General features: G+C 46.5%; 4 protein-coding genes across 4 annotated transcripts in view; all 4 read right to left on the minus strand.

Annotated features, from left to right (window-relative positions):
• Nucleotides 1-18,598, minus strand: part of LOC121161266 (butyrophilin-like protein 1) — a gene marked incomplete at its 3' end in the record, with an annotated part of 22,401 nt that extends 3,803 nt beyond the window's left edge. Inside the window, exons 1-4 of the mRNA XM_040987573.1 lie at nt 18,514-18,598; nt 11,317-11,688; nt 5,169-5,450; nt 2,541-2,567 (exon numbers count right to left, since the gene is read on the minus strand). Coding sequence (XP_040843507.1) covers nt 2,541-2,567; nt 5,169-5,450; nt 11,317-11,688; nt 18,514-18,598 — 766 coding nt within the window. The remainder of the gene's footprint in view (nt 1-2,540; nt 2,568-5,168; nt 5,451-11,316; nt 11,689-18,513) is intronic.
• Nucleotides 18,599-24,890: 6,292 nt separating this feature from the next.
• On the minus strand, nt 24,891-40,885 carry LOC121161262 (butyrophilin-like protein 1). The gene is made up of 9 exons (XM_040987570.1): nt 40,465-40,885; nt 36,581-36,862; nt 36,275-36,475; nt 35,961-35,981; nt 35,844-35,870; nt 34,550-34,576; nt 27,887-27,913; nt 27,048-27,551; nt 24,891-24,922 (listed from the first exon to the last, which is right to left on the minus strand). Exons 1-9 carry the CDS (start codon nt 40,883-40,885, stop codon nt 24,891-24,893), a joined length of 1,542 nt encoding a protein of 513 aa, XP_040843504.1.
• Nucleotides 40,886-56,980: 16,095 nt separating this feature from the next.
• Nucleotides 56,981-75,006, minus strand: LOC121161263 (butyrophilin-like protein 1). The gene is made up of 8 exons (XM_040987571.1): nt 74,580-75,006; nt 70,640-70,921; nt 70,335-70,535; nt 70,027-70,047; nt 69,910-69,936; nt 68,620-68,646; nt 57,938-57,964; nt 56,981-57,633 (listed from the first exon to the last, which is right to left on the minus strand). Exons 1-8 carry the CDS (start codon nt 75,004-75,006, stop codon nt 56,981-56,983), a joined length of 1,665 nt encoding a protein of 554 aa, XP_040843505.1.
• Nucleotides 75,007-75,763: 757 nt separating this feature from the next.
• On the minus strand, nt 75,764-121,609 carry LOC121161264 (butyrophilin-like protein 1). Its single transcript, XM_040987572.1, has 8 exons — nt 121,525-121,609; nt 120,924-121,271; nt 113,234-113,515; nt 112,926-113,126; nt 112,618-112,638; nt 112,501-112,527; nt 76,161-76,210; nt 75,764-75,859 (listed from the first exon to the last, which is right to left on the minus strand). Exons 1-8 carry the CDS (start codon nt 121,607-121,609, stop codon nt 75,764-75,766), a joined length of 1,110 nt encoding a protein of 369 aa, XP_040843506.1.
• Between the last annotated feature and the right edge of the window lie 6,677 nt (nt 121,610-128,286).

A 128,286-nucleotide genomic window follows, 5' to 3' on the forward strand; every position in this document is an offset into this window, starting at 1 on the left:
TCATTCATTATCTTCTGAGGGAATTGCCTTTATTGTCTCCTTTTGTTTTTTATTGGAGGTTGCATCATGTGATGGTAAGTAAATGAACACCATGAAAACAACAATCAAATGCCATTCACATACTTCACTTAAAAAAACAAAAAAGGAAGATTTTTAGAAAGGCAATAATTTTCAGAAAAACAGGAAATCTCACCATGTAAAACCATAACCAGCTGAAAATTCAGGGAAAAGGCCCTGAAATATTTGAAACAGGAAAACAAAAGTATAGGAACTCCCTGATGTTCAAGCTGTGATAACAGATCAAAGAGGTGTTTTCCATTTCTTTCATATGTACACTGTTTAATTATTAGTAGTCTACTTGCAAAACACATTGCTCATTAATTGACCTCCCTTGCATGCATATATACATAAATCACATCCTGTTGCAGACCCTCCTTCCTTCTTTCCATTCAGCTCTGCTCAATGCCTAGGAAAACACAGGAGGGTGGCTTGATTCCTTGGGCCCCTGCACTAATGTCAGAATCCCAGAAGAAGCCCCTAGCTCATGGCTTTGGATTGGCTTAGCTACAGTCATTTCAGGTGATTCAAAAGTAAATCAGCTGGCAGAAGGCTCTCTCTTTCTCTGTCCTTGTGCATGTGTGTTTCTGTGTGTGTATATGCATGCATGTATCTCCTTCACTCTCTGTAATTTTTCCTTTTGAATAAAAATAATGAATAAGTGTTTAAAATTCAGTGCACAATTCATTTAGTTTTCACAAGAAACATGTTAGAAATTGTTTCAGTGTCATAACTAGAGATCATCACAAGAAACTCTCAATTTTACCATAATAATGGGGTTTGTTCTTAAAAACAATAGGCACAAGACCCTGAATATGTGTATTAAATTACAAAAGACATAAACTCAGCAGAAAAGAGGAAAAGAGGATGCGTAATGAAATGAAGGATGAGAGGAAGGGAGGGAGGGAGAAAGAGAGAGAGAAAGAGAGAAAAAGGAAGGAAGGAAGGAAGGAAGGAAGGAAGGAAGGAAGGAAGGAAGGAAGGAAGGAAGAAAGAAAGAAAGAAAGAAAGAAAGAAAGAAAGAAAGAAAGAAAGAAAGAAAGAAAGAAAGAAAGAAAGAAAGAAAGAAAGAAAGAAAGAAAGAAAGAAAGAAAGAAAGAAAGAAAGAAAGAAAGAAAGGAAGAAATGGACAAACACCTACTCGGAGCAGTCAATTGGCCTCACAGCTCACACTAAAGCCACTGGTTAAGTTGCCCACAGTTCACATCTGAGTGCTTGGATTTGATGCCCAGATCCAGCTCCCAATACTTTTTCTCCTGAACATGCTGGAAAACAGCAGGAAGATGATGGATCAATGCTGAATTCCTGCTACTGCCCATGTGGAAGACTAAGAATGAATTCTTGCCTCCTGAATTTGGTCCCTGAAACAACCCTGAACATCATAGGCATTTATGGAAAGCAGCATCAAAAAAGTGTCTAAGTGTCTGTTTTCTTTCTCTCTCTCTCTCTCTCTCTCTCTCTCTCTCTCTCTCTCTCTCTCTCTCTCTTTCTCTCTCTTTCTGTCTCTCTCATTCTCGACTCAAATAAATATTCTAAAATTCAAAACGGGAAAAAGTATTCAGCCTGATGATTAAAACACACAACATTCCAGTTGACATATCGGGTAGATTTCCAGCTCCATCTACTCACTCCAACTTCTTTTGAGTATGGAGACTTAGAAGCAGCACCGAGCAGTTGGGATGCTCACATCACATGGGAGACTTGAACTTAGTAGCCAGCTATGGGCTTTGATCTAGCCCAGCACAGGCTATTAATGGCAGCTGGAGAAAAAACTAGCAAACGGTCTCTCTTGTCTTTCGCTCTCTCTTCCTCACTCTCTTTCTCCCTATGAAATAATCCACTCATAATACACAAAACAGTGCAATAATTTCAAATACTTCATAGACACCACTCAGAAATGCATCCACAAATATCCTGAATGCTCAGATTCCCAGATTTACAACTATTCAGAGTAACTGATTCCTCAGCAAACAAGGATGTGTACAGAAAGACACCCAGCTTGGAGAGTGGTCAGAATACAAGGCACAGCAAAGACACATCCCAGAGGACCAGGAAGAGAAAGGATAACAAAGCTGAACCAAAAAGGGCAGGTTTCGGGATAAGGTCACAGAATTAATGAAGTCTAAGCAGGTGGGAGTAGTTTCCAGTCTCTTCTAAACACTAGCAATTCTTGATCTGGGCAGCTATTGCCCTGCTAATCTCTCCCTGAGGTCACCACCACAATGAAAAGGGTAAGTTGAACAAGGACTCCCAGAGGGTGTCTCTAGCCCTAACAGTGATATGAGTAGAGGGAAAGCCCAGAGTGGAAGCAGCTGGACTCCCAAGGAGGAGTCCTTGTTGTGGCCAACGTGGGAGGAAGGGAGCATATGGGGCAGGGAAAGCAAGGACACCCCTCCCATGTGGGGGAAGTCCATAGACAGAGGAGAGGCAGAGCACAGCAAGGTTTGGGGGAGGGGAGGCAAAGGAACCATCAGCTCACTTACCAGCATACAGATGCGCCTTCCTCCCAGCTGAAAAGAAACACACATGTGAGACCACAGCCACCACCTGTTCAACCCCCACCTGCCCTCTGTGCTGAGGGGAGACAGCAGGAGAAGGGGGGCTGCAGAGGAGTGGCCTCCTGCAGTGTCAGACAGCAGAGGACTGTGGGAAATTCCTGGCCACAGATCAGGAAGCCTGTATGACAGGTAGAGTTGCACCCTGATCCACTGCTGTGTGCTGTTTGGCTGCCAAATCACCACCCTGCACCTCAAAACTCACAGAAACTGCTGTGTCATGTGCCCCATATTTAATTTGTCATGATTAGGAAAAAAACTGTATATCACACAATATTTGGTGAAAAGTATAATTGACTCCATATTTATAACAGTTAGTTATCATACAGTATTTCCAGAAAAGGAGATACTGAAGAAAAAGTTCTGAGGCACAAGTCATCCAGTTGGTTGCCAAACATCACACAGCAGTGGGACAGGGGTACCACTGCATCTGTTGTACAAGCTTCATCACCTGTGGCTCAGGAAGACAAAATGAGTGAGTGGTTTGGAATCTGGCATAGCTGACATCTACATTTTCACCATCCTGTATCAGTGCAAATTCAATTCCATTTGCTTTGCTTCCATTCCAGCTCCCTGCTAATGCAGCTTGGAAAGCAGCAAAGTAAGGTCCACATGCTTGGGCCTCTGTACCCATATAGGAGACCAGGAAGAAGTCTTGGTCCCAGATAGAAAACATCTTTCTATATGCATCTTGCCCTCTCTGGCTGTAACTCTGCCTTTCAAAAAGAAACAGCGAAAATTTAAAATGTAGATATATAAATGTATAGAGAAAAGTAACACTACTCTCAGAAACATTTACCTCCTAATACCCCTTCCCCCACCTGGTCAGCAGCATAGTTCTCTTCCCATCCATTCTCACTGGCACTGGTGAGGAACAGGTAAGAAATGCACCACACACCATACACACCCACCCCCAATGCAGGCAGTGATTTGGGAAGCAAACAGGTCACGTTTTCAGGCTCAAAGATCCACTGACTCAAATGCCATCTCTCATAAAACCTAGAGCATCTTCTTTAACTTCTTGGTACATGTCAACAGCTCAGTGTATTGTAGGATAAACACTAACAACCATGTGGGGGCAGGTCAGGGTTGGAATGAAATCCAGAATGCAGGACAACCTTCTGGCCCATCATTGCAACCTGGGATCAAAGGATAGACAAGAAATAGGGCCCAGTGCGGTAGCCTAGCAGCTAAAGTCCTCACCTTGCATGCACCAGGATCTCATATGGGCACAGCACATGCAGCAGCCGCCCTGCTTCCCATCCGACTCACTGCTTCTGGCCTGGGAAAGCAATCGAAGATGGCCCAAAACCTTGGAACCCTGCACCTGCGTGGGACACCCAGAAGCAGCTCCGGGATCCTGCTGTAGATTGGTTCAGCTCTGACCATTACAGCCACTTGGGCAGTGAATCAGTGGACAGAATATTTTTCTGTCTCTTCTCTTCTCTATATATCTGACTTTCCAATAAAAAACAAAGAAATCTTCCAGGTCTCCCCTGTGGGTGCAGGGTCCCAAAGCCTTGGGCTGTCCTCGACTGCCCTCCCAGGCCACAAGCAGGGAGCTGGATGGGAAGTGGAGCCGCCAGGACTAGAACCAGCGCCCATATGGGATCCCGGCAAGCTCAAGGCTAGTTTAGCCGCTAGGCCACGCCGCCGGGCCCTAAATAAATCTTTTTTTGAAAAGCATAGACAATAAACAGTTGCCCAGTTGGGAAAAAGCAGAGTAAGATTAGCCACCCACCACTGCCCTGCTGCCTCCAGACCTCCATATCTCCGTGCCAGGACAGAAACAAGGAGAGGGAACAGCTGGGCACAGGAGGGACAGGAAACCACAGGACATCTCCAAAGTCACTCACCAGCCTGGTACGCTGCCTTCCTCCTACCTGAAAAGCACACAGGGAGCAAGTGAACTAAGAGCCACAGTGTCCTCTCCAAGAAACAAAGATTCACAAGGGAGAGCAGAGCTTACCGAGTTCTGCCTGGAGCTCATCTGAAAGAGAGTGGAAACACCATGAACGCCACAACAGAAAGAGGAGAGCACACACTGCCTGCAGACCTCACAGGAAAGCCCTTTTCTGTGTCCTATACACAGCTCTGACTCCAGACCTCCAGACCTCCACACCCCCAGCTATGCTCTCTGGACCTCCACAGTCGCCTTCTGTGGAAAGCTGCCCCCATGCATTCCAGTCATGTCAGTTTTCTTCTCAGCACCAGTTTCTGCCCCCACTTTGCCTGGCCCAGTCCTGCCTACCTCTGGACTTCAGCGCCTTCACCTTTTCCTGTTGCTCTGCATCTTTAATCCAGCAAAGATTAAAGTGTTTCTGCCTCTCCCGCACCTTTGCAGAATGCTCTCTCTTGGTGACCCAGCCAGCTCCAACAAGTAGCAGTCCCAGCACAGTCAGGCTCACAGTGAAAGCTGCCTTCCAGGGAGAGGCCTGAGGGAAGAAGGGCTCTGTGCCCAGCAGGACACACAGTCAGGGGAGAACCCAAGCCCAACCAGCACACCCAGGGACACCACTCTCTCCATTCCTTCTAGAAAAGAGAGGCAGCACTGACCTGGGATCGGGATGGCCATGACCTTCTCCTGGCCCAGGATGGGATTGAGGATGGAGCAGGTCACGTTCCCTGCAGAGCTGTCTCTCACCACCAGAGCAGCCTCCACGCTGAACAGCCCTGCTGCATCTTGGGTGTGGGCCTCAGAGAACTCCAGAAACTTCTCTCCACGGACGTCTCTCCACTGCACCTGGGGCTTCGGGAACCATCCCGAGGCCTTGCACACCACACGAACTCCATCCTTCTCTGGCCCTTCAATGTGCACTTGTGGGGAAGATCCTAAACCTGCAACAGAGGAGCTGGGAGGACCTTGGAGACCCACTTGGTCCCAAATCCTTAACAGAATCTAATTGCCACCCAACTTCAAGGGGAGCCAGTGGGAAGGGCATGCCCTGAAGCATGCAAGGACCTTAGGGTCCCCTTGGAAGTCTCATGGGGAGGGGGCTTTTCTCTTTCATTATGCAGGTGAAAACCAAGAGTCAGAAGCAACAGAAGATGTTTGACCCTCAGACTCCATGCATGAACCTTTAGTCTTCATTTCACACATATTCCTGGGAATCTAATTCTAACCCACTGCTTCTCTTTGTAAATAAATCATTCTCAAAACTATACCACCTCCTCAGTCACCTTGCCTCATGCACATTCCCTACAAGCTATCTCAAACAGTTTTTATTACAGATGCTTGAAACTAAACATTTCAGAACTGAATTCATAATGTTGACTCATTTGTGATGACTCTACCAAATACTCTGTAGTTTCTTCATATTCTGACTCTGGAGTTGGTCATGTAATTTTTTTGGCCAGTAAGAGATTAATGTGACAAGCAGAGATTTAAAAAGCACTTGGCCCCGACTCTAGACAACTGCCTAGATTGCCTTGTACCAAGGTAAGTGTTATACTGCTAGGAGAAAATCAGCTGTTAGCTAGCAGGTACTCTGAGCCTGGTTCATGCCAACTTCATTTTAATTATAGCAGTATGTCAGCATAGTAGTCTATTATATATTTTTAAAAAGATATGTGTGGAGCAGATGCTGGCATGCCAGCAGACACCAGAATACCTGCAGACAGGGTCTGGGGACCTGCACATGAACATGCGCAGGTTACATTAAGGCCAGCACGCCACACCACCAGAAGACCAGGCTAAGCAAACTGCACTCTTGTGAACAAGTAGGGCTGTGAATTGCTCAGGGAAGTGGGTATGAGGTTGTATTGGAGGAAAGACTACTGAGGGATGACATTACAGGTGATGGTTTCTGGGAGACTTCCACACTCTGGGCTACTGCAAATGCAGGTAAATGAGGGAGCTGAGACTGGATGGTTTGGAGGCAGAAAACCAGGGAAGTTTCAGGGCCAAACAACTGTACCCATCCATATGGGAAACCTGATGTGGGATTGTTGGTAGCAAGCACCACCTACAGGTGCACAGGAAAACTAGGGCTAGAGACTGCCTGGTAAGAATTGACCACAGCATCCACTAGCGAGTGTCAAGGTCGGGGGTGAGGCATGTTAGTCTAGACTATGACACTAACCAACATGTGAGAGAACTAGGTTAGGGGGCCATTTCTGTGAGAGATTTGTGAATTCACCCCTGTAAGACTGCAATACTAGCTGGCTTGCTCAAGTGCTGGGGGTGATGACGGGCCAATCTAGGCATGACCACAGAACTCACTAACACATATAGGAACTGCAGTTGGGAATAGACTGGGCTGCTACAGTACCCACAGACACACACAAGAATTGGGAGTAGGACAAGCTGGAACACAACATCTACCAGCACACACAGGCCAAGACTGAGAGGCAGACTATGCCAAGTAGGGGCCTGGGACCAATTGGCATGTGAGACCTGGGTTTGAAAGTAGGTCTGGTGGAGAAACTTGTGGAACTCCCCTATTGGGCTGTAGCTCCCACTGCTGAGTTTGAGTCAGGTCTGGGTGTGGGTCAGACCAAGCAAGACAGCTCCACTTCTCAACTGGTGTGTGCTGGGGACCATGCAGAAGGTGTGGATGGCATGAAGGTGTGAAGAGAACAGCTCCCCTGTGAGGCAAGGTCCGGGGGAGTTTCCAGCTGTTAGGCAAGGCCCAGCGGATTTCTCTCTGACCACCTTGACACAGTTTTACCACCTTTTTGCATGGAAACTCAAGCACCCGACTAAGAATTCTGTAATCTATTGAAGCATTGTTTGCCACTGATGTGAGCTTAAGAGTTAATGTCGGGCCCGGCGAGGTGGTGCAAGTGGTTAAGGTCCTCGCCTTGCACGCCCGGAATCCCATATGGGCGCCGGTTCTAATCCCGGCAGCCCCGCTTCCCATCCAGCTCCCTGCCTGTGGCCCGGGAAAGCAGTCGAGGACGGCCCAAAGCTTTGGGACCCTGCACCCGCGTGGGAGACCCGGAAGAGGCTCCTGGCTTCGGCTCAACATAGCATCGGCCATTGCGCTCACTTGGGGAGTGAATCATCGGACGGAAGATCTTCCTCTCTGTCTCTCCTCTCTGTATATCCGTCTTTCCAATAAAAAAAAATAATAAAAATAAATCTTTAAAAAAAAAAGAAAGAAAATATAATTGTTTTAGCTGCTTTTATAATTTTTAGCTAGAGGAATTAAGGATGTTTTTATTTTAAAAAATGCTTTTGATTATTGTCTTATTGTTTATGGGGTTGTAGGAGTCTATAGTTGTAGGGAGATTTAACATTTGAAGTTTCTGTTTTAGATTTTAGGTTTTTTCCCTTGTAACCTATTTTCCCATTAAATGATGGGTAAATTGTAGAAGTAGAAATGTGGTGGGAAAGTACTACTGATTAGCAGGTAATCTCATGTGCCTTGGCCTTGGAGTCCTGGCTGTTGCTCCATGAAAAATAAATAATAGCTTGCTTTGAAGAATATGAATGCAGTATTTGGCAGAATTATCTTTAGGGGCACCTGCTTAGCCTTGAAGTGCAGACAGAATGACCAAATGTCTGTACATGCCCCACTAGTTTTGAAGTAAAAAACAGAACAATTAGTTGCTTGTATAGAAGCTTGAGAGGAGTTCTGAGTAAATAAAAAGGACAGCTTTTCTTGAGCTGTGGTGAGAACGCACCATGTGTCTGTTTCTGTGTCTTTCTTTTTTTTTTTTAAAGATTTATGTTTATTATTTTTTATTGGAAAGGCGGATATACAGAGAGGAGAGACAGAGAGGAAGATCTTCCGTCCGATGATTCACTCTCCAAGTGAGCGCAATGGCCAATGCTATGCCAATCTGAAGCCAGGAGCCTCTTCCAGGTCTCCCACGCGGGTGCAGGGTCCCAAAGCTTTGGGCCATCCTCAACTGCTTTCCCGGGCCACAAGCAGGGAGCTGGAAGGGAAGCGGGGCTGCCAGGATAGAACCGGCGCTCATATGGGATTCCGGGCGTGCAAGGCGAGGACCTTAACCACTGTGCCATCGCGCCGGGCCCTCTGTGTCTTTCTTTATCGCCGACTCCACGCACCCTTCCCGAGCTCCGAACTCTGCTGGAGCTGGACTCCGGCAGGTATGTGGCCTGCCTTGGAGGTGGGGGGTTGATCAGGAAAGGCTGGGCCAACCTGTAGCATACTGTTATGCACAACAGCCAGGATGGGATGTGGGCCATACTAGGCTATGCAATCACACCTACCAGTTTGGATAAAATCCAGGGATTGAGGGCAGATTGGACTGCAGCACCCACCAATGAGAGCTGGGCTAGGCCCAGCCAGGCTGGAGCAAAGGCCAAGATTGGGGGACAGGGGCACGTAGACCATGCCAGGTAGGGTCAGAGCAACCACTGGGATGCACAGGATCTATGGTTGGAAGTAGGCTTCTAAAGGAGTTAAGGGGATCCCCCTCCCCTGCTGAGCTGCAGTTCCCACTGGTGAGCATGAGAGCTGGAATGGGGGCAGCAAACTGGGCTAGATATGGCTGAAGCATTCCTTGGCATGTGTGTGTGCTAGGTCTGGGGGTGTGCCAGACAGGGATAGGCTCCAGAGGCCGTTGACACTTGCAAGAGCCACAGTGGGTATGGGACAGGCTGAGCTAGGTTGAAGAACCCACTGGTCCACATGAGAGCCAAGTCTTGGAGTAGGCCAGGCAGGGCAGGGCTGAAACAATGGTTGACATGCATGTGAGTTGGGTTTGGGGAAGGCCACACTATACCAGGCCACTACATCTGCTGGTACATGCAAGGGCCAGGAGAAGGGCAAACTGACCAGGCTTTGCCATAGCATTTACTAGCAAGCCCAAGAACAGGGTGCAGATAATGTCAGACTGGACCACAGAAAGTACAAGTGGCAGTAAGTGGGCCTAGTGGGAAAACTATGGGCACTCCTCTGCTGAGCTAAAGTTCCCACTGGTGTACACAACAGCCAGGGCTGGAAGCAGGCCAGGCTGGACAAGGCAGTAGCACCCATCAATGACCCATTATGTGGGCTGGGTCATGGGGTCAAGTGGGTCAAGCTAAGCTGCAACATCCATAGGTGTATACAAGACCTTGATTGAGATGTGGCATGAACCAGACCAGTGTGCTGCACATGTAAAGGAACTGCGGCTTGGGGCAGGTCTGGCTTTCCAGCTGATTGGCATAAGGGCCAGGTCTGTGCACGCTGAACTGGCCACAGCACCCATAGGTTTGCATGCAACATGGATCTGGGGACAGAACTGATCAGGCAACCACAATCATCAGTGTGCATAGGCTGATATGGATGATGGAGTGAACTGGACCTTGTACTAACTGGCATATTCAAGAGTCAGGTCTGGATCATCCCAGGTAAGGTTTCTTGAGAGACTCCCCAACTAGACCACTAGACTCAAAACTCCAGCCACAGGGAGAATCTTAGAATTTGTAGTCTGACCTTGGAATGTACATATTATGGGCCCAGCACGATGGCCCAGTGGCTAAATCCTTGCCTTGCATATCTGGGATCCCATATGGGCATCAGTTTGAGTTCTGGACACTCCACTTCCCATCCAGCTCCCTGCTTATGTCCTGGGAAAGCAGTAGAGGATGTGCCAAAGCCTTGGGACCCTGAACCCATGTCATGGGGGACCTGGAAGAACTTCCTGACTCCTGGCTCCTGGCTTCAGAATGGCTCAGCTCAGGATGTTGTGAACACTTGCACAAGTCAATCAGCAGACAGATCTTTCTCTCTGTCTCCCTTGTCTCTATAAATCATCCTTTTAAAAAAAGAAGAATAAGAAGAATTCATGTATTGTGACTAGGCTTCCTTGATTATTGACACCTATGCAGTGGATGGCATGGCAAGGTACATACGGGAAGCATGATGGCCAGCTCATTTGGGCCTGCAGAAGATGTTGAGTTCAATGTATAAAGATGGAGAGCAGAACAGATTTGATAATTCTGGCTAAGTTTTGGCAGAAAGTGTCTGAAAGGGTGGAACACATGGGTGAACTCTGTCAGTCAATGGACTTTGGAAGGATTTTTTTCAATCTTGAAGCAGTGAAACTAATAGCGTCTCAGAACATAACCAAGCAATCATGCAGCTCTAATCATCTTCAGACATCATCCAGCTACTTATTCATTTTGCTTTTTCTATTTCAACTTCTGGAATATAAACTCTAAGGCCAAGGAACTATGCTTTGCTTTGCTTGGCTGATGATCTTTGGTGCCCAGAACAAGGCATAGCACACACCTGGGACTTCACAGACAAAATTAATATTGATGGGGCTGATACTGTGGCACAGAGATTAAGCCTCTGCCTGAAATGCTGGCAACTCCCAGCTGTACAATTCCTAATTTAACTTGTTGCTAATGAATCTGGAAAAGCAGTGGAAGTTGGTCAAGGACATGGATGCCTGCACCCATCTCAGAGACCTGGGAGAAGGTTCTACCTCCTGCCTCCACTGTATTACAATAATGGAATTTCAGCCATTTGGGCTGTGAAACAGTTGATGCAATCTCTCTCTCTCTCTCTCTCTCTCTCTCTCTCTCTCTCTCTCTCTCCATTTCCTTTTTCACTCATCCTCTCCGTAAGTTTGCCTTGCAAATAAGTAAAAGTTTCCTGAAAAAGATTAATATTGAAAAAAATGATTCAGTGAATGAGCTTCCTTTCCCTCACATATAAAATGAAACACTAAATTTCACAAGTTTCCTCCCAAATTCAGTATTCTCAAGGTCTGAATCTAGAATACAGATCAAGACACCAACCTGCCACCTTCAGTTCTAGAATGGCCTCTTCATAGTAATCTCCCTTTTGGAAGAAGCAGGTGTACTTCCCATTGTCTGAAACCTGGATGTTATTGATGTGCACAGCAGCCTGTCCAAGGGAAAGGAAATCTTTCACCAGTGAGGTCCGTCCTGCATATTGGGGCATCTGCCTCTCATTCTGCTCCTGGCCGTTCTGATAGACAAACACTGCTTCTGAGAATCTGGAGCGGAACCACTGCAGCTTCATGTCTTCTGCATTCATGGCTGGATACAAGAAGCAGGGCAGAGTGGCATCACCATCCAACTCGGCCACTATGGGGTCACTGGGGCCAGCTACCAGGAACTCATCTGTGGACACAGACACAGAGAACACTGGGAGACAGCACTCAAGAACAGACACACAGACTCTCAAGAGGGAGGAAAGGGACCCCACGCCGTGGCCTAGCGGCTAAACTCCTCGCCTTGAATGCACCGGGATCCCATATGGGCGCTGGTTCTAGTCCCGGCAGCTCCACTTCCCATCCAGCTCCCTGCTTGTGGCCTGAGAAAGCAGTCGAGGACGGCCCAAAGCTTTGGGACCCTGCACCCGCGTGGGAGACCCGGAAGAAGTTCCTGGATCCTGGTATGGATCGGCATAGCATCGGCTGTTGTGCTCACTTAGGGAGTGAATCATGGGACGGAAGATCTTCCTCTCTATCTCTCCTCCTCTCTGTGTATCTGACTTTCCAATAAATAAACAAATCTTTAAAAAAAAAAAAAAGAGGGAGGAAAGGCAGATTGGGAATAGGTGGGCCCTCAAGGATGAGGACTGAGCAGTTACAACTCCACATTTGGATGGAATCTCATACCACAAGGACAAGACTCAGAAATGATGTCACAGATGTCCCTTCTGAACTGAGCTTCTGGCCCAGGCTGTCCCATGAAAAAAAGCCTCTACCCCAGTGGGTCACAGCACTGAGTACACGCAGGGATTAGAGTACAGCTTATAAAACCCAGATCAAGAGACGGGAGCCTAGGCACCTTCCTTGTATGGTGCCTGGGTGGCATCGGAGAGACATGCAGACTCATGCTTGGGCCAGCAGAACAGAGCAGGCATGGGAACTCCCTCACATGCCTGTGTCCTAGGCAGGTGGAGGAGTGGGAAGGGTGTTAGGGCCCCAGGCTGGCATGCTGGTATGGTGTGCTAGTGGACCAGGCTTGGGGACTCGTTAACATGCTTGAGTCCTGGATGGGTCTAGACCAGTACATGTGCTAGAGGACTTGATCTGAAGTCTACAGTGGGTCCCAGTGTGCAGGCAGAGCATTCAGGCCAGCTCATCATTCTGTCAAAAGACCAGGGAAAACTATGTGCTCACAGGCTCTGCGGCTATAGGTTGATAATGAAAGAGAAGATGGACTGTGAGGGTGCGAGGAGACCGCAGAGGGAGATTGTGGCTGGTGAGAAATAATTTCTGGGGGACCTCTACCAACAAAGCCACTGTACTTGGGGGTGAGCAGAGGGGGGCTGAGACCCAGAGGTTTCAAGGAAAGAAACTGAAGGATCATGCTGGGTTTGACCAATGCACCCATCCACATGGGAGATTAGAGCTGAGCCAATTAGCATCTACCACTGCCCACCAGCACACACAAAAGCTAGTACTGGAAGGCCTACCTGGCAGGGCTGGATCACAGTACCCACCAGTGAGTGTCAGAACAAAGGATAGATCACATTAGGCTGGACCTGACACTATCCAGAATGCAAGAGAACTAGGTCTGGGGGCATATTCTAAGGGGAATATGTGGACTCATCCCTGTGGGACTACAGTATCTGCTGCTTTGCCAAAAGCTGGAAGTGGTGACAAACTAAACTCTGTATAAACATGAAACTCACTGACCCTCATGGATACTTGGGTTTGGAACAGGCCAGGTTGGTTCAGACTACAGCAGCAACACCCACAAACATACACTAAAGCTGAGACTGGGTTGTGGACTCTGCTGGGTAAGGGCCTACCATCCACTGACACGAATGAGATCTGGGTCATGGAGTGAGCCTGGTGGGTGGACATGGGAAACTTCCCTGCTGGAATGTATCTCCCACTAAGAAGCACCTGAGTTATGGGGCTGTCTTGGGGGTGGGACAAGACTGGAGAGGGCTGGGCCAAACAGTAGCACACTCAAATGTGCAGAAATCAGGATGGATATGGGCCATACTGGGCTAGACTATCATACCTACCAGTTTGCATGAAAGTTGGGATGGGGGCAGGATGGGTAGGGCTAGTCTGTAGTATCCACAAGCAAAAGCTGGCACTCAGGGCTGGTGGGCTAGACCAGGCTGCAGCATCCAGAAGCAAGGGCTGAACTAGGGTACAGGCTATGCCAGACTGGGTCAGAGCAAGCACCAGCATGCACAAGATCTGTGGCTGGGAACAGACCTGGTCAGGGAGCTAAGGGGACACCCTAGTTGGTTTGTGTTTCCCACTGGTGAGTGTGAGAGCTGCAATGGGGGCAAGAAACAGTCTGGACATGGCTGAACCATTCCTCAACATGGTTGTGGACTAAGCCTGGGTTGTGCCAGACTGGGCTAAGCTCACACACCTGCAGATTCTTGCAAGTGCAAGGGTGAGTGTAGGACAGGTGGGGCAAGGTCTTGGTAACTGCCTAACCTTGCAAAAGCTGTTTGGGGATGGGCCAGGCAGGACTGGGTTGTAGCAGTCAACACTAAGAGCCATAACAGGTATGAGACTATCAGTCAAGGCCACAATACTTGCCAGGACAGGAGGTAGGCCAAGACAGGCTGGGCAAACAATACATCAAAATGCATGAGATCTGCCACTGGGAGGTGGCTTGATAGAGGAGCTTGGGGAACTCCTTCATCAATTAGTAGTCCCTGCAGGTAAGCATAAGAACCGAGGCTGGGATCAGCCCAGACCAAGCCAGGTTACAGTACCAAACAGCATACCTGTGGGTCAGATCTTGGGGTAGGCGAGGCTGGGCAAGTTTATAGCAACCACTGGGAGACATGAGAATTAAAATGAGGTGCAAGACGGGCTGGTTGGACCACAACACCAGCCAGTTTACTTTAGGGCTGGGACTAAGGACAGTCTAGTGTGGACTGAACTGCAGCACCCTCTAACATAAGATGTAACTAGGAGGGAGGCAGAGCTGAAACAGGATACAGAATCTGCTAGTGAATGCCAAGGTGAGGCAGAGCATGCCAGACTGGACCACAGCAGCCACCACAAGACCCTGGTGGTGGGGGAGCAAGACCAGTAAGGGGACTGCTGGGCTGCTGCTCCCACTGGTGACCGTCAGAGCTGGGATATGGGGTAGACTAGGCTGAGAAGGGCTAGAACAATTATTGGTCTGCATGTGAGCTGGGTTATGGTGAGAGCCAGGTTGGGATGTGATCATATGCACAGGTGCATGCAAGAGCCAGTCAGTACAGGCTGGACCAACTTTGTTGCAGTACCAGCTGGAAAGTGCTGGGATGATGGGTAAGTCCGGTCAGGTTAGAATGCAGAACCACCTGCAAAGTGCAAAATGTGGAGCTGGGAGTGGGCCTAGTAGGAAAATTGTGGGCCCACCTCTCATGTGTTTCAGTTCCCACTAGTGAGCCTGAGAACCAGGGCTGGAAGCAGGCTTGGCAGGACATGTGGTAGCACTCACCAGTGTAAATGAGGGCTGGATAGTGGGATCAGTCAGGCTGAACTAGGCTGCAGCATCCATTAGTATGTATAAGAACCAAATGCAATATGGTCTGACAAGCCCAGTTTGCTGCACATATTGGCATATGCACAAACTGAGACTGGGTGTGACCAGGTGGAGGTTTTGGGGGTCATTTCAACTAGACTGTAGCTTCTGCTGTTATATATGAGAACCAATTATGTGGCAGACAGGGTTAGACCAGGCCACAACATTTGTTGATTTGCATAAGAGAGGAGCCTGGAGACAGAACTGATTGGGCTACTGCAACCACCAGTGTGTGTAGACTGATACGGGTGACAAACTGAACCAAATCCCACATTGGCAAGCACACACAGGAGCCAGCTCTGGAGTCATGGCTGGGAGATTTCTTTGGGTCCCCTCCCTGTTGGACCACTGGACTCAAAACTCCAACCAAGTGGAAAATCACAGGATCTTTGGTCTGACCATGGAGTGCATGTGGCAGTATTGAGTCTCGTAGGTTGCTGAAGCTGGTTCAGTGGACACCATTACCTTATGCACATGGAAAACATGACAAATCATTGAGGCCTGCAGAGAATATCTAATACTATGGAGGACAGAACAAATTCGACAACTATCCTGGCCAAGCCTTGACAACAAATACCTGGCCAAATGGAGACTCTAAGGTAGACTATGTTAGCCAGTGGAACTTGGACGGATTTTCTCAATCTTGGAACAACAAAGTCAGTAATACCACAGAAATATCAAAACCGCGTAAGCAGTATCCTCGGAACATGATGCACATCAGGGACCCTGAGATGACATAGAGTGGCCATACCCTATCCCCAGGTATTGATGTGATGAGGCTAGTTAGAGCAGCCCTCTCCCCTTTTCTATTCCCTTCTTCCAGATACAGGAAGGAAAAAAAAAGGAAATTGGAAACAATTGTCTAGCTACCTTCCCCCATTCCTTGGCCCCTCCCACTCTAATCAGTAGTCCACATGGGCATCCATTCTTTCTCAACTATATAAACATCATCCAAAAAAATCTTAAATTGAGCAAAATATAAATAAAACTTAATAGTGTGTTATATATTACATTTTATTTATTTATTTACACCCAATTTGGAAAAATAAAAAGCAGATCACAGGCTTCAACAGGCTTCAACATAGAATTCCTGATCGAATCATCTGAGGTGGGCACAGAAATTTGTAAAATTTCTAAGGATCTGCAACCTACAATTAGAATGGGAGAGGGCTGTTTGGTTATAGCCGTAGCATCAGCTGGCAGAAACTGGGACTGAGGGCTAATCCTGTCAAGTTAAACTGCAGAACCACCTGGAAAGTGCACAATCCGGGAGTGAGAGACCTGGGAGGGAAATAGTGGGTTCCCCCCTCTTGGGTTACCACTGCCACGGGAAGGCACGAGAACTAGGACAGGGGCTGGGGTAGCTAGACAGAGAGGCACCCAACCACACCCGTGAAGGCTGGTCTGTTGAGCTGGGTAGATGGATCCAAGCTTCAATGCCATTTGCCATGTACGACAACCAGGGGGATGTGGGTCAGATTGGACTGGTCTGCCACACATATTGGCAAACCAGGGTAGGGGGTTGGCCTGGTGGGGGTTATTGTGGGCCGCTCTCAGCAGGATGCAGCTCCCACTGGTTTAGGTGAAGACCAAGTATGTGCTGTGCAGAACCAGGCTGGACTGCAACACCCATTGGTTCCAGTAGAAGGCGGGGCTGAAAACAGAAGCAACCTAGCACTTGCAACTACCAGCTGACCGGGTGATGGACTGTGCTGGGCCCTGTGCTTGCTGGTGCATACGAGTATCTGGCCTGGGAACACCTCAGACGAAGTTTCTTTGGTGATCTGCCCAATTGAAATGCCAGACTCAGAACACAAACCATGAAGGGACAGAAGATGGAACAAGTTAATCAACCACCTCAGCAACAAAATACCGGGCAAATAGAGACGCTATGATGGACAATGTCAATTAATGGATTTTTCAACAACCTCATCGTGTTTGGAGAGGCAAGATTAGCAGCAATTCCAAAACTGGTGACCTATTGAAACCACTTCAATGAGTATCTCGGAGCATGCCCCACATGCGGGACTTGGGGTGGGTGGGAAATCAGGTGGGGCTTCTCCCTCAATATCCCCCTCTACCTCAGATATATGAAGGAAACAGTATGGAAATAATAGTCTTATCCACTTGCCTGTAGCCCTTGACCCTTTTTACCCAAATTAACCATGTAAAGATTGTTAAAATAAAAAATATTAAAAAGAAAAAAATTTCTAAGGATCCCCCTGGGAGCTGATACTGTTAATCCAGGAGCCACATTTGGCAATCCACAGCTCTATCTAGCCTGTATGAGGTAAGCCTAAACACTGACCACAGAGTGTACCAGGATCTCCTTGGAATTTCTGGATCCTTCGGTCACAAACAGGGGATGGCCCAACTCCCCCACGCCACAGCTGAGTTTATCATTTCTGTCTATATTTTTCTGCTCACTAAATTCAAGGAGCACCTAAAACAGCCTCCAATACCCTTTTTGTTGCAAACCAGTCATTGGTCATAGGAGTATAAATCAAAATGATTAAAGAAGTGCAGCCCACATTCTCTGTGTCCTCATACTTGGCTCCCTGAGTCTGGTAACTGGGTCATAGGAGGACCCTTCTGCAGCACAAGATGCCATGGGCCCAGAACAACTCCTCAGCTTCATGCGCTTCCACCCTGGCCTGGCAAACATGTCTCACCAAAAGATACCCACAGATCAGGTGCATTGCTCACTCTCCACTCCAGTTGGTGGTCCATTCAACACATGAGCAAACCCACACTCCTAATGACCACAGAGCCCTCACCTAGCCCCGCAGATCCTCACCCAGTGTCCCAAAGGTCCAACAGCTGTACCACTACTACTCTAACCACAGCTCTGCTTCTTTCACTCAGATCCACTGGCCACTACTATTCCTCACATACGAGAAAACTGCAGTTGTGTATAGGGTGCTCCTGAGGAACTATGTTTCCTGGACATGCTCACAGCTCACCCCCTCGCTGTCTACCCCCACTCACTGTTCCCCTCTCACTGTCTACACTGTCCACCACTCTCAACTCAGCTGCTACCCACACCCTCCTGTCTCTGTCCTGCCTCATATCCTATCACTCATCTCCCTTCACAGACACAATCCTGAGAACTGATCACTGTCCCTGTTAGAAGGAAAACCCCACAAGGAAAGGGAATTCCTTATGAAGGGGTAGGGAAGGAACAGTGATTGCTGAGCACAGGAGGAAAAGCAGAAATTAAGAAAATGTGGTTTTCAAATGTTACATACCTCACTTTTAAACCCCCTACAAATAATTGGTTATTTGTCAATATCCCTGAAACCCCCTGATAGTCAGTAACTCATCTTCAATGTGTAACTACAATTAGAATTGGGGAAAGGCATCCTATTTTCACAACTGGTCCCCCACAGCTCACTCCATCCTGGCAGAGAGCACCAGGGGCTCCTCCCGCCCCAGGGAGACCAAGAGAAGAGACGGGGATACACTCACCTGCAAAGCCGAACATGGGCAGTTGCACAAGGAGACGCAGGAAGTGGAGACTGCAGAGCAGAGACAGGCAGCAGCTGTGCTCCATGTCCTCAGACCACGGAAACAGGTGGGGAGGAGACAGCTGGGTCAGCGGACAGGAGCAGGAGGGAGTCCAGTACAGAGGTCCAGCTCCTAGGTGGTGAGACCAGGACCAGAGTCAGCCCTTACAAACATCAGCATCTTCTCACCAGCCACATAGGGCCCGCAGGACCCTGACAGCAGGAGAATATCAAAGACAGTTCCCATTCTTATAGAGCCTGTGTACCTAACACAGGTACCCTACAGCCTGTCTGGCTTATGGGCTGTGATGTCACCCAACCAAGCATCTTTCTCCACTGGCTAAGGACATGCCCCATATTAAGCAGGAGCTCAGACAATTCACACTGACAGGTAAATCTTCATGTTCTACGTGGGGAGATCTCTGCACGAGCATCTAAGGACCCTGGATGAGGCCACAGAGATAAAAACATGAGCCTTTGTCAGAACAAGATCCCACCCACTGTTTATAGGAGAAAGGGTATGAGGGCTGCCTTGGTTCTGAAAGGACAGGCTCAAGGGAACCTGGGGTGGACTTCCTGCAGCTAAACCATTCTCAGTGTCACCACTTCAGCCATGGTTCATGGCATTCCAGGAGTCAGTTCCCATATCTGCTAAAGAGGAGGTAGCAGGGTCTCCCACAATGCAGTGAGAGTTACGTGACTTTGTATTAGGACAGCTACAATCATGCAATTAGAACCTGAGTCAGTGCTGTGGATATAGTTGGTCTAGCTGCCCCCTGCAGCACCAGCATCCCTCCCATATGGATGCCAGTTCGAATCCCACATGCTCCACTTTAAATCCAACTCCCTAATAGTGTGACTGAAAAAGAAGCAGAGCTTGGCCCAAGTGCTTGAATTCCTGAAACCCATGCAGGAAACCGGGAGAAAACTACGGGCTTCTGGTTTCAGTCTGTCCCAACCCCAGCCATAGCAGGGAAAAAACAGCAGATATATGATGTCTTACTTTCTCTATAACTATGCCTTTTTAAAATTTATTTATTTTATTGTAAAGAAAGATATATAGAAAGCAGGAGAAACAGAAAGGAATATCTTTCATTCGTTGACTCACTCCCCAAGCAACCGCAACAGCTGGTGTTGCACTGATCTGAAGTCAGGAGCCAGGAGCCTCTTTCCGGGTCTCCCACAAGGGAGCAGGATCCCAAGGCTTTGGGCCATCCTCAACTGCTTTCTCAGGCCACAACCATTGAGCTGGATGGGAAGCAGGGCTGCCAGGACTAGAATTGCGCCCATATGGGATCCCAACATGCAAGGTGAAGACTTCAGCCGTTAGGCTACTGCACCAGACTCTATAACTACATTGTTAAAGTAAATAAATAAAACTTGGATGGAAACAAGGAAGGAAGGAAGGAAGGAAGGAAGGGAGGGAGGGAGGGAGGGAAAGAGGGAGGGAGGAAGGAAGGATCCTACTGCCAATACTTATTTTAGAAGTATAAAAGATGAATAAGAACACGCTGCACACTAAGGTTGTCTTGAGTCTTCCCAGCCAGCTGCTCCCTGCTTTCTTCCTTCTCCCCGACACATATTCTCAAGCCAGCTTACCTGCTCCTGTTTGTCCCAGCACGAATGGCTATTACTTCCTGCAGGATCCCTAGCAGCTGACAAATCCACCCTCCAAGGTGACATCTGCCTTGAGCTGCCCTCAGAACACTAGGTCCTCCTCCAGGTCCACTGCAGGGTCCAGGATCCAACTCCCAGGAGACAGTGGGCTCCCAAGAGACCAGAGAAGCAGAATGGGTAGGGCTGCAGCAGCCTCTGCAGATCCTGGGCCCTGAGCTCACCACAACCTCCCAGCCACCAGCACCACTATCTAAAGTGAAAACTGCCGCAGCAGCCTGGGAAGGGAGTGCCTGCCCTGTGGACTTTGTTCCCTGTTCTCAGTATGAGCAATGGCATGAATAGTGTCACATCTGCCCTGGGAGTAGGGGTATCACAGGCTGCCACAGCTCCAGCTGCCCCTCAGCCCCTCCTCTCAGTTACCACCTCCATTGTACACCAGGGAAACATCTGAAGACCCTAAGATGTTGGAGACTTTTAAAGAGAAGGATAAGAAGGAGTAGGCATAGGAGGAGGAGGAGAAACTAATTTTTATTTAGTGTTTATTAACTGTCAGTATCTAAACTACACACATTAGATTCATGCCACCTTCTTATCACACCTGTAAGCGGAAGGTAGAGCTGCAGGAAGACTGCAACCTCCAGTTTCCCCAGATCTCCCTCCAAGCCCAGTCCAGCCGCAATTCTAAACAAAGTGAAAAAGAGCTGCCAGAGGGACACAGACTCTCAGGGCCTCCATTTGATGTATTGCCTGAAAGCTTCTCTCACTCTGCAGCCCCACCTTTTGCCCTGCTTATCAGGAAGTGCCCAGCCCAGGTCAGAGTTTCTGTAAGACACACCCACAGAGCCCTGTAATCTGGGGCAGAAGGGCAGCAAGCAGCCATCCTCCCTCCCAGCACCCCGGGATCCCAGCCCAGCAGCTGTAACATGAGTTTGTTTTCTGAGCCACCAACGATTTCTTGCTGAAACTATAATAAATCTAGGATTAATACCTTACTTTCTGTTAAATCTTCTTAGGCTTCCTATCATTTAGCTGCTTCAAAGTCTTTTCAAAACAACTTCAGATATACAACTAAGACAAAAAATGCTTAATGCAAATTATATGAAACCTATCAGGATTTTAAAATGTGATCAATAATGAAAATATTAACTCTTTTTATCAATATAGATTGATTTGTTTGCTTCTGCATACGGCAGAGTTACAGAGAGAGATATTCCAACTGCTGCTTTACTCTCCAGCCTTGAGGAAGCCAAGAACCAGGACTCTGTCCTAGTCTCTGCAGCAGAGACTCAAGTCTTTGGACCACCTTTACTGCCTCCCAGATGCATGCACAGGAAACTGAATCTGAACGGAGATCTGGAGCTCTAGCTTACACCAGGGGATGCAGCGGCCCCAGGCACTAGACAACAACACCTGCCCAACAGCTTTTCTAAAAAGTACAGTCTTGCAAAGATTGATTCCTTTTACATTGTTAAGATGAATATTTCATTGGGATATCTTCTATTGCAGAAAATATCTAGAAATGTTTTATAATCATAGATATTATTTCCCTATCGGTCAGATAGTGTACAAAGATTTTCTCCCATTCTGTTGGTTGCTTCTTCACTTTTTTGATCATTTCTTTTGCTGTGATGAAGCTTCTTAGTTTGAGGTAGTCCCATTTGTTTGTTTTGGCATTGACTGCCTGTGCTTTTTGGTGACTTTTCTAAAATGTGTTTGCCTACTCCTACATCTTTTAGAGTGTTCCCTGTGTTTTTATCTAACAGTTTGATGATTTCTGGGTACATGTTAGTCCTTGATCCTATTAGAGCTGATGTTTATAAGGTGAAATGTGGGGTGTTATTTCTTATTTCTAAAAGTAGATATACAGATGTTCCAAAAGCATTTGTTGAAGAGACCAAAAATTTTTCCCTATGTTTGTGTTCAGTTCTTTGGTTGAAGATTGATTGGTCATACATGTGTGGGCTCACTTCTTGTGTTTTATTCTGTTCCTTTGATTTTTTTTTTTTTTTTGGCTCTGGTTTTCTACCAGCTCCAGACTGTTTGGATAACCACTGCCCTGCCTTATGTCTTGAGATCTGGAATTGTGATTCTTCTCACTTTATTTTTATTTTTCAAGATAACTTGGTTATTTGTGTCCTTTTGTGTTTCCAGGTGAATTTTTATATCATTTTTTCTATCTCTGAGAAGAATGCTGTTGGCATTTTGATTGGGATTGCATTGAATTTATACATTACTTGGAGTAATGTGAACATCATAATGATGCTGATTCTACAATTCCAGCAACATGGTAAATGTCTCCATCTTTTAAAGTCTTATTTTTTCTTTAATATTTTGTGATTTTCATCATAGAAGACATTGACATATTTGTTTAGGTTAATTCCAAGATATTTAAGATTCTCCTCCACTATTTCCAAAGGAATTATTCAAACCAGTACTTTCTCAGCCATGGAGCTAAATGTACATACTAAGGAAATTGATTTATATTCATTGATTTTGCACTTTGCCATCATGCCAAACTCTTATGAGTTCCAATAGTCTCTTTGTGGAATCTTTTGATTCATATGTACATATATACAAGTCGATAATCTGACTTCCTCATTCCAATTTGAATTCCTTTCATTTCTTTTTCTCATTTTTAAGATTTATTTATTTTTATTGGAAAGGCAGATTTACAGAGAGACAGAGAGATTTTCCATCTGCTGGTCCATTCCACAAATGGCCAAATTGGTAGAATTCAGAAGTACAGCCAGTGGGTCTCAGGACAGGGCATCTCATGCCTGGATCCCAGACGACAGCCACCACATGCACATGGTGAGCGTGCCATTTGGCGCTGTGCTGTGCCTGCTGGCCACCCGGCCTGGACCTCTGGGGTTTTGGTTCTTTGAATCGCTGCTTAGGTAGCTCCAGGTTGAACCCACTACGCTTTTAGGGTGTGAATCAATCCTAAAGACAGTAACTCTTTCTTTATGGAACCTGTAATCGCTGAACAATGATGACCACCAAATACTAGTCCATACAAAAGCTATGGCTCTGGGCTCGTCCATCAGAATTATATCCTATTACTTGACATGATGATGGATCAGGAGAAGGGTCACATTAAGCACGGCCATTACATTAACTAGCACTCGAAAACCATATCTGAGGGTAGATTCTGTGGGGGATGTGTGGGCCAAACCCTGTGGCAATTCTAGCCCCACTGGTTAGCTCAAGAGTTGGGGTGATAATGGACTAAGCTAGGTGTGACCAAGGAGCCTGCCATCAATCACAGGTAAAGGAACCTGCAACAGTCTGGACTGGTCAAGGCAGCAACACCCAAATGTGCATCAAGAATAGGGTGTGGGGTGAGCCGGACTGCAACGTTCACCAGCTCATACAAGGCCAAATGGAAGGCCAGACTTTGCCGGGCACTGCCTAAACTCAATGGCATGTATGAGAACTGGGTCTGGGAGTGGATTAAGTGGAGGAACTTGAGAAACTCCCTTGGCAAGTCATAGCTCCTGTTGGTGAACATGTGGTCCAGACCTGGGGGTCGGACGAGCTGGGCAAAGTAGCTCCAACTAATGTGTCAACTGCTAATGGAACAGAGTAGACTGGGCAGGACTGAGCAAACCTTCATTCAAAAAAATATTCATTTTCTGAATGGCAGAATTGCAGAGAGAATGAGAGAAGGAGAGAGAGAAAAAGAGATAGACAGACAGAGAACTTCCATTCACTGGTCCACTCCCCAAACAACTGCAACAATCAGAGCTGGGCCAGTCCAAAGCCATGAGCCAGAAGCTTCCTCTAGGTCTCTCACATGGGTGCAGAGACCCTAGCAGCTATGCCATCTTGCACTGCATTCCCAGGCTGTAAGCACACAGCTTGATCAAAAGTGGAGTAACTGAGACTCAAACTAGCACCCATGTTGGGCACCGGGTCCACAGGCAACAGCTTTACCAGCCACATTCTATCACCGGTCATCACATATGCTTCATAAATAACAGAAAATATGGATTAATTTTGATAAGGTCATAATTGATTCCCACACAAAGACAGAAATTAGAATTGATTTTATTAATCAGTGTCTAGCTGATGATATAGAACTACCTCAGAGCACATTTGGTAGAATAGGATATTCATTCATCAGAAAGGGCAGCTGAATATAAATATACTGAGTAACAGGAGAAATGTGGTTAACATCTTATGGGCCAATAAAACTTTAGGCTTTGGAATACTCCAAACACCTTGCACATTTGGTCAAGGTAATTTCCAGAATAAATTCATTGCAAAATATAATTTACAAGCATCTGACAAAGTTCTACACTGATGATGCTTTGTTTAATCAAATTTTCAGGAGGCAGCTGTGTACTAAGCTGAAGAGATATATCCTGCTTTATGGTAAATAACATCACATCATCTGAGTGCCTCCCCTTTCTATTAATTTAAGAATGCACATACAGAATCCATAAGTAATGTAATTTCATAAAGATACAGACAAAACAGGATGGGGAATAATATGACAGCTAATACATAAATATGGAGATAGTACTTAAAGTTCAAGCAAGGACCCTGAAAAGTTTTGCATAGCATCATTCTTGGGTTGAGACTTTGTAGTAAATGTGTTAGGTCCCCAGTTGTCCTTTCCCACAATGTGGGCAGTTCAGTTCCCTCTCTTGGCTATATTATAGCTTAGAGTGCTACGTCAGTCCGAGTCTAGACTAGTCTAGACAGAAAACATTTCAGTCACTTCAGCAAAGGAAATTCAACCAAAAAACCTATTAACCAAAAAAATGTCCAAGTTACCAAAAGAGGAAAAGTAAGCTCTAAAGAATACAGAATTGTATTTCATGTATCAGATTAAGCCACTACTTGTGTCAACACCAACCTTTACAGAAGATCTGGTTCAATGACCAGCTACTCTGTTATGATCCAGGTTCCTGTAGGTTGTGGCTGAATTCCACACTTTGACAGGCATCAGTCTGAGTGGGAACTACTAAGAAGTGAGAGAGAAAACTAAAGATCCTCAAGGAATGTGAAAAATGTTCTCAACCTCACTGGGATACCAGCCTGAGCAAGAAAATACGGCTGGGGAAAATGAACCTGATAACATGATACGATATATAGAACTTCATCAATCAGGAAAACAAGGCCTGATGCTGGGGCTGACACAAGTGGCCACTGCTCAGTGACGATATGTCCAAGACCAGATCTGACAATGTGACATAGGCAAGCAGACCTCCTGAAAAGACCTAAGATAAAGTACTTTTCTTTAATTATACAAAAATTTATATGACGTTGTATATATATAAACCCCAAGAAAATGTTCGCCTCCTGAGTAGTTGGAGTGTCTAACATTTACTCTTCCAGTAACACTATGATAAAATTGCCTTCTTATTGCTCATCATTCTCATTCTTCATCATCAATAGAACAAATCCCATGGATTCCCATCTCAGCTGAATCACTTCCACAGTGTGGATTAGCAGGAAGCTAGAATCACAAGCAGAGCCAGGACCCAGTGTCCTCTCCTGATCAGAGCTCTTCATGTCATGAAGCAATCACATCTCCATGCTTAAAAAAATCAGAGTCCTGGGCCTAGCGCCGTGGCCTAGCAGCTAAAGTCCTCACCTTGAATGTTCCGGGATCCCATATGGGCACCAGTTCTAATCCTGGCAGCTCCACTTCCCATCCAGCTCCCTGCTGGTGGCCTGGGAAAGCAGTTGAAGATAGCCCAAAGCCTTGGGACCCTGCACCCATGCAGGAGACCCGGAAGAGGTTCCTGGTTCCCGGCTTCGGATTGGCACAGTACTGGCCGTTGCGGTCACTTGGGGAGTGAATCACTGGATGGAAGATCTTCCTCCCTGTCTCTCCTCCTCTCTGTATATCTGACTTTGTAATAAAAATGAATAAATCTTTTTAAAAAAATCAGAGTCCTTCACACTCCTGCTGCTTTGGGTTGGCTATGGTGTTCCTGTCATTGTAACCGTGGGATTTGGAAGTACTAGGAGGTGATGCATTTGACCATCATTATGATCAAACTTTCAGCACTTGAACTTGCAATTGAAAACTCTCTCCCTTTTCATCTGAGCACTATTTACTGCCTATTCTGATAACAGTTCTCTTCTTCACTAAGTTACCGTGTTGACACAAAGGGGGGATCCAAACCCTCATCCTCAGATTCCCTGAATTAACACACCACAGTGTGTTCATGGGTCATAGGAATATACTGAGGAGTGGAAAAGCAGCCATGTTTCTTCCATTTCAGAAAGGGAGGTACACAAAGCAGACCATTAGATTCCTTTACATTACAACCCATCAGTCATTCATTTTGATAGCAATATTTGGATGGCAAATTTTTTCATCCAGTGAGGCAAATGCTCCCAGAATAGAGGTGGGAACCATGTCATTCTCTTAGTCCTTCTGCTCAGAGACAACCTGGTTATATAAACTCCTTTTTGGGCAAAGTATCTCATATTTTAGCCACCTTCATATCCAAAGAAAATTTTAAATCCATGAAATAATTTTAATACCAAAAACAATGATTTAACATTGTAATACGGACTTTCATAAGCCAGTTCAAAACACAGTCAATGCTAATCTTCCTCTCTCTGGACACGAGTCATGACTGACCAGTCCTCATAGCCATAGGAGGACAAAGTCCCAGGGCCATCAGAAACTTATCTGAGGGCTTTTGGTCACAGGAGTCTGCAGCCCCAGGAGGGTCAAGCTGAAGAGCCAGGACAAAAATGTGCCCTATGAGGGGTAGGAAAGTAATGGAGACTCAGCCCCTGGGAGAGCACCCTCAGCACCAGAGCCTGAGCTCAGCCCCTCCCCTTGGGACCTCCCAGACTGCTCTAAAGAAGGAGAATTGCTCAGGGCCGCAGGGAGTCCCTCAGACCCACCCACTGGGGAGCAGATGCTCAGGGTCACATCTTGTGACTTAAACATGAAGTATGGGCAGAGGGGTCCAGAGAACAAAGCTGGGGGGAAGGAGAACATGTGGGACCCGTCTGTCATGTTATAGAAGGACACATCACCCTCGCTGTAGTCCAGGAAGATCCCAACACTGCGGGGATACTGCCTAAGGAATAGAGGACTTGATTTGTCAGGACAAGCATAATATTCATGGTAAGCACACTCCAAAACCCAAAATCCCTTCTCTGGTGATTCTCTGATTAAGACTGACCTTTCCACATGCTTCTGACAGACCCCCAGAGCCCACTGACTTCTCCTGTCATCCTTGATCTCCACCTCCCAGTAACATCTTCCTGATGTGATATCCTCAAGGCCCAACGCACTGGAATGATCCCAAAAGCCCAAATTTTTGTCCTTCCAGGTCACAGTGGTGCTTTCAGGAGAAATGGCAAGGTCAGCATCGGCAGAGGCTGGATCCAGAGTGACAGACCCTGCAGAGAGAATTCTCAATCAGTCCTGTCCCCCCCTTACCCCATAAACAGGACACAAAACCAACCGAATAGCATCCAGTTGCATGGGGAAAAGGCAAAGCCCCTGAATTAAGACCCCAGGGAGTCAAGCCCATGTCATTCAGGCAGGGGGAACCACAATGCTTTGAGAATCAGATGCGTCCCAGAAACCTGAGGGGCAGGTCGTTCTTCCACATACTCCCCATCCCCCCAAAGCTGATGGTGCCAGCATCTACATCAACACAGAGAACTGAAGGAGAAGCCAGGGCCATGGGTACCACATGATGAACACCCAGGAAAAACATGAAGGAACTCACAGGCCTGGAACTCTTCTTTCCGCCAATCTATAAGAAAATAGAGGTTGGTGTCATGGTTTGCATGTCCGGTCAGCACCTGCTCCTTTCAGACAGTGATGTGCAGAATGAAGGAGAATTGTGCTGGGAGACATTCGGTTCATGAGAAGCTTCTTACACACATGTGTGCGTGCACACACACACACACACACACACATACACACACACACAGGGGGAGAGAGAGAAAGCTTGCAGCAGCCTTCCTGCAAAGACCAAACATAAAACTAACATTCAGGATTGAGAAACTGGACTCTGACCTCAACAGAAAAGCCATTATAAAAATTTCATTAACAGGTGCTAACCAATTTCCTAGCCATAAAATCATCCTGAAAGCTAGATTTCCCTTGAATAAATTGGGGGTTTCAAAATTCCAAGTCCTCTATTCACTTGCAGAACACTAAGCTAAACTTCTAGGTTGCTTCTACAGTTCTATTTCACTTATTGCAGTTGGTACACCGCTATTTTTTTTGCATTTATGCCACTCCTTCCAGCGGGTTCCAGGTCTGTGTTCTTATGATAGATTTCCACCATGGTCTCTGTAGCCCCAGTTCCTGGCTCACCAGTTTCCACCTTCTGTGATAACATGTTGAGGCTGCACCATTACTATACAAACTTTCTCCCACTTCCAGTTGGAGCAGGCCCCATGATTAAAGAGACACCAGGTGTCCTACATAGCTGGGTTGTTGATAGTGTTGATCTTGCTGGAACCTATTGGCCATTAGTTCTGAGGGCCACTTGGACCTATTTTGACCCATACAATGCCAAAGTCGGTATTATGTTCCTGTCTGACCAGTACAATGCACTGTGCTCAGGCAGTTCTTGCCAAGCTCAGCACATGTACAGCTCACTGTTGTCCTCCGCAATCTTAAATTCTTTGCCATCCATATGAAATGACACCTGATGTGCCACTAGTAGAATTCTTGATCTGTTTGCTGTCATGTCTGAAGGCTACCCACCTGTCTTGTGTGGAACCTGTAGGATGTCGTGTTGTTGCAGTCCACTGAACCAGAAATGAGTTCACTCCCAGCTCAACGCATGTATAGTACTGTTCCATATCCCTTGCCTCCTTAAACAAAGTGGCATACAATATGGTTCTATGGGGGCAGACTGGGCTGTGAAATCCAACCTGTTCTAACACTGCCTGACTGAGACCTGGCGCTCTGTCTCTGCTCTTGGTCAAATCAAACAGAGCAGCAGGACAAACAGTTCTTTGTCTGGGTTCACCTCCTGAGCTCCAGGTGAACATCCCTTCCCACCTTGTTGCTGGTGGAATTCTGGCTGCTGGTGGAGTTCAGATCACCACTTGCTGAATGCTGCTGGGGTATTGGTCACTGCAACACCACACCTTTGTGTCCGCTGCTTTCCTGTGTCTGTCAGTCTCCAGGTACCCCTGTGCTGTTGTTCCGTCCTCTCCTATTTCCTGAAATGTGCCCTCTCTGCTTCATGCTGGCTTATATTTCTCCATCTGTTTCTGAGCAGGCATTTTCCAATAGAACAATTTCTGGCCAAATGTGGTAGCCTAGTGGATAAAGTCCTTGTCTTGAACATGCCAGGATCCCATATGAAGGTAGTTCATGCCCCAACAGACCCACTTTCCATCCAGCTCCCTGCTTATGGCCTGAGACAGGAGTCAAGAATGGCCCAATTACTTGGAAATCTGCACCCATGTGGGAGATCCTAAAAAGTCTAAGAGCTCCTGGCTTTGGATCAGCTCAGCTAATGTGGCTACTTGGGGAGTGAACCAGCAGTCGAAAGATTTCCTTTTCTATCTCTCCTCTTCTCAGTACAGCTGACTTTCCACTAAAAATTGACAAATGTTAAAAAAAATTTCAAATAGTTCATATTTCGTGCAATGCTCAGGCTCCCTAGCTATCAGGAAAATACAAATAAAAACTACCTTGAGATGTCACCTAACCCCAGTGAGAATGGCCTACATTCAGAAATCTATGCACAATACCTGCTGGTGCTGCCTCTGTGAACGTGGGGAGAAAGGTCTCCTACTTCACTGTTGATGGGAATGTAGGCTGGTACAGTCACTGTGGAACTCAGTATGGAGAGTGCTAAGAGAACTGAAAATTGATTTATGATATGACCCGGCTATCCCACTTCAGGGAATATATCCAAAGGAAATGAAATCTGCATATGAGAAGGGGATCTGTAATCCTATATTTACAGCAGCACAATCTACAATAGCAAAGCAAGGAAACAACCCAGATGCCCATCAAAAAAGGAGTGGATAAAGAACCTGATACATCTACTCTGGGAAATACTATTCAGCCATTAAAAAGAATGAAATTCTATCATTTGCAACAAAATGTTCCCAACTAGAGTTCAGTGAAATGAGCCAATCCCAAAAGCAGAAACACCATATTTTTTCTCTGATATGTCACAACCTTTATGCAATATAAAGATCAATACATATGTAGATGAGCAAGCATACACATGTATTTTTCTAGAAGAACTGTATACTGAGAAGTGAATGAACAATGCAGTATACCTCTCTACTCCTCCATCAAAGATGAACTCTCAATGAAATTGTTAAATATATCTTGACAGTAGGATACTGTACTCTCTACCATTGGCTATACCTACAATGTCATGATACACTTTGTACAGCAGAATGCTGGACTTGTGACTTGCTGCAGGAGTATACCATTGTAATAATATAGGAAAAAAAATGGGGGAAGGGTGAATAGGGAGGATGGAAGGGGAAATCCTTCAGCCTAGCATGAAAAAAATGAAAATTTTAAAAAGCAAGAAAACAAAACAAACTATTCCATTTTTAAAATCAAGACATTTGTTCTCAAATAAAATTAATTTGTATGCCCTGTCACATATAATAATAAGGAAGAAAAAGAGGAACAAAAGGGGAAAGAGAAGGAAAAGGAGGGAAAAATAGAACCAGAGCCAGACTGTGAAAGTAAAACTGTCTAGTACTGCTTAATAAACATCAGTGTACAGGTGCTGGCACAGTGGCTTAGCAGACAATCCTCCACCTGCACCGTGATCATCCCAGAGGGGTGCAAACTTGAATCCCTACAGGCTCACTTCCCATCCAGCTTCCTGCTTACATCCTCAGAAGGCAGCAGAGAGTGACTGAAGTTTCAAGGTGCTGCATCCATGACAGAGACCCCAAAGAAGCTCCTAGCTCCTGGCGTCTGACAGACTCAGCTCCAGCTGTTACACCCATGAGGGGAATAAACCAGCAGACAGAAGATATCTCTCTTCCCTTCTCAGTGTGTGTGTGTGTGTGTGTGTGTGTGTGTCCTTCCCCTTCTGTAACTCTGCTTTCAAATAAAAAACACTAAAACAAAAATTTTTAAACATCAATTTGCTTCATTTTCACAAGACAAGTGTAAGTTAGGAATTGTTTCAATATCAAAAGTAGAGATCACACATTTGTCCAGAGATGAACTCACCACAGGAAAATCTTGATTTTAATGTAATGATGCTCTCTGTTCTTGCAATGGGTAAAAGACCCTGATAGGGTTATTAAAATACAAAAGATAAACTCTGCAGATGACAGAAAAGATAGATAGATAGATAGATAGATAGATAGATAGATAGATAGATAGATAGATAGATAGATAGATAGATAGGAGATAGATAGATAAGAGCATCATCAGCCTTTATAAATAATACAGGTCCTAGAGAATGAGACTCTGCAATGTGGGCTTCCCATTCACCTGGTGTCCAGGCCTCCTGCCCCTCAGAGGAGCCATGACTCTCAGTTGTTCAGTCTTTGTTCCCAACCATGAACACAGACACCAGAGCAGGGAAGGGCCTCTCACACAGGTCCAGGGAGGACAGATCCTACATCAGCACCTGGTGCAGGGTCTTCTGGACGAACATCCACTGAACAGCGTCCTCCTGCCCACATTCCTTCCCTGACTGCTCCTAAAAGATTGACATGGTCTTACTATCAAGAAAAATGTAGTTGTGTGTTTATTTCTTTTTTTAAGATTTTTTTTATGGCAAAAGCAGATATACAGAGAGGAGAGACAGAGAGGAAGATCTTCCAACACATGATTCACTCCCCAAGTGATTGCAATGGCCCTGTCCAAAGCCAGGAGTCAGGAACTTCCTCCAGGTCTCCCACGCAGGTGAAGGGTCCCAAAGCTTTGGGCCATCCTCCACTGCATTCCCAGGCCACAAGAGGAAACTGGATGAGAAGCAGGGACACCCACCAGGATTAGAACTGGCGACCATATGGGATCCTGGCACATTCAATAGTATAGAGGACTTTAACCACTACACTATTGTGCCGGGCCCCAAACTGTCTTTTTAAGATCAGATTTAGAAGCTGCATTTATTCCAGTCATTGAGATACCCACATCCACCTCCTGGTGCCTGGTTCAATCCCGATTGACTCTGACTTCCTTCTGTTGAAGATCCTGGGAGGCAGCAATGATGGTTCAAGTAATTGGATGAGTTGAACCTGGAATGAGTTCCAATCCGGGCTCTTTCCTCAGCACACAATCAAAGAGACTGAAGAAATCAAACAGGGCATAAAGCACTTGCTTATACTCCCTCAGTTCCAACAAAATTTACTTTTATTTTAATTTCAGGCTTTTACCTAAATGTGTCAAGGAGATGTCTTGGAGACAATCATATTCCCTACCTACTCCCTAAGACCTCTGTAACCTTCCTAGATTGCAAAACCATGCTGTGACCCTCAGCCCACATTGGTCCCTCTGAACCACCCAGAACCTCTGACAGCATCACTGCCAGGTGCTTCTTTGCTGCCTAACTCATCTCCTCCTCACTTCCCCATAGAACATACTACACCACCGTTTATTTCAGTAGGGTTTTTTTTTTTTTTTTACTTCTCTTTTTTGGTAAGTAATTTCCATCTCGTAGATTTCTGTTTTTCTAGTCTTCATGTATAACCCCTAAACAAAACTGAACAAGTCATGAATCTTTACACAAACAGAATTCTCCTAAAGCATGACAAAGTGATGTGAAAATCCTGCATTAAAATTTTGTTTCTATTTTTTGGGCCCAACACCATGGCCTAGCAGCTCAAGTCCTCACCTTGAACAAACTGGTATCCCATATGGGCACAAGTTCTAATCACGGCAGTCTCAACTCCCATCCAGCTCCCTGCTTGTGGCCTGGGAAAGTAGTTGAGGACAGCCCAAAGCTTTGGGACCCTGCATCCACATGGGAGACTTGGAAGAGCTCCTGGCTCCTGGCTTCGGATTGGCACAGCACCAGCCATTGCAGTCATTTGGGGAGTAAATCATGGGATGCAAGATATTTCTGTCTGTCTCTTCTCCTCTCCATATATATCTGACTTTGCAATATAAATAAACAACTCTTTTTAAAATATTTGTTCTTGATTTTTTTTAAAGCACCTACTTGTGGACAGGCGTTTAGCCTTACAGCTCACAATAAAGTCACTGGTAACAGGCCACATTTCAAATCTGAGTGCTTCAGTTTGATGACAAGATCCAACTCCACCTCCCACTTACGTCTTTTTATCAGTGAACGCCATGGGAGGCAACAAGTGACAGATCAGGTAATTGGATCCCTGACAGCTGTACTGGAGACCAAGAATGAGTTGCACACTCATAGATTTGATCCCAGAACATCCCTGAAACTACCCTGGCCACTGCAGACATTCAAGCAATGGAACAATAAATAAGAGTGTGTGTCCCTTCTCACTTTCTCTTCCTCCCAAACAAGTATTATTTTCTTTAACAGGGGCCAGTACTCAGCCTAATGGTTAAGACACTCACTGCCACTGAAATGTTTGGTTCAATTCCCAACTCCAACAACTGACTCCTGCTTCTATTGACTAAAGACACTCTTGAGAGGCAGCACTGAGCAGGGGAGATGCTGACATCACATGGGAGACCTGAAGGAGTGCCCAACCAGCAGCTTTGAGCTGGCCAAGCACTGGCTGTTGACGGCAGATGGGGAGAAAACTAGACATGGAATCTCTTGTCTTTCTCTTCCTCTGCCTCTCATTCTCACTCTCCCTGTCTCCCTATCGAGCAATACTCAAAATGATGCAATAATTTCAGATGTTTCATACACACCAACTCAGAAATCCATCCACAAATATCCTGGAGGGTTTCCAGGATTAAGAACATGCACTCAGAGTAACTCATTCCTCAGCAACCAAGGATGTGTAGAGGAAGACACGCAGCTTGGACAGTGGTCAGAGCACAAAACAAAGACAGCAGCATCCCAGAGGACCAGGAAGACATGGGGGAAAAAGAAGTACTTATAGTGTAGGTATTTGGAAATAGGAAGTCATAGAACTAACAACCCTCTTAGTGAGATCTGAGATCAAACAAGTGGGTGTGATTTCCAGCATCTTCTAGAGATCAGCAATTCTTGATCTGAACACGGTCACCCAGCTACTATCTCCCCGTGGTCACCACCCCAATGAGAAATACGAGCTGAACAAGGTCCTGCAGAGGGTGGCCCTAACAGTGACCTTCAGGAGAGGGAGAGCCCAGAATGGAAGCAGAGCTGTGCTCCTGAGGAAGAGTCCCTGCATGGAGGCCACAACAGGGACAGGGAAAGCAGAGATACCTCCCATGCAGGGGAAAGTCCACACAAAGAGGAGGGGCAGGGCAGAGGGAGGGGAGGCAGAGGAACCATCAGCTCACTTACCAGCATACAGCTGCGCCTTCCTCCAGCCTGAAAGGAAACACACCTGTGAGACCACAGCCACCACCTGCTCAGCCCCCACCTGCCCTCTGTGCTGAGGGGAGAGACAGCAGGAGGAGGGAGGCTGCAGAGGAGTGGCCTCCTGCAGGTTCAAACAGCAGAGGACTGTGGGAAGTTCCTGGGCCACACATCAGGAAGCCTGCTCTGACCCACGGCTGTGTGACTTTTACTATAAAATTGATGCCTGAGCCTAGGGACACAGAGACTCCTGTGTCATGTGTCCCTCAGTGTTGCTTATCAGATAAAACAGAACATCACATTTAGTGAAAATTATAATTGACTATGTATGACAATTAGTTATTACATATCATTTCCAGAAAGTAAAAATTGGAAAAATTAAAACACAGAGAACATGGGATTCCAGGGTTGAATATCAGGCTAAGCCATCACTTATAGCACAGGATTCCAATATGGGGGCAAATGCAAAACACAGCAGCACCACTTCTGATCTGGATCCCTGCTACTTGACATTGGAAGGCAGAAAATGAAGTCCAAAGGGCTTGGAACATTACAACCACTTAGGAGACAAAGAAAAGCTCCTGGTCCCTGGCTTTAGCATCAACCAGAACTGGCTATTGTGGCCATCTGCAAAATGAACTAGCAGATGGAAGACATTTGTCTCTATAAAATTCACAGCCCCAATTATTACTTTCGAAATATAAAGTAAATCTTAAACATATTTATAAAAATAAATATGGAGAGAGAGGAGAAACCATTACTTGGAAATATTCATCTTCTCCCATCACAGGCTGCACCTGGTCCTATTCTCGACCATTAGCACCTGCACCTGTGCAGAACAGGACAAAATGCCTCACCCTGCTGACACGTTGAGAAGGAAGCAGGTCACACTCACAAGCCCAGTGTGCCATTTACTCATATCCCACCTCCCATGAAACCTGGAACATCTGTTCTTGGCTTCCTGATGCAGACCCAAATGTGGCGCATTGCAGGTTAAGACAGCAACAATAAACAAGGGAGGGACACATGTCAGAGTTGGAATAAAACTCAGGTGGCAGGACAAAATACTTGGCCTAGGTTTGCACCCTGGGCTTAAAGAGAGGTGGGAAACAGCTGCATGGATGGAAAAACACACTGATCCAGGATTAGCCACCCACCACTACCACTGCTGCCCCCCCAGGAAGGGGTCCATATCTCTGTGCCAGGACAGAAACAAGGAGAGGGAACAACCAGGCATAGCTGGGACAGGAAACCACAAATCATTTGCAAAGTCACTCACCAGCCCGGAATGCTGCCTTCCTCCAACCTGAAAAGCACCACACAGGGAACAGGTGAGCTGACAGCCACAGGATTCTCTCCAGCAAACACAGAGCTCAGGAGGGAGAGCAGAGCTTACCGAGTTCTGCCTGGAGCTCATCTGAAAGAGAGTGGAAACACCATGAACGCCACACCAGGAAGAGGAGAGGCCATGTGCTGAAGACCCCACAGGAAAGCCCTCTGCTCTGTGCTATACACAGCTCTGACTCCAGACCCAACATACCTCCACATCCCCCCCCCCCAGCAGCTCTGCTCTGAGTCTCCACAACCACCTGCTCAAATTTGGGGTCCTGGATGTCCTCTGAGAGCTGCACCCATGGACTCCAGTCATGTCAGGCTGTCCCCTCTATGCACCAAGTGCTGCCCCTGCCCTTCTGAAACCTTCCTCCTTACCTCTGGACTTCAGCGCCTCTTCCTTTGCCTGCTGGTCTTCTTGCTTAGCCCGGCACAGATCCTTCCGTCTCTGCCTTTCCCACACCTTTGCAGAATGCTCTCTCTTGGTGACCCAGCCAGCTCCAACAAGTAGCAGCCCCAGCACAGTCAGGCTCACAGCGAAAGCTGCCTTCCCGGGAGAGGCCTGAGGGAAGAACGGCTCTGTGCCCAGCAGGACACACAGTCAGGGGAGGACTCAAGCCCAACCAGCACACCCAGGGACACCGCCCTCTCCAACCCTACTGGGAAAGAACAGACAGCACTGACCTGGGATCGGGATGGCCATGACCTTCTCCTGGCCCAGGATGGGATTGAGGATGGAGCAGGCAACGTTACCTACAGAACTGTCTCTGACCACCAAAGCAGCCTCCACGCTGAACAGCCCTGCTGCATCTTGTGTGTGGTCCTCAGAGAACTCCAGCAACTTCCCTCCACGGACGTCTCTCCACTGCACTTGGGGCTTCGGGAACCACCCTGAGGCCTTGCAACCCACACGGACTCCATCCTTCTCTGGCCCTTCAATGTGCACTTGTGGGGCAGAGCCCAGGCCTGCAAGAGGGGAGCTGTGGAGATCTTGGGGAAGCTACAGGGGAGCACAGTTTCAGCAAAGTCTAGTGTTGCCCACATTCACATGGAGCCATGCATGTTGCATTCTTGGACCCCATGGAAAAAGCATGCCCTGAAGGAGACCAAGAGCCCTGGGACCTTTAGGAGGCACAGGTTAAGGGGGCATTTATAACTGAGGTCCTAGATAACAGAAAATATTGGATCCCAGGACTTTGCCTTGATTCTGTATCCTTCTCACCTCACTGCCCTTGACATCTGCTTCTACACACACTGCCTCTGGAAATTGCTTGCAAAACCACACCAATCAAAACCCCTTTTCCCAAGCTCCCTTCCTTATATCCACGTATCTGTGTGTTATCTCAACCAATTGCCTTATAAACATTTGAAACTCAAACATTGAGCACTGAATTCACAATTTTGACATCTTAGTGAACTGATTATAAAGTACCTCTTAAACCTTATCCTTCTTTATGCTGAGCTAGTGCTTCACCATGTGCTTTGTAATTCATTAACATTCAGAAATTCATCATGTGACTCAATTTGGCCAATAAAAAACTAGATAATGTGGCTTAAGCAGAGGCTGGGAATGTTCTCGTGTTATTTGTTTACTCTCAGCCATTTCCACAAGAACAAAGTGCCTGGGTAGGCCCTGGAGGACAGGACTGTTGGGATGTCACTGGTCACACAGGCGCTCTGGTTGAGGATGCCCTAGGAGAGCCAACAGTCATCTGACCAACAGAAACGGGAGCACACAGAGCCTCTTCAGTGACCTCTTCAGCTGATGGAAAGCACAAACAGCAATTAGAGTAAGATTTCAGTCTCCCTGTTGTAATGAGATGAGAAATTCCCCTCTCCTCTTTTTTTCTGCAACTGTTCACTTTAGATCGCTGGGAACTGTAGGCACCTCTTCTTGTATGGAATATGAAGGTGTAATTTTGAAAAAAAGACAGGACTTTTAATGACTTAATGACCCAGGTATGTCTTTCATTGCCCAGGAGACAGCATGCTGAAATGGCACCATCAAAAGTTTCAGCTCCCCTCTATCATTTTCTTTGAAAGCATCAGGGCCTCACTATGTTGAAAAACCACCTGCTAGTATAGAATGGAAGAAGTTGAGATTGCCTCAAGGTAAAAGCAATTAACCATTACAATAATCAAGTGAATTTCTAGTGAATTGCATGTAATATTTAGTATGCCAAGTGTTATTATTGGAGGAATAATTGTAGTTTGTTTCTAAAACTGTGCATGAGGTTGTTTGTTACAGCAGGTAAAGTAATGCTGGGGATGGCCACATCTGAGTGCTGGGTTCGAGTTCCCCCTGTTTCCAATCAAGCTTCCTCCTGATGGGCACATTCTAAGCCATTGATTCAACAATCGATACTTCTTACTGCTCTGGACCCATGCAATAGGCCCTCATTGCTTCAGAAACAGAAAAAGGATAACCTGATAAGAACCACCAAGATCCAGCAGCCTGTGGCTGCATCAGTGGCTATAATCATTGTATCTGTTACAGTTCCTGCTGGCACTGCAGGTTTTCATTAAGCTTTAGTGCTAGAGTATCTCTGCCAGCCATGAACCAGGGACCCAGCACATTCACCCACACGAGGTAAGGGGCCAAATCCAGAGAGCCCTGGCGTAGAGGGAGAGACAGCTGAGCATCTGCACAATGGCTTTCAGCAGGCTCCATCCTGGACCATGCACAGACTCACACCACCACACATCAAGGACACATACTCAGAGAAGGTCACTGGCCCTTGAGAGATCACAGAGTGCTGGCTGGCAATGAACTCAGCCAGAATGCAGCCCAGGGCCCTCCAGGCACAAAATGACAGAGACAAGGAGAAGAAGAACAAGGTCACAAGACAGTGAACAGAGTTGGCCCTCAGCATAATGGCTGGTACACTCCAGGGTCTCTCTATTCCTTTAATATATCTGCTTCTTCCCTCTCATGCCCAATTGGCCCTTGAGTACCAATGTGTCAAACAAAGACCCCAACTGAAAAAAATGAAATTGTAACATGTATAAAGATATGGAATGCATATTGTACCTGCTTGTCTATATTAAAAAGAAAGAAAGAAAAGAAAGCTTTCTTTCTGTCTTCACAAGCATTGATGGAGTTCCTGTACTGTGCAATGTGTTCAGGTGTGATTCTCAGCAAAGTGTTGTCTTCCTGTAGTACCTCTGCTGGCAGGATTTCTTGGAAACAACCAGGTTTTGATATCACTCCCACAACAAGGCCAACAATGTTGTGAGCTACACAAATGAGATTAGCTAAGCCCAACTCAAGTTGTTTAAATCCCTCAGTGCCAATATTGAATTCTGCAATATTCCACTGAGGTTTCCTGGCTGTTCCTTACACAGTATTATCACAAAAAGCATCCATGACACATAGTCGCCAATATTTCCACCACTAAGAACAAGCAGCCAAGGCAAACCCTCACAGTCCCTGCAGTCCCCACCTCCCCCACTGAACGCTCTGTCTGCAATGAACTCATGAATCAGGTCAGGCTACTAAACATCCCCCATGGCTCACATCTGCTCTCCCAACCCCTGCTGCTGCCTGAGGTCACACACTGGTCCCCTCCACCTCACACCTCCCTCCATGGCCCCCTCACTCACTTTCCATTACACATCTTCACACCCATCATAGAGAATCCTCCTACCACTGATGTATTCAAATTTCCCTGCTTTTCATCCACACTCCCAGCACAGCACACACAGCCTGCAGCCATCTGACATCTGCCTCACACTTGAAACCCCTTCCCCCTGCCTCCTTCTCTGAACCCACAATCTGCTCCACAGGACCCACACATCCAGTCCTAAAGACCCTTTAAATCACAGTGGATGACTATGGTCATGTGCCTTACAATTGCCTGCCTTCTCTCATTCCATCCATAGAGGATCCTGGGATTTTCACAGCAGTACTAGTGTGTCAACACAAGTGCTTGTGACAAATGATCTTTTCTCCTGATCAGTGGGAACTGCTACTCCAGGTTACCTAGCTCTTTGTTGCAGCATTGTCACTACACATTGTCACATTGCCTTCCCCCATCATCACTTCTACCCACACAACACAATGGCCTCCCTGTATGCCAGAGCATGCCAGACATCTCCTGTACCAAAGGTTTCACACTGCATACCTCACTACTTTGAAGCTTGTTCTGCTCCCCTCACCCAAATATCCAATTAGAGAGATAGCCACTTCCTTTGAGACATGCTGAGATCAACACTGAGGCCTCATGTGAACCCACAGGATGCCCTCGCTCCACTGCCCACAGCCACATTCCCTCTACTTGATGCTCTCTTTAGCACCTATTACCTTCTAACATCATTAAACTACTCGTTTATTTTCCTTGTTTTTGTCTCAGCCTCTGGATCATAAACTCAACAGGTATCCTCCCTGGTATCCAAAACAACGTATGGCACAACTTAGGTTCTTCTCATGCAAGATTTATATTGAAAAAGTGGATGGATGAATGAATGAGCTGCCTTTCCCTCATATGTGAAATGAGATACTGAATTACATGAGTTACCCCCCTAATCCAGTATACCCAGACTTCTAGAATACAAATCAAGTTACCAACCTGCCACCTGCAGTTCTAAAATGGCCTCTTCATATTGTTCTCCTTGTTTGAAGAGGCAAGTGTACTTGCCATTGTCTGAAACCTGTATGTTCTGGATGTGCACAGCAGCCTTGCCTTGGGAAAGAAGTCCCCTCACCAGTGAGGTCCGCCCTGCATACTGGGGCAGCTGCTCTTCATCCAGCTCCTGGCCATTATGATAGACAAGCACTGCTTCTGTGAATGTGGAACGGAACCACCACAGCTCCATGTCTTCTGCATTCATGGCTGGATACAGGAAGCAGGGCAGAATAGCATCACCACCCAACACTGCTACTATGGGTTTGGAGGGGCCAATCACCTGGAACACATCTGTGGGCACAGACACACGACTGAGAACAGACTGAGAACAGGGAACACACAGGCCGAGCCCATAAAGATCCATGAACACTTGTCAACATCCCTCACACTCCCCTGTTGGTCAGTGACTCTTCTTAAATGAGAAAGAATAATCAGGGTTGGGGAACGCCATCCTCTTCCCAGACTTGAGCCACACACCTCACCCCATCTTGGCAGAGAACATCAGGAGCTCCTCTCACCCCAGGGAGACCACGACAAGAATGGGAACACACTCACCTGCAGAGCCCCACGTGGGCAGCTGCACCAGGAGAAGCAGAGAAGGTAAACTGCAGAACAGAAAGGGGCAGCTGCCACATTCCATGTCATCAGAGGACAGGCAAGGAGGAAGCACTGGGCAGGAAGGAGGCAGGTCCAGCACAGAGGGCAGCTTCTAGATGGGGAGAGCAGGGCCAGGGTCACCCCATCAGCCCTCACAGATGACAACATCACCTACACGATCCTCATGCAGGCCATGTGGGGCCCACAGCACCCTGACAGCAGAGGAGCATCAGAGATAGCCCCATCCTCATGAGCCTGTGTGCTCATCACAGGCGCATAGCAACCTGCCTGATTTGAAGGCTTTTATGTCACTACAACTGGAATCACATCCAGGCTCCTTCCTCCATTTCCTTAGGATATGCCCTGCACTGAACAGAAATCCAGGATATTCCCACTGACAGGAGAATCCTCAATCTATACATGGGGAGATTTCTCCAAGAGCATCTAAAGGATCTTGAGGTGAGGCCACAGAGACAAGGACACGAGCATTGGTCAGAACAAGATGCCACCCACTGTTTGTGAGTAAAAAAAGGAAGAGGGCAGGCTTGGTCCTGGAAGGACAGGCTCAAGGGGCCCTTCTGCTGGGCTCCCTGCAGCTCAGTCACTCCCAGTGTCACCACTCAGACACAGTGTTTGACATTCCTGGACTCAGTCTCTTTTTCTGTCAAAGAGGAGGTAGCAGCCTCACCCACAATGCCCTGAGAGCTACATGACTTTGTATCTGTACGGTCACTATGAGAGGTTAGTCCTACTACAAACTTGAGAAATACGATTAGAAGTAATGAAACAAGGCACTATGATAAGCAACGTTTTCCTGGTCTTCCTGGAGACTTACCCAGCTGCCCCTCCTGCCAGGCTGCCTTTCCACATTTTCAACCTCCTCCCAGCCTGCTGCTCCCTGCCTTCCTCCTCCCCAACAGGTGTCCTCAACCCAGCTTACCTGCTCCTCTTTGTCCTCAGTGTGAACAGCTGTGACTTCCTACAGGGTCTCTAAACAACAAATTCAGACAGAGACCCCAGCAGTCCTCACCTCCAAGCTTCCACCTGCCCTGGGCTGCCCTCACAGCCACTGGGTCCTCTGCCAGGTCCACTTCTGGGCCCGGGGCAGCTACTCCCAGGAGACATTAGGCTCCCAGGAGACCAGAACAACACAGTGGGCACAGCTGCAGCAGCCTCTGCAGAACCCTGACCCCAGGACTACTACACCCTCCCAGCCATAAGCACCAGCCTCTCTCTGGTCCCTGGCACAATGTAAAGTGAAAGTTGCCCCAGCAGGACAGGGAGTACCTGCCCTGTGGACCTTGTTCCCTGCTCTCAGCATGAACAGGGACATGGACAGCCCTATAGCTGCCTGGGGAGTGGCAGCTGCACAGCCTCTCACAGCTCCAGCCACTCCTCAGCCCCTCCTCTCAGTCACCACCTGCATGGCCCATCAGGGGGTTGCCCAAAGACTAGAGATGCTAAAAAGCAGCTAAATTTTACTCAGTGTGTATTAGCTGTCAGGATCTAAGCTACACACATTAGCTTCCTGCCACCTCCTTGTCACATCTGTAAACAGAGTAGAACATGCGCCCTGTCATGTCCAGATCCAGGAACTTCCCAGAGGAAACAGGAAGGTAGAGCTGCAGGGAGACTGCAACCTCCAGTGTCCCCACTCTCCCTCCCAGCCCAGCCCAGCCCCACTTCCAAACATTCCAAACAACACAAAGTGAGGAAGAGCTGGCAAAGGAACAGACTGTCAGGGCCTCCAGTTGATATACTGCCTGGAAGCTTCTCTCACCTTGCAGCCCAGAACTTTGCCTTGCTTATCAGGCAGAGGAAGGAGCACCCAGCCCAGGACAGTTTCTGTAAAACACACCCATAGGCCCTGTGAACTGTAGAATGAGGCCAGTAAGAAGCAATACCACCTCCCAGTTCCCCAGGACCCAGGCCCAGCAGCTGTAACATGAGCGTGTCCACTGATCCACCAAGGCTTTCCCCCTGAAATATAAATGATCCTAATAGTGTTAGGGTTAACATGTTACTTCCGTGTCAGCAGGCAGGTCATACCTCTTAGTAGTTCTAGTACTTTCAACTTAGTTTTGAGTAAGAGTCTCAGACATAAAGTGACAGACAACACAAAGTATATTAAACATGTTACTATTTTAAAATACAACAGTTGGGGCAGCTGCTGTGACATACTGGATTAAGCTGCAGCCCGAGACACCTTCATCCCATAAAGACACTTATTGAAGTCCTAGCTGCTCCAATTCTGTTCCAGCTCCCTCCTAATTCACCTGAGAAAGCAGAAGACAACTCCCACTGGGGACTTGGAGGAAGCTCCTGTCTCCTGGCTCTAGATCAGCTGAGCTCTGGCCATTGCAACCATTTGTAGAGTGAAATCAGCTTATACAAGATCTTTATCCCTATCTCTCCTCTCTGTAAACCTGTCTTTCCATTAAACTTAAATCAATCTTTAAAAACAATTATTTTCTAGTTGCTCATTTTCCAGAATCAAACAAAAAATAAGAGACACATGTTCACGTGTGAGCACACACACACTGAGTGGTATTTTTTTTTTCTACTTTATAAAGTTTTTCCTTTCGTCTGTCATGAACCTGGCTGATGGGCAGAGCTGTGGCCTGACAACCTGCTGGGCAGAGCCCCAGGGGACAATTCCTCCTTCTGGGCCTGTCAGTCTGCACCTCATGGGGAAGAGCCCTCCCAGGCCAGGCTGTCACTCCTTTAATGATACAACCCCAGCTCATAATCAGCTTTCTGCTCCCTCTCCCTCCCAAGGACCAGGGTCTGCCCAACCCCACCCAGAGGTCAGCCACAGAGTCCTCCTGGCCTAGGACCCCTGCTGTCCAACCTTGCTCTGAATAGACTCCCACACACTGCCAAGCCTGAGTCCAGAGGAGGTGAGGAGGTCTCACTCTCCTCCAGCCTCTGAGATGCACAAGGGCATCAGAACATTCAAGGAAATAGAATCAAAAGATGAGAATCAGAGATGACTCTGGTGCAAAAATGTTGTAATCTAATTTCATAGAATGCATTTATCACAAGTTATAGTAGTAACCTTAGAAAAAAATTAGTTCTGATACAAAAAGATATTCTTAGAGAAATTTGATTCATTGATTCATTTTGTTATCTTAATAAATAGGCAATATAAAAATTAGAAAGCAGACATAAAGAAGCAATGAGAAACTAAAGAAAGTAAACGTAAGAAAAAGAAAGGCAATGATTGTAACGAGAAAAATATTCCCGACATCCCTGGGTGACAGACCCAAAAGATACACACTCCCCAGGCACCACCTGCCAGTGGCTGAGTCCCAGAAGGCCAGCGCCTATCCTGCCCAGATGGCCTGCCCAATACGTGACCACAGAGGAATCCTCTAGAGAGAGTCACACACACATCCTCAGGTCATAGTAAGTCAGAAAAATTCTTGACAAGTCATGGTGGAGTCCAATTTTGGTCTCTCCCAAGAGAACGGGGGAGAAGGCTGGCGCAGAGAGAGAGAATGGAGGAAGTGCCTAGGGCAGAAGAGTCTGGAAGGACCAGGACAGACCAGGACATAATCCTGGAAATGCAGGTTGAATCTTTGCTCCTCTCCCAGGCAGAGCTGTGGACATTGCCCTATGGTGACGACTGGTCAATGACCACCAGCACATCCTGGGCTTCTGTCCCTCTGAATGAGGCAAACATCCTTCCTGCTTCACTCCACTGTCAGGTGCTTCTGGCTGTTCTCACCTCAGGGCTGAGACAGGGTTAGCAACAGGAGGAAACATGCCCAGGTAAAAACCCAACAGGAGCCACGCCTGACCCAAAGTTCCACTGAGTGCCCAGTGAGGCCGCCATGTTGGAGCAGTGGCCCTGGGGTGCTCCAGGGATCTGAGGAGCATGAGGGGGCAGCAAATACATGGGAGGGTTCTTCCAGAAGTTCCTGGAAACACAGTTCTGGGTTTAAAAAATTGTAATAATAGTAAGGTTGCACAGCACAATGTTACTTTTTCATTCTGCTTTTGCATAAACGTTTTAACATTGATGATTGTGTGACCAAAGGAATGCAGAGATCTTTGCTCCAAACCTCAGCTTTAGAAATTTCCCAAGCTGCAAGTGTCACAGGACCCAGGAGGATCTACCAGAAGGCCATCCCAAGGTGGTCAGGTTTACCTAGGATTCTGCTGCCCTCTTGTGGCCAGCACAGGGCAGGCCGAACATTCCCCTACAGGAAGACGCTGAGGGAGGATGTCAGAGCACCCTCTCCAGAAACCTTGGAAAAGTGGGTGGGAACACTGGAAACCAGACAGGAAAGGCCCCGCACACACGCTTCCAAACAAAGGGAGTGGAAAAATATATAGACCACGCACTGGTGGAGATTCGGAAGTTCTTTATTGCTAGCGGTGAGCAGGGGGCTCATGCCCTAAGACCTCTCAATTCCCAAATACCGAACAGCGGGGTCTGTAAAGGGGAAACTACCGACCAGGAGGGGCTCAGGTGGACTGAGCAAACACACTGAGCTAATGCAAATCTTAGAGATGAAAAATCTCTAATCACTAATTTGCAAGCTTTGGTTGCTATACCCTTTGTATTTGTATTTATATTTATATTTGTATTTATATTTATATTGGATAGGCAGATTTACAGAGAAAAGGAGAGAAAACGGTCCTCTACCCACTGATTCACTCCCCCAAATGACCACAACTGCCAGAGCTGAGCTGAGCTGAAACCAGGAACTTCTTCAAGGTCTCCCTCATAGGTTCAGGGTCAGAAGGCTTTGGGCCATCCTCCGCTGCTTTCCCAGGCCACAAGCAGAGAGCGGGAAGGGAGGTGGAGCAGCCGGGACACATACCTGTGCCCATAGGTGGAGGGCAATGGTTCTTACTCCACAGTAAGCAAATCTTAAAAGAAAAATCCGTGACATCTCCTAGGAACGCCTTTTGCGGCTTCTTTTTCCCAGCACACTGGGATCCACACAGCAGGACCTCAGAGCACCACCCACAGTCGGTTTCCCATCCCACAACTCCCTTACTCCCCCACCTACCCACAGTCCAGGCTACTGGCTTTGGATCAGCTAAGCTCCAGCCATTATGGTCATTTGGGGCATGAACCAGGTCTATCTCTCTATATCTCTGATTTTTGAATAACATATTTTAAAAAATAAACATAAGTATGACTTGATCAGATTTCTATCATTTAGTGGGTTTCTTTTTTTAACCTTCATGTCAAAAGATCTTTGTGCTTTTTATTTTTTTTTTTTAGATTTATTTATTTTTTTATTGGAAAGGCTGATATACAAAGAGGAGAGACAGAGAGGAAGATCTTCCGTCCGACGATTCACTCCCCAAGTGAGCGCAACGGCCGATGCTATGCCAATCCGAAGCCAGGAGCCTCTTCCGGGTCTCCCACGTAGAGGCAGGGTCCCAAAGCCTTGGGCCGTCCTCGACTGCTTTCCCAGGCCACAAGCAGGGAGCTGGATGGGAAGACAGGGAGCTGGATGGGAAGCGGGGCTGCCGGGATTAGAACCGGTGCCCATATGGGATCCCGGGCGTGCAAGGCGAGGACCTTAACCACTGCATCATCGCGCTGGGCCCTATTTTTATTTTTATTGCAAAGTTAGCTATACTTAGCAATTAACCAAAAACAAAAGTCATGAGGAGAGACAGAGAGGAAGATTCTTTGTCCAATCGTTCAAACCCAAGTGAACTCAACGGCCGTGGCTGTGACAATCCAAAGCCAGGAATCAGGAACTTTCTCCGGGTCTCCAACATGGGTGCAGTGTCCCACAGCTTTGCACTGCACTGCACTGCTTTTCCAGGCCACAAGCTGGGAACTGGATGAGAAGCAGGATTAGAACCAATGCCCATATGGAATCCCGATGTGTCCAAGTTAAGGGCTATAGCTGATATGTCACTGCGCTGCGCACTGTGTTTGAAAGTACTCATAACAATACTTTAAGCATTTGCAGAAGTGGACAGAAGAGTATAATGCATGCATGCCCACATACCAGTATCCCAGCTCTACTTCCCCTCCCACGGAAAGGAAGCCAGGCATCTGACTGTCTCCCCAATAACATGCCTATGACTACAGTTCACACCTCAAGAAACAGCAACAGTGCTGCCATTCCAGTGCCACGGGTCCAGCCGTCTGATTAGCTGACTCAGAAGGATGGAAGCAAGGAGACCAGTAGGAAGGCAATTAGAGACTCCCAGGAGACTGGAAAGAGCCAGAGCTCCTGAATCCTGTCTGGGGCCACAGCTGACACAGTTGGCGTGTTCCAGGTGGGAGCCAAATGGGCCACTGGAGGCTTATCTCGGAAGCCAAGTTAATGCCTGGATAGTGGTTAAGACCAGGAAAAAGAGGAGATCTCAGATGTCTGTCCTGCCTAGCCTACTTAGTGCTGCTGTAACAGCATCACACAGAATGGATCGTTGATAAAGAACACATTTTTTTACGTTGTCTTTATTATTATTTTATTTTTATAATCTTTGCAGAGTTGATTGGAGCACAAAGTGTCAAGAGCCACAGGAAAGTGGGTAAGACCATTGTCTCCACATTATTGCTTTTGTTTTGGTTTTTTTTTTTCTGTATCTGGAGTAAATGAAGAGACAAAGGGAGAAGCCCCACCCAGCCTCCCACCCATCCCAGGTCCCCAGTGTGGGACATATACCCAGGATCCTGCTCAAGTGCTTTCTTTAACAATTCTGAATTGCTGACAATCTCTCCATTCCAAGCACGATGAAATCTCTCCAGAATCCACCACCTTACATAGTTCACTTTAGAGTCTCTGCTTGCCCAGGTTTTCACTGACAACACATGGCTGGGTAGATGATTGATTTGTTCTGCCCTCCACCCTCTGCTGTGGTGCTTGGTGTCTTCTGCAGCTCCCAATGGACTGTCATTTTCTCCTTGTGCACCTGGATATGTTGTCCACTGCTCTCTCAGCCTCTGAACAGGCTCAGCTTTTTTTCTTCTTTTTTTTGATTATATTTATCAGTATATAGTATTCAAGCAAGATTTTACAGAACTTCATGCACTTTAGGAGAATCAAAACAGACTTAGAACTCTAACAAGCCATATATGAACAACTCAAGAGTAGAACAGTCTTAGGCAGGTGCACAGAGAAATCTCCAGTAACTTAGCTAATGAGGAATAACTGAATTCTGCATCCTACCTAGTGAGTTCGAGGAAAAACCAAGTCAGGAGCCTGACCAGTAAGGTACAGGCTGAGCAGTTATAGACCAGCTGACTTTTACATGTCTGTACAAAGCTTTCTATGTTAATTTCTCTCTGTCTCTATGAGCTCATTTTGGGGTTCCTGATCGACCTTGACAGTCAGTGCAAGAGAGGATGGGGAGTCAAAGCTGGAACAAATAAAGGACTGGAGAAAGCTGCTCTCCTAAGTCCAGAAGGAAATTTATAATTCTTCTATCTCTGGGGACCACCTGGAGCTCCCGGCTATTGTTCCAATGTCATCAGACCCAATGAGGAGGGTTCTGGGCTACTTCAATCCCATGTGGGAGATCCAAAAGCAACTGGCTGATCTCCAAGTTCTTGGCCTATGAGGGCACTCAAATTTCCTGTGATCTCCTTGGTAGTTGGGTCTTGGGAGCTTGCTTCTGCTTAGCTCCAAGATGGCGCCTGGTGCCATGCCAAAAGCACCACCAGTTGCATACAGGTTTAAGGAAGTCTCTTCCTATTGGCTGTAAAAGGCGTGCTGTGCACGTGGACAGCGCATGACCTGTTTGAGGATTGGTGTGCGCTGTGCATGTTGGAATGACCTTTATGCGGATTGGTTTATGCTGTGTATATATGCCTGTGCTCTTCCTTCCCAGAAGGAAAAGGAGAAGAAGGAGGAGAAGGAGAAGTACGCAGGAGAAATAAACGCTGAGTACCTTGTTACCGAGTGTGGAGTGTCCTTTCAGTGGGCTGAAGAGGGATGAACTCCACAACTGGTGCCGTGACTCGGATAGATGACAAGGAAGAAAAGGTAAGAAGCTGGGTAGTTTACCCAGGAAGAAACTGGGGTCTCTACCCAGGGAGCCGCTGTAGCGGGAAGGCCATAAAAGCTGAGGTTTTCTCAGGGAGCCGCTGTTAGCGGGGACATGCAAGTCAGGTTCACCAGTTTGGCGACTAGTCGAGTTCCTGGTAAAGGGATGAGTCAAGTTCCCGGTAAAGGGATGAGTTAAGTTCCCAGTGAAGGGACGAGTCTACATCTGCAGTGCCAAACAGAATGGGGAACTTGGCCTCTTCAGTACACATGCAGAGCTTAATATAGAAACTATTACAAAAGAATGGAATGCCGGTAAAGGCAAAGACAGTACTTTCCTTTCTGCAAACAGTGCAGTGACATGCCCCTTGGTTTTTAGAAGAGGACAGGCATGCTGAATGTGCCTTAGTGGGAACATCTCGGAAGTGATTTGTCTAAAGCTGATCAACTTTAAACCTCTCCCTCCGGGTACTGTGGGATTTTGGACTTTGATAAAGTCTTGTTTAGCGGATAAGACAGGTAAGTTTAAGGAACTGCTGTAAGAAGGAAAAGTAGTGCTCTATGCAAAACATCTATATGCTGGTACAAAAGGAAAACGCCCAGCGGTTACTGATGCAAGGATATGCAAATACATGGCATTCTGTTACAAATATCTGAAGATGCCTGGATTTCAGCAATACAATCTCCTGCTAATTGTACCCCAACTTGCTGTTATAGTGTGGTAGTTTATTATCTCCCCCAGATAACTAAAGTGTTGTGTTCTTTTCATGTATTACCTGTGTTTCTTGATTCTAATTTTCTGAGGCCTCAAATTGATGGAACTCATATTGATGAACACAATGTAACTTATAGGCTACAAGATTGTGTCCCTACTGATAGAGGCCCAGTGTGTAATGGTCTTGTTCATGCTGTAGAACCTTGTTTGCTTACACATGCCATTAATGTATGTCATTTTACTGTATTTCCAGCAGCTAATTATTCTGTGCTATATGTAGCTAAATCTCAATATATCTGTTTGGCATATGGTGGCACGGATGGGGTTACCCTCTCCATTTGTCAGATGTATAGAACACCTTGAGGTACTTTTCTGGTTTGATGAAATATTTTATTCGCTGTTCTACCTGGTGGATGATGCTCCACTATTTTGGGTACCCCATATGTTGCCTGTTCCCTGGATTACAGTTTCTTTACCTATCTCTCAGATTTTATGTAATTCTGAACAGTTCAAAGCCCATCTGAAATGTAATGAGAAGCACTTGGAGAATCTTAAAACACTCAATGATTTTCGAGGGGCGCGACCTTGGGCCTGGGAATTTAAACCTCCAGCAGCCTCCCGGCAGCTGGTGGGTCTCAGGATGGGGAGTCTCATGCCTGGATCCCGGACGGACTCCATGGGCACATGGTGAGCCATTCCCGGGCCTGCTGGGTTCCAGGGGCTGCTTCCTTTGGGGTGAGTAGACCGAGGGGCGAGGCCTCTGGGACTGGGCACGTCCGGGACCAACCCACCGCCTTCATGGGGCGGTGAATGGGATTTGGGAGGGGTGCGACCCTGGGCCTGGGTTATTTAAACCTCCAGCAGCCTCCCGGCAGCTGGTGGGTCTCAGGACGGGGCGTCTCATGCCTGGATCCCGGACAGCCGCCATGTGCACGTGCTGAGCTGTTTCCCAGGCGGCCAGTGCACCATTTGGTGCCAGGCTCCGCCTGCTGGTCGCCCAGCCGGGGAGCTCTGGGGATTTGGTTCTTTGAGTCGCTGCTTAATTAGCTCCAGGTTGAACCCATTGTGATTCTTGGACCTGAAACAGGTAGTAACTCTTCCTTTGTAAAACTTGTAATCACTAATAATGCTGAGCACCAAATACCAGTCATGCAGATGCTATGGCTTGGGGCTTGTCCTGCAAAAGTAGCTCCAATGGCTGACTAATGTGTCAACTGGTAGGGAACAGAGTAGATCTGGTACGACTGAGCAAACCTTAGCCCACAAGTAAAACTAGAAACCAGGAGGAAGCAGAAGTCATTCCAAGCTAGGCTCTTGTACCTACTGGTCTGCGGGAGCCAGGGACGCGAAGCCACAGTGTCTAAGGCAGAGGTCAGGACAGGTGAGGAGCTGTGCCACGCTGAGTCAGAGCAACCACTGGCATGCGAGTGATCTATGGCAGGGAACAGACCCGGTTGGGGAACTAAGGGGACAACCCTAGCTGGGCTGAGGTTCCCACCAAGAGGCGCGTGGCCTGGAAGGGGGGCTGCATTCTGATCTGGATACAGTTGTAGTCTCCCTTGGCACAAGTGTGGACTGGGATTGGATGCACCGAACCGGGCCAGACCCCGACTCCCCCTGGTGTCCTGGAGAACCAGGGCAGATGTGCGATGGACTAGGCAAGGTCTCAAACCCCTACTGAGCCATGTGTGAGCCAAATATGGGTATGGACGAGCCATGGCTGGGCTGGAACATCCAACAGCAAGAACCAGATTGGATGGAAGGCCAGTCAGGAAAAGCCACAGTTCCTGCTATGACAGGAGGTAAACTTAGTAGGTCTGGCTCATGGACCCACTGGTAAGCGTGAAACCTGGCATTGGGAGAGGTTCTGATGGAGGAGCCTGGGCAACTCCTCTGGCAGGACACAGACCCGGCAGGTCAGCGCAAGAAACATGATAGGAAACAGCCCAGAACAGGCCATGGAAAGCTACCCACTGGCATACAATTGGCAGACGTGGGGGCAAGACCAGGCTGAATCTGTCCATGTCATCCACTGGCAAATCCAGGCACCAGTGTGGGTCGACCCAGGGTCGGTCGCAACAAAGACTAGTGCACAATATGGAATGCCGAGGTGAGGTTGCCTGTACCAGAAGGGACCACAGCGTCCAACCAGCCTGAGAACAAGAAAGGAAGTGGGCAGAGCCAACAGGGGAATAAGGGAGGGTTCCTTTGCAGGACAGCTACTTCTGCAGGAGAGCATCGGCTGGGATGGGGGCAGACCAGACTAGGCAGAGCTACCACACCTGTGCGCCTCATGTGGACTAGATCAGGGAAAAGCCGGGCTGGACTGATTATTCCTACTGGTGCAAACAAAATTAAAGTGGGCGAGGTTTGTTTGGGCAGCATCAACTGGAATCTGGGAGTCGGAGAGGCCTGGGAGGGAAATAGTGGGCTCATCCCTCTTGGGTCACCACTTCCACAGGAGGACATAAAACTAAGACAGCTGCTGGGGTGGAATGGGGTGTGGGACAGACTGGATTACTGCTACACTTACTGGCAAACCAGGGTAGGGGGCGGGCCTGGTAGGGGTTATTGTGGGTCGCTCCAACTAGGCTGCAGCTCCCACTGGTTTATGTGAGGGCCAAGTATGTGCTGGGCAGAACCAGGCTGGACTGCAACACCCATTGGTTCCAGTGGAAGTCGGGAGTGAAAACAGAACCAACCCAGCAACTACAACCACCAGCTGATTGGAGCGATGGACGGTGCCAGGCCCTGTACTTGTTAGCACATACAAGAAGTTTCTTTGGAGATCTTCCTAATCTAAATGCTGGACTCAGAACCCTAACGAAGAAAAGAGAGAAGACAGAACGGGTCAACCAACCATCTCAGCTATGATGGACTATGTCAATCAGTGGATTTTTCAAAGACCTCATAGTGCTTGGAATGGCAAGATTGACAGCGATTCATAACTGTGGCAATATCAAAACCACTTGAGCAAGAACCTCAGAGCATGCCCTATATCCGGGACCTGGGGAGGGTGGGAAATTGGGTGGGCCTTCTCCCTTAATACCCCCCTTTAAACATGAAGGTAACAATATGGAAAACATACTAGTATTATCCACTTTCCTGTAGCCCTTGAACCTTCTTACTCTAACTATGTAAAGAATGTCAAAATAAATTTTATTAATAAAAAAAAAAACAATCGGAACAGCGAGATTGGCAGCAATTCAGAACTGTTGAACTTCCAAAACTCCTTGAGCAGGACCCTCAGAGCATGCCTCACATCGGGGACCTGGGATGGGAGGGAGGCTGGATAGGGCTTTTCCCTTTGTTTCCTTCCTGACCCCAGATACAGGGGAAAAAATTATATTAGCGTGGAAACAATGGTATTACCTACTTTCCAGTAGCCCTTGACCCTTTGTACCCTAATCAACTATGTAAAATCATTTTAAAAAATAAATTATGGGAAAAAAAGAATACACTAAAAAAAACACATTTGTTATCTCATCAACAAAGATCAGCAGAAACTATCTCATGGACTTTGATTATTTTTTTAGTTTCATGTCTTCAAAACACTTTCTTCTCATTAAATTCTTCAATGACTCACAGATCATACAGTAGCTACATTTTCTTCAAGAAGATTTTTTATTTTCTTTTTCATTTCTTCAGCAACACATTAGTCATTCAGTAGCATGCTATTTAGCTTCACTGTGTTGTTAATTTCTTTTTCTTCCTGTTGTTGATTTTGTATTGTGACTTTTCATTTAAGGGGATGTGTAGTAACTGTGTCATGGAAACTATCATATCCAGATGTGAGGATATAATGCAGTATGCATTTCTATTTCTAGACTAAAGATGGACTCCCAATGAAACTGTTTACGGTATCTTGACAATAGGATGCTGACTCTGCCATTGTCCATGCCCACAATGATGGACATATGACTGTTTATGAAGAGCTATACTATAGTAATAATATAAGGGAATTGAGTGAGGGGGGAGGGTATTGGGGAGGGGATAATGGAATCCCAGAACCTAAGGAATTGTATCATAAAATGACAATTATTTAAAAGAATTAGAAAAGTACCAAGTAAATGAGCTAACCTTACAGTTGAAGAAACTAGAAAAATAATAGCAAAGCATAAGTGGGTGAGAGAAATCCCAGAGCCTATGGATTTGTATTATAAAATTTAAAAGAAAACATAAGAAAAATTGATGTGACATCCACAGAATTGCAAAATGGTTACCAATGTCAAGTTCTAGAAAGATGATGCGTAGTGACTCTCCCATCATTTCTATTCAACCATCTGGTCTGTGTTCCAGATATATAATGCTGGAGTCACTTTGATATCATCTGCAGCTACTGTGATAGATAATGGTTCCTTTTTGGACATAAACAACACATCTCCAGACCCTCAGTTGCAATTAAAGATCCAGGGAACTGATTCCTATCTATATATCCCTGTTACAATCCACCAGTATCAGTGTACTTTCAGATGGAAAAGACAGCAGAACACCTCCAATGTCATTTCAGGGATATGTGCTTCTGTGTCATACTTAAGCTCTCATGGATCTCCATCTTTTCATTGCCCTAAGATTCACAATCACCCAGTCCATTGAAGATATTATGCTGCTTACACCTAATAGGTAAGAGGAAGAAATTACTCAAGACTACTAGTGAGACATTCATGCAAGAAAAGGCAAGCAATAAATACAACAAAAATTCAGAAGCCTTATACTGCAATGAAATTTCAATGTATCCATTGCTGTAGGGATTTGAGCTATATGTTTGAGGTGGTTGCATATAGCCCCTTGTATAACCAAAAAGTCCTTGTAAACATTTAGATTTTGGAAACAACACATCCCTTAACTGGTGTGCCATTTTGTTCATTTACCAAGTGACACAGAAGCTTCTAGTTTACAATGCATCTCAAAACAAGGAATGGTTCTTGCCCCATAAGCTTCTCTTCTATTGGGACCATTGGAAAAGCAAATCCACTGGTACATAAAATTTACTATGGTAGTTTAAGGTAAGAAACCATGCATAATTTTTAATAAGTTCACAAATATGAATCCAGGCAAAAAATGGAAATTAAAGAATTTATTGCATTAATTAATCAATGAAGAAATTGATACAATTGTAGAGCTGCTGAGAGACCATTTAGAAAAAGGGGTCATTCATTGTCCATCAACAGTAGTTGAAATAAATAAGCTGAGTAAGAGGGAAAAGGAGTTGACATCTTTTTTTCTTCTTCTTCTTTTTAATTTCATTTTATTTATTTATTTTTTATTACATTGCATTATGTGACACAGTTTTTTAGGCACTGGGATTCCCCCTACCCCTCCCCAAACCTTCCCCCCAGGGTGGATTCCTCCACCTTGCTACTTTGCCACAGTTCAAATTCAGTTGAGATTCCTTCATTGCAAGCATATACCAGGCATAGAGTCCAGCATCTTATTGTCCAGATAAGTTCAACAGCTTCTTGTGGAGACCATCTCTGGTCTGAAGGTAGAGCTGGCAGAGTGTCATCCTGACCCTGACCAATCAAAAGCCCCAACATAACATCCACAACAATCCACAACGTCATGGAATTAGTGGACATAGTATTGAGTAACCAATATGTTAAAAAAAAAAAATTACATTTTACAGATAGCATTTTTCATACTGACATCATTTCATCTTAAATTAAGGCAAACATGTGGTATCTAACCTTATGGGATTGGCTCATTTCCCTTAGCATTATGGTTTCTAGTTGGGCCCATTTAGCGACAAAGAACTACATTTTATTTTTTTAATAGCTGAGTAGTATTCCATGGAGTAGATGAACCATAGCTTTCTTATCCAGTCTTCTGCTGATGGGCATTTTGGTTGGAGTTGACATCTTATGGGCAAAACAACTGTAGACCTTGGGAAACTCAGAAAGTCACCCTGCATCTTTGATCAGTATAATTCCCAAAATAAATACATTGAAAATCAATATGTAGGTAACACATAAATCTACCTGACAAAGGATGCAGTAATGATGGTTTTACTCATTGTTTCTGGAACTATTGAGGCAGTGGTACACTTGGCTAAAGATATCACTCCTCCTGTTCTTGGTCAGGAAAAATCACATCATCTGCATGTCTTTATTTACTGTCTCTTACCAAGAGTGTGTGTGCATAGATAATCTAAAAGTAGTGAATGCCTTAAAATAAGGCCAATGGAAGGGAAAAGAAATATTCTATGAATATATAGAAGTTACTTCAAATCCAAGCAAAGACCAAAAAGAGCTTTTTATATGACCTTATTGTTGACATAAAACATTTTACTAACTGTTTAAGCACCAGAACAACCCTTTCTCTGAACTATGCTGAACCATGCTGTGACTTAGATGTTTAAATTGGAGTTTATCACAACAAAGAAACCATCTTTCATTTAATCAGTGAATATTTAATATAAACAACTATGACATAGGAGTTGGCATTTTAGAAAGCATGTTAAGCCACCATCTACCATGCCAGCATCCCATATGGGCACCAGTTCATGTGCCAGCAACTCCATTTCAGATCCAGCTCCCCAATAAAAGCCTAGCCAAAGAAGCAAAAGAAGATTCAAGTGTTTGAGCTCCTGTCACCCATGTAGGAGACTTGGAAGAATTCCTGGCATCTAGGTATGGCCTGGCACAGCACTGAACATTGTGGCAGTCTGGAAAGTGAGTGTATCGGTGGATGGAAGATATAGTTCTCTTTCTCTCTCTGGAAACAGCAACTCAGACATGAGTTCACTTCATTTCCAAAAAAAATTGAAAACACACAGAACAATTTTTAAACTAAAAACAAAATTTAACATAGTAAAATATGTCCTGAACCAGTTCAAATAAAAGTCAACATTTATCTTCCTGTCTTTGGAAACATTCACATCCAAAGAAAATTTAAAACACATTAAATAATTTTAATACAAAAACAATTCATTCATAGTATAATACAACCTATTCTAAAACAATGGAAGGGAAAAGAAATATTCTATGAATATACAGAAGTTACTAAACAACAGCCAGTGTTCATCTTCCTGCTCTGGACACAAGCCATGACCTACCAGTCCTCAGAGGTTCGGGAGGAGAAAGTCCCAAGGTCATCAGGGACTCATCTAAGATCTTTTGTCACAGGGAGGCTGCAGCCCCAGGAAGGTTCCACTGAGGAGTCATAGTAGGGAGGAGCCCTATGGCGGGTAGGGAAGTAATGGAGACTCAATCCATGGGGCAGCACTCTCAGCACCACAGACTAAACTGCATACTTCCCCTGAGAGCCTCCCAGTCTCCTCCAAAAGAGGAGAATCACTCAGGGCCACAGGGAGCTCCTCAGACCCACCCAATGGGGAGCAGATGCTCAGGGTCACTTCTCCTGTCCTAACTCTGAAGTATGGGAAGAGGGGTCCAGAAAATGAAGCTGAGGAGAAGGAGAAAATATGGGACCCATCAGTCATATTGTAGAAGGAGACATCCCCTTCACTGTAATCCAGAAAGATCCCAACCCTGCAAGGATCCTGTCTAAGGGATAAAAGCATTGAGTTCTCAGTAAAGACAATGCATGAACCAAGAAACCACTCCACAACCCAGAATCCCTCCTGTGGAGACTCTCTATAATTGCCTGTCCTTCCCACATTCTCTATACAAACCCCCAGAGCCCAGTTCCTACACTGTTCAGCCCTGATCTCCACCTCCCAGTAGCATCTTCCTGACATGATGCCCTCAAGGCCCAAAATACTGTATTTCCCCCATAAATCCAAATTTTTGTATTTCCAGGTCACGCTTGTCTTTGCAAAAGAGATGGCAAGGTCAGCATTGGCAGAACTTGGATCCAGAGTGACAGACCCTGTAGAGAGAATTCTGAGTCATGCAAGGCATCCCTTGCCCAGGATGCACAACCATCCTCAGGCTCCTAGTTGCATGGGAGAGAGAATATGCCCCTGAAATAAAGGCCCTGGGACTCAGGTCCATGGCCTCCAATCACAAGGACAATAACAGAGAACTTAGGAACAGACCCAGCTTTGTTCCTTACATTCCCCACCCCAGCATCATTAATTATATAAATATCTACATCACCACAGGGAACTGAAAGAGAGGCCAGGGCAATGGAAACATGGGAAAAGCACCAGGAAGAGCAAAAGTTCACTTACAGGCCTGGAACTCTTCCTTTCGCCAGTCTAAGAGAGAACACACATTTATATCAGTGTCTGCACAGATTTCACACATCGGCTCAGCACCTGCTCCTAAAACAGTGATGTTAGTAGTACAGTGGAAATGTGCTAGAATACATTCAGCTAATGGAGAGCTTCTTACATACATACTGCATGCAGCCTCCTTCCTGCAAAGAACAAACATAAGGCTAACTTCCCAGGATTGAGAAACTGGACTCTGACCTCAATAGAAAAGGCATTACACAAGTTTCACTATGAAATTGAACTGATCAGTTTCCTAGCCACAAAACCATCCTGAAAGCCTGATTTACCTGAGAATAAAGATTTTGAGATTTGGGATCTCAAAATTTCAAGTGCCTTGATTCACTTGCAGAGTACTGCTTAAGCTAAACTTCTAGGTTGCATAGAATACATGATGGTGAGGGTGACACAGACTAAGTGGAAAACAGAGGCTGACTACTTATTCTATCCTCTCCAAATCCTAAAACCCATGACTATTACAAGGAAAAAGAGCTTTACAGGTGGGATAGAAGGTAAGAACTTGAAGTTAGGAGAATTCACTAGATTATCCAGGTGGTACCAACATAATCAAATGAAATCAGAAAATGTTATTGTTCGCCCTTGGGGCTGGGGTGAAAGGAGCCCTCTAGAGTGTGGCTGCTGTGAGGGGTGCCTGAGCCAGGCCAGACCCAATGCTTGGGAGTCAGGAAATGGTCACTGATGCTACACAGTGAGTGAGTGAGTCCTAGGCATTCCCTCAGGATAAGTACAGTGTTCAGCCAGGGGGCTGGGGTAAAAGCAGCCCTCTGCAGTGTGGTGACTGCAAAGTGTGCCCAAGCCAAGCCAGACCCAATGCTTGGGACTCAGCCCAAGGAAACCATCAACACAAGGTGACTGAGTCCTAGGATTTGGGCAGGCAATGTGCCTACTGAGCCAGGCTCAGCCTGCTCTAGACACCTGGTAGCAAGCTCTAGGGTTTTTAGGGTATCTAATTGCTGCCTAGGGACATCCATGGATAAGGACAATTTGAGTGCAGGTGAGGACTCAATCCTGAGATACACCCAAAAATGGGGTAACAGAACTTACTGGCAAGTGTGGGGACAGAGAGCTGGAGGTCAGGAGGGGAAAGTCCCTAAGATCTATTTGGGCCAGACTGATCCACCAGCCAACATGCAAATCCTAAGATAGGCTGGTTGCATAGAGCATTACTGACTGCCACATGCCAGTCCACATGAAAGCTATGGTTAGGAGCCTGTCAGGCAGGGCTAGATCCTAGTACCTGACAAAATGTTGGAACAGAGGATGGGTCACATTAGGCAGGGACATGACACTAAGCAGCACACCAGAGAAATAGATCCAGGGGTAGATTCTGTGGGAGATGTGTAGGCCAACTATGTGGAAATACTAGTCCCGCTGATTAGCTCAAGAGTTGGGGTGGTGATGGGCTGAGCTAGGTGTGACCATGGAACCTGCCATCACTCACAGGTAAAGGAACCAAAACAGTCTGGGCTGGTCTGTGGGGAGCCGTGCAGTTGGGTCAGATGGCAAGGGTGTGTGATGAGCACCGCTCCTCAGTTAGCAAGGCTGCGAGGCGTTTCTGGCTGCGTGGCAAGGCCCGGCAGAATGTCTCTGGTCACCTCATTGCTGCCTCACCCATTGTATGGAACTCAATCACCTCTCTGATGTTTCATAGAATTCTTCTGAGGGTGTTGTTGTTGCTTTTCTGCTAATGTGAAGTGATTCCTGTAACTGGTATGACACCTCAAATTGATCTATCATGTTATGATAAAAACACCTGTAGTAACGTAAGGCTATGATACACAGTTAAAAGTATACAATAATACAATTGAGCCCACTATGTTTCCAAACATCCTGTTATGTGCCCACTTTTGCCCTGAAATTTGCCCTAGTATAAGTAATGTTTTCCTTAAGAAATGGCTTGATAATATCTTGCAACAGATGGCAATCATGGAGATACAAAGAGTTTGTTTACCATGCACCTCGAACTGTTACAACACATGATATGACGCATTTTAGTTTCTTACCACAGAAAGCAAAAGTATATGGGGCATCTTTTATAAGGAAATAAATGTGAACCCCATCAAATTGGCTTAAGATCTCAATCTTATATTGGCACTTATATTTAGGGAAAGAAAACAGTTTATAAAAATTTCTATCTTATATTGGCATTCATATTTAGGGAAAGAAAATAGTTTAAAGGAAGTTTCTTGTAAGAGGCCCTCTGTTTGTAGATTAGCTGAATTGCCTTGATCCCTTTCACTGCCCTTTAACAAAAGAATAAAAAACAATTGAATCAGCACTAGGTGACGGTGACCGTAATTAATGCATGATTTGATTATAAAATTTAGCAAAGAATCTATGTTATATGCTTTTATAAAATCCTTTTACTTATGATCTTTTAATTCTGTATTCTTAATATTTTAATCAATATTAGTTTGTGTTGAGTAAAAGTTGATTTTGAGTATAAGTAAACTACTTGTTACTATGTAACTGCATGCGCTGCCAACCGTGGAGTTCCTGGCTTCAGCCAGGTGATTGCAGGTTTCAATGAGTAATGGTTTGTTAAGAATGTTTTCTTTGAAATAGAAAAATATTTTTTAGGATTGCTTCTTGCATTTTCATAACCATGATGTAATGAAAAATGAAACAATTGGATGTTGTGAAAAAACTTGTGATGATTTATGTATAAATAAAGAAGGCAACTTTTCTGAGTTGTCCATTATGAGCATCAAGTCATAGTGGTCCGTATCTTATCTCTTCCTATCATCTCACTGATCCACGCATCCTTTGCAAGCTCTCAGTCAGCTGGAGCTGGTCTCCGGCACTGGTCAAGGCAGCAGCACCTAAATGTGCATCCAAAAACAGGGTGTGGAGTGGCTGGGTAATAACGTTCACCAACTCAAGTAAGGTCAAAATGGAAGGGCAGACCAGCAGGTGTTAGGCCTGGTCTAACTGGCCTAACACCTGCTGGCATGTATGAGATCTGGGTGTGGTTGTGGGTCAACTAAGAGAACGTGGGAAACTCGCCTAGTGGGTCACAACTGTCACTGATGATCACATGATCCAGGCCTGGGTGTCAGGCAGTCTGGGCAAAGTAGCTCCAATGGCTGGCTGATGTGTCAGCTGGTTATGGGAGGGGGCATGCCAGACAGGGCTGAGCAAATCTTAACTCATCAGCAAGAACAGAAATCAGGATGGAGCACAGGTCATGTTGAGCTACGCTGCAACACCTGCTGGTCTGTATGAGCCAGAGATGCTAGGCCATGGCATCTAAGGCAAAGGCCAAGACAGGTGAGGAGCTATGCTAAGCTGGGTCAGAGCACACACTGGCATGAGTGTGATCTATGGCTTGGAACAGACCTGTTTGGGAAGCTCAGAGGACACCCTTGCTGGGTTGGGGCTCCCACTGGTAAGTATGAGGGCCAGAGTGGCGGCTGCGTTCTGGTCTGGATATCACTGCAGTATCCCTTGGAACAAGTGTGGACTGGGGCTAGGCACACCATGCCAGGTTAGACTACAGCACCATCTGGTGCTCTCGAGGACCAGGGTAAATGTAGGACAGACTAAGGTACGTCTCTGTTCCTACTGAGCCATGTATAACCTGTATCTGGGTATGGATGAGCCTTGGCTGGGCTGAAACATCCAACAGTAAGAACTGGAATGGGTTGAAGGCCAGTCAGGAAAGGCCACTGTTCCTGCCAGGACAGGAGGTGAACTGAGTAGGGCTGGCTCATGGACCCACTGGTATACACAAGATCTGGCATTGGGAGAAGTTCTGATGAAGTCGCTGGGGCAACTCCTGTTGAGACACAATCTCTGCAGGTGAGCACAAGAACCACAATAGGGAGCAGCCCAGACAAGGTCAAGGAAAGGTACCCACAGGCATACATCTGGCATAGGCCAGGGGGCAGACCAGGCTGAACCAATTCACATAACCCACTGGAAAATCCAAGCACCAGAGCAGAGTGTGGGTTGAGTCAGGTTTGGTCGCAACACATACCAGTACACAGTACAGCTAGTATGGGTTGCCAACTGGACTGGGCTAGGCTATAACTCTCTCCAGTGTGAGCTGGAATTTGGGTGGGCTGTGCTGAGCCATGGTACAGCACCCAGTAGCAAATGCCAAAGGGACCATGCTAGACAGGGTGCAGTGCCCAACCACCACATGTGAAAGCCAAGGGGGGAGTGGCAAAGCAAGTAGGGGGAATGTGGAGGGCTCCCCTGCTGGACAGCCACTCCCACTGGAGAGCTGAGTTGGCATGTGGGGCAGACCAGATCAGGCAGAACTTACAACATCTGTGGGCCTCATGTGAGCTAGATCAGGGAAAAGCCAGGCTGGGCTGACTGTTCCTACTGGCGCAATTATAAATCAGAGTGGGTGAGGGTTTGTTGGGCTTTGTCGCAGCATCAGCAGGCAGAGGCTGGCACTGGAATCTAATTCTGTCAAGGTAGGCTTCAGAATCCCCTAGAGAGTACATATTCAGGGAGTGGGAGTGGCCCAGTAGGGAAATAGTGGGCACCTCCCTCTTGGCTTATCACTCCACTGGAGAGCATGAAAACCAGGACAGGGGCAGACATGGCTGAACAGAGAACCTCACCCAACAGCATGTGTGTGAGCTGGATGGTGGGGCTGATTGGGTTGAACTAGGCTTCAAGGCCCAGTGACATGTATAAGAGCTAAATGGGATGTGGGACAGACAGGACCATTCTGCTGTACATACTGGCAAGCATAGGAACCAGGTTAGTGGTCTGGTGGAGGTTATTGGGAGCTGCCCCAACTAGGCTGCAGCTCCCATGGGTTTGCGTGAGGGCCATGTGTGTGCTGGGCAGAACCAGGTTTGACTGCAACAGCCATTGGTTCATGTGGAAGACAGGGCTGGAAATAGAACTGACCCAGCAATTGCAACCACCAGCATATGCATAAGCTGATTGGCGCGACAGACTGTGCTAGACCCTGTGCTGCCATGTACACACAAGAACCAGGCCTGGGTTCACCTCAGATGAAGTTTCTTTGGGGATCCCTCCAACTGAACTGTTGATCTCAGAAACCCAATCATGAAGGGAAGTGCAGATTTCATTGTCTGAAATGTGTGCATGTGTCAAAGCTAAGCCTCCTCAGAGGCTCAGACGGGACAGTGGACAGCATATCCAGGTGCACATGAAGAATATGGCAGTCTATTGGAACCTGCAGAGTACCCCTGGTACCACAACAGAGGATAGAGGACAGAACAAATCAATCATCTACCTCAGCCATGTGTTGGCAGTGAAGAACTTGGCAAACAAAGACTCTAGGAGAGTCTATGTCAGCCAGTGGATTCTGGAAAGATTTCATATTGCTTGGGATGGCGAAATTGGCAGCAATTCAGAACTATTTAAATATCAAAACCACTTGAGGAATGCCCTCAGAGCTCCCCATGTCTGGGACCCTGAGATGGTGTGGTAGGTCAGGTGGGACTTCTCCCTTTATCTCCCTCCTTACCCCAGATCACACACAAAAAGAAAATGTGGAAACAATGGTCTTACCCACTTTCCTATAACCCTTGACCCTTTGTGCCCTAATCAACTAAATATATATATATATATTATATATACATGTATAGATATATATAAAATCAACCTGTGTGTGCTCAGAGGAAGTTAAACTGTGATACAAATAGGATTAAGAAGATGCCAACATTGCTGGATCTGCAGAGAGAACACTGGAGCCTTGAACCAAGCCCAGCAAATGAGCTCTAAAGGTTGGAAGAGACAGAAGCCTCCAGAAAGGAATGTAGACACACATACATTTATCCCAGTGAGACATGTTCAGACTTCTGACCTACAGAGCTTCAGTCAATAAACTTGTGTTGTTTAACTCAGCAAGGCCAATGTCATTTTTGTAAACACAAATAGAAAATTCCTACAATAACATTTGTATGCTACACTAACCTTCAAATAAGAGAAGGTGTCTGGAGAGAATGCAAGGATCCTTGCAACTTGCACATGAAAAATGGGAATGCAAAAGTTCCCACACACTGTGGAGGGAGATTGAGGGTGTCAGAGCTGTCCAGAAAACCAGTGAGCAAGGGAAGGTCTGAGAGAGGAAGAAAACCAACATAGTGCATCAATTTCCCATTCAAAGCCAAGTCACCCAGACCAAAAAACTCCAAGGTCATGGAATAGAGTCACCAATGGTATCTCTGAGTGATCACTGAGAACCTATCTTTTCCCTTTTCAGCTAGCAACAGTAAAAGCATTTAAGCACCAGCCAAGCCCTGCCTTCCCAGCATGAGCACCTGAAGAACAAAAGGGGAGCACAGTAAGCCTCTCTCTACCTCTGAAGGCTGCTGTATCTCTTCCCTCTCCATGTTGCCCCTGGGGAGGAGAGAGGCAGCTACTGACCAAAGCAAAGGCTCCACATGTGCTCAGAGTCTAGGCAGTCATTAGTGAGAGAATTTACTACCCAGCGCAGAGGAAGGCAGTCTGTAAGTTAGACACAAGAACAAGATTAGAACATTTGCAGTGAAAAGTAAACTAGTATTTCTGCTGGCCAATCAGTCCATAACTTTTTGACCATCACAGACATCTACATATATTTAGTCAGAGAAATTCAGATTTCCATGTCTTTTGATTTGCTTAATTAGAAACAAGATCGCATATAAAATGGGAATGGCCCATGTAACCTCTGGAAGAAAAGTTAATGTTTCACTTGCATTAGCTATCAACTGAATGGGAAGTCTGTGCCATGACTATATCTTACTAAAAAGACAAGGGGTGGGGGGAAAGAAAAATGAACATGAAATAGAATCAGGATTTAAGTTTTAATATACGAAATGTGAAGTAGTATTTAATAAATATCATGATGCAAATTCACTTAATTTTCATAGCAAGTGTCTGATAGGAATTGTTTCAATTTCTGAAATAAATGAGATCAGATTCAACATTTTCAGCTGTTAATTTGAGAACACATATATTATTTGTAGTGTAATTGCAGGACTGGCCCATGGAATCCCTGGAAGAAAATTGAATGTTTTGGATTCCAAGATGGCAAAAAATGATGAGGACAGGTGTGAACAGATAGAAAAGGATTAGCTGAGATGAAATAGAGAGTGGTGTTGCAGTGACAAGACACCCCAGTGGTGGTTGGCAAATGGTGATCTGAGCTCCACCAGTGGCCAGAGTTCCACTGGCAGCCAGCTGGGAAGGGTAGTTCATCAAAAGCTCAAGAGGTGAACCCAGGCAAAGAACTGACTATACTGTTGATTTGTTTGATCTGAGCAGGAGCAGAGGCAAAGCAGCAGACCCCACGGAGGTGGTGCAGAACAGGGTGGATTTCACAGCCCAGACCCCCACCAGTTCTACCTCAGGTGCCATTTTGTGTAGTGTGCAAAGGCTTTGGAACTAGAAGGACAACAGCAAGCTGCACATGCACTAAGCCAGAAGCAAACCCATTTCCAGCTCGGTGCTTTGCACTGGCTCCACAGGGAAAACAGTACTAATGTGCATCCTACAGGTTGTACCCAAAATAGGTTAGGGTAGCCCCCAGACGTAATGGTCAGCAGACATAACGGCAATTGCTAACCCAGGTGCCACTTTGTACAGTGTGGCAAAGGCTGGAGGACTGGAGAGACAACACTGAGCTGCTCATGTGCTAAGCTGGGAGCAAACACACTTCCAGTTCAATGCATTGCACTGGTCTCACAGGGAAAATACTACTGACTTTGGCAACCTATGGGTTCCACCCAAAATAGATCTGGGTGTCCCTCAGAACTAACGGCCAGCAGGTTCTACCAAGATCAGCACTAACAACAGTCCAGAATTCTTGGAACTGCTCAAACAGGAAGTGGAAGATTGTACAGACAACGGTGCAGCCATGACATAGGATCACAAGAGGTAGAGATTGGTGACCCAGCAATTGTGGCTACAGAGACTGTGGTGGAAGTCTAACACAAGAGCCCAGGCCTGAAACTTGCTGAAAGGAGTGGCTCAAGTAACTACAAAAAAGGAGCTAGGTACCAAATGCAATCAGTAAAATCAAACTGTAGACTTGTGAGTTATACAGGCAGCTTGGGAACCTGCCCTAAGGAACAGAATCTGCTAACTAGAAATACAATGACCAAAGCAAAAGAAGAGAGAGAGGCACAATAAATATTACTGAAGACTCCCTGAAAAGGAGCAAAGGCCTCTGACATCCTCAGAGTTAGCTGAGGAATACATCAAGAAAATGGGGGATACAGAATTCAAAACACTTGTTATAAAGCTTCTTATCAATAACAGTGAGAAACATATGCAAGAATTTAAGCAATATATAACACAGGAAATAGCAAGACTAAAACACAATCAAGCATAATATCAATGAAGCAAATTAAAAGCTCAGTGGAAAGCCTCAACAGTAGAATGAATGAGTCAGAAGAAAGAATCTCAGAATTGGAAGATGCTCCCTGCCACAAAGGGGAAACAATCAAAAAGTTGGAAATGGAGCTGACTCAAGTTAAAAAAAATTTAAGAATTAAGAGACACTATTAAAAGGCAAATAAGAGAGTTATGGGAGTTCCAGAAAGTGCAGAAAGAGCAGCTGGGTTTAAATATGTATTCAATGAAATAATAAATGAAAACTTCCCTAACATGAAGAATAAACTGGGAAACAAAATATAGGAGTAGAACAGAACTCTCAACAGGGTTGGCCAAAAGTGATCTTCACACAACGCATAATTATCGAGCTCTCTTCAATAGAACATAAGGAAAAGATTCTTAAACATGTACATGTAAAAAAATCAATTGACATATAGAGGAATGACAAACTCACAGCTGACACCTTGGAGGAAACTATAGCACAGAAGAGAATGGAGTGACTTATTCCAGATTATAAAAGAAAAAAGTCAGCCCAGAATAATTTACCCAACAAAGCTTTTCTTTGTCTTTGAAAATTAAAGAAAATTCTTCCACAGTAAAGAAAAGGAATTCACCTCTTCTATACCTGCCCTACAAATGATACTTAAAGATGTTGTCTTGACAGAGAAAAGGAAAGGCACACACCAAAATCAAAAACAAGTGTGGAGAACATTCCAGTAAAATGACACCAGCAGATTAAATCAATGAACAACCCGTTGCTAAAATGACAAGATACAGTACCATCTATTCATATTAACCCTGAACGTAAATGGCTTAAACCCACAAATCAAACATCACATAGATTAGTAGACTGAATCAAAAATCAAAGCTCATCTATCTGTTGCCTACAGGAGACACATCTCACCAAAAAAGATCAGTGGAAACTATATCTCACGTATTTCAATGTTGTTGTTGTTGCTTTTTTTAAAAAAAAAAAATTTTCTCACATTAACTTCTTCACTGACCCGTAGATCATACAGTAGCAACATTTTCTTCAAAAAGTTTCTAGATTTTCTTTCCCACTTGTTCAGCAACAAATTCAGTCATTCAATAGCATGTTATTTACGTTCATGGCATTGTAAAATTCTGGTTTTTTCCTGTTGACATTGTTTTGTGGCTTTTCATTAAAGGGAATGTACAGTAACTGTGTAATAGAGACAACCACACCCAGATGGGAGGATACAATGCAGTATGCATCTCTATTTCCAGATCAAACATGGACTCCCAATGAAACTGTGAAATATGTCTCAACAATAGGGTACTGGATTCTATCATTGTCCATGCTTGAAATATCAGGATACTCTTAAATAGCAGAATGGTGGACTTATGACTATATATGAAGAACTATATTATTGTAATCATATATGCAAAATCAATGGTGGGAAAGAGAATTTGCAGAGGGCTAAGGGAAATCCCAGAGTCTTTGGGGCTGTATCATAAAATAGTAATAAAGTGAAAAAAAAAAAAAGAATTGAAACAGAAGCAAGTGTTCAGCCTAATAGTTAAAAAACCAACCACTCCCATTAAGGTACCATGTACAGTTCCCAACCCCAACTGCTGACTGCAGCTTCTCCTAAGTACGGAGACACTGAGAGGCAGCACTGCAGATTTGGGATGCTGACATCATATGGAAGACCTGGACTGAGTGCTCAGCTATAGGCTTCAATATGGCCCAGCACTGGTTATTAATTGCAGAGGGGGAGAAAATTAGCAAATGCTTGCTCTCTCTCTCTCTCTCTCTCATTCTAGATTTTACTCTCTCTGCCTCCCCTCATTCACTCATCCCCTGCCAATCAAACAATCCATTCAGCATGCTGTACATAATGTCAGATATTTCAGACACCAACTGGATCAAAAAGGGTCAGATTTGGGGATAAGAAAGTAATAGAACTACTAATCCTCTAAGTAAGATCTGAGGTATAAGCAAGTGGCTGTGATCCCCAGTCTTCTGGAGACAAGCAGTTCTTGATCTGGACAGCTGTTGTACTGCTACTCTCTCCCCATGATCACGACCACAGAGAGAAGGAGCAGATGAACAAGGGCTCCCAGAGGGTGTCCCTAGTTCTAATAGTGACCTACAGTAGAGGGAGAGTCCGGAACAGAGGCAGAGCTGTGCTCCCAAGGAGGAATCTCTGCTGTCCTCCTTGGAGGCCACAACAGGAACAGGGAAAGTATGGATGCCGCCCCCCACCCCCATGCTGGGGAAGTCCACACACAGAGGAGGGGCAGGGCAGAGGGAGGGGAGGCAGAGGAACCATCAGCTCACTTACCAGCATACAGCTGCGCCTTCCTCCAGCCTGAAAGGAAACACACCTGTGAGACCACAGCCACCACCTGCTCAGCCCCCACCTGCCCTCTGTGCTGAGGGGAGAGACAGCAGGAGGAGGGAGGCTGCAGAGGAGTGGCCTCCTGCAGGTTCAGACAGCAGAGGACTGTGGGAAGTTCCTGGCTACAGATCAGGAAGCCTGCTCTGACCCACGGCTGTGTGACTTTTAACTGTCCACTCTCTGCGCTGAGCCTAAGGACACAGAGACTCCTGTGTCACATGTCCCTCAGTGTTGCTTGTGAGATAAAAGAGTACTACATCACCAAATATTAAGTGAAAATTATAATTCACTCTGTATGTATGACAATTACTCATTACATATTGTTTCCAGAAAGTAAAAAATGGAAAAATTAAAACACAAAGAGAAAACATGGTCTTCCAGTTTGGTATATCAGGCTAAGCCATCACCTACAGCTCGGCATTCCAATATGGGTACAAATTCAAATCTCAGCAAAGCCACTTCTGATCCAGATCCCTGCTACTCCAACTTGGAAGGCAAAGTGCCTGGGCCCCTGCAACCACATAGGAGACCAAGAAGAAGCTCCTGGTCCCTGGCTTTAGCATCAACCAGAACTAGGAAATGAACTAGCAGCTGGAAGACCTGTCTCTGTGAATTTCACATCTCCAAGTATAACTTTCAAAGTATGAATTAAATGTTAAACAAATTTATAAACATAAACATGGAGAGATAGAGAGAAGCACCACTACTCTCACAAAGAATGATTTCCTCCCGTGACTCACTGCACCTGGTCAGCAGCCCTGTCCTCTGCTCATCCATTCACACCTGCACCTGTGCAGAACAGGACAAATTGCCTCCCCCTGCAGGTACATTGAGAAGGAAGCAGGTCACACTCCCAAACCCAGTGTGCCATTCACTCATTCCACCTCCCATGAAACCTAGAACATCTGCTTTGGGCTTCCTGATGCAGACCCAAGTTTCATGCATTGCAGGCTAAGACAGTAACAATACTCATGTGAGGGACAGGGCAGAGTAGGAATAAAACCCGGGTGGCAGGACAAACTCCAGGCCTAGGTTTGCAACTTGGGCTTAAAGAGAGATAGAAAACAGTTACATGGGTGGAAAAACACACTGATCCAGGATTAGCCACCCACTACCACCACTGCTGCCCTAAAGAAAAAGGTCCACATCCCTCTGCCAGGACAGAAACAAGGAGAGGGGACAGCCAGGCATAGCTGGGACAGGAAACAACAGAACATCTGCAAAGTCTCTCACCAGCCCGGAATGCTGCCTTCCTCCAACCTGAAAAGCACCACACAGGGAACAGGTGAGCTGACAGCCACAGGATTCTCTCCAGCAAACACAGAGCTCAGGAGGGAGAGCAGAGCTTACCGAGTTCTGCCTGGAGCTCATCTGAAAGAGAGTGGAAACACCATGAACGCCACACCAGGAAGAGGAGAGGCCATGTGCTGAAGACCCCACAGGAAAGCCCTCTGCTCTGTGCTATACACAGCTCTCACTCCAGGCCCACCACATCTCTACATCCCCCAGCAGCTCTGCTCTGAGTCTCCACAACCACCTGCTCTAATTTGGGGTCCTGGATGTCCTCTGAGAGCTGCACCCATGGACTCCAGTCATGTCAGGCTGTCCCCTCTATGCACCAACTGCCACCCCTGCCCTTCTGAAACCTTCCTCCCTACCTCTGGACTTCAGCGCCTCCTCCTTTGCCTGCTGGTATTCCTGCTTAGCCCGGCACAGATCCTTCTGTCTCTGCCTCTCCCGCACCTTTGCAGAATGCTCTCTCTTGGTGACCCAGCCAGCTCCAACAAGTAGCAGCCCCAGCACAGTCAGGCTCACAGCGAAAGCTGCCTTCCCGGGAGAGGCCTGAGGGAAGAAGGGCTCTGTGCCCAGCGGGAGAGCAAGTCAGGGGAGGACCCAAGCCCAACCAGCACACCCAGGGACACCACCCTCTCCAGCCCTGCTCAGAAGGACAGACAGCACTGACCTGGGATCGGGATGGCCATGACCTTCTCCTGGCCCAGGATGGGATTGAGGATGGAGCAGGTCACATCCCCTGCAGAGCTGTCTCTCACCACCAGAGCAGCCTCCACGCTGAACAGCCCTGCTGTGTCTTGGGTGTGGTCCTCAGAGAACTCCGGGAACTTCTCTCCACGGACGTCTCTCCACTGCACCTGGGGCTTTGGGAACCACCCTGAAGCCTTGCACACCACACGAACTCCGTCCTTCTCTGGCCCTTCAATGTGCACTTGTGGGGCAGAGCCCAAGCCTACAAGAGGGGAGCTGTGGAGGTCTTGGAGAACCATAGAAAACCCACAGTTTCAGCAAGGTTCTAGTGTTGCCCAACTTCAGGTATAGCCATGCATGTTGCATTCTGTTGGCGCCATGGGAAAGGCCTGCCCTGAAGGAGACCAAGAGCCCTGTATCCTGGAGGTCAAAGGTTGAGAGAGCATTTACGACTCAGGGTACTAGATAACAAAAGTATTGGGTCCCAGGATTCTTCCTTGATTCTCTACTCTGCTCACCCCACACTCTCCCCTAGGCATCTGCTTCTACATACACTGCCTCTTGGATATTGGATATTGCTTGGAAAACCACACCAATTAACTCCAGTTTCGTCAGGCTGTCCCTACTCGCCAGCTCCTTTCCTTATATCCATGTATCTATGTGTTATCTCAACCAATTGCCTTACAAACATTTGAAACTCAAACGTTGAGCACTGAATTCATAATTTTGACATCTTAGAGATCAATTGATTATAAAGTGCCTCTTAAACATTATCCTTCTTTATACTGAGCTAGTGCTTCACCATGTGCTGTGTAATTGATTAACACTCAGAAATTCATCATGTGACTCAATTTGACCAATGAAAAACTAGATAATGTGGCTTAAGCAGAGGCTGGGAAAGTTCTTGTGTTATTGGTTTACTCTCAGCCATTTCCACAAGAACAAAGTGCCTGGGGTAGGCCCTGGAGGACAGGACTGTTGGGATGTCACTGGTCACACAGGCGCTCTGGTTGAGGATGCCCTAGGAGAGCCAACAGCCATCTGACCAACAGAAACGGGAGCACACAGAGCCTCTTCAGTGACCTCTTCAGCTGATGGAAAGGACAAACAGCAATTAGAGTAAGATTTCGGTCTCCCTGTTGTAAATTAGATGAGAGAATACCCTATCCTCTTTTTTTCTGCAACTGTTCACTTTTGATCACTGGGAACTGTAAGTACCTCTCCTTGTATGGAATATGAAGGTGTAATTTTACAAAGTAGACAGGCCTTTTGATGGCTAAATGACCCAGAAATGTACTTTACTGCCCGGAGACAGCATTCTGAAATGACACCATCAAAGGATTTAACTCTCCTCTCCCTCTTTCGGTGCAAGCATCAGGGCCTCACTAAATTGAAAAACTACCTTCTAGTATAGAATGGAAGAAGTTGAGATTTCTTCAGGGTAAAAGCAATTAACCATTTAAATTACCAGGTAAATCTCAAGTGAGTTACATCTGAAATTCAGTGCTTCAAGTCTTACAATTCGATGATAAGTTGTTATTTGTTTTTAAAACTGTTCATGAGGTTGTTTGTTGCAACAGGTAAAGTAATACTCGGGATTGCCACATCACTATCTGAGTACTGGGTTTGAGTTCACTGAGCTTGCAATCCAATTTCCTAGTGATGAGCTAGTTCTAAGCCATTGATTCAACAATCAATACTTCTGACTGCTCTGGACCCATGCAATAGGCCCTCATTGCTTCAGAAACAGAAGCAAGGTAGCCTAATAAGAGACATCAAGGCCCAGCAGTCTGTGGCCGCATTAGTGGCTACAGTCATTTTATCTGTAACAGATTTGTTGGACTGCAGGATTTCATTGATCTTTAGTGCTAGCTAATCCGTGCCAGCCATGAACCAGGGATCCATCACATTCACCCACAGGAGGTAAGGGGCCAAATCCAGAGGGACCTGGCGTAGAGGGAGAGGCAGCAAAGCATCTGCACAATGGCTCTCAGTGGGTTCCATCCTGGACCATGCACAGGTCTAACCACCACACATCAAGGACACATACTCAGAGGTCACTGGTCCTTGTGAGATCACAGAGTACGGGCTGGCCCTGGACACTGACAGCCTGTAGCCCAGAGCCTTCCACGCCCAAAATGAGGCAGACAAGAAGACCAAGGTCACAAGATAGTGAACAGTTGGCCCCCAGCATAACGGCTGCTACATTCCAGAGTCTCTCTATTCCTTGAACATATCTGCTTCTTTCCTCTCATGCCCAATTTGTCCTTGGGTGTCATTGTGTCAAACAAAGGCTCAGCTGGAGAAAGCCAAATAGAACTTGTATTAAGGTATGGAATGCACATTGTACCTGCTTATCTACACATACACACTCACTCAAAAAAATAAAAATAAAAAAAGAAAGCTTTCTTTCTGTCTTTCAAGCCTTGACGGAGATCCTCTACTGTGCAATGTGTTCAGGTTTGATTCTCAGCAAAGTGTTGTCTTCCTCTAGTACCTTTGCTGGCAGGATTTCTTGGAAACAATCATGGTTTTGGTATCACTTCCAAAACCAGACCAACAATATGTGAGCTACACAATGAGATTCACCAAGCCCAACTCAGGTTGTTTAAATCTCTCAGTGCCTATATTGAATTCTGTAATATGTCACTGAGATTCCTGGCTGTTCTTTACATAGTATTATGATGGGAAGCTTCCTTCACACATAATTGCCAATATTCCCACCACTAAGAACAAGCAGCCAAGGCAAACCCTGACAGTCCCTGCAGTCCCCACCTCCCCCTCTGAACTCTCTGTCTGCAATGAATTCATGAATTAGGTCAGGCTATGAAACATCCCCCATGTCTGACCCTGCTCTCCCAGCACATGCTGCTGCCTGAGGTCACACACTGGTCCTCTCCACGCCAGACTGCCCTCCATGGCCCCTCACTCACTTTCCATTGCACATCCTCATAGCCACCAAGTGGAGTCTTCCATCCACTAATCTGTCCAAATTTCCCTGCTCTTCATCCACACTTCCAGCACAGCACACACAACTGCAGCCATCTGACATCTGCCTCACACTTAAAATCCCTTTCCTCTGCCTCCTGCTCAGACCCCACAATCTGCTCCACAGGACCCACACATCCAGTCCTAAAGACCCTTTAAATCACAGTGGATGACTATGGACATAGTGAGATACATGTCTCTGCCTTCTCACTTTCAATCCATAGAGGATCCTAGGATTTTCACTGCAGTACTCATGTGTCAGCACAAGAGCACAAGTGCCTGTGACAAATGATCTTTTCTCCTGGTCAGTGGGCACTGCTACTCCAGGGTTATCTAGCTCTTCATTGCAATATTATCATGACACATTGTCGCATTGCCTTCCCCCATTATTACTTCTACCCACACAGCACAATGGCCTCCCTGTATGCCAGAGCATGCCAGACATCTCCTGTACCAAAGATTTCACACTGAATGCCTCCCTACTTTGAAGCTTGTTCTGCCCCCCTCACCCAAATATTCAATTAAAGAGTGAGCCACATCCTTTGGGCCATGCTGAGATCAACAATGAGGGCTCATCTGAACCACAGTATACCCTTACTCCACTGTCCAGAGCTAGATTCCCTCCATTTGATGCTCCTGACCCTCATTTATTTTATCTTTAGCACCTATTACCTTCTGACGTCATCAAACTACTCATTTATTTTCCTTGTTTCTGTCTCCGGCTCTGGATCATACACTCCACAGGGTCTCTGAGATCTAAACAAGGCATGGCACAACTTAGGGTCTTCTTATACAAGGTTTATAATGAAAAAGTGGATGGATGGATGAATGAGCTGCCTTTCCCTCATACGTGAAATGAGATGCTGAATTACATGAGTTTCCTCCCAAATCCAGTATCCCCAAGACTTCTAGAATACGATCAAGTCACCAACCTGCCACCTGCAGTTCTAAAATGGCCTCTTCATATTGTCCTCCTTGTTTGAAGAGGCAAGTGTACTTGCCATTGTCTGAAACCTGTATGTTCTGGATGTGCACAGCAGCCTCACCCCGAGAGAGGAAATCCCTCACCAGTGAGGTCCGCCCTGCATACTGGGGCAGCTGCTCCTCGTCCAGCTCCTGGCCATTCTGATAGACGAGCACTGCTTCTGTGAATGTGGAACGGAACCACCACAGCTCCATGTCTTCTGCATTCATGGCTGGCCACAGGGAGCAGGGCAGAATGGCATCACCACCCAACACTGCTACTATGGGTTTGGAGGGGCCAATCACCTGGAACACATCTGCGGACACAGACACAGGACTGAAAACACTGGGAGATGCGGGTCGAGCCCATAAAGACCCTTGGAGACTTGTCAACATCCCTCACACTCCCCTGATGGTAAGTGACTTCTTAAATGAAAAAGGACAATCAGGATGGGGAGTGCCATCCTCTTCCCAGACTTGAGCCACACACCTCACCCCATCCTGGCAGAAAACACCAGGGGCTCCTCCTACCCAGGAAGACCAAGAGAAGAATGGGAACACACTCACCTGCAGAGCCCCACCTGGGCAGCTGCACCAGGAGAAGCAGGATGGTGAGACTGCAGAACAGAGAGGGGTGGCCACCACATTCCATGTCATCAGAGGACAGTCAAGGAGGAAGCACTGGGCAGGAAGGAGGCAGGTCCAGCACAGAGGGCATCTCCTAGGTGGTGACAGCAGGACCAGGGTCACCCCATTAACCCTCACAGATGACAGCATCCCCTATAGGATCCTCATGCCATCCATGTGGGGCTTACAGCACCCTGGCAGCAGGGGAGCATCAGAGACAGATCCCACCCTCATGGAGCCTGTGTGCTCATCACAGGTGCCCAGCACATGTCTGGCTTATAGGCTTTGATGTCACCTCAAATGAAATCCCATCCAGGCCCTTCCTCCATTTCCTCAGGATATGGCCTACATTCAGCAGGAGCACAGCAAATTCAAACTGGCAGGTGTGAAGATTTCTCCATGGCCATCTAAAACCCTATGGTGAGGCCAAAGAGACAAGCACATGACCCTTGGTCAGAACAAGATCCCAACCATTATTTCTAGAAGCAAGGGTGAGCAGGCAGCCTTGATCCTAGGAATCACAGACTCAAGGGTCCATGAGATGGACTTCCTGAAGTTTACTTATTCTTAACGTCACAGCTTCAGCCACGGTCTTTGGCCTTCCTAAATTCAGTTTCCTTAACTGCCAAAAAGGAGGTAGCAGCCTCACACACAATGCAGTGAGAGCTATGTGACTTTGTATCTGTACAAACACTACGAGAGGTTAGAACCTGGCCTGGCCCTACTACATACTTGAGAAATGTGATTAAAAGTAATGAAACAAAGCACTACAATCAGCAACATTTTCCTGGTCTTCCTGGAGTGAGACTTATCCAGCCGCCATCTCCTGCCACACTGTGCCTCTCAACACACTCAACCTCCTCCCAGCCAGCTGCTCCCTACCTTCCTCCTCCTCCCCCACAGGTGTCCTCAACCCAGCTCACCTGCTCCTCTTTGTCCTCAATGTGAACAGCCGTGACTTCCTGCAGCGTGTCTAAAGCCAGCAAATTCAGACAGAGACCCCAGCAGTCCACATCCCCAAGTTTGCACCTGCCATGGGCTGCCAGCACAGCCACTGGGTCCTCTGCCAGGTCCACTTCTGGGTCCAGGGCAGCTACTCCCAGGAGACATTGGGCTCCCAGGAGACCAGAACAGCAGAGTGGGCACAGCTGCAGCAGCCTCTACAGAGCCCTGACCCCGGGACCACCATGCCCTCCCAGCCACAAGCACCAGCCTCTCTCTGGTCCCTGGCACAATCTAAAGTGAAAGCTGCCCCAGCAGGAAGTACCCACCCTGTGGACCTTGCTCCCTACCCTCAGCATGAACAGTGACATGCAAAGCCCTATAACTGCCCAGGGAGTGGCAGCAGCACAGCCCCTCACTCCTCAGCCCCTCCTCTCAGTCACCCCCTGCCCTGCCCATCGGGGGGTTTCCCAAGGCCTAAAGATGCTAAAGAAGCAGCTAAATTTCACTCAGTGTGTATTAGTTGTCAGGATCTAAGCCACACACATTACCTTCCTGCCACCTTTCTCTTTTTTTAAAGATTTATTTCTTTTTATTGCAAAGTCAGATATACAGAGAGGAGGAGAGACAGAAAGGAAGATCTTCCGTCCGATGATTCACTCCCCAAGTGACCACAATGGTCAGAGCTAAGCCGATCTGAGCCCAGGAGCTTCTTCTGAGTCTCCCACATGAGTGAAGGATCCCAAAGCCTTGGCCCATCCTTGACTGGTTTCCCAGACCACAAGCAGGGAGCCGGATGGGCAGCGGTTATGCCGGGATTAGAATTGGTACCCATACAAGATCCCAGCACATTCAAGGTGATGACTTCAGCTGCTAAGCCAGCACACTGGGCCCAACCTTTTTTTTTTAAATATTTTTTAAAGTCATTTATACAGAGGATGAGAGACAGAGAGGAAGATCTTCTGTCTGATGATTTGCTCCCCGGGTGGCTGCAAGAGCCGAAGTCAGGAGCCAGGAACTTCCTCCAGGTCTCCCACATGGGTACAGGATCCCAATACCTTGGCCCTTCCTTGACTGCTTTCCCAGGCCACAAGCAGGGAGCTGGATGGGAAGCCGGGGCACCAGGATTAGAACTGATGGCCACATGGGATCTGGTCACATGCAAGGCAAAGACTTTAACCACTAGGTTACTGAGCCGGGCCCCCTGCCACTTTCTTGTCCACAACTATAAACAGGGTCGAACACTAGTCCTGCCTTGTCCTGATCCAGGAACTTCCCAGAGGAAGCAGAAGGTAGAGCTACAGGGAGACTGTACCCTCTATCTTCCCCAGCTCCCCCTCCCAGCCCAACCCAGCCCCAGTTCCAAACAACTTAAAGTGAGAAAGAGCTGGCAAAGGGACACAGACTCCCAGGGCCTCCACTTGATGTATTACCTGGAAGCTTCTCTCACCCTGCAGCCCGCCCAGCCCTTTGCCCTTCTTATCAGGCAGAGAAGGTTGTACCCAGCCCAGGGCAGTTTCTGTAAGACACACCCACAGAGCCCTGTGAGCTGGGCAGGAGGCAACAGACAGCATTCATCTTCTCCCAGCTCTCCAAGACTCTGGCCCAGCAGCTGAAACATGAGCATGTGCACTGAGACACCCATGATTTCACCTGAAATATAAATGATCCTAATATTGTTGCAGTTAAACTTCCGTGTTAAAGGCAGGTCATACCTCTTAGTATTTTTAGTACTTTCAACTTAGTTTTGAGTTAGAGTCTCAGCCATAAAATGACAGACAACACAAAGTATATTAAATGTGTTACTATTTTAAGATACGACAGCTGGGGCAGCTGCTGTGACATACTGGATTAAGCTGCAGCCCGAAACACCTTCTTCCAATCAGGGGACGTATTGAAGTCCCAGCTGTTCCAATTTTGTTCCAGCTCCCTCCTAATGCACCTGAGAAAGCAGAAGATGATCCCCACTGGAGACCTGGAAGAAGCTCCTGGCTCCTGGCTTTACATCAGATCAGCTCTAGCCATTGCAAACATTGGTAGAGTGAATCAGCTCATGGAAGACTTTTCTCCCTGTCTCTCCTCCCTGCAAACCTGTCTTTTCAATAAAATTAAATCAATCTTTTAAAAAAAAAAACTGTTTTCCAGTTGCTCATTTTCCAGAAACAAACAAAAAATAAAAGACATTTGCTCATGTGTGAGCACACACACAGAATGCTGGGTTTTGGTTTTTGGTTTTGGTTTTTTTTTTTCTATTTTATAAAGTTTTTTCTTCTGTCTGACATGAACCTGGCTGGTGGGCAGAGCTGTGGCCTGACAACCTGCTGAGCAGAGCCCCAGGGGACAGTTCCTCCTTCTGGGCCTGTCAGTCTGCACCTCATGGGGAAGGGCCTTCCCAGGCCAGGCTGTCACCCTTATAATGATACAACCCCAGCTCAGAATCAGCTTTCTGCTCCCTCTCCCTCCCAAGGACCAGGGTCTGCCCAGCCCCACCCAGAGGTCAGCCACAGAGTCCTCCTGGCCTAGGACCCCTGCTGCCCAACCTTGCTCTGAATAGACCCCCACCCACTGCCAAGCCTGAGTCCAGAGGAGGTGAGGAGGTCTCGCTCTCCTCCAGCCTCTGAGATGCACAAGGGGCGTCAGAACATTCATGGAAGTAGAATCAGAAGATGAGTTGACTCTGGTGCAAAATGTTGTAATCTAATTTTGTAGAATGCATTTATCACAAGTTATAGTACTGTCCTAACACACAGGAAAAGAGTTAGTTCTGATACAAAAAGATATTCATAGAGAAAATTTAATTCATTTTGTTAGATTAATAAATAGATAAATATAAAAATTATAAAGGAGAGAAAGCAGAAAGAAGCAATGAGAAAATAAAGAGTATAAAGGTAAGAAAAAGAGAAAGGCAATGATTGTAATGAGAAAAATAGTCCAACACTCCTGGGGTGGAGAGCCCCAGAAGATACCCACTCCCCAGGCACCATCTGCCAGTGGCTGAGTCCCAGAGGGTCAGCACCTATCCTGCCCAGATGGGCAGCCCAGGAAGTGACCACAGAGGAATCCACTACAGAGAGTCACACACACTTCCCCAGGTCCTGGTAGGTTAGAAAACTTGACAAGTCATGGTGGAGTCCAACTTTGGCCTCTCCCAAGAGAACAGGGGAGAAGGCTGACACAGAGAGAGAGAATGGGGGAAGTGCTAGGGCAGCAGAGTCTGGAAGGACCAGGACAGACCAGGACATAATCCTGGAAATGCAGGTTGAATCCTTGCTTCTGTCCCAGGCAGAGCTGTGGGCTTTCCCTGCGACGTCGACTGCTCAGTGACCACCAGCACATCCTGGGCTTCTGTCCCTCTGAGTGAGTCAGACATCTTTTCTGCTTACTCTACTGTCAGGTGCTTCTGGCTGTTCTCACCTCAGGGCTGAGACGGGGTTAGCAACAGGAGGAAACATGCCCAGGTAAAAACCCAACAGGAGCCACTCCTGCCCCAAAGTTCCACTGAGTGCCCAGTGAGGCCGTCATGTTGGAGCAGCAGCCCTGGGGTGCTTCAGGAATCTGAGGAGCACGAGGGAGCAGCAAAGAACATAGGAGAGCTCTTCTAAAAATTCCGGGAAAAACAGTTCTGGGAGAAAAAAAAAGTTGCATAACAACACAATGTTACTTTTTCATTCTGCTTTTCCATAAACGTTTTAACATTTAAACGATGGAGGAATCCACCATGGGGAGGGGTATGGGAGGGGTGGGGGGGATCCCCAGCGCCTATAAAACTGTACTACATAATATAATGTAAGCAACAATTAAAAAAAAAAAAAAGGGAATGCAGAGATAATTGCTCCAAACCTCAGCTCTAGAATTCTCCAAAGCTGCAGGTATCAAAGACCCAGGAGGGTCTACCAGAAGGCCTCCCCAAGGCTGCTCAGGTTTACCTAGGGCTCTGCTGCCCTCTTGTGGCCAGCACAGGGCAGGCCGAATACTCCCCTGCAGGAAGACGCTGAGGGAGGGGTCAGAGCACCCTCTTCCAGAAACCTTGGAAAAGTGGGTGGGAACACTGGAAACGAGACAGGAAAGGCCCCGCACACACGCTTCCAAACTCAGGGAGTCGAAAAATATATAGACCACGCACTGATGGAGATTCGGAAGTCCTTTATTGCTAGCGGTGAAGAGGGTGGCTCATGCCCTAAGACCTCTCAATTCCCAACTACAGAACAGCGGGGTCTGTAAAGGAGAAACTACCGACCAGGAGGGGCTCAGGTGGACTGAGCAAACACACTGAGCTAATGCAGATCCTAGAGATGAAAAATCTCTAATAGCTAATTTGCTACCTTTTGTTGCTATACCCTTTGTAATTATATTTATATTTATATTTATATTTATATTTATATTTATATTTATATTTATATTTATATTTAATAGGCAGATTTATGGAGAGAAGGAAAGAGAGAAAAAGGTCTTCTACCCACTGATTCACTCCCCCACATGACCACAACTGCCAGAGCTGAGCTGAGCTGAAACCAGGAATTTCTTCAAGGTCTCTCGTAGGTTCAGGGTCAGAAGGCGTTGGGCCATCCTCAGCTGCTTTCCCAGGCCACAAGCAGGGAGCAGGAAGGGAAGTGGAGCAGCCGGGACACATACCAGTGCCCATAGGTGGAGGCAATGGTTCTTACTCCAGAGTAAGCAAATCTTTAAAAAAAAAAAAAAGTTCCCTGACATCTCCTTCCCAGCACACAGGGATCCGCACGGCAGGACCTCAGAGCAGAGCACAACAGTCAGTCTACCGCCACCACCCCCCAACTCCTTCACCGCCCCTTCCTCCCACCAGTCCAGGCTACTGGCTTTGGATCGGCTCAGCTCCAACCATTATGGTCATTTGGGGAGTGAACCAGATCTCTCTATATCTCTGACTTTTGAAGAACATATTTCTTTTAAATACGCAGAAGTGTGAGTTGATCAGATTTCTGTCATTGTGTGGATTTGTTTTGTTTTACCCTCATGGCAAAGATTTTTGTGCTTCTTATTTTTATTGCAAAGTTAGCTATACTTAGCAATAAAAAAAAAAGTGAGGAGGAGAGACAGAGAGGAAGATCTTTCATCTGATTATTCACTCCCCAAGTGACCTCAACGGCCGTGGCTGTGTCGATCCAAAGCCAGGAACCAGGAACTTCCTCCAGGTCTCCAGCAGGGTTCCAAACCTTTGGGCCATACTCCACTGCTTTTTCAGGCCACAAGCAGGGAGCTGGATAAGAGGCAGGGCTCCCAGGATTAGAACTGATGCCCATATGGCATCTCAGCACGTTCAAGACAAGGATTTTAGCTGCTACATCACTTTGCCAGTCCCTCTGCTTTTTGTTTGAAAGTACTCATAACAATATTTTAAGCATTTGCAGAAGTGGACAGAAGAGCATAATGCATGCATGCCCACATACTAGTATCCCAGCTCTACTTCCCCTTGCACGAAAGGGAAGCCAGGCATCTGACCATCTCCCTAATAACATGCCTATGACCACAGATCACACCTCAAGAAACAGCAACAGTGCTGCCACTCCAGTGCCACAGCTACAGCCATCTGAGGAGCTGACTCAGAAGGATGGAAGCAGGGAGACAAGCAGGGAGGCAACCCCGAGGAGACTGGAAAGGGCCAGAGCTCCTGAATCGTTTTTGGGGCCACTGCTCACACCTGCAGCTGGGGCATGTTCCAGGTGGGAGCCAAACGGGCCACTGGGGGCTTATCTCAGAAGCCAAGTTAATGCCTTGACAGTGATTGGCTGTTAAGAGAAAGAGAAAGAGAAAGAGGAGATCCCAGGTGTCTGTCTGGCCCACTTTGTGCTTCTGTAACAGAGCATCACACAGAATGCATCATTGATACAGAATGCATTTTTTTAATTATGATTTTATTTTTATAATCTTTGCATAGTTGATTAGGGCACAAGGGTGAAGGGCTACAGAAAAGTGGGTAAGACCATTGTCTCCACATTATTTTTTTTTCTGCTTCTGGGGTAAAGTGAGAGATAAAGGGGAAAGCCCCACCCAGCCTCCCACCCATCCCAGGACTCAGATGCAGAGCAGGCTTCGAAATTTTTTTAAAGATTTATTTATTTTTTATTACAAACTCAGATATACAGAGAGGAGGAGAGACAGAGAGGAAGATCTTCCGTCAAATAATTCACTCTCCAAGTGAGCGCAACAGCCAATGCTATGCCGATCCGAAGCCGGGATCAGCAACTTCTTCCAGCTATCGCACATGGGTGCAGGGTCCCAAAGCTTTGGGCCGTCCTCAACTGCTTTCCCAGGCCACAAGCAGGGAGCTGGATGGGAAGTGGAGCTGCTGGGATTAGAACTGGTGCCCATATGGGATCCCGGTGCGTTCAAGGTGAAGACTTTAGCCGCTAGGCCACACCGCCAGGCCCAGCTGCTCATGTGTTTTTGAGAGTTCAACAATTCTAAATTGCTGACAATCTCTCCATTCCAAGCACGATGAAACCTCTCCAGAATCCACCACCTTACATAGTTCACTTTAGAGTCTCTGCTTGCCCAGGTTTTCACTGCCAACACATGGCTGGGTAGATGATTCATTTGTTCTGTCCTCCATCCTCTGTTGTGATGCCAGGTGTCCTCTGCAGGTTCTGTTGGACTGCCATATCCTCCATGTGCACCTGGATATGCTGTCCACTGCTCTCTCAGCCTCTGAAGAGGCTCAGCATTTTTTCTTCTTTTTTTAATTATATTTATCAGTATATAGTATTCAAGCGACATTTTTACAGAACTTCATGCACTTTAGGAAAATCAAAACAGACTTATAACTCTAACCAGCCATATATGAACAACTGAAGAGTAGAACAGTCTTAGGCAGGTGCACAGAGAAATCTCTGTAACTTAGCTAGTGAGGAATAACTAAATTCTGCATCCTACCTAGTGAGTTCTAGAAAAAGCCAAATCGGGAGCTGACCAGTAAGGTACAGGCTGAGCAATTATAGGCCAGCTGACTTTTACATGTCTGTGCAAAGCTTTCTATATTAGTCTCGCTCTGTCTCTATGAGCTCATTTTTGGGTTCCTGAGCAACCTTGACAAGAGAGGATGGAGAGTCAAAGCTGGAACTAAGTAAGGACCAGAGAAAGCTGGTCTCCTGAAACAATACTAAAAGGCAAATTTTTATCAGTGTTATCATATGCAATCCATCTCTCATAGGTTACATCACAATATCTTATTGCATGTAGTACAGACAGTTTGAGGTTGTTGGTGTTTTTCTGTATGTGAGCCATTCTTACCAGTATTAGGTGATACCTCATTGATGTTATTATTTGGATTTCCCATATTACCAGGGAGCTTGGGCATTTTTAAGATGTTTGTTTGTTTGCCATTTGGATTTGTTCCTTTGTAAAGTGTCTGCCCACTTCCCGTGCCCATTTCTTGACTGGTTTATTTTGTTGTTTTGGTTGTTCTGGAGATGTTTGTATGTTCTGAAAATTAACCCCTTATCTCCTGTGTAGTGTGCAAAGATCTTCTCCCATTCTCTGTGTTGCTTTTTCACTTCGTTGATTGTTTCTTTTGCTGTGCAGAAGCTTCTTAGTTTGATGTAGTCCCATTTGTTTATTTTGGTCTTGGTTGCTATTGCTTTTAGTGATTTTTTTAGAAAGTCAGGGCCTACACCTAAATCTTGCAAAGTGTTTCCAACATTTTCTTCCAAAAATTTGAAGATTTCAGGATGTAGCTTTAGGTCTTTTATCCATTTAGATTTGATCTTTGTATATGATGAAAGCTGAGGGCTAGTTTCTTATTTCTGCAGGCTGTCAACAATTGTCCCAGCAGCATTTATCAAGAGACCTTCCTTTTTCCTGGATTGTCATCAGTTTTCTTGTCAAAGACTATTTGGCTATACCTGTATGGGTTCCCTTCTGAGGCTTCTATTTCACTCCATTGATCTTCCTCTCTGTCTGTGCCAATACCAGGCTGTTCTAATAACCACCACCCTATACTGTGTCCAAAGGTCTGTGAGTGTGATCCCCCACTAGATTCCTATTATTCAGGATGGTTCTGGTTATTCGTGGGTTTTTGTGTTTCCAGATGAACCTTTGTATCATTTTTTCCAGTTCTATGAAGAATGTTTAGGGGAATCATACTGAGTATATATATTGCTTTTGGTAATATGGACATTTTATGTTGTTGATTTTTACCTATCCAGGAACATGGTATATTTCTCCACTTTTTGAAGTCTTCTATTTCTTTTTTTTTTTTTTTTTTGGCTTTTTGTAGTTTTCTTCATAGGGGTCTCCTACATTTTTAGTTAGTTTTTTTTCCCAGATATTTCATTTTCTTCTCTGTAATTTTGAACGGTACCATGCTGGCTAGTTCTTGTTCCATCTTGGGGCTGTTTGCACACACTAAGGCTGTTGATTTTTGTTCATTTATTTTGTATCTGCAACTCTACCAAGCTCTCATATAAGTTCTAGCAGTCTCTGTATTGAGTTTCTTGGTTCCTCTACGTATAAGATAATGTCATCTGTGAACAGTGATAGCTTGACTTCTTCATTTCCCATTTGAATTCATTTGATTTTTTTTTCTTGTCCCATAGCTTTTGCAAGTACTTCCAGTACTATGTTCAATAGCAGTGGTGATACTGGACACCCTTGTTTTGTTCCAGATCTCAGTGGGAAGGGTTCCAATTTTTCTCCATTCAGTATGATGCTGGCATTGGGTTTTTCATATATTGCTTTGATTATGTTGTGGATTGCTCCTTCTATGAATACTTTAGTTAGCATTTTTTCATGAAGTGATGTTGAGTTTTGTTGAAAGCTTTTTCTGTCTCTATTGAGACTATCATTATTTTTGTTCTTCAGTTTTTGCATGTGCTATTTTATATTTATGGCCTTTTGAATGTTGAACCATCCATGCATGCCTGGGATGAATCCTACTTAATCCAGATGAATGATCTGTCTGATGTAATTTTGAATTCCTTCATTGGCTAGGACTTTGTTGAGGACCTTAGCATCAATGTTCATCAGGGAAATGGGCCTGTAATTTTCCTTCTCTATTAGTTCTCTATCCAGTTTTGGAATTAAGGTGATGTTGGCTTCATGGAATGAGTTCCGAAGGCTTGCTTCCTTTTCTGTTGTTTTGAAGAGTCTGTAGAGGATTGGGATAAGCTCTGCTTGGAATGATTTGTAGAACTCAGCAGTGAAACCATCTGGGCCGGGGCTTTTCTTTCTTTGTTGGGAGAGCTTTAATCACTGATTTGACCTCTGCCTCAGTTATCGGTTTATTCAGGTGTTCTGTTGCCTCATGAATATGTTTGGGTATGTGGTGGGAGTCCAGGAACATTTCTATTTCCTGGAGGTCTTCTGATTTACTGGAGTTCAGTTGTTTGTAGTAATTTCTAATTATTCTCTTTATGGCTACAGTATCTGTTGTTATGTTGCCTTTTTCATCTTTGATGCTATTAAGTCTTGTTTTCTCCTACTTTTTCTATCTCAGTCGAGCCAGTAGGGTGTCTATTTTGCTTATCTTCTCAAAGAACCAACTTTTTGAGTCATTGAATTGCTGGGGGGTTTTTTCATCCCTATTCAGTTTATCTCTTCCCTTATTTGATGATTTCTTGTTTCCTGTTGCTTTTAGGGTCATTTTGCTGCTGCTTTTCCAATTTACGCAGGTGTGTGCTTACTTCATTCATTTGGTGTCTTTTTTGATCCTTGACATAAGCACCAATTGCAATGAACTTACCATGTAGCACTGCCTTGGCAGTGTCCCACAAGTTTTGGTATGTTGTATTTGAGTTTTCCACGGCTTCCAGAAATTTTAATCTCATCTTTAATTTGTCATCTTTGATTATGATTTGCATCTTTCCTTTCTAGCTTTAGCACTCTTCTAAGGAGAAATTAGAGCTTGGTTTAGGCTTGGCATATTCTTCTAATTTGACTTTGCTATGGAAGTATTTAACTTCATTCTTGAATACAATTGAGATCTTCGCTGGGTACATTATGCTTGGTTGACATTTGTTTTGTTTCAGGGTCTGAGAGATTTCCTCCATTCTCTCCTTGCTTGGAGGGTCTCTTCTGAGAAGTCAGCAGTGATTCTGATTGCTTTTTCTCTCAATGTAATCTTGTATTTTCTTTGTGCTTGTATTCTTTCCTTGTATTCATTGGAGTGGAGCTTGAGAACAACATGTCTGGGTGAGGACCTCTTTGGTCATATGTGAGACCATCCAGGCATGCAGAGGTCTTGGCCACACCTTCAGGTGGGCAGCACCAGCATTGCCCACCCATGTCTTCATTGATTAAGAGAACACCAGTGGTGAACATCTTAGGTCCCACCCAACAAGGAGGGGTCAGGGAATGCTTAAAATCCCAAGACCCTTCCTCAAACCTTTGGTGTCTCTTTTTCTCCCCTTTCGAGAGGCGCCCCACCTCCTGGCTTTCTCTCTGAGGTGCTTCCCCTTCCCTCTCCCTTCCATGCTCACCTGGTAGCTTCGCAAATACACCTTTCTGTCTGCAACAGATTCCTGCCTTTTATTTCTGTACTAAGCTAAGGAAAGAAGCCACAGGGCATTTCTGGTGACAATGTCTGTTTGGGGTTCTCTGTCCTTCCTGGTTTTGGGTTGGTCTTATGGTCCCAGTATTTTGGAAGTTCTCCTGTATAATTTCATTGAGTGCCTAGTGCAATCCTGTCTCTCTTTCCACTCTTTCCAGAAGGCCTATAATTCTGATATTCACCTTTCTGATGACATTGTTCATTTCTTGCATTCTTGTATTGGTTCTGTTCAGCTTTTCTTCCAGCTGCTTAATGAATGAATTGCGTGCTTTCATTTTGGTTGTCTCCTTTTTCTGATTTTTGTCTTCTGCAGCATTCATTTTGTTGGTCAGGCTTTGAACTTTGTGTTGTAAACCAAGGATTTCATTTTGAACTTATTTTGTTTCTGTGATGATGTGATTTGTGAATTCCTTAAGTTCCTCCCATTGTTCTTCATTGTCTTGGAAGAGTTTCATAATTATTTTTCTTGGTATTCCCTGTCTGGTAGTTCATCTGTATCTTCATCTTGCGTCTCTGAGATTGTCCTGGTCTTTTGGTCATTTGGGGAGAAGCACTGGCTCCTTTGTCTGAGTCATTTCTTTTCCTGTTGCCTCTCTCCATGCCTGTGTGTTGTCGTGTTCCCTTGTGGTATTGGTCTCTGATGCGTTGTTGGGGTTCTTGGTTACTTGTGGCTGATCGATGACCTGGGAGGTGCTAGGGTAGTATTACACTGTGACCCTCTTAGTGCGTGTATGTGAGAGTTTTCTTTTTGTTTATTTTTTTTTATTCATTGATTATTTTTTCAAATTTAGATGTCAGTTGTAGCCTGGGGAAATATATTTCTTTGTTTCTTTTTTAAGAGGAAGAAAGACAGAGAGGAACATCTTTCTTTTTTTTTTTTTTTTTTTTAAAGATTTATTTTTATTATTTTTTCATTGGAAAGGCGGATATACAGAGAGGAGAGACAGAGAGGAAGATCTTCCGTCCGAAGATTCACTCCCCAAGTGAGCGCAACGGGCCAATACTATGCCGATCCGAAGCCAGGAGCCTCTTCCAGGTCTCCCACGCGGGTGCAGGTTCCCAAGGCCTTGGGCCGTCCTCGACTGCTTTCCCAGGCCACAGGCAGGGAGCTGGAAGGGAAGCGGGGCTGCCGGGATTAGAACCGGCTCCCATATGGGATCCCGGGCGTGCAAGGCGAGGACCTTTAACCACTTGCACCACCGCGCCGGGCCCGAGGAACATCTTTCTTTTTTCTTTTTTTTTTTTAAGATTTATTTATTTGTTGGAAAGTCAGATATACAGATGGGAGGAGAGACAGAGAGGAAGATATTCTGTATACTGATTCACTCCCCAATTGACCACAATGGCTGGTGCTGTGCCAGTCCAAAGCCAGGAGCCAGGAACTGCTTCCAGGTGTCCCACACGGGTGCAGGGTCCCAAGGCTTTGGGCCATCCTCATCTGCTTTCCCAGGTCACAAGCAGGGAGCTGGATGGGAAACGGGGCTGACAGGACCAGAACCGGCACCCATAAGATCCTGGAGTGTTCAAGGCAAGGACTTTAGCCGCTAGGCCATTGCACCAGGTCCAAAGAAATATTTTTCTCTCAAACTGCTTGTCCGCTGCTGCCACCTTGTGGGTGACAGAAGTTATTGCTCTCCCTGACGTTCTAATACCCTCCCACATCTAGAAGGATCTGAGAAGCAGGTTTTATAACTTCAGCATGCCAGTGGCTTGTGGTCCCATCCCGCCAGCCTTTAGAGTGCAGCCGGTAGAGTGCAGGCCCAGAGACCCACTCACTCCCCCTGTTCCTCACTCCTGCAATCTGGGAACCAGGGGGACCTCTGTCCCAGGAGATATTGGGTCTCCATTTCATGTAGTTCCTGTGGCCCACAGAGTAGCACAGGTGTGAGATCATTCCACTGCTGGAGGGTTTCAGTCTCGTCCCTAGATTCTCCTGCTCCTTTGTTTCACTCTGGGTGCCCTCTCGCCAATGACAGTCCCTGCTCCAGTAGGGTCGTCCAGCTCTGCGCCTAAAGCACTCTGCTTAGTTCAGCCTCCCTTGACCTGTGTTTTGCCCCAGGGTCCTCCTGCCTTTCTCCCCCTACTGTGGGCAGGCGCCCTTGCGGTTTTCCTTGTGTCAGCAACTCACCAAATTTTGCTGCAGTCTCTGGTTGCCCTGCGTGGAGCCCGTCTTTACTCTCTCGGGTTGTAGTTGCAGCTCACAGTACCTCACGTCTATTTCATACTTGTGTGCCACCTGCCTCAGTCCTGGCTGCACCCGGGCATTTCTCACAGACTTCCCATGATTCTCCTCTTCTTGCCCTTTCCTCTGCTGAATCCCATCCCCTTCTTTCTACACCCTCGGTGACTTCACCCTACCACAGTCAACCATCTTGTCCATAATCCCCTCACTCAAATATCTTTCAAACAAATACAAACCCTTTGTCATTTCAAAGTAAAAGGCCCTTTTGCAAGGCATTATCAGCAACATCAACTTCCACGCTCACATTGAGAGTAAAAACCAACTCCACGGCAAATAATGACTCAACGGATTTACAAAATTCTTGGGGGAGGGTCGTCCAGTGTCCATGCACAGGGAGGTGGAACTGCCTTCAGGTGGTTGCACAGACATCCACAGGGCCCTGCCATGCAGTGGGAAATCCCTTGCAGCCTTGCCTGCAATAGAACAGTTCTCTTCACACCTTCATGTCCTCCATACACACCGCCATGACCTCAGCATGGGATCACTCCAGATGAAGTTTCTTTGGGGATCCTTCCAACTGAACTGCTGATCTCAGAACCCCAACCTGAAGAGACTGTGTCAGCCAGTGAATTCTGAAGAGATTTCATCGTGCGTGGAAAGGTGAGATTGGCAGCAATTCAGAACTGTTGAACTATCAAAACTGCTTTAGCAGAACTTACAGAAAATGCCTCACATTGGGGACCTGGGATGGGTAGGAGGCAGAGTGAGGCTTTTCCCTTTATCTCTCCCCTTACCCCAGATACAGAAAAAAATATTAATGTGAAAGCAATGGTCTTACTCGCTTTCCTGTAGGTCTTGACCTTTTGTGCCCTAATCAACTATTTAAGATTATCAAAATGAAAAAAAAAATTTTTAAAAGAGGAGAATCAGGGGACCCAGCATAGTAGTATAGCAGCTAAAGTTCTCACCTTGCATGCACCAGGATCCCATAAGGGCACTGGTTCTAATCACAGCTACTCTACTTCCCATCCATCTCCCTGGTTGTGGTCTGGGAAAGCAATTGAGGACAGCTCCATCCTTGGGACCCTGCACCTGTATCAGAGACCTGAAAAAATTCCTGGCTCCTGGCCCAGGGCTCCAGATTGGCTTAACTCCAGCCATTGTGGCTGCTTAGGGAGTGAACCAGCAGATGGAAGATCTTTCTCTCTGTATTTCCTTCTCTCTGTATATCTGCTTCTCCAATAAAAATAAATAAACTTTAAAAAAAATAATAAGTCAATTGGGACATGCTATGACAGAAGATCTCTCTTTCACTGAATCTCTCTGAATCACTCTGAATCTCTCTCTCTCTCTCTCTGAATCTCTGCTTTTCAGTTAACTAAAATAATATATTAAAACAGCAACAAAAAGAATGGGCATGCTTTAAGATAATCTTGTGAGACCTGCCATGCAAGGCAAGTTTTTAAGAAGGAAAGAAAGACAGGAGAATAGTAAAATTCGTTACCTTGAAAGAGTTCCGTGAAAACTCTTGCTGGATGTTCACCCTTCAGGAAATCCCTGTTCACCCTTCAGGAAATCCCTGTGCACACTGAGGTCTCTCTCCAGTGGACAGAACTTCCAGCTCTGCTCACCTCCTTTGGGTGTTGTCCTCCCCCAGTCTCCCCAGTGCCCCTTCACTCTGCCTCCCTCAATGCTCCCCCACATCCGTGTCCCCTCAGTGCCTCCCTCTCTCCCTCCCTTGACACAGTATCGCCTGTTTCTATTCAACCTCCTGTTTCTGTCATCCTGCCTCCATCATCACGCTCATACACTCTCATTTCCCTCTTCCTCATCTATGCATTTTATTTTGTTTTTAAACATTTAATTTTTGAAGGCAGAGTTGCACAGAGAGAGAGAGAGAGATCTTCCATTCACTGTTTAACTCCCTCTGCAACCACAACAGCCAGAGCTAGGCCAGTCCAAAGCAGGAGCCAGGAGCTTCCTCCAGGACTCCCACATGGGTACAAATGCTGGAGCACTTGGGCCATCTTCCACTGCTTTCCCAGGTCATAAGCAGGGAGCTGGAGCAGCATCTAGGACTCAAACTGGCACCCAAACATGGTGCCACAGGCAGCAACTTTACCTGCCACACCCGAACACTGGCACATCACATATACTTCTTAAATGTAAGAAAATATGGTTCAATTTTCATAAAGTTACAATTGATTCCCTCACAAAGATAAAAATACATCATCAGTCATTGATGCTGTAGAACTGTCCTGGAGTACATTTTACAGATAAGGTAGTCATTCTTCATCAGGAAAGACAGTTGAAAATAAATACACTGAGAAAGAGGGGAAATATGGTTAACATCTTATGGGGTGATAAAACATTAGGCTTTGGAACACTCTGAAAACACTTTGCACATCAACCACGATAACTCCCAGAATAAACACATTGAAAAATTTAACTTGCAACCATCTGACAAAGTACTACAATAATGATGCTTTAATCCTGGTTTGGGGAGCTACTGAGGCAGTTGGTGCTCTTAGCTGAAGGGGTAACTCTGTTTGAGGTTTTAAAAAATCTCATCGGGCCCGGCGCGGTGGCGCAAGTGGTTAAAGGTCCTCGCCTTGCATGCCCCGGGATCCCATATGGGCGCCGGTTCTAATCCCGGCAGCCCCGCTTCCCTTCCAGCTCCCTGCCTGTGGCCTGGGAAAGCAGTCGAGGACGGCCCAAAGCTTTGGGAACCTGCACCCGAGTGGGAGACCCGGAAGAGTCTCCTGGCTTTGGATTGGCATAGCATGGGCCGTTGCGCTCACTTGGGGAGTGAATCATCGGACGGAAGATCTTCCTCTCTGTCTCTCCTCTCTGTATATCCGCCTTTCCAATGAAAAAATAATAAAAAGAAATCTTTAAAAAAAATAATAAAAAATCTCATCATCTGCATGCCTTCCCTCTACATTATTTCAAGAATGCCTACAGAGAGTCCATAAGTCATATAGTGTTGTAAAGATACAGATTAAAAAAGAATGGTGCATAGTATGACAGCTCATACATAAACATGGAGAGAATACTTAAAACCCAAGCAAGGACCCTGAAGAGTATTGTATAACATTATTGTTGGGTGAGACAATTTAGTAAATGTGCAAATGGCTTGGTTGTCCTTTCCCACGCAGTGTGGGAAGTTCAAAGCCACCTTGGCCACACTACAGCTTAGAGGACTGCATCAGTCAGAGTCTAGTCCGAAGACAGAAACCACTCCAGTCACTTCAGCAAGGAAAATTTTACAAGGAAAATGTGCTAGTTGTCATAAGAGGAAAGGAAAACTCTAAATTATACAGAAAAGTTATATTATGTCTATCAGATTAAGCCACCACTAGGACAACACCAATCTTTACCAGTGTCTGGTTCAGTAACTGGCTACTCTGTTCTGAACCAGCTTCAAGTGGGAACAAATGATAGACAGCACATGATGACTCAAGTGCTCAGCTCCCTGCCATGCAATGGGAGGTCAAGATGGAGTGACTCACTGCTGGCTTCAGCTCTGACCTGGCCCCACACGTTGCAGTCACTGAGGAATGACCTAGAGGACAAAAATCTCCCTCTCTGTCTCGATTTCTCACTCCATTTTAAATTTAAAAAGGACAATGAGAACAAATAAATACATGCATTTTAAAGGAGTATAATATAAACTTAATCTTTAACAACTTACCTGTAACACAACATAAGTAAGTAGACAGAAAATGACTAACACAGACATATGTAAGACAGGCAAAGGTAAAATATTCAAAACCATTGTATTAGCCAAATGTTGAACCCAAGAATGAAATGCATCCATTTGTCCATGCCCAGATGGCAACAGCAGGGCCAGTCTGGGGGCACCTAGACCCCACGTGCTCCACAGGAGCCACAGACAGCCTCACCGGTCCAGCTAAGTGTTTTGTTTGTTTGTTTGTTTGTTTTTTGCCCCCACCCAGGTTGCAGTGGCTGCGCTGGCTCTAGGCTGGATAACACAAGTACCAACGGCCCTGGGTGCAACCCTCAGGCTGCCCGGACAGCATGCTCCAGGAACTTGTGCTTCAGCTTTTTCAGGGAAATTGGGGAATTGCACAGGTGAGGGAGAGCAATGACCTGTAACTTCATGCCCAGGTGAAAAATTACTTCTGAGAGACATACCTGGAAAAAACACCACAGAAATGAAGGTGAGAAATTACTTCACAACAACTCCAAACAACAAGTCCATTGTTCTTGCAGGTATGCGAGGGGATTGAGACATCATGGTTTGAAAGGGAGAAACTGGAAGACCTTTATGGGTCAGACCGATGCTTCAGCCCACAAGGAGTTCTGAGCTGGGCATGTTATCATGGAACACTGCTGATCACCACACACCAGCTCACATGAAAGCTAGGGCTGAGGGCCTGTCTGGCAGAGCTTGATCCCAGTACAAAAGAGTGAGTGTCAGAACAGTGGATGTGTCACATTGTGCTCCGCCATGACACCAACCAGCACACAAGAAAACCAGGCCCAGGGGAAGACTCTGCAGGGGATATGTGGGCCTAACCCTGTGAAAATACAAGTCCCACTGGGTAGCTTGAGAGTTGCTGAAGTAGGGGCTGAACTAAGCACAACCATGGAGTCTGCCAACACTCATGGGTACTGGGGCTGGGAAAAGCCTAGCAATTCCAAACCACAGCACCTGCAAGTGCACCCCTGCCAGAGAGTAGGGCAGGCTGGATTGCATCATCTACCAGCTTATACAAAGGTTGGGACAGAGGGGGCAGGCCATGCCAGGTGGGGGCCTGGCACCCACTGCATGTATGAGATCTGGGTCTGGGAATGAACCAATTGGGGGAACCTGGGTAACTCCCCCGTTAGATCATACCTTCTGCTTGGAGCACATGCTCCAGGCCTATGAGTTGGGCGGGGTGGGATTGGAAGCTTCATCCGTTGGCAACTATGTGGGCTGGTTTTGCAAGGTGGCAGACCAGGCATAGCCAAGCAGATCTTAGCCCACTGGCAAGTGCAGAAAGCAGGTGGGAATGCAAAACATTCTGGGCTAGGCTATCATAGTTGCCAGTTTGCAAGAGCCAGGGATTGGAGCAGACTGAGTAGGTCCGGGTTGCAGCAACCACCAGTGAGAGTTGGGACTGGGGGCAGGGCAGCCTACAGCATCTAAGTAAAGGCCAAGATAGGTGAAGGGGTATCCCATGCTGGGTGAGAGAAACCACTGGCACACGCAAGGTCTGTGGCTGGAACAGGCCCGGTTGGGGAGATAAAGGGATGCCCTGGCTGGGTTGTGGTTTCCACTGGTGAGCACGAGGGCCAGATGGGAGCTGCTGTCTAGTCTGGACATGGCTGCAGTCTCCCTCGACTGGGTCTGGTGTGTGCCAGACTGGTATAGAATGCAGCACCCACTGGGGCTCATGAGAATCAGGACAGATGTAGCATGGGCCAGGATAGGTCTAGGTCCCTACTGAGCCATATGTGAGCTGTGTCTGGGTGTGGACCAGGCTTGGCTGGGATGTAGCACCCAACACTAAAAACCAAGAAAGCATAAGGGCCGATCAAAGAAGGCCACTGCTGCCGATCAAAAAAGGCCACTATTCCTGCTCAAATGGAAGGTGGACTAAGTAGGGCTGGCCCAAGGAACCACCAGTGTGTGCAAGATTTGCCATTGGTAGAGATTCTGATGGAGGAGCTTGGCAACTCCTCTATCTGGACACAGCACATGCAGCTAGGTGCAAGAACCAACAAAGGGAGCAGCACAGACCAGGCCAGGGGATGGTACCCACCAGCATACATTTGCATCAGATCTGGAGCTAGCCAGGCTAAGCCATTTCAGATCACCCACTGACAAATCCAAGAACCCGAATGACATATTGGTCAGGCCAGTTGGAGCACAATAGCAGCCAGCTTTACATTAGGGCCAGGACTGGGGGCTGCCTGGGCTGGGCTGGGCTAGGCTATAGTTCCTATGTGTGTGAGCTAAAATTTGGGGAGGCATCAGGCCCGGTCAGAATACAGCACCCACTGGCAAATGCTGAGGTGAGGCAGGCCATGCCAGAATGGGCAGCAGCACGCAAACAGCACCCATGAGAACCAGTGGGTAGGAAACAAAAACAGAAGGGGCACTGTGTGGGGCTCCCCTGTTGGACCACTACTTCAACTATTAAGTCTGAGAGCTGGAATTGGGGGCAGACCAGGCTGGGCAGGACTACAGCACTTGTTAGTCTCATGTGAGCTGAATCAGGAAAAATTAGTCTAGGCTGACTCTTCCTAATGGTGCATGCACAAACAAAATGGATGTGGATTGGCTGGGCTTTGCCAAAGCATCAGCTGGCAGATGCTGATGCTGTCAAATTAAACTGCAGAACCACCTGGAGTGTGCAAGACCCAGGAGCTAGAGGGGCCCAGTAGGAAAATAGTGGGCACGTCCCTTTTGGGTTGCTGCTCCAACTGGTGAGCATGAGAACCAGGAGTGGAGCTGGTATGACTAGACAGAAAAGTAACTGCCAGCAGGTATGCTGGATGGTGAGGCTGGTTGGTGGAACTAGGTTTCAATGTCCATTGACATACATGAGAGCTGAATGGGATGTGGGACAGACTGGACTGATCTGATATACATATTGGCAAGCACAGAAATCAGGGCAGTGGCTGGCCTGGCTGTGTTGTTATTAACTGTCACCCCAACTAGGCTTCAGCTCCCATTAGTTTACATGGGCAAATGTGTGGTGCGTATGACCAGGCTGGGCTGCAACACCCATTGGGTTTACATAGAGGAGAGGGCAGGAGAGAGAACTGACCAACCAACTGCAATCACCACACTGCATGTAAGCTGATTGGGGTGACAGACTGTGCAGGATCCAATAATGGCAAGCACACACAAGAATCAGTTCTGGGATCACCTCAGATGAGATTTCTGTGTGGATCCCCCAACTGAACCTCTGGACTCAGAATTTCAATCAGGAGGAAAACTGCAGTCCATGGTCTAACCATGAAGTGTTTATGTTCAGAGCTAGACCTCCTCAGCAGCTTAGATGAACAGTGGTCAACATGGCCTCTTGCACATGAGGGTATAACAGTACATTAGAAACCACAGAGGACGCCTGGTACCAGAACAGAGGTCAGAACAAATTGATCACCTTCCCATCCAAGTGCTGGCAGTGAAAATCTAGGCAAATGGAGACCCTAAGATAGACTATGTCAGCCAGTGTATTCTAGAGAGACTTCATCCTTCTTGGAGTGGCGAGATCAGCAGCAATACAAAACCGTTAAACTCTCAAACCCACTTGAGCAGTGCCCTCAGAGCAGGCCCCAAACTGGGGACCTTAGGATGGTTGGGAGGCTGGGTGTGGCTTTCCCTCTTATCTCTCCCCTTTCCCAAGCAACAAAAAGGAAAACGAGAATGTGAAAAAAATGGTGTTACCCTCTTTCTAGCCCTTGACCCTAATCAACTATGTAAAACATTAAAATAAATTAAAAAAAAAAAAGAATGAAATGCATGAGGCAGAGTGACTTCACAGGAACAAGAGGCCAATTCTGGCTCATGGTTATGGAAATTCAAACAGCACATTCACAATGGCCCACTCTGTTCCACAGAAGCAGCTCCCATGTCCCACTCTCCTCATGAATCTGCCGAGACTCAACCACGGGACTACACACTCACAGTCTGCCTGTATGAAGCCACTTCACAAAGGCCTCACTTATAACACAATGTTTTGATTAACTTTCAACCACCATTGTGCCTTAATGTGAACATTTGGGGAACTGAATGTCTGCCGTTGGAAGCACAAATTTTGAAACTATGGCAGCCACTCTAACTGCTCACAAGGCCAGAATCAATACTATGATTTATTCTCCCACTCCCAATCACACCTTCTCACCTTCACCCAGAATGATAATACTCCAGAGATCATTTTTCACTTTTTATTTGGTATGAAGACAGAGCTCTCTTGCCCACTGGTTCACTCTCCACATGCATCATAACGCAATAGCAACTGGACAAGGCTGAAGAATGGAACCAGGAACTTAGTCCAGGTCTCGCACATGGGAGACAGGAACCCAACAATTTAAGTCATCATGCTTTAGTTACATCCAGCCTGAGTCTCTTCCCAAGAAATACATCCCAGACAACTCTGCAGAGCAGCAGCGTTTATTGAGGAGGCAGGTAAACACACCAACTGGCAAAGATCAGCTCTGCTTTCCTTCAGAAAGTGACCCAGGAAACAGGCTACAAGGGTCTTTGTAGAATGGATAAGTTAGGAGACATGGGAATCAGGGTAGTTAGGCAGCCAAGGGAACCAGGATGTGGAAAAGCATACAATACCAATTCCTGGAGCTAAAGGCACTGGCAGGCTGTATTGCAACTTGTACTTTGGCGCAAAAACCAGGAAGCAAGCAAAACATTTTACACAGAAGCATAAAAAGCAAGTTAGTACACATGTGCAGGCTTGAGCCAAAATGACTTCATTGTGTGACTGGATTCCACACTTTAACAGGCATCAGTCTGAGTGGGAACTCTAAGAAGTAAGAGAAAACACATGGCTTCTCGCTCATGGTAATGTACAGTGATGGAGTACTGGGGTCTATCATATACAGACATGGGGGTACAATGGAACATGTATCCCTGCACCCAGACGAAAGATGGATCCCAATGAAACTGTTGGTCCTGTGTAGACAATGGGATGCTGGACTGTCTGACATTGTCTGTACCAACAATGTCAGGGTACACTTAAATAAGAGACTGATAGAATTATGATTCGTTATGAAGAATTGTAACAAAATAGGAAAAACCTGACGGGGACGGGAAGTTGGAAAGGAATCCCAGCCTATATAAAAATGTACCACATAATTCAAAATAAAACTATTTAAAAAGAGGGCCCGGAGCGGTGGCGCAAGTGGTTAAGTCCTCGCCTAGCACGCCCGGGATCCCATATGGGCGCAGGTTCTAATCCCGGCAGCCCCGCTTCCCTTCCAGCTCCCTGCCTGTGGCCTGGGAAAGCAGTCGAGGACGGCCCAAAGCTTTGGGAACCTGCACCCGCGTGGGAGACCCGGAAGAGGCTCCTGGCTTCGGATTGGCATAGCATCGGGCTGTTGCGCTCACTTGGGGAGTGAATCATCGGACGGAAGATCTTCCTCTCTGTCTCTCCTCTCTGTATATCCGCCTTTCCAATAAAAAATAATAAAAATAAATCTTTAAAAAAAAAACTATTTAAAAAGAAATTTAAAAAATAAATCTACTATTTATAGGTTACATAAATAAAAACTCTGTGGTTAAAATTTTTTTAATTTAAAAAAAAGAAGTAAGAGAAAAATAAAGGTTCTCAAAATGTTCTCAACCTCACTGAGGACACCAGCCTCAGCAAGGAAATACAGCTGGGGGAAATGAACCTGATAACATGATATGATGGGTGGAACTTCATCAATAAGGAAAACAAGGTCTCATGCTAAGCTTGATACAAGTGGCCACTGGTCAGTAATGATGACCGTAAATCCAACCCAGATCTGACAATGTGACATAGGCAAGCAGACCTCCTGAAAAGACCTAAGATAAAGTACTTTTCTTTAATTCTACAGAAAATTTATATGACGTTGTATGTATATATAAACCCCAAGAAAATGTTCCTCGCCTGAGTATTTGGAGTATCTAACATTTACTCTTCCAGTAACACTATGATAAAATTGCCCTCTTGTTGTCCATCAGCTTCATGCTTCATCATCAATAGAACAAATTCCATGTATTCCCATCTCAGCTGAATCACTTCCACAGTGTGGATTAGCAGGAAGCTAAAATCACAGGTGGAGCCAGGACCCAAACCCTGAACCACGTGTCCTCTCCTGATCAGAGCTCTTCATGTCATGAAGCAATCACATCTCCATGCTTAAAAAATCAGAGTCCTTCACACTCCTGCTGCTTTGGCTTGGCTATGGTGTTCCTGTCATTGTAACAGTGGGATTTGGAAGTAACAGGAGGTGATGTGTTTGACCATCATCATGATCAAACTTTCAGCACTTGAACTTGCAATTGAAAACTCCCTTCCTTTCATCTGAGCACTATTTACTGCTTATTCTGATAACAGTTCTCTTCTTCCCTCAATTACCATGTTGACACAAAGAGGGAATCCAAACCCTCATCCTCAGATTACCTGTATTAACATACCACAGTGTGTTCATGGGTCATAGGAATATACTGAGGAGTGGAAAAGCAGCCATGTTTCTTCCATTCCAGAAAGGGAAGTACACAAAGTAGACCATTAGATTCCTTTACATTACAATCCATCAGCAATTCATTTCCGTGGCAATATTTGGATGGCAAAGTTTTGTCATCCAGTGAGGCAAATGCTCCCAGAATAGGGGTGGGAACACTGTGATTCTCTTAGAGACTCTGTTCAGACTGAACAGAACCATTAAACTGAACATTTAAATTCCTTTTCTTTTGCGAAAAAACTCAGCGCTCAGGTTTGGCCCAATAGTCTAGGAGCTAAGGTCGTTGCTTCACACTCGCAGGGATTCCATATGGGTGCCAATTCTAATCCAGGCAGCCCTGCTTCCCATGCAGCTCCCTTTGTGGCCTGGGAAAGCAGCTGAGGACAAACCAAGGCTTTGGGACCCATGCAGGAGGTCCAGAAGAGGCTCTGGGCTCCTGGCTTCAGATTGGCTCAGTTCCAGCCATTGCAGTCACTTGGTGAATAAATTAGCAGATAGAAGATCTTTTCTTCTCTCCTCCTCTCTGTGTATCTCACTTGGCAATAAAAATAAATCTTAGAAAAAACTCATATCTCAGACCCTTAATATCCAAAGTGAATTTTAAACCCATGATATAATTTCATACCAAAAACAATTATTTCATACTATAATATGACCTATCCTAAACCACTTCAAATAAGAGTCAACATTCATCTTCCTCTGTCTGACACACCAACCCTCATAGCCACTGGTGCAGAAAGTCCCAGAACCATCAGGGATTCATCTGAGGGCCTTTAGTCACAGGGAGCCTGAAGCCCCAGGAATGTCATACTGAGGAGTCAGAACAGGAAGGACCCTATGGGGGTCAGGGAAGTAATGGAGACTCAGGCCCTGGGGGAGCACCCTCAGCACCAGAAATTGAACTGAGATGCTCCCCTCCGGGCCTCCCAGCCTCCTCATAATAAGGAGAATCTCTCAGGGCCCCAGGGAGCTCCTCAGACCCATTTAATGGGGAGCAGATGCTCAGGGTCACATCTCCTGAATTAAGACAGAAGAATGGGTAGAGAAGACCAGAGAACAAAGCTGGGGGGAAGGAGAACATGTGGGACCCATCAGTCATGTTATAGAAGGAGATAGCACCTTCACCATAGTCCAGGAAGATCCCAACCCTGCGGAGATCCTGCCTAAGGGATAGAGAGCTTAATTCATCAGAATAGGCATAATATCCAAAATGACCACGCTCCAAAACCCAAAATGTTTTCTTCTGTTGTGGTCCGCTAATATCAACTGAACTTTCCACATTCATCTGCAAAACCCCCAGAGCCCACAGGCTTCTCATATCATCCTTGATCTCCACCTCCCAGTAACATCTTCCTGACCTGATGCCCTCAAGGCCTAACACCCTGGAATGGTTCAAATCACCAAAATTTTTGTCCCTCCAGGTCACAGAGGTCCTTTCAGGAGAAACATCAAGGTTTGCAGCGGCAGAGCCTAGATCCAGAGTGACAGACCCTGCAGAGAGAATTGTCAATCAGGCAAGGCATCCCAGCCCCATAACCAGGAGGAACCACAATGCTCTGAGACAGATGTGTCCCAGAGACCTAAGAAGCAGACCAAGCTTTCTTCCACACACTCTCCATCCCACCACTGCTGATGTTGCAAGCATCTACATCACCAGATTACTGAAGGAGAAGCCAGGGCCATGGGCACCACAAGAGGGGCAATCAGGAAAAAACATGAAGGAACTCACAGGCCTGGAACAATTCTTTCTGCCAATCTGTAAAAGAAAAAACATTTATATCACCATCTGCACAAATTGCACATGTCAGCTCAGCACCTGCTCCTCTCTAACAGTGACGTGGGGAGTGAAGGAGAAATGTGCTGGGATACATTCAGTTGATAAACAGCTTCTTACACACACACACACACACACACACAGAGATGGCATGCAGCAACCTTGCTGTGAAGGCCAAATATAAATCTAACATCCAGGATTGACACACTGGACTCTGCCCTCAACAGATACGCCATTACAGAAATCTCACTGTCAACAGGTGCTAACCAATTTCCTAGCCACAAAACCATATTGAAAGCTAGATATCACTGGAATAAGTTGGGAATGTAAAATTCCAAGCCCTTCATTTATTTGCAGAGCACTGTTTAAGCTAAACTTCTAGGTTGCTTCTAACCCATTATGGTGAGGGTACCACAGACTAAATACAACACAGAGGTTGACTCCCAATGCTGTATATCTACAAATCCTAGGACAAATATGATATGACACAGAAAGGGAGCCTTGCAGGTGACATAAAGATTAAGAATGTGTTGTTTTGAGAGTTTACAGGATCATCCTATGCGCCCAATCTAATCAAATGAATCCTGAAATCATTATCAGTCTCTGTTGCTGAGAAACTTAAACTGTGCTAGAAACAGGGTCAGGAAGATGTAAACAATGCTGGATTTGCATACATAATACTGGGGCCTTGTGTCAAGTCAAGCAAGTCACTTCTAGAGGCTGGAAGAGGAGTCACCAGAAAGGAATAGAGACCCACATGCAGTTATCCCACTGAGACATGTTCAAACTTCTAAACTATAGAGCTTCAGTCAACAAATTTGTGTTGATTTAAAAGTGACCAAGACCAAGCTCATTGTTTTGCAGCAAACAGAAACCTCCTACAATCGCATGCAGTTGGATGTTACACAAATTGTGCAGTAGGAGAACTACTAGGAGAAGGTATCTGGAGAGAGCACAAGGATCCTTGCAACCTGCATAGGGAAAACCGGACAGCCAAAAGTTCCCACACACTGTGGAGAGAGATGGAAGGGTCAGAGCTGTCCAAAGAACCAGTGGACAGCAAGGGAGGGCCTGAGAGAGGAAGAAAAACTCAACATAGAACATCAGTTTCCCATTCAAAGCCAAGTCACCCAGACCATGAACTCCAAAGTCATGGAGTATAGTCAACAACAGTGACCCTAAATGACCAGAACTGTCCTTTCCCTTATCCAGCTGACAACAGGATAGCTGCTTAAGGACCAGCTAAGCCCCACGTCTCCAGCATGAGCACCTGAAGGATTAAAGGAGAGCACAGTAAGACTCTCCCACACCTCCCAAGGCCACTGCATCTCTTCCCTCTCCATGCTCCTCCTTGGGAAGGAGAAGGGCAGCTACTAACCAAAGCAAAGGCTCCACTCATGCTCAGACACTAAGGAGTCTACAGTGAGAGGGCATTATCTGCCCAGCCCAGGGAAAGGCAGACTGTGAGGTAAGCACAGCAACAAGATTAGAACTTTGGAATAAAAAGTAAACTTGTCTTTCTGATGGACAGGCCATGAGTGAGATCATAAATAGTACAAACACTCACATACATTTATTAAGAGAAATTAAGATTTCCATGTTTGTTAATTTGCTTGATGGGAACAAAATCACATGTAATGTGGGGCTGGGTCATGTGATCGCTGGAAGAAAAATAAATGTTCCATTTGCATCCATTATCAACTGAATGGGAAGTTCTGTGCCACGACTGTCACATCTGACCAAAATAATAGGAAGAGAAGAAAGAAAAGTAGCATGAAATAGAATCAGGATTTAGCTTTTAGAAGCACAAAATGTGAAGTAGTGTTTAATAAACATCGTAATACATTTCATTTAATTTTCATACAGATTTTCATCAGGAACTCAGGAAGTGGAAACAGCCATAGAACTGCCTGTCCCGCTGAGCTGTTAAATCCTACTGTGAGCAGAAGTAGAGTGGCAGAGCCCAAGAAGTCAGGTGCAGAAACAGGGTGGATTTCATGGCTCAGACCCCCCACCAATGACACATCAGGTGCCATTTTGTGTTCTGAGGACAAGTTTGTGGATAGTAGAGGACAACAATGAAATGTACATGTGCTAATCCAGGAAATAACACACTTGTGCCTCAATGCATCCCACTGGTCCCACTGGCAAAACAATACCAACTCCGCATGCCATGGGTTCCATCTAAAATAGGTCCAGCTTGCCACTTAGACCTAATCACCTGCATGTTCTAACAAAAAGAGGAAAGAAAAAAATCTGTGCAATGGCAACACTGACAACCCTGTGATCCAGGACAGGAGATGTCTCAGTAATCACAGGTACTGCTGAAACCAAGAGCAGAAAACAGGCTGAGCCAGCAATGGTGCAGTCACAGCATGGGATCACAATGGGTGGAGTGATGAGCCAGGAGCCAGGGCTAGAGAAACAATGGAGGAAGCACACCATGAGAGCCTGGGACTGAAACTCTCCGGAAGGAGTAGTATGAGTGATGGCAAACTGAGCAGGACCAGTAAAGCTGAATATACGCCTGTGAACAACACAGATTAAAAGTGAGCTCCGGCCCTGGAGCTATGGCCTAGCAGCTAAAGTCCTCACCTTGAGTGCGTCAGGATCCCATATGGGCACTGGTTCTACTCACGACTACCCTGCTTCCATCTAAATCCCTGTTTGTGGCCTGGGAAGGCAGACAAGGACTGCCCAAAACCCTAGGATGCTGTACCTGCATGGGAGACCTGGAGGAGGTTCCTGGCTCCTGGCTTTGGATCACCGAAGTTCTGGCCATTGTGGTCATTAGGGGAGTGAATAAACAGACAAAAGATCTTCCTGTCTGTCTGTCCTCCTCTCTGTATATTTGACTTTACAATAAAAATAAACAAATCTTTTTTTTTTAATGTGAGCTGCAAGAGGGAAAATTCCAAAGTCAATGGAACTGTGTCATAAAATTAATTAATTAATTTGAAATAAATAAAGAGAAAATTTTAAAAAGCCCCAAAAGGAAGAATCTAGTATCCGATAATAATGACCAAGAGCAAAAAACAGATAGAGGCACAAATAAGATTTCTGGTTCCTACTCCACAAAACAAGCAAAAAATCTATGTCAACCTCAGAAGTAACCAACGTGGCATTGAGGAACTGGGAGATACACAATTTTTCTTTTTTGTTTTTTAAAGATTTATTTTGTTTTTTTATTGGAAAGGCGGATATACAGAGAGGAGAGACAGAGAGGAAGATCCTCCGTCCGATGATTCACTCCCCAAGTGATCCCAATGGCCAATGCTATGCTGATCCGAAGCCAGGAGCCTCTTCCGGGTCTCCCACAGGGGTGCAGGGTCCCAAAGCTTTGGGCCATCCTCGACTGCTTCCCTGGGCCACAGGCAGGGAGCTGGATGGGAAGCAAGGCTGCCGTGATTAGAACCTGCACCCATATGGGATCCCGGGCGTGCAAGCCGAGGACCTTAACCACTGCGCAACCGTGCCGGGCCTGAGATACACAATTTTTAAAAATTATTCTACACTTCATTAAAAACAGACAGAAGTACACAAACAAGACTAAAGAATCTAAATAATACATTACATAAGCAATAGCAACATTAAAACAAAATCAAGCACAATTTTTAGAAATGAAGAATACAGCAAATTGACAATTCAGTGGAAAACCTTAATAATCGAAATGAGTGAGGAAAAAGAAAGAATGCCAGAATTAGAGGATGCCTGCAATAGTGATAAAATGCTATAAAACTGGATGATGAGCTGAGTCAAGCTAAGAAAAATATTCCAGGAATTCAGGGACACAATCAAAACGTTAAATAAATGAGCTATAGGAGTTCAAGAAGGTGCAGAAAGAGAAGCTGGATTCAAGATATACTCAATTAAAAAATAATTGAGAATTTCACTAATATGGAGAAAGAATAAAGAAACAGAACACAGGAGGAGCATAGGACTCCAAATAGAGACAACTGAATCATCACCACATCACAATCTCTCTTTTATTGAACTTAAGGAAAACATATTTAAATATGTAGTTGAGGGCATGATGGCTCAGTAGCTAAATTCCTCCCTTGCACGCACAGGGAGCCCATACAGACAGATCCCACACAGTTTGTGTGTCTGTTCCACACCACATCCAGCTCCTTGCTTCTGCTCTGGAAAAGCAATAGAGGACAACCCAAAGCCTTGGGTCTGTGCAACCTGAGTGGGAGATCTGGAAAAAGTTCCAGACCCCTGGTTTAGATCAGCACAACCCCAAACACTGCAGCCACTGGGGAAGCGAACAAGTCGATCAAAGATCTTTAACTGCCTCTCATTCTCTCTGTAAATCTGACTTTCTAAAAACAATAAAATAAATCTTTTTTTAAATACACATAAAAATCAATTAATTTATAAGGCAACCACAATCAGACTCACAACTGACAGAGGAAACTCTATAAGCCACAAGAGAATGGAGTGACATATTCTATATCCTAGGAAGAACAAACTGTCAGCCCAGAACAACTTATCCAGCAAAGCTTTCTTGGCTTTAATGATGGAAGAAAAGACTTCCACAACAAACAAAATATTAAATATTTTACCTCTACCAAAGCTGTCCTACAAGTGTTACTTAAAGATGTCCTACTGACAAAGAAAAGGCATGTCACCTATCAAAACCAAAGGCAAACATGGTGAACATCCCAAAAATGACAAAAGAGGACTAAATCAATAAAAACCTAGTGCCAAAATAACAGAACCAATCACTACCTATTCATATTAACCCTGAAGGCAAACGATTAAACTCATCAAACATCATAGATTGGCACACTGAATCAAAAAACAACTCATCTAATTATCATCTATAATAAACACATCTCACCAACAAGGTTAAGCAGAAACTGAATGGGAAAGGGGAAAAAAGGATATTCCAGGCAAATGAAAGAGAAAAATGAGCTGGTGTAACCATTCTAATATCACATAATATAGACTTTGATATGAAAAGCATTAAAAGAGGTAAAGATCCAGCCAGCCAGCAAGAAGAAATAACCATAATAAACATATATGCACCAAATGCCAATGCACCTATCTATATGAAAAATATATATATTAATGCATTTAAAGGGAAAAATAGACTCCACTATAATAATAGTGGGGGACCTTAACAACCTACTAACCTCAATGGACAGATCAAAAGACAAACTGAGCGAGAAAACAGCAGGACTCACCCAGACAATAGAACAAGTAGACTTGATTGATATCAACACAATCTTTCATCCTATAGATGCAGAATATGCTTTTCTTCAATAGTACATGGAACCTTCTCCAGAATTGCTTATTATAAGTCGCAAAACAAACCTCACAAATCTTACAAAATCTAAACATCCCATGCACCTTCTCAGACTATCATAGAGTAAAACTGAAGGTCAACAAGTCAAAATTCCCCAGAAGATATGCAAATACTTGGAGACTGAACAATATGCTATCAAAGCGATGGGACACAATCAAGGCAGTGTTAAGAGGAAAGTCCATTTCAATCAATGCTCATGTCAACATGTCAAAAAATGAGAGAAGCACAAAGTAAAAAGGATAACCATGCATTTTAAGAAATGATAAAACAGCAGCAAAAACACCCAAGATTAGTAGGGAAACGGAATGATCAAACTAAGGGGAAAACCAAACCAAAGAGAGAACAAAATATCAATACATAAGATCAATAACTCAAGGAGATATTTTTTGAGAAAATCAACAAAACAGATTACCCACTAGCCCAACTAATCAAAAAAAAAAAGAGGGAAAAAAGACATGAATCGATAGAATCATAGACCAAAAAAAGCATATATAGCAATAGATGCCCTACACATATATAGTCTAATCAAGAACAATTACAAACAAGTATATGCCAACAAATAAGACCTACAAAAATAAGTTTTTGGACACATAGAGTTGTAAGAATTGAATCATGAGGTAATTAAAATCTAAATTGACTATTACTAATCTAAAGGACTGAGATTGAATCAGAAATTAAATCACTACCAATAAAGAAAATCCCAGGACAGACGGCTTCATTACCGAATTCTACCAAATGTCTCACAAAGAACTGACACCAACTCTCCACAAGCTACTCCAAACAACAGACAGGGAGGCAGTCCTTCCAAACTCTTTCTATGAAACCAATATTACCTTAACACCAAAACCAGACAGAGACACAAGAGAGAAGGAGAATTACAGTCCAATACCTCTGATGAATATAAATGCCAAAATGCTCAACAAAATACAACAGAATCCAACAGTACATCAGACAGATCATTAATTCAGAAGAGGTGGGATTTAACACTGGCATGCAGGGATGGTTTAATATATGCAAATAATGAATGTGATATACCACATCAGCAAATTAAAGAAAAGAAAGCAGGGATCATCTAAAAAGATACAAACAAGGCATGTGAGGGTCCAGCACAATGGCATAGTGGTTAGGGTCCTCGTCTTGCATGCGCCAGGTTCCCATGCGCCGGGTTTGCATGGGTGCTGGTTCTAGTCCCGGCAGCCATGCTTCCCATCCAGCTCCCAGGCTTGTGGCCTGGGAGAATGGTCAAGGAAAGCCCAAAGCTTTGGGACCCATGTGGGAGACCCGGAAGAGCTCCTGGCTCCTGGCTCAGATTGGATCAGCTCTGGCCATTGCAGCCGCTTGCAGGAGTGAGTCATCAGACGGAGGATCTTCCTCTGTGTCTCTCCTTCTCTCTATATATCCATCCTTCAAAACAAAATGGATAAAACTTAAAAAAAAAAGACATGTGATAAAATCCAACACCCATTCATGCTAAAATCCCCATGCAAAATAGGTATAGAAAGAAGATTCTAGAACATAATCAGTGCAATATCTAAAAAGACATCACACTGAATGGGGAAAGAATGGAAGATTTTCCACTAAGAGCTACAACTAGACAAGGATGTCCACTTTCACTTTCACCATTGCTATTAAACATAGTATTGGGAAATCCTAGCTAGAGCTAATAGGAAAAAAAAGAAACTAAAGGAATACAAATCAGTAGTGAGAAATTAAAGTTATCACTGCTCACACATGACATGATTCTATACAAAAGAGGACCAAAAGACTCAATCAAGAGACTATTGAAACTCATAACAAATTTGACAAGGTACAAGAATACAAACTTAATGAACATAAATCGATTTCCTTAGTATACACAGATAACTCCATGACAGAGAAAGAATTTGTAAGTAGAGTCTTCTATAAAATAGCAGAGAGGGGTCCAGCACAATAGCCTAATGGTTAAAGTCCCCACCTTGGAAACGCTAGGATCCCATATAGGCACCACTTATAATCCCGACTGCTCCACTTCCCTTCCAGCTCCCTGCTTGTGGCCTGCGAGAGCAGTCAAGCATTATCCAAAGACTTGGGACCCTGGATCCCTGTGGGAGACCTGGAACAAGCCGCTGGCTCCTGGCTTATGATAGGCTCAGCTCCAGTCATTGCAGCCATGTGGGGAGTTAATCAGTGGATGGAAGATCTTCTGTCTGTCTCTCCTCCTCTCTGTATCTGACTTTCCAAAAAAAAATAAATAACTATAAAAATAACATAGAAGGGGTCCGGCGGCGTGGCCTAGCGGCTAAAGACCTCACCTTGAAAGTGCCAGAATCCCATATGGGCGCCGGTTCTAATCCCAACAGCTCCACTTCCCATCCCACTCCCTGCTTGTGGCCTGGGAAAGCAGTCAAGGACGGGGCAAAGCTTTGGAACCCTGTACCGGTGTGGGAGACCCGGAAAGAAGTTTCTGGATCCTGGTTAAAGATCAGCACAGCACTGGCCGTTGCGCTCACTTGGGGAGTGAGTCACCAGATGGAAGATCTTCCTCTCTGTCTTTCCTCCTCTCTGTATATCTGACTTTGAAATAAAAATAAATAAATCTTTAAAAAAAAATAGCAGAGGGGAACCTTAAATACCTTGAAATAAACCTAACAAAAGGCATGAAAGACCTCCATGATGAAAATTGCAAAGTGCTGATAAATGCAATAGAAGGAAACCTTAAAGAACGGAGAAATTTACCATGTTCCTAGATTTAAGTCCTGCCATAAATGCACCAGACTCCCATACCGGTGCCAGATCTATCCCTGCAGTCCAGCTGCCCATCCAGCTCCCTGCCTGTGACTTAGGAGCACATTCAAGAAAGGGCCAAAGCCTCGGGTTCCTGTACCAACATAGGAGACCTAGAGGAAGTTCTTGCTCCTGGCTTCGGATTGGCTCAGCAAAACCATTGCAGTACTTGGGGAGTGATCCATTGGATACAGGACAGTATCCATTGGATACTGTCTGTCTCTCCCCTCTCTGTATATCTGACTTTGAATATAAAAAGTAAATCTTTGAAAAATATATATCAGAATAAGCAGCTGGCCTTTAGTCCAGCCACTGAGATGCCCACATCCACCTCATGGTGCCTGGTTCAATTCCCGGTGTCAGCCCCTGACTCTGACTTCCTTCTGTTGAAGATTCTGGGAGGCACCAATGACGGTCCATGTAATTGGATTCCTGACACTCAGGAAGGAAACCTGGAATGAGTTCTTACCCTGGCTCTGTCCCTGATCCACAATCAAAGAGATTCAAGGAGTCAAACAGGGAATAAAGCAAATGCATGCTCTCCCTCTGTCCAAAGAAACTTACTTTTATTTTAATTTCAGGATTTCACCTAAATTTGTCAAGGAGATGTCTTGGAGACAATCATATTCCCTACCTACTCCCTAAGACCTCTGTAACCTTCCTAGATTGCAAAACCATGCTGTGACCCTCAGCCCACATCGGTCCCTCTGAACCACCCAGAACCTCTGACAGCATCACTCCCAGGTGTTTCTTTGCTGCCTAACTTATCTCCTCCTCGCCTCCCCACAGAACCTGTTCCTCCAGAGTTTGTTGTTGTTGTTTTACTTGTCTTTCTCTGGTAAGTAATTTCAATCTTCTACCATTCTCTTTTTCCACTCATCCTATATTGCCCATAAACAAAACTGAACAAGGGCATGAATCCTTACACAAACAGAATTATCCAAAAGCATTTCAAAGTGACGTGAGAAATCTCATATTAAAATTTTGTTCTTGTTTTTTTTTTAAGCACCTAATTGTGGACAGGTATTTGGCCCCACGGATCACAATAAAGGCACTGGTAACAGGTCACATTCCAAATCTGAGTGCTTGGGTTTGATGATCAGATCCAACTCCAACTCCCAATTACATCTTTTTATCAGTGAACGCCATGGGAGGCAGCACATGACAGATCAGGTAAGTGGATCCCTGACACCCATATTGGAGACCAAGAATGAGTTGCACACTCATAGATTTCATCCCAGCACAGCCCTGACACTACCCTGGCCACTGCAGACAATGCAACAATAAATAAGTAAGAGTGTGTGTCCCTTCTCACTTTCTCTCCCTCCCAAACAAGAATTGTTTTCATTCACAGGGTCTAGTACTTAGTAGACTCTACTAGTACTATAGTAGCAGTTAAGACACTACTGCCACTGAAATGTTTGGTTCAATTCCCAACTCCAACAACTGACTCCTGCTTCTATTGACTAAAGACACTCTTGAGAGGCAGCACTGAGCAGGGGAGATGCTGACATCACATGGGAAACCTGAAGGAGTGCCCAACCAGCAGCTTTGAGCTGGCCAAGCACTGGCTGTTGACGGCAGATGGGGAGAAAACTAGACATGGAATCTCTTGTCTTTCTCTTCCTCTGCCTCTCATTCTCACTCTGCCTGTCTCCCTGTCAAGCAATACTCAGAATGATGCAATAATTTCAGATGTTTCATACACACCAACTCAGAAATCCATCCACAAATACCCTGGAGGGTTTCCAGGATTAAGAACATGTACTCAGAGTAACTCATTCCTCAGCAACCAAGGATGTGTAGAGGGAGACACGCAGCTTGGACAGTGGTCAGAGCACAAAACAAAGACAGCAGCATCCCAGAAGACCAGGAAGACATGGGGAAACAAACGTGGTACTTACAGTGTAGGTATTTGGGGATAAGAAGATCATAGAACTAACAACCCTCTTACTGACATCTGAGATCAAAGCAGGTGAATGTGGTTTCCAGCATCTTCTAGAGACCAGCAATTCTTGATCTGAACAGCTGTCACCCTGCTACTCTCTCCCCGTGGTCACCACCACAATGAGAAAACCAGCTGAACAAAGTCCTGCAGAGGGTGTCCCTAACAGTGACCTTCAGGAGAGGGAGAGCCCAGAATGGAAGCAGAGCTGTGCTCCCGAGGAGGAGTCCCTGCATGGGGGCCACAACAGGGACAGGGAAAGCAGGAATACCTTCCCATGCTGGGGAAAGTCCACACATAGAGGAGGGGCAGGGAAGGGCAGAGGGAGGGGAGGCAGAGGAACCACCAGCTCACTTACCAGCATACAGCTGCGCCTTCCTCCCAGCTGAAAGGAAACACATCTGTGAGACCACAGCCACCACCTGCTCAGCCCCCACCTGCCCTCTGTGCTGAGGGGAGAGACAGCAGGGGAGGGAGGCTGCAGAGGAGTGGCCTCCTGCACTGTCAGATAGCAGAGGACTGTGGGAAGTTCCTGGCCACAGATCAGGAAGCCTGCTCTGACACATTGCTGTGTGACTTTTATTATAAAATTGCTGCCTGAGCCTCAGGACACAGAGACTCCTGTGTCATGTGTCCCTCGGCGTTGGTTGTCCGAAAAAAACAGTACATCACCAAATATTTAGTGAAAATTATAATTGACTCTATATGTATGACAATTACTTATTACTTATTATCATTTCCAGAAAGTAAAAATTGAAAAACAAAACACAAAAAGAGAAAATGTGCTTTCAGTGTGGTGTATCAGGCTAAGCCATCACCTACGGCACGGCATTCCAATATGGGTGCAAATTCAAATCTCAGCAGAGCCACTTCTGATCCAGATCCCTGCTACTCCACCTTGGAAGGCAGAAAAGACAGGGCAAAGTGCCTGGGCCCTGCAACCACATAGGAGACCCAAGAAGCTCCTGGTCCCTGGCTTTTCCATCAATCAGAACTAGAAAATGAACTAGCAGCTGGAATACCTGTCTCTGTGAATTTCACACCGCACATTACACATTTCAAAATATGAAGTAAATGTTAAACATATTTATAAAGACAAACATGGAGAGATAGAGAGAAACACCACTACTCTCACAAAGAATCATTTCCTCCTGTGACTCTCTGCACCTGGTCAGCAGCCCTGTCCTCTGCTAGTCCAGTCCCACTTGCACCTGTGCAGAACAGAAATGCCTCCCCCTGGTGGTACATTGAGAAGGAAGCAGGTCACACTCCCAAGCCCAGTGTGCCGTTTACTCATATCCCACCTCCCATGAACCTAGAACATCTGTTTTGGGCTTCCTGATGCAGACCCAAGTTTGGTGCATTGCAGGATAACATAGTAACAATACTCATGTGAGGGAAAGGACAGAGTTAGAATAAAACCCAGGTGGTAGGACAAAATCCTTGGCCAAGTTTAACCCCCTGGGGTTAAAGAGAGATGGGAAACAGCTGCACAGATGGAAAAACATACTGAGCCAGGATTAGCCACCCACTACCACCACTGCCCCTGCTGCCTGTGCCAGGACAGAAACAAGGAGAGGGGACAGCCGGGCAGGGCTGGGACAGGAAACCACAGAACATCTACAAAGTCACTCACCAGCCCGGAATGCTGCCTTCCTCCGACCTGAAAAGCACCACACAGGGAACAGGTGAGCTGAGAGCCACAGGATTCTCTCCAGCAAACACAGAGCTCACGAGGGAGAGCAGAGCTTACCGAGTTCTGCCTGGAGCTCATCTGAAAGAGAGTAGAAACACCGTGTACTCCACACCAGGAAGACCAGAGACCATGTGCTGAAGACCCCACAGGAAAGCCCTCTGCTCTGTGCTATACACAGCTCTCACTCCAGAACAACCACACCTCCACATCCCCAGCTCTGCTCTGAGTCTCCACAACCACCTGCTCTGGGCTGAGTGAGGTCCTGGATGTACTCTGAGAGCTGCACCCATGGACTCCAGTCATGTTAGGCTGTCCCCTCTATGCACCAAGTGCTGCCCCTGCCCTTCTGAAACCTTCCTCCCTACCTCTGGACTTCAGAGCCTCCTCCTTCGCGTGCTGCTGCTCCTCCTTAGCCCGGCACAGATCCTTCTGTCTCTGCCTCTCCTGCACCTTTGCAGAATGCTCTCTCTTGGTGACCCAGCCAGCTCCAACAAGTAGCAGCCCCAGCACAGTCAGGCTTACAACAAAAGCTGCCTTCCCGGGAGAGGCCTGAGGGAAGAAGGGCTCTGTGCCCAGTGGGACACACAGTCAGAGGTATACCTCCTGACCCACCCAGCACACCCAGGGACACCACCCTCTCCAACTCTGCTGGGAAAGAACAGACAGCACTGACCTGGGATGGGAATGGCCATGACCTTCTCCTGGCCCAGGAAGGGATTGAGAATGGAGCAGGTCACATCCCCTGCAGAGTTGTCTCTCACCACCACAGCAGCCTCCACGCTGAACAGCCCTGCTGCATCTTGGGTGTGGGTCTCAGAGAACTCCGGGAACTTCTCTCCACGGACATCTCTCCACTGCACCTGGGGCTTTGGGAACCACCCTGAGGCCTTGCACACTACACGGACTCCGTCCTTCTCTGGCCCTTCAATGTGCACTTGTGGGGCAGAGCCCAGGCCTGCAAGAGGGGAGCTGTGGAGGTCTTGGAGAGCCATAAGGAACCCATGGTTTCATCAAGGTTCCAGTGTTGCCCAACTTCAGTTGCAGCCATGCATACTGCATTCTGGAGACCCCATAGGAATGGCATGCCCTGGAGGAGGCCAAGAGCCCTAGGACCCTGGAAGTCACAGGCTGAGGGGGCATTTATGACTGAGGGTCCTAGGTAACAGAAGGTATTGGGTCCCAGGATTCTTCCTTGATTCTCTAATCTTCTCACTTGATGCTCTCCTAGACATCTGCTACTACACACACTGCCTCTTGGAAATTGCTTGCAAAACCACACCAATTAATTTCAGTCACGTCAGGCTGTCCCCTCTCCCCAGCTCCCTTGCTTATATCCATGTATCTGTGTGTTATCTCAACCAATTGCCTTACAAACATTTGAAACTCAAACACTCAGCACTGAATTCACAATTTTGACATAATAGAGATCAATTAATTATAAAGTGCCTCTTAAACTTTATCATTCTTTATGCTGAGCTAGTGCTTTGCCATGTGCTTTGTAATTGATTAACACTTAGTAATTCATCATGTCACTCAGTTTGGCCAATGAAAAACTAGATAATGTGGCTTAAGCACAGGATGGGAATGTTCTTGTGTTATTGGTTTACTCTCAGCCATTTCCACAAGAACGACATCCCTGGCAGAGGCCCTGGAGGACAGGACTGTTGGGATGTCACTGGTCACCCAGGCGCTCTGGTTGAGGATGCCCTAGGAGAGCCAACAGTCATCTGACCAACAGAAACGGGAGCACACAGAGCCTCTTCAGTGACCTCTTCAGCTGATGGACAGGACAAACAGCACTTAGAGTAAGATTTCAGTCTCCCTGTTGTAAATAAGATGAGAAATTCCCCTCTCCTCTTTTTTTCTGCAACCGTTCACTTCTGATCACTGGGAACTGTAAGTACCTCTCCTTGTATGGAATATGAAGGTATCATTTTACAAAATAAACAGGCCTTTCGATGGCTAAATAACTCAGGAATGTCTTTCACTGCCCAGGAGACAGCATGCTGAAATGGCACCATCACAGGATTCAGCTCCCTTCTACCCATTTCTTTGAAAGCATCAGGGCCTCACTAAATTGAAAAACCACCTGCTAGTATAGAATGGAAGAAGTTGAGATTGCCTCAAGATAAAAGCAATTAGCCATTACAATTACCAGGTAAATTTCAAGTGAATTACACATGAAAGTTAGTGCCTCAAGACTTATAATGGGATTATAAGTTGTTATTTGTTTTTAAAACGGTGTATGAGGTTGTTTGTTACAGCAGGTAAAGTAATGCTGGGAATGCCCACATCCCTATCTGAGTGCTGGGTTCGAGTTCCCCAAGCTTCTAATCCAGCTTCCTCCTGATGAGAACATTCTCAGCCATTTATTCAAAAATCGATACTTCTGACTGCTTTAGAACCCCAGCATTAGGCCCTCATTGCTTCAGAAACAGAAGCAGGATAACCTGATAAGAGACACCAAGGGCCCAGCAGCCTGTGGCTGCATCAGTGGCTACAATCATCCTATCTGTCACAGTTCCTGTTGGCGCTGCAGGTTTTCATTAAGCTTTAGTGCTAGGGAATCTGTGCCAGCCATGAACCAGGGATCCATCACATTCACCCACACGAGGTAATGGCCAAATTCAGAGGTAGTAGAGGGAGAGTAGAGGAGTAGCAGCTGGAGTAGAGGAAGAGGCAGCTGAGCATCTGCACAATGACTCTCAGTGGGTTCCATCCTGGACCGTGCAGAGGCCCACATCACCACACATCAAGGACACATACTCAGAGAAGGTCACTGGTCTTTGTGAGATCACAGAGAGCTGTGCTGCCCCTGGACACTGACAGACTGCAGCCCAGGGCCCTCCAGGCCCAAAATGAGACTGACAAGAAGACCAAGGTCACAAGACAATAAACAGAGTTGGCCCTCAGCATGATGGCTGGTACACTCCAGGGTCTCTCTATTCCTTTAATGTATCTACTTCTTCCTTCTCACGCCCAATTTGTCCTTGGGTGCCATTGTGTCAAACAAAGACTCAGATGGAGAAAGCCAAATAGAACTTGTGTTAAGGCATGGAGTGCATATTGTACCTGCTTGTCTACACATACACACTCAAAAAAATTAAAATTAAAAAAATGAAAGCTTTCTTGCTCTCTTTCAAGCCTTGATGGAGTTCCTGTACTGTGCAATGTGTTCAGGTTTGATTCTCAGCAAAGTGTTGTCTTCCTCTAGTACCTTTGCTGGCAGGATTTCTTGGAAACAACCATGGTTTTGATATCACTTCCACAACCAGACCAACAATGTGTAAGTTACACAAATGATTTTAGCCAAGCCCAACTCATGTTGTTTAAATCCCTCAGTGCCTATATTGAATTCTGTAATATGCCACTGAGATTCCTGGCTGTTCCTCACACAGTATTATCATAGGAAGCTTCTTTGACACATAATCACCAATATCCCCACCACTAAGAACAAGCAGCCAGGGCAAACCCTCACAGTCTATGCAGTCCCCACCTCCTCCTCTGAACTCTGTGTCTGCAATGAACTCATGAGTTAGGTCAGGCTATTAAACATCCCCCCTGGCTGACACCTGCTCTCCCAGCACATGCTGCTGCCTGAGGTCACACACTGGTCCTCTCCACCCCAGACTGCCCTCCATGCCACCCTCGCTCACTTTCCATTCACTTCCTCACACCAATCAAATGGAGTCTTCCATCCACTAATCTGTCCAAATTTCCCTGCTCTTCATCCACACTTCCAGCACAGCACACACAGCTGCAGCCATCTGACATCTGCCTCACACTTGAAACCCCTTCCCTCTGCCTCCCTCTCTGAACCCACAATCTGCTCCACAGGACCCACACACACTGTCACAAGGACACTTTGAATTACTGTGGATGTCTGTGGACATAGTGAGATACATGTCTCTGCCTTCTCACTTTCAATCCATAGAGGATCCTGGGATTTTTACTGCAGTGCTTGTGTGTCAAAACAAGTGCCTGTGACAAATGATCTTTTCTCCTGGTCAGTGGGCACTGCTACTCCAGGTTACCTAGCTCTTCGTTGCAATATTATCACTGTACATTGTCACATTGCCATCCCCCATCATTACTTCTACCCACACAACACAATGGCCTCCTGTATGCCAGAGCACACCAGACATCTCCTGCACCGAAGATTTCACACTGAATGCCTCACTACTTTGAAGTTTGTTATGCCCCCCTCACCCAAATATCCAGTTAGAGAGATAGCCACTTCCTTTGAGCCATGCTCAGATCAACACTGAGGCCTCATCTGAACCACAGGATGCCCTCGCTCCACTGCCCACAGCCAGATTCCCTCCATTTGATGTCCTATTACCTTCTTTTTTTTTTTTTAATTACATTTCATTTTATGACACTGTTTCATAGGCTCTGGGATTCCCCCAACCGCTCCCCATACCCTTCCCCCATGGTGGATTCCTCCACCTTGTTGCAGTATTGCAGTTCAAATCAAGTCATGCTTATCTCATTGCAAGTTGTACCATGCATAGAGTCCAGCATCTTATTGTCCAGATAAATTCAACGGTTTCTTGGGGAGACCATCTCTGGTCTAAAAGCAGAGCTGGCAGAATAGCGTCCCGACCAATTAAAAGCCATAAGAGGGGCAACTGACGCTCCCTGCAGTGTGGCGACTGTGGGGGGTGCCCCTGCCGGGTCGGACCCAATGCGGGGGACTCACGCCAAAGACACTGCCACAAGGCAGTGAAAGAGTCTTCGGCCTCCCCCAGGACGGCCAGTGCACCAAATGGTGCCAGGCATTGCCTGCTGGCCGCCCAGAAGGGCGAACTCTGGGGTTTTCAAGATATGTAGTTGCTGCCTGGGGTCACTCATGACTAAGACTAGGTTGAGTGTAGGTGCAAAGTGAATTTTCGGGTATTCTCAGTGACAGGGTCATGAAAGATTTAAGCAGGCAAGGGGACCAAGACCTAGTGGTTTGGGGGAAGTGTCCAGAAGATAATTTTAGTAAGACAGATGCAACAGCTCAATTATGAATACAGAGATGGGATATTAGTATAGAACATCACTGATCACCACATACTAGCCCACACCGAAGCTATGGATGGGGGCCTCTTTGGCAGTGTTGGGTACCATTGCCCGACTGAGTGTTGGAGTTGTGGAGTGGTCACATTTGGCAGGATCAAGACACTATCCAGCAATCAAGAGAAGTTGGGCTGGGGGTAGACTCTGTGGGGTTGTGTGGGCCCAACCCTTTGGAATACAAGTCCCCCGGGTTAGTTCTCAAGCTGGGTTTGCAATGGTCTAAGCTAGGTGTGACCACGCCATCTGCCATCACTCATGGGTAAAGGGATCCACAACAGTCAGGGTAGGTCAAGGCAGCAGCACCCAAATGTGCATCTTTAAACAGGATGTGGGGGATGGGGGCCGGGCTGCCACTGGAAGGGAGCAGAATGGGCAGGGCTGAACAAACCTTAACTCACAAGTTACAACAGAAATCAGGTTGGAGCACAGCTCATGCCAGGTAGGTCCTTGCACATACTGATCTGTGTGAGGCATAGGCACTAAGCCACAGCATCCAAGGGGCCAGGACAAGTGAGGGGCTCTGCCAAGCGGAGACAGAACAACCACCGACCTACACCTGCTCTATGGCAGGGCAGAGGCCCGGTTGGGGAAATAATGGGACACCCTAGCTGGGTTGAGTTTCCCACCAAGGAGCGCATGGACTGGAACTGAGGCTACATTCTGATCAGGATACGATCATAATCTCACTTGGCACAATTGTGGACTGGGATGGGAAGCACCAAGCCAGGCCAAATTCCAACACCATCTGGTGCTCTGGAGGACCGGGGAGGGTTGTGTGACAGACTAGGTTAGGTCTCAGCCCTTACTGAACCATGTGTGAGCTGGGTAGGGGTATGGAAGAGCCATGGCTGGGTTGAAATATCCAACAACAAGAACCAGCTTGGGTCGGAGGCCAGGCAGGAAAAGCCACTGTTCCTCCTAGGATAGCAGGCAAACTGAGTAGTGCTGGCTCATGGACCCACTGGTATGCGCGAAAACTGGCATTGGGAGAGGTTCTGGTGGAGGAGCCTGGGCAACTTCTCTGGCAGGACACAGTCCCATGCAGGTAAGCGCAAGAAGCACAATAGGGAACAACCCAGAACAGGCAATGAAAATTATCCCACTCGCATACACATGGCATGGGTTGGGGGCAGACCAGCCTGAATCTGTTCACATTACCTTCTGGTGAATCCAAGCACCAGAACAGAGTGTGGGTCGAGCCAGGTTCGCTTGCAACTCATACCAGTACACAAGTAATGCCAAGGTGAGATGAGCCGTACCAGAGGTGGCTGCAGCACACAAACAGCACATGTGACAATCAGGGAGGAGGCAAAGCCAACAGGGGAATGTGGGCACCCCTGCTGGATAACTACTTCCATTGGAAAGTGTGAATACGGATGGGGGCAGTTCAGACTAGGCAGGGCTATAGCACCTGTGGGCCTCACGGTGAGCTGACTGTTCTGACTGGTGCAAGTTTAAATTAGAGTGGGTTGAGGGGTGTTTGGGCTTAGCCACAGCGTTAGCTGGCAGAGGCTTGTACTAGGAGCTAATTCTGTCAAGTCAAATGCCAAAACCACCTGGAGACTCCATACTCTGGGAGTGGGTGTGGCCTAGTAGGGAAATAGTGGGCACCTCCCTCAGGGTTACCACCCTCACTGGACAGCACGAAACCCAGGCTAGGAGCAGGGGTGGCTTGACAGAAAGGCACCTGCCAGTGGGTGTATGGGCTGGATAATAGGTTGGTTGGGTTGAACCAGGCTTCAATGTCCATCGACGTGTGCGAGAGCTAATTGGGCTGTGGGACAGACTGGACAAGCCTGCAGTGCATACTGGCAAGCATGGGAACCAGGGTAGAGGGCAGAACTGGTAGGGGTTTGGGGGAGTCGCCCCAACTAGGCTGCAGCTCCAACTGGTTTGCATGAAGACCGAGTATGAAGTGGGTAGAATCGAGCTGGACTACAGCACCCGTTGGTTCACAAGGAAGACAAGGCTAGAAGCCGAACGGACCCAGCAATCGCAACAACCAGCATATGCATAAGCTGATTGGTGTGACGAACAGTGTTGGAGTCTGTACTAGCAAACTCACTCAAGAATCAGTTCTGGGATCAACTCAGATGAAGTTTCTTTGGATATTTCTTGAACTGAACTGCTGATCTTGGAACCACAACCATCAAGAGACTGTCAGCCAGTGGACTCTGAATAGGTTTCATTATGGTTGGGACGGAGAGATTGGCAGCAATCCAGAACTGATGAACTATCAAAACTGTATGAGCAGGACCCTTGGAGTGCCTCATGTTGGGGATCGGGGATGGGTGGGAGGTAGGGTGGGGCTTTCCCCTTTGTTACTCCCCTAACCCTAGATACAGGGCAAAATGATTATATTAGTGTGGAAACAATGATATTACCCACTTTCACCCTGTAGCCCATGACCCTTTGTACCCTAATAAACTAAGATTATTAAAAAAAAAAAGCCATAATATAACATTAACAACAGTTTACAACATTATACAGTTAATTGACATGATATTGAGTAACAAATATGTTTTAAAAAATTCAAGTTCTTAACCACATCCTGTGACTACCTCATTCACATTTCTATTTTGGCTTATACACAACAGGCTGCTATACACCTTAAAATGGCTATAGGGTACTATTCAGCTGTCTCATGTCTACTTTCATTTTTATATTTAGCAGTTTATTGTACTGAAGCATAATTTTTACTGAACTTGGCAGATTTTAGGATAGTCTAAACTGGCTTACAACTCTAACAAGGCATATGTCAACAGTTGAGGCGCAGAACAGTTTTAGGAGGAGTGTGCAGAGAAATCTTCAATACCCCAGCTAGGAATAACTTATTTTTGTATCCTACCTAGTAAGGTATATGTGAGTCCCAACTGACCTTTTCCTGTCTGCTTCTAACCTTTCCTTGTTGTTCTCGGTCTGTCCTAATTTTATTGTTTTGTTTTGTTATTGGAGTGGGAGTGGCTCCGGAGCGACCCTGATGGTCATTGCAGAAGAAGGTGGGGATCCAAAGTTGAAACTAAGTGTAGCACCTATTACCTTGTAACATCATCAAACTATTCATTTATTTTCCTTGTTTCTGTCTCAGGCTCTGGATCATCAACTCCACAGGGTACCTGGTATCCAAAGCCAGGCATGACACACATAATTTCTTCTCATGAAAAGTTTATATTGAATCAGTGGATGAGCAAATGATTCAGCTGCCTTTCCCTCACTGTGAAATGAGATGCTGAATTTCATAAATGTCCTCCCAAATCCAGTATCCCCAAGGTTTCTAGAATACAGATCAAGTTACCAACCTGCCACCTGAAGATCTAAAATGGCTTCGTCATACTGCCTTCCTTGTTTGAAGAGGCAAGTGTACTTGCCATTGTCTGAAACCTGTATGTTCTGGATGTGCACAGCAGCCTCACCCTGAGAGAGGAAATCCCTCACCAGTGAGGTCCGCCCTGCATACTGGGGCAGCTGCTCCTCGTCCAGCTCCTGGCCATTCTGATAGACGAGCACTGCTTCTAAGAACTTAGACCGGAACCACCGCAGCTCCATGTCTTCTGCATTCATGGCTGGCCACAGGGAGCAGGGCAGAATGGCATCACCACCCAACACTGCCACTATGGGGTCAGTGGGGCCAATCACCTGGAACACATCTGTGGACACAGACACAGGACTGAGAACAGGGAACACACAGGCCGAGCCAAAAAGATCCATGAACACTTGTCAACATCCCTCACGCTCCCCTGATGGTCAGTGACTCTTCTTAAATGAGAAAGAACAATCAGGGTTGAGGAGGGCCATTCTGTACCAAGACTTGAGCCACACACCTCACCCCATCCTGGCAGAGAATACCAGGGGCTCCGCCCACCCCAGGGAGACCAGGAGGAGAGACTGGGACACACTTACCTGCAGAGCCCCATGTGGGCAGCTGCACCAGGAGAAGCAGGGAGGAGAGACTGCAGAGCAGAGAGGGGCGACTGCCACATTCCATGTCATCAGAGGACAGGCAAGGAGGAAGCACTGGGCAGGAAGGAGGCAGGTCCAGCACAGAGGGCCAGCTTCTAGAGGGTGACAGCGAGGCCAGGGTCACCCCATCAGCCCTCACAGATGACAGGATCCTCATGCAGGCCATGTGCAGTCCACAGCACCCTGACAGCAGGGGAGCATCAGAGATAGCCTCATCCTCATGAGCCTGTGTGCTCATCACAGGTGCACAACAACCTGTCAGGCTTGTGGACTGTAACGTCACTTCAACTGGAATCCCAGCCTAGCCCCTTCCTCCATTTCCTCAGGATATGCCCTGCATTGAACAGGTGCCCAGGCAATTTCCACCGACAGAAGAATCCTCACTCTAAACATGGGGAGATTTCTCCATGAGCATCTGAGGACCCTGTGATGAGGCCACAGAGACAAGGACACAAGCCTCTGTCAGAACAAGATGCCACCCACTGTTTGTGAGTAAAAAAAAGGAGAGAGGGCAGCCTTGGTCCTCAGAGGACAGATTCAAGGGCCCCTCTGATGGACTCCCTGCAACTCAGTCACTCTCAGTGTCCCCACTTCAGCCACAGTCCTTGGCATTCCAGGACTTAGTTCCTCCAGCTGCCAAAGAGGAGGTAGCAGCCTCACCACCATGCTGTGAGAGCTGCAGGACTTTGTATCGGTAAGGTCACTACGAGAGGTTAGAACCTGACCTTGTCCTAGTACCTCAGAAATACATTTAAAAGTAATGACATAAGGCACTATGATAAGCAATGTTTTCCTGGGTCTTCCTGAAGTGAGACTTATCTAGCCGCCCCCTCCTGCCACCCTCTGCCTCACACTCTGGGCCTCCTCTCAGCCTGCTGCTCCCTGCCTTCCTCCTCCCCCACAGGTGTCCTCAACCCAGCTTACCTGCTCCTCAGTGTGAACAGCTGTGACTTCCTGCAGGGTCTCTAAACAGCAAATTCAGACAGAGACCCCAGCAGTCCACATCCCCAAGCTTCCACCTGCCATGGGGTGCCCTCACAGCCACTGGGTCCTCTGCCAGGTCCACTTCTGGGCCCAGGGCAGCAACTCCCAGGAGACATTGGGCTCCCAGGAGACCAGAACAGCACAGTGGGCACAGCTACAGCAGCTTCTGCAGAGCCCAGACCCCAGGACCACTACACCCTCCCAGCCACAAGCACCAACGTCTCTCTGGACCCTGGCACCATTAAAAGTGAAAGCTGCCCCAGCAGGAAGTACCCACCCTGTGGACCTTGCTCCCTGCTCTCATCATGAACAGGGACATGGAAAGCCCTATAGCTGCCCGGGGAGTGGCAGCTGCACAGCCCTCACAGCTCCAAACACTCCTCAACCCCTCCTCTCAGTCACCACCTGCACTGCCCATCAGGGGGTTGCCCAAGACCTAGAGATGCTAAAGGAGCTGTTAGATTTTACTCAGTGTGGATTAGCTGTCAGGATCTAAGCTACACACATTAGCTGCCTGCCACCTCCTTGTCACACCTGTAAGCAGACAGACTAGAACATGCGCCCTGTCATGTCCAGATCCAGGAACTTCCCAGAGGAAGCAGAAGGTAGAGCTGCAGGGAGACTGCACCCTCCAGCTTCCCCAGCTCTCCCTCCCAGCCCAGCCCCAGTTGCAAACATTCCAGCAACAAAAAGTGAGGAAGAGCTGCCAAAGGGACACAGATTCCGAGGGCCTCCAGTTGATATACCACCTGGAAGCTTCTCTCACCCTGCAGCCCAGCCCAGACCTTTGCCCTGCTTATCAGACAGAGGAAGAAGCACCCAGCCCAGGGCAGTTTCTGTAAGACACACCCAGAAAGCCCTGTGAACTGCAGAATGAAGGCAGTAAAAAACAATAACACCTCCCAGTTCCCCAGGACCCTGGCCCAGCAGCTCTAACATGACCATGTGCACTAAGGCACCAATGATTTCCCCCTCAAATATAAATGATCCTAATATTGTTAGGGTTAACATGTTACTTCCGTGTCAGCAGGCAGGTCATACCTCTTAGTATTTCTAGTACTCTCAACTTAGCTTTGAGTAAGAGTCTCAGCCATAAAATGACAGACAACACAAAGTATATTAAACATGTTACTATTTTAAAACGCAACAGATGGGGCAGCTGCTGTGACATAGTGGATTAAGCTGCAGCCTGAGACACCTTCATCCCATAAGGACGGTTACTGAAGTCCCAGCTGCTCCAGTTCTGAGCTAGCTCCCAGGTAATGCACCTGAGAAAGCAGAAGATGATGCCCCGCTGGAGACGTGGAGGAAGCGCCTGGCTCCTGGCTTTAGATCAGCTCAGCACTGGCCATTACAACCATTGATAGAGTGAGTCAATTGATGGAAGATCTTTCTCCCTGTCTCTCTTCTCTGTAAATCCGTCTTTCCAGTAAAATTAAATCAATATTAGAAAAAACAAAACTATTTTGACGTTGCTCATTTTCCGAAAACAAACAAAAATAAAAGACACATGCTCACATGTGAACACACACACACACACACACACACACTGAGTGAAGGCCCAGGTCTCCCAAGGGTTAACTTCACAGCTTAGCTTGTTTTTCAAGGTGTAACAGGATGAGCAATCTTGGGCTGATACATTTATCCCCTGGCTTGACTGCAAATTCCCTCCTTCCTGCTTCCCCTTTTTACATGCCCTCAGGGGAGCTTAGGTGTTGCTTGAGCATTGGGAAAGTGCTGGGAGGGGCCACGCAGACTATAAAGATGCAGCTTGACTTTGAATAAACTGGCATTCTCTTCACAAGAATAATCCATGGTGTATTGTCTGTTTTGTCTGTCTCATAACCCTAGTCCCTCCACTCGGCTCGGCTCGGGATATGCGGCAATGCGGGCGTTGCCCACAACTGAGTGGTATTTCTTTTTCCATTTTATAAAGTTTTTCATTCCATCTGACACTAACCTGGCCGGTGAGCAGAGCTGTGGCATGTCAGCCTTCTGGCCACAGGCCCAGGGGACACTTCCTCCTTCTGGGCCTGCCAGTCTGCACCTCATGGGGAAGAGCCCTCCCAGGCCAGGCTGTCACCCCTACAATGATACAACCCCAGCTCTGAATCAGCCTTCTGCTCCCACTCCCTCCCAAGGACCAGGGCCTGCCCGCCCCACCCAGAGGTCAGCCACAGAGTCCTCCTGGCCTAGGACCCCTGCTGCCCAACCTTGCTCTGAATAGACCCCCACCCACTGCCAAGCCTGAGTCCAGAGGAGGTGAGGAGGTACCGCTCTCCTCCAGCCCCTGAGACGCACAAGGGGCGTCAGAACATTCATGGAAATAGAATCAAAAGATGAATTGACTTCGGTGCAAAAATGTTGTAACCTAATTTCATAGAATGCATTTATCACAAGTTATAGTATTGTACTAATACACAGAAAAAAAATCAGTTCTGATAAAAAAGTCATAGAGAAAATTTAATAAATTTAGCCTAGCAAATAGGTATAAATAAAAAATTAGAAAGGAGAGAAAGCAGACAGAAGGAGGAAATAAGAAAATAGAGAGTGTAAAGGAAGGAAAAAGAGGAAAGCAGGGAGGAGAAAGAGAAATATATTCCTGACATACCTGGAATGGAGAGCCCCAGGAGACACACACTCCCCAGGCACCACCTGCCAACGGCTGAGTCCCAGAGGGCCCACATAGGCAGCCCAGGAGGTGACCACAGAGGAATCCACTGGAGCCACAGCCTGCTGCCAGTGACCACCACCACATCCTGGGCTTCTGTTCCCCTGAGTGAGGAAGACATCTTTCCTGCCTCACTCCACTGTCAGGTGCTTCTGGCTGTTCTCACCTCAGGGCTGACACAGGGTTAGCAACAGGAGAAACATGCCCAGGTCAAACACCAACAGGAGCCACACCTGACCCAAAGTTCCCCTGAGTGCCCAGTGAGGCCGCCATGTTGGAGCAGCGGCCCTGGGGTGCTCCAGGGATCTGAGGAGCATGAGGGAGCAGCAAATACATGGGAGGGTTCTTCCAGAAGTTCCTGGAAACACAGTTCTGGGGGGAAAAAAAGGTTGCATAACAACACAACACACTGTGCCTCTTTCATTCTGCTTTTGCATAAACGTTTTAACATTTAAACGATTGCGTGTAAAAGGGAATGCAGAGATCTTTGCGCCAAACCTCAGCTCTAGAATTCTCCAAAGCTGCAGGCATCAGAGAAAAGACCCAGGAGTGTCTACCAGAAGGCCACGCCAAGGCTGCTCAGGTTTACCTAGGGCTCTGCTGCCCTCTGGTGGCCAGCACAGGGCTGACCGAACATCCCCCTGCAGGAAGACGCTGAGGGAGGAGTCAGAGCAACCTCTTCCAGAAACCTTGGAAAAGTGGGTGGGAACACTGGAAACCAGACAGGAAAGGCCCCGCCCACACGCTTCCAAACTCAGGGAGTGGAAAATACATAGACCACGCACTGATGGAGATTCGGAAGTCCTTTATTGCTAACGGTGAAGAGGGGGCTCATGCCCTAAGACCTCTCAATTCCCAACCACAGAACAGCGGGGTCTGTAAAGGGGAAACTACCGACCAGGAGGGGCTCAGGTGGACTGAGCAAATACACCGAGCTAATGCAGATCCTAGAGATGAAAAATCTCTAATCGCTAATTTGCAAGCTTTTCTTGCTATACTATATATATGTGTGTGTGTGTATGTTTATTTGTTTGTTTACATTGAATAGCCAGATTTATGGTGAGAAGGAGAGACAGAGAATAAGTCTCCCATCCCGCTGATGATTCACTCCCCTAAATGACCACAACTGCCAGAGCTGAGCTGAGCTGAAACCAGGAGCTTCTTCCAGGTTTCCTACCTGGATACGGGGTCAGAAGGCTTTGGGCCATCCTCCACTGCTTTCCCAGGCCACAAGCAGAGAGCAGGAAGGGAAGTGGAGTAGCTGGGACACATACCAGTGCCCATAGGTGGATTGCAAAGGCTCTTACTCCAGAGTAAGCAAATCTTAAAAAAAAAACAATCCCTGATATCTCCCAGGTAACGCCCTGTGCAGCTTCTCCTTCCCAGCACACTGGGATCCGCACAGCGGGACCTCAGAGCACCACAGTCAGTTTCTCATCCCCCAATCCTCCCACTCTCCCAAACCCCCCCTCCCAGCTCCTGCCTTTGGATCAGCTCAGCTCCAGCCATTGACGCCATTTGGGGAGTGAACCAGGGGATAGAAGATACCTTTCTCTCTTTCTCTCTGACTTCCAAATGAAAGTAATTTTTTTTAAATAAGAAATGTGATTTGATCAGATTTCTATCATTGTGTGGATTTTTGTTTTACCTTCATTGCAAAATTTTTGTACTTTTTGTATGAAAGTACTCATAACAATATTTTAAGCATTTGCAAAAGCAGACAGAGCAGCGTAATGAATGCATGCCCACATACCAGTGTCTCAGCTCCATCCATGCTTACCCCACCACTTCCCCTCCCATGGAAGGGAAGCCAGGCATCTGACTGTCTCCCCCTAAATGTGTCTGTGACCACAGTTCACACACTGAGAAACAGCAACAGTGCTGCCACTCCAGCACCGTGGCCCCAGCTCCCTCCTGAGGAGCTGACTAGGAAAGATGGAAGCAGGGAGACCAGTAGGAAGGTGATTAGAGACCCCAAGGAGACTGGAAAGGGCCAGAGCTCCTGACTCCTGTCTGGGCACACTGCTCACACCTGCAGCTGGCGTGTTCCAGGTGGGAGCCAAACGGAACACTGGGGGCTTATTCAGAAGCCAAGTTAATGCCTTGACAGTGATTGGCTGTTAAGAACAGGAGAAAGAGGAGATCTCAGGTGTCTGTCCTGTCTGGCCCACTTAGTGCTGCTGTAACAGAGCACCACACAGAATGCATCGTTGACAAAGGACACAATTTAGGTTTATTTTTATTGGAAAATCAGGTCAGATTTATGGAAAGAAGAGACAGAAAGACCTTCCATCCACTGGTTCACTCCCCAAATGGCTGCAACAACTGGAGCTGAACCAATCCAAAACCAGGAGCCAGGAGCTTCTTCTGGGTCTCCAATTGAGTACAGGGTCCCAAGGACTTGGATCACCCTCTGCTTTCCCAGGCCACAGGCAGAGAGCTGGATGAGAAGTGGAGCACTCAGGACGTGAACCAGTATCCATATGAGATGCCAGCACTTGGAGCTGGAAGATTAGTCCGTTGGGCCATTGCGCCAGCCCAGAACACAGTTCTTTTCCTTACAATTCTGGCAGTTGAGGAATCCAAGATGAAGGCATGGACAGGCTCTGGGTGTGGCCAGGCTGCTCTCAGCCTCATAGATGGTACCCGACCACAGTGGCTCAAGGACAGAAGGCACAAAGGACATGTTCTCTCACACCAAGTGCTTCCAGGGGATATCAGTGCGGCTGTGAACCAACCCTCCTCAGAGGCCTCCCGTGCCGACAGTTACAGCAGGGAGTCAGTCTACAGCACTTTCACGGGGACACACATCCTGGCCCCCCACGGCCTAGGCAGCAGGGTGGTGTCTGGGCTAGGGCTTGAAGAGAGAAACAGAGGCTGCTGGCGTGGGAAGAGTTTGGGTTTCTGCATGCTTCTGCTGGCTGCCATGTTAGACATCCTGCCGTAAACAGAGGGGGCAGAGGCCTGGTCGTGCTCGTGTACCCTGGGGAGCTTCTGCTCCTCCCAGAGGCCCCGCTGGGAGCAGCCATGGCAGATACGGCTCTAGC

Source organism: Ochotona curzoniae, unplaced genomic scaffold, assembly GCF_017591425.1.
Source record: "Ochotona curzoniae isolate NIBS_2020 unplaced genomic scaffold, NIBS_Ocur_1.0 contig_4773, whole genome shotgun sequence".
In the NCBI taxonomy this organism is placed as follows: Eukaryota; Metazoa; Chordata; class Mammalia; order Lagomorpha; family Ochotonidae; genus Ochotona; species Ochotona curzoniae.

What these genes read in the sequence shown, in the direction of transcription:
- LOC121161262 (XM_040987570.1), bottom strand. Translation starts at nt 40,885, where the DNA reads ATGGATCTTTATGGGCTCGGCCTGTGTGTTCCCTGTTCTCAGTCTGTT. An exon ending in TGAGCTCCAGGCAGAACTCG is followed by an intron (nt 35,871 to 35,960) that starts GTAAGCTCTGCT and finishes GGTGCTTTTCAG; the next exon opens with GTTGGAGGAAGGCAGCATTC. An exon ending in GAAGGCAGCATTCCGGGCTG is followed by an intron (nt 34,577 to 35,843) that starts GTGAGTGACTTT and finishes GTTTCCTTTCAG; the next exon opens with GCTGGAGGAAGGCGCAGCTG.
- LOC121161263 (XM_040987571.1), bottom strand. Translation starts at nt 75,006, where the DNA reads ATGTTGACAAGTCTCCAAGGGTCTTTATGGGCTCGACCCGCATCTCCC. An exon ending in GAAGGCGCAGCTGTATGCTG is followed by an intron (nt 57,965 to 68,619) that starts GTAAGTGAGCTG and finishes GTTCTCTCTTAG; the next exon opens with ACTGGCGAAAGGAAGAGTTC. An exon ending in AAAGGAAGAGTTCCAGGCCT is followed by an intron (nt 57,634 to 57,937) that starts GTAAGTGAACTT and finishes TTCTCTCTACAG; the next exon opens with GGTCTGTCACTCTGGATCCA.
- LOC121161264 (XM_040987572.1), bottom strand. Translation starts at nt 121,609, where the DNA reads ATGGAATGTGGCAGTCGCCCCTCTCTGCTCTGCAGTCTCTCCTCCCTG. An exon ending in TGAGCTCCAGGCAGAACTCG is followed by an intron (nt 112,528 to 112,617) that starts GTAAGCTCTGCT and finishes GGTGCTTTTCAG; the next exon opens with GTCGGAGGAAGGCAGCATTC. An exon ending in GAAGGCAGCATTCCGGGCTG is followed by an intron (nt 76,211 to 112,500) that starts GTGAGTGACTTT and finishes TGCTGGCTTTAG; the next exon opens with ACACGCTGCAGGAAGTCACG.